The 139,943-nt window shown below is 37.2% G+C and overlaps 13 protein-coding genes, 4 long non-coding RNA genes and 5 pseudogenes across 38 annotated transcripts in view; 11 read left to right on the plus strand and 11 right to left on the minus strand.

The window, feature by feature from the left end:
• Window positions 1-619: 619 nt before the first annotated feature.
• On the minus strand, window positions 620-2,595 carry PTAC15 (plastid transcriptionally active 15). Its single transcript, XM_048101511.2, has 2 exons — window positions 2,308-2,595; window positions 620-2,120 (listed from the first exon to the last, which is right to left on the minus strand). Exons 1-2 carry the CDS (start codon window positions 2,510-2,512, stop codon window positions 811-813), a joined length of 1,515 nt encoding a protein of 504 aa, XP_047957468.1. The 5' UTR covers window positions 2,513-2,595; the 3' UTR covers window positions 620-810.
• An 887-nt stretch (window positions 2,596-3,482) lies between these two features.
• LOC125204071 (fantom protein) lies at window positions 3,483-6,002 on the minus strand. The gene is made up of 3 exons (XM_048102614.2): window positions 5,245-6,002; window positions 4,051-4,133; window positions 3,483-3,959 (listed from the first exon to the last, which is right to left on the minus strand). The coding sequence occupies exons 1-3, from the start codon at window positions 5,941-5,943 to the stop codon at window positions 3,845-3,847; spliced, it is 897 nt and encodes a 298-aa protein (XP_047958571.2). The 5' UTR covers window positions 5,944-6,002; the 3' UTR covers window positions 3,483-3,844.
• Window positions 6,003-18,080: 12,078 nt separating this feature from the next.
• Window positions 18,081-18,809, minus strand: LOC148923351 (uncharacterized). Its single transcript, XM_089061467.1, has one exon. The coding sequence runs from the start codon at window positions 18,807-18,809 to the stop codon at window positions 18,081-18,083; it is 729 nt and encodes a 242-aa protein (XP_088917593.1).
• An 8,492-nt stretch (window positions 18,810-27,301) lies between these two features.
• On the plus strand, window positions 27,302-30,158 carry LOC125205517 (uncharacterized). Its single transcript, XM_048104506.2, has 6 exons — window positions 27,302-27,852; window positions 28,246-28,408; window positions 28,494-28,670; window positions 28,766-28,849; window positions 29,215-29,293; window positions 29,564-30,158. Exons 1-6 carry the CDS (start codon window positions 27,542-27,544, stop codon window positions 30,010-30,012), a joined length of 1,263 nt encoding a protein of 420 aa, XP_047960463.1. The 5' UTR covers window positions 27,302-27,541; the 3' UTR covers window positions 30,013-30,158.
• Window positions 30,159-30,753: 595 nt separating this feature from the next.
• LOC125205520 (large ribosomal subunit protein P1w-like) lies at window positions 30,754-31,901 on the minus strand. The gene is made up of 3 exons (XM_048104520.2): window positions 31,743-31,901; window positions 31,411-31,623; window positions 30,754-30,958 (listed from the first exon to the last, which is right to left on the minus strand). Exons 1-3 carry the CDS (start codon window positions 31,809-31,811, stop codon window positions 30,905-30,907), a joined length of 336 nt encoding a protein of 111 aa, XP_047960477.1. The 5' UTR covers window positions 31,812-31,901; the 3' UTR covers window positions 30,754-30,904.
• A 967-nt stretch (window positions 31,902-32,868) lies between these two features.
• LOC125205518 (serine/arginine-rich splicing factor SR34A-like) lies at window positions 32,869-37,872 on the minus strand. Of its 12 annotated transcripts, none has more exons than XM_089061253.1 (17): window positions 37,734-37,872; window positions 37,552-37,636; window positions 36,868-36,881; window positions 36,709-36,745; window positions 36,384-36,647; window positions 36,111-36,234; window positions 35,282-35,347; window positions 35,055-35,129; window positions 34,805-34,943; window positions 34,539-34,585; window positions 34,397-34,454; window positions 34,188-34,237; window positions 34,040-34,096; window positions 33,628-33,719; window positions 33,445-33,504; window positions 33,283-33,343; window positions 32,869-33,176 (listed from the first exon to the last, which is right to left on the minus strand). In XM_089061253.1, the coding sequence occupies exons 6-17, from the start codon at window positions 36,195-36,197 to the stop codon at window positions 33,156-33,158; spliced, it is 813 nt and encodes a 270-aa protein (XP_088917379.1). In that variant the 5' UTR covers window positions 36,198-36,234; window positions 36,384-36,647; window positions 36,709-36,745; window positions 36,868-36,881; window positions 37,552-37,636; window positions 37,734-37,872; the 3' UTR covers window positions 32,869-33,155. The 12 variants fall into 12 exon arrangements, with proteins under 12 accessions (XP_088917379.1, XP_088917377.1, XP_088917380.1 ...); XM_089061251.1 differs by lacking the exon at window positions 36,384-36,647 and adding an exon at window positions 36,993-37,035 and having other exon boundaries at window positions 36,868-36,886; XM_089061254.1 differs by adding an exon at window positions 35,901-35,981 and having other exon boundaries at window positions 36,868-37,636.
• A 2,110-nt stretch (window positions 37,873-39,982) lies between these two features.
• Window positions 39,983-40,823, plus strand: LOC148923352 (uncharacterized). The gene is made up of 2 exons (XR_016132280.1): window positions 39,983-40,321; window positions 40,451-40,823. It is a non-coding gene; the product is annotated as an uncharacterized LOC148923352 (long non-coding RNA).
• Window positions 40,824-46,732: 5,909 nt separating this feature from the next.
• LOC148923353 (uncharacterized) lies at window positions 46,733-50,677 on the minus strand (annotated as a pseudogene).
• Window positions 50,678-67,251: 16,574 nt separating this feature from the next.
• Window positions 67,252-68,220, plus strand: LOC148923354 (uncharacterized). Its single transcript, XR_016132661.1, has 2 exons — window positions 67,252-67,773; window positions 67,894-68,220. It is a non-coding gene; the product is annotated as an uncharacterized LOC148923354 (long non-coding RNA).
• Window positions 68,221-73,415: 5,195 nt separating this feature from the next.
• LOC125204013 (uncharacterized) lies at window positions 73,416-76,569 on the plus strand. The gene is made up of 5 exons (XR_007173472.2): window positions 73,416-73,575; window positions 73,653-73,728; window positions 74,596-74,658; window positions 75,115-75,205; window positions 76,243-76,569. It is a non-coding gene; the product is annotated as an uncharacterized LOC125204013 (long non-coding RNA).
• A 3,107-nt stretch (window positions 76,570-79,676) lies between these two features.
• Window positions 79,677-84,603, plus strand: LOC125207270 (polyadenylate-binding protein-interacting protein 12-like). Its single transcript, XM_048106539.2, has 11 exons — window positions 79,677-79,794; window positions 80,012-80,508; window positions 80,859-80,969; window positions 81,064-81,108; window positions 81,188-81,260; window positions 81,343-81,455; window positions 81,558-81,617; window positions 81,701-81,748; window positions 81,834-81,902; window positions 84,061-84,122; window positions 84,213-84,603. Exons 2-11 carry the CDS (start codon window positions 80,080-80,082, stop codon window positions 84,268-84,270), a joined length of 1,068 nt encoding a protein of 355 aa, XP_047962496.1. The 5' UTR covers window positions 79,677-79,794; window positions 80,012-80,079; the 3' UTR covers window positions 84,271-84,603.
• A 4,467-nt stretch (window positions 84,604-89,070) lies between these two features.
• Window positions 89,071-91,475, plus strand: LOC125204114 (uncharacterized). Of its 2 annotated transcripts, none has more exons than XM_048102674.2 (4): window positions 89,071-89,363; window positions 89,817-89,893; window positions 90,643-90,727; window positions 90,801-91,475. In XM_048102674.2, exons 1-4 carry the CDS (start codon window positions 89,292-89,294, stop codon window positions 91,188-91,190), a joined length of 624 nt encoding a protein of 207 aa, XP_047958631.1. In that variant the 5' UTR covers window positions 89,071-89,291; the 3' UTR covers window positions 91,191-91,475. The 2 variants fall into 2 exon arrangements, with proteins under 2 accessions (XP_047958631.1, XP_047958630.1); XM_048102673.2 differs by having other exon boundaries at window positions 89,076-89,363; window positions 90,795-91,475.
• A 314-nt stretch (window positions 91,476-91,789) lies between these two features.
• On the minus strand, window positions 91,790-97,579 carry LOC125205959 (uncharacterized). 5 transcript variants are annotated; one of them, XR_007173870.2, is made up of 17 exons: window positions 97,186-97,578; window positions 96,930-96,980; window positions 96,593-96,829; window positions 96,397-96,495; window positions 96,265-96,320; window positions 95,879-95,990; window positions 95,398-95,577; window positions 95,060-95,311; window positions 94,393-94,584; window positions 94,106-94,303; window positions 93,896-94,018; window positions 93,467-93,763; window positions 93,273-93,371; window positions 92,810-93,186; window positions 92,698-92,730; window positions 92,552-92,608; window positions 91,790-92,140 (listed from the first exon to the last, which is right to left on the minus strand). XR_007173870.2 is itself a non-coding variant. In XM_048105189.2 (16 exons), coding segments are annotated over exons 1-16 (2,433 nt in total). In that variant the 5' UTR covers window positions 97,318-97,578; the 3' UTR covers window positions 91,790-92,139. The 5 variants fall into 5 exon arrangements, 4 of the variants coding, with proteins under 4 accessions (XP_047961146.1, XP_047961145.1, XP_047961147.1 ...); XM_048105189.2 differs by lacking the exon at window positions 92,552-92,608 and having other exon boundaries at window positions 96,593-96,823; XM_048105188.2 differs by lacking the exon at window positions 92,552-92,608.
• Window positions 97,580-99,529: 1,950 nt separating this feature from the next.
• LOC125206378 (CRS2-associated factor 2, chloroplastic-like) lies at window positions 99,530-102,895 on the plus strand (annotated as a pseudogene). Its single transcript, XR_016132880.1, has 5 exons — window positions 99,530-99,727; window positions 101,363-101,618; window positions 101,798-101,925; window positions 102,159-102,303; window positions 102,385-102,895. The product of XR_016132880.1 is annotated as a CRS2-associated factor 2, chloroplastic-like (transcript).
• Window positions 102,896-103,191: 296 nt separating this feature from the next.
• LOC125207719 (uncharacterized) lies at window positions 103,192-104,701 on the plus strand. Its single transcript, XR_016132671.1, has 2 exons — window positions 103,192-103,883; window positions 103,987-104,701. It is a non-coding gene; the product is annotated as an uncharacterized LOC125207719 (long non-coding RNA).
• Window positions 104,702-106,312: 1,611 nt separating this feature from the next.
• On the minus strand, window positions 106,313-107,075 carry LOC125204301 (auxin-responsive protein SAUR32-like). Its single transcript, XM_048102906.2, has one exon. The coding sequence runs from the start codon at window positions 106,787-106,789 to the stop codon at window positions 106,466-106,468; it is 324 nt and encodes a 107-aa protein (XP_047958863.1). The 5' UTR covers window positions 106,790-107,075; the 3' UTR covers window positions 106,313-106,465.
• Window positions 107,076-112,367: 5,292 nt separating this feature from the next.
• LOC125207181 (ubiquitin-ribosomal protein eL40z fusion protein-like) lies at window positions 112,368-113,790 on the minus strand (annotated as a pseudogene). The gene is made up of 5 exons (XR_016132233.1): window positions 113,476-113,790; window positions 113,307-113,372; window positions 113,025-113,114; window positions 112,664-112,730; window positions 112,368-112,582 (listed from the first exon to the last, which is right to left on the minus strand). The product of XR_016132233.1 is annotated as a ubiquitin-ribosomal protein eL40z fusion protein-like (transcript).
• A 108-nt stretch (window positions 113,791-113,898) lies between these two features.
• Window positions 113,899-116,129, minus strand: LOC125207180 (cytochrome b5-like). Of its 2 annotated transcripts, none has more exons than XM_048106417.2 (4): window positions 115,980-116,129; window positions 115,751-115,863; window positions 114,479-114,545; window positions 113,899-114,364 (listed from the first exon to the last, which is right to left on the minus strand). In XM_048106417.2, the coding sequence occupies exons 2-4, from the start codon at window positions 115,835-115,837 to the stop codon at window positions 114,114-114,116; spliced, it is 405 nt and encodes a 134-aa protein (XP_047962374.1). In that variant the 5' UTR covers window positions 115,838-115,863; window positions 115,980-116,129; the 3' UTR covers window positions 113,899-114,113. The 2 variants fall into 2 exon arrangements, with proteins under 2 accessions (XP_047962374.1, XP_047962373.1); XM_048106416.2 differs by having other exon boundaries at window positions 115,751-115,866; window positions 115,980-116,126.
• Window positions 116,130-119,215: 3,086 nt separating this feature from the next.
• LOC125207179 (metal-nicotianamine transporter YSL3-like) lies at window positions 119,216-122,232 on the minus strand. Of its 2 annotated transcripts, none has more exons than XM_048106414.2 (8): window positions 121,975-122,232; window positions 121,475-121,822; window positions 121,219-121,394; window positions 121,056-121,153; window positions 120,847-120,981; window positions 120,570-120,759; window positions 120,358-120,472; window positions 119,216-120,280 (listed from the first exon to the last, which is right to left on the minus strand). In XM_048106414.2, exons 2-8 carry the CDS (start codon window positions 121,818-121,820, stop codon window positions 119,352-119,354), a joined length of 1,989 nt encoding a protein of 662 aa, XP_047962371.1. In that variant the 5' UTR covers window positions 121,821-121,822; window positions 121,975-122,232; the 3' UTR covers window positions 119,216-119,351. The 2 variants fall into 2 exon arrangements, with proteins under 2 accessions (XP_047962371.1, XP_047962370.1); XM_048106413.2 differs by having other exon boundaries at window positions 121,475-121,825.
• A 6,054-nt stretch (window positions 122,233-128,286) lies between these two features.
• On the plus strand, window positions 128,287-131,473 carry LOC125204263 (uncharacterized; annotated as a pseudogene). Its single transcript, XR_016132549.1, has 5 exons — window positions 128,287-128,604; window positions 129,167-129,467; window positions 129,763-129,921; window positions 130,044-130,339; window positions 130,866-131,473. The product of XR_016132549.1 is annotated as an uncharacterized LOC125204263 (transcript).
• A 1,746-nt stretch (window positions 131,474-133,219) lies between these two features.
• LOC125206008 (AAA-ATPase At2g46620 pseudogene) lies at window positions 133,220-135,806 on the plus strand (annotated as a pseudogene).
• A 2,169-nt stretch (window positions 135,807-137,975) lies between these two features.
• Window positions 137,976-139,943, plus strand: part of LOC125207665 (vacuolar protein sorting-associated protein 26B-like) — a 4,388-nt gene continuing 2,420 nt past the window's right edge. The window contains exons 1-7 of the mRNA XM_048107099.2: window positions 137,976-138,171; window positions 138,366-138,414; window positions 138,512-138,586; window positions 138,971-139,045; window positions 139,145-139,217; window positions 139,455-139,499; window positions 139,776-139,887. Of these exons, the coding sequence (XP_047963056.1) occupies window positions 138,412-138,414; window positions 138,512-138,586; window positions 138,971-139,045; window positions 139,145-139,217; window positions 139,455-139,499; window positions 139,776-139,887 (383 nt within the window). The 5' untranslated portion in view covers window positions 137,976-138,171; window positions 138,366-138,411. The remainder of the gene's footprint in view (window positions 138,172-138,365; window positions 138,415-138,511; window positions 138,587-138,970; window positions 139,046-139,144; window positions 139,218-139,454; window positions 139,500-139,775; window positions 139,888-139,943) is intronic.

The following is a 139,943-nucleotide window of genomic DNA, read 5'->3' on the forward strand; positions in this document are numbered from 1 at the left end:
ACTTGTTTCAAGTCTTTTAAGCTACCATTTTCCTGATAACTTGTCAAGAAAATGAATGAGTTTTTGAAGTGATGAAAGTTGTCTCCCAATGTGAGGAGCCATGTACAAGAGAATTTGTGTAAAGCAATAGAAAAACAGTTATATAGGATAAAAAATGTACGATCTTTATCAAATTGTGTTGCATTGATGAGTTCTTGAAAATTTTAGGTGACTCTGTTTGTGGAGAAACATGGGGTGGTTCAAGCAGAGGTGGATACGAGCTCACTTTTAGGTAGCATAGATTTTGTATCATCCGTTGTGGAGAGGAAGTTGAGGAAGATCGAGGAGAAAGAGTCGGACCATGGTCACCGTATGAAAGGCACCAACAGGCTGAATATTAGGGAGGCTGTTTGTTCAGAGTTCAATCTATCATATCAAATGCTTTTATCTTTTATATACTTAGATTTGCAAGCTTGTCTTAGTCCAGATGCTTTTGGCTATATACTGTTTACTCTCTTTCTCCAGGTATTCAACAAGTTGAGTTACTTTCTTTCACATTTGTAGCAAGAATGAAGCAAGTTTTCATCAATCCATATACTATCAACAATTAATGTAGGTAAAAGAATCATGAACGGAAACATAAAAAATCTCGTGTTCAAATTAATTTGACCTGGTTATCGATTTACAGTTTCTTCTACAATCACCATGTGAATGTGACGAAATATTTATCAGCTGCGATTATCTATTTCATCTCTCGGAGTATCGACAATCATCTTAGCTTCCAACTTTGATGATTGATGGAGGAATCTTGGAGCCTTTGTTTAATTCAGGTCATGAATCTTGTTTAACCGGTACCTCCTCTTTCTTCTTCTTCTTCTTCTTCTTCTTGGTTGAAAACGTGGCAACAGATACACTTAACAGCTTGTTGATAGACATCCCCTCACCTAAAGTCTTCCTCTTCTCTTCATACCTATGCTTGATGCGACCATCAAGCTTATAACCAAGAAACGCAGGAAACGACAGCAACTCCCCAACTTCGCGACCCATTTCCTCAGTCAAGTAATCCAACTTCTCCTCCAACGACTCGTGGTTATACTGCAACACCTGCGGATGTTTCTTGCTCATATCCAAGATGTCCTCACAAGTCAATCCGTAGTTCAAGAACACCCCGATCACCTCTTGCAAATTCTTGCAGCTGCACCTCGTCACAGCTCCCATTGCCATAGCCAACTCCTTTGTTCTGTTCCTGTACCCGATTTTCACCATGAACACCAATTTATTGGCTAGATTCTCTTCAAAAGACAAGCTCAGAAACAGAGGCGCTTTCATCAAGAACTTGTACAAATCCTGCGAACTCAATCCACACTGCTTGAGAAAATCAATCCTTGGCTGCAACTTCCTCTTCCTGCTCGCGCTGAACAAACCGGGATAAACAAGAACAATCTTGAAAATCTCCTCATAGCTCAGCTCAGCGTAGGAATTCAAGAACTGGACATGGTCTTTTAAATGGTCCACCGTGTAAGCCAACACAAAGGGGAACTTGTGCAAGACCGTGCTGGTGGCAGCCTCATCTCCGCCACTCAACTCGAGGATGAACCCAACTCTTGGGATCAACTGAGCATCCAAATCATAGTTGAGAATAGCAGGTCTACGAAGGACCAACTCGGGACCCCCAAAACGCTGCAGAAAGGCGAGCATTCTCTCAAATTCCTGCAATGATCTAAGGCACAATGCCTTGGTCAAATTGACATTGTTAAGCACGCGAGCAAGCTTTTCTTTTGGAACACCAAACTCAAGCAGCAATTGCACTTTCCTCTCGAATCCCACCATAAATCGAGGGTCCGTTGCATTAAAGAGGCGTTCGACCTGGGCTGGCTCGATTTTCCCTTTCAGTTCTGAATCACCATTAATAGCAATCAAGCTCAAAACTCCATTGATTTCTTCAGCGGTTAATAAATCCGGTCTTTTCGAAATTAATCTAGAAAGAGTAGCACCATATAATCCAGCAGACTGCAAAAAATGAATTCTACTACGAATAGATTCAAAAGGAGTTAATCTCAGAGCTGCATTGGCATCTATAATTGTGTTCGTTTCTTTCTCATTAAATCCCATTTCTTGAAGCAACGAAAACAGCATTATACCTGATAAAACAAGATTAGCATAGAAGAAATAAGAATCTTTAGCGACCCATCATTTAACCTAATTTCAATTTAAGGAAAAAAACGACGGACTTGGAGTACAAAATCAAATAACACAATTATTCTCTTTTCTACTTCGATTCGAAAGCGCCAGGCATAAACAAAATAGTAAATGTGTATATAATATTACCGGAGTCGGAGAACGTGGGAGTAGAGTGATTGCCATTAATGGCGAGAGCGCCGCAGCGGCAGCTGAGAAAAAGGCGATTGTTTGCGAATTTGTGACGGGTAGAAGAATTACAAGGCGGAAAAAGGGAGAAAGCGGAAGCTGGGAAGTAAAGCGAAGGCGTTTGGAGTGGATAATTGGGGGGTAGGGTGAAGGGATTTGCAGCCATGGATGAGAAAGAGGAGTAATCCTTTGAGAGAGTGATGGATAGGCATAGGCTATTGCTATTCTGTGCATTCGTGCCGGTTCATGCTTCATTTCTGCGCACATTAAACCGGCCGAGTTTTCATTTCAACGGCCAGGTTTCATGTCTGAATAACTGTACAAAATTTTATTAACTCCTACTTATCTCTAATCAGTTTCGCAATCTTAAAAATCAATTGAAAAATAAATTTAGTAAAATTCCAGTTTTGCAATTCTATAAATTAATTGAAAAATCCTCTGTATTTATTCACACTCATTCCATAATGACTTTTTTAAAAAAAATTTGTAGTATTTGATATGATAGACTAAATAGTTAAAAAATCATACGTCAATGTAATCTATTCGTACATAGAACAGCATTATTTGTTGAAAACAACAACAATATGTTATAATTGTGCAATCAAATTCTTTTACCTTGCAATAATTATGAACAAATCTAAAGTTAGAAAGTTTTTCGACTAATTTTTAAAGTTACAAGGGAGCAGCATGAATTTGAACCAAAATAAGAGCTATTATGATTTCGTTAGGATAGGATCGTTAAAGATAGACTAATCAGCCCGTCCTAAAATTTGAAATGAAAAACTTTTGGACCGGGCTGGTATTTAGTGTATGGATTGGATCAAGGTGAGCCAATCCACCCAAAATAATTGGCCCACGACGGAGCCCCACTTTGAGTCATGGACTCAGCTAAGGGTGAACCATGCTTGGTCTGCGCCCCAACCAACCACAGTCCTCACCTTAGGCTTTGGTAACTCAACATTCTAAAATGGAGAAATACCACTTAGAATGGTCCAATTCTACCGGCATGGTGGACCTTCCCTGTGTAAAAGGGAAATGGACACATATGCCCACAAGGCCATATAATGTAAGAGTATGAGGCACATAGGGTTAGTATCAAGCCATCAACTAGCAATAAATTAGGAAAACTAAAGCAGTGCAGAAATATACTTCCAAATAAATTATCTTGTCAACTTATGAATATAGATCAATCTGATGAGTTACCATCAAGTCTAGTGAACAACAATATAGCATAGTTACAAGTTTCAATGCAATGCTTATATGCACAAAACAATGAGGCATCACACTTCTAGTATGCCTGAGCCAATCAGAATAGCCCATAATATGAGTATGGCGGCCAATGAACTTTGGATTGTGCAGAAATAGAACTGCTTGATGAATGCTAAGTTTAGCATATTCCAGGAGTCAGGTACCTGAAACACTCAATGATTGCTTATCACAACAGAATATCGCAGTCAAGTATTTTGCAGGTTCAGAACCAGAATAACCAATCACATCCTTAATTTCTCTTTTGTTTGAACTTCGGAAAGCTTTTGGAAATACTTGTTCCGTTTTTCTTCCCAGCATGTATGCTCTTGATAAGAATAACTGATGAGTTCCCATTTTCCAAGGACCTGGAAAGCCATGAGATGCATCTGTTATGTAAGACATGTGAATGCGTGTGTGCAAGACACAGAAATATAAATGAGCATGCATCTCTCTTACAAGGATTGGTGTTTTTTGTTAGTCCCTACAACTTTGTTTGAGTGCTTATCATGAACTTCAGGTGCATTGGTCTGATAATTCACCTGTGGAGCAAATCATGAGCCACATATAAACATCAATACAAGCATGCGACACTATAAACATGTTTTACTCTCTCCTCAGAGATCAAGATGAGATGCAACAAAGAGGAATGGAAGTATCAATATTCTCAAACAATCAACAATAATAAATATAAAAGTATGAGATCTCGAGAGCCAAACAGTAAAAGAATGTACTGTTAACTCAAACAGATGCAGCGCTAAAGTGATGGTTTCCTTGAAGACAATTATGACAACAAATGACTGAGTAGGGTCTGATCACCAGACTAATTACATAATCAATCAGATAGGAATTACAGCCTAAGCATGGCAATGATGGCATACCACTATATGTACTGCAACATAATATGCATATTCATCAGTTAGCCTAGTTTATAGCATTCAACCTTGCCAAATATACAAATATCTCATTTTCAACTATAGGAGTATCAACCCCAAGAAAATCTGATTGTATTCCCAAATTTCCTGCACTGTATAACTAATGATCACGACGAAAATTTTCTGGCATTGAATGGACAAAACAAAGTATCCTGATGAACAAACAGAATTAAAAGATTCAGACCAATCACAATCAGAACTCCAGAAGCAAATAAATTAAGATTATATGTATATATATATATATATATATATATATATATATATATATATAGTGTTTAGCACTTAGTAGTAAGCACACTAGCCAAATTAACAAGCAAACAGAAGACTGCATGTACCAAAATATTGATTGCATACAGGATAAATAGCTCCAGTCACCATATAAGCTAGCATCATATTAAGGCACATAAATATCATCAAACTAGTATACAAATCAATGAGTATTCCTCTATGATCATATCCCTTATCTGTTACAAACTATAAAAGGCCACGCAACAGAAATTACTGATTATAACACCAAGCAATGGATAGTTAATGCCATTTCAATCAATAAACAACCTATAGCCAACAACAGCTACTTAGCCACTCTTCAAGCTGTTAATCAAACACTCACAAACTCCTAGAAAGCTTGGAACAACAACAAATTATCATGGCAAAAGCAATCAATTAGAAACATAATAAGTAACAAACTGTAAATCAACAAAAAAATTCAGGAACATACTTCACTCAATGGTGGCATTGACAAAGCGCACTGCTCACCAACCCCATCCTTCTTATCAACCTTCCACTTCTTAACTCCATGTCGATGATCCTCCTCCACGGTCTCACACATCTTCCTCTTCTTTTTACCCCCCACATTCTCACTCTTCCCCTTCTTATCCCTCACTTTCCACACATTTTTCTTCCGGTACAACAGCTTCTCAAACTTCCATGACTCGTAGCTTGTATCAATAACTGTCACTTCCGTCCGAGAAAAGCCCGCCAAACTAGCATCCCTCTTAACCCCCTCCTCTTCCGTTTCCCATCGATCCAACATTTTCACTCCCTCCACTCCACTGTTGGTGTCGTTTCCCCTCAACAATGTCACCTTCCCTGGAGCTGCATCGTCGTTGCCGGAAAATGCACAAATTTTAGGGTTTGGCTGTTTGCGGGCGGATTTTTTGAAATTAGTTGAATTACTGCATTTATCCCCAAAATTGAATAGCTCATTGAGAACACCGCTCATTATACATAGCAATTCCTTATCCTCATTTTGAGTCGGATCGCGAATGGAGACGGAATTCGGTTGGGGAGGCGGTGGTTCGAGTGGCGGAGGATTAGGGTTGTGGAGGAAGCTTTCGAGACCGGTGGCGTCGGCAGGGAAGCCCTTGGCGGCTCGCAACCGGTCCAGCCAGGTGGAGCCGGATTTTCTGCATAGCATGGCCGGAGGAAACAGAGAGAGGAAATTTGAGTTGGTAATCACAGAAATTAGTTGAAAGCAAGGCGATAGCGACACTTTTGTAGTGCAGTTTAATCGATAAATAAATATTGTAGTAGTTTATACTTTTAATAAAAATATTATTAGAACGAATTTTCACAAAATTTCGTGATGATAAATAAGTGTGAGTCAAAGAGTCGTGTAAATTGCAATACCGACCTATGTCCAAATTTACATCATGTGCATATATTTATATTCAAATAATTTTATAATTTAGTTATATTAAATTTTCATAATGTATATTAAAATATTTTTGCTATATACCGATGTTGAAATTGCGTGGAGTCGTCATAATTCATGGCCCAATAGATAGACTGTTGGTCTACTAAATTTACAGATCTTGAGTTCAATCCGAGTCGATTTATACAGTATATATGTTTGATTGGATTATGGTACTACTAAGCTCTTGCGCAACTTGGTACTCCCTCATTGCAGGTCAAGGGCCACTCATCCAAGAAGTGATAAATAAGTAGACAGTAGTATGTTTAACAATATTACATTTGAATTTTGAAACCATATTTTTCTACTCAAACTGACGTAATATCAACCTGAATTTTTTTAGTATGGCTACTTGTTTGTTATGCAATAATAATGACGATAATATAATTTTATTTAGAACAATAATGACGATAATAATAATTGTAATATTAGCATATATTAATATGGAGTAGTATAAAAGATAAAACTAAAGTAGGTTATCTAGTGTGACGTGGAATACTCCCTCCATCCGCCATTAGGAGTCCCATTTCTTGGCGGCCCGAGTTTTAAAAAATGTTAAGAAAAGTGGATGAAAAAAAAGGTAGTGGAATAGAAGTCCCACTTATATATATGAAAAAGGTAGTTTTAAATGAAACGTGAGTAAAATGAGTTAGTGGAAAGTGAGACCCTATTACCTATTTATGGTAAAAGTGAACTGGGAATCCTATTCGCGGACGGACTAAAATGGAAAAACGGGCCTCATATTCGCGGACGTAGGGAGTAGTTTATAATTAGTAAATGTTTTGAATTAATTATATCAATATTAATCTGGAGTTCTTTTAGGTCAGTGAATATTAGAGCATCTCCAATGGACGGACTTCCCGGACGTCCTTCCCGTGTCGTCACTGCTCAACCTGCACACTTTTAAAACATATGTAAAGCTGAATACTTGATGCACTCAGTGGACATATGCCAAAATATACTTTTCATAAAAATATTTATCATACCCATTGATTGATGTCGCCCCGCGTCTCTGCCCAGCTTCCCGCACCCAACAGCCAAGAGCGGGGCACCGAGGAATCCAAAAATTATAAAATGAAAAATCTTTATAACTATATTGACTCACGACAAACAGGATTGATGCCAAAATTTGAGCTAACAAATTTGGGTGGAACTAATTTACAATAGAGTCAGTTGATACCAATAATTGGAGCATATACATTCCGTTATAATGACGTGTGATTGTAGTAGATCTTTCAAAAAAAAAAAACAATTATTTGGTATGATAATATTTTTTGGGGGAAATAATATGATTGTCCTTATAACAATTTTGAAATAATGTCATAACTTTGTTTTGATTTTTAATACATAAAGTGAAAAAAAATTCGTTTTTTTTCTCATCTTAATTATGAATTGAGTGTACTTATAAAATTCTATCAATATGTATAAATTATGAATTGCAATTTTTTCATTAAATATCAATGTTAAATTTAATTCATTAGTTATATTAGTTATAATGCTGAATGAAGTTATATGTTGAAATAAACTAAAATCTCATCGTAATTATGAGTTAAATGCACATATAAGATTCTATGAATAAAATATGTAATCTAATTTGAATTGTAGTACTAATATTTATTAAAAATATGGATATGTATATTGAATTTTTTTTCAAACTTACTACGTTTATATAATTTTGTTTTATATTTATGCATATTTATGAAGGAGATTGATAATTGCTAACTAATTAGCAATTTCAAATTAAAACTAAATCTTAGCTATTAGATTAAAAGATATAATGGTTGAAATAATGCCACATACATTATAATTTTAATTAAGAAAATTAATAAATAAAATTAGAGGGTATTAATGTCAATTCTCTTTCATTAAAATCATCTTAAAACTTTAAATTTACGTAACTCTCTCGATTTAAATTATTTTTTCGCAAAAAATATATCAAATTAAAGATAATTTTATAAGGATTCCAACGAGATCTCAATTGCATATGTTACGACGACGTTCGGATGATGAAATTTGATATTTTTTATTTTAGTTTTCGTAAATGTTGATAACCAGATTTTTATCAACAAATCCATCAAAAAATCTCAATAAAACCATGTAAAAATCTCAATTAAACCATGTAAAAAATCTCAATAAATATGTGTTATTTTCTTGTACTGGTGTTGATATTCTTATGTCATATTGTTGGTATTTGCAATACACTATGTTGATATAAAAAAACATTCACGAAAATTATCATATGATAACATAATGACGATATTACCCTTTTGTTGATATTTTGTCTACTATTTATTGAGATTCGTAAGATTTAATCTCATCCACTCATTTTAAAATGTAAGGGTGGAGATTTGGTCTTGATTTTGAATTAGGGTGCTATAAGTATTAGAATATGACCCCATTTATCAATACACTATCATTATATAATAAAATTATTCTTTTTTTGAAATGTTTTACACAAATTATACTAAATTCATAAGTATTTATATCACAACTTTGTTTTAATAAAATTAACTTCTTTTATCGAATGTATCGGTGTATGCATTTATTTTTGCATAATTTTATAGTTTTAGACCTATATTATGATATTATTTTATTAATATGTAAAATATAATAATCAATTTTATTATGAAAGGAGCGTTTTAGAAAAATATTATACTAATAGTTTGAACTTAAATTGGGTAATTGACTTCAATATTTTTCGTATATTATCCTAAATCAAATCTACAGCAGTAAAATAAAAAACTAATGTAACATTATTTACTCAAGAAAAAATATTTAATGTGTAAAATATAATAATCAATTTTGTTAAAAAAGAAGAGTTTTGGTAAAATATTATACTAATGGTTTGAACTTAAAATGCACAATTTCAGGTTGGGTTAGTGGTTGGTTTCTTTTTCGGGTTAGGGTAAGAACCTGCTGCTTTCGGTTGGTTTAGATTTTTTAATGGGTTAGGGTTTAGGTTTTGTTTTTTTTTTTCCCCCTCGGGTTAGGGGTTGGATTTCGGCTTTTTTTCGGGTTATGGTTTATGTTTAGGGTTTGGATTTTTTCTTTGGGTTTGGGTTTTGTTTTTTTTTTTTGTCGGATCAGTGTAGGGTTTAGGGTTTGGGTTTTGGATATATATTATTGGTACGTGTTTGTAGTTTTTGTATTAGATAGATATTTGAATGATTTAAATTAATAATTATAATAAATAATTTTTCATTTAATATTTATACTGCATAATAATTTGATATAATACTACATTTTAAAAGTAAATACAATGTGTCGTGCATCGCACGGGTATGACACTAGGAGGGTTTTTAGGAATTAATTTAGGCTCATTAAAAGAATGCCATTATGAGTACGATCGCAAACAACATGAGTATGATTTTAAAAAATGATAAATAAAAATTCAGTTGAAAATAATAAAATGAGTCGTGCATCGCATAGTTGTGACACAGGAGAAATGGGTTGAAAGGAGATCGACAGTGTGTTATAACTGATACGCTAATTCCTATATATGCATATCTGACGTTACCAAATGAAGTATACCTATTTCAACAGATGATAGAACTAAAACTACAAACAATAGAAAAGGAACCAGCCTTAAGGAATCCAATAACGATTTCACGAACTACAGCATCCCCCATGCAAAATGTAGAAATCGGTATTAACATTCATTCTTATTTACTTCTCAAAATACAGAGATTATACATCTTATATAGGCTACACTAGCACAATATATGGTAAACCTTAATTACTTTAATTGGCATTCTATCTGTGGTAAAGATCCTTGCATATCAATCATGTATCATATTCTTGATTTCTTTCCTACACTCCCACTCAAACGGGATTCCCGATACTCAACTTGCCTAATACTTCTCGGAATGACTTTGAAGTCACCGCCTTTGTCAGAATATCGGCCAATTGGTCTTCAGACTTGATATATGGCATCTCTACCACCTTAGCTTCAATGTTCTCCTTGATAAAAAGTCTATCTACTTCCATATGTTTGGTTCGATCATGCTGAACCAGATTCTTGGATATACTGATTGTTGCCTTGTTATCACAGAACAGCCTGCATGGTTGTATAGAGCGAAGATCCAACTCTGTCATAAGCCTCCTAAACCATAATATATCTGTCAACCCACTTTTGATTCCTCTGAATTCTGCCTCTGCACTAGATAGTGCCACCACTTTCTGCTTCTTACTTCTCACTTCTCCACGTCACAAGGTTACTGTCGCACCCCAACTCTTATGACATATGTTCTCATAATAAATAGATCTAAAATTTTAAAATAAAATAATCCATACAGAAAGTATCTGAAACACACATATTATATAAGTTCAAAAACCAACATTTATCAAGTACATATTTCTAAAAACATTCTGAGTTGTAGTGGAACCCTCTTGCCACTCTATATTATACACTGATTTACATGCAAAAATGACGAGGGGAAGAAGGTTGCTATAATGCATCAGCTGCCGACCCTGATAACATGTGGAGTTCCTATGACCCATGTCAATCAAAAACTTCACTAATATCTTATTCTTGAAAAATATTAGTGGTTTATATGAGCCACAACTCAGTGTATATAAATCTTACCTTTAATTCCACATCCCAAAATCAAACATATTCTTTAACCAATATATATAACAATAATCAACAAATATTAAAATTAATTCCATATACATATGCATATGCCACTCTGTTCAGTTTATTATTCTGTGACAAATCAAGTCTGGTATCTGCCCGGGATTCCATTGTATATGACCCGAAGGTCCCATTGCCTTTGTACATATATATATGATCCGAAGGTCCATTGCCATTGTATATATGATCCGTAGGTCCCATTGCCATTGTATACATATATATGACCCGAAGGTCCGTTGCCATTGCGTATATGACCCGTAGGTCCATTGCCATTGTATATGACCTGTAGGTCCATTGCCATTGATATCAGACTCAGGGCATGACTGTCACAGATCCTCTTTAATCCAATGATTCAAATAATTCCAAAATCATGTGCAAACATATCAATTGCATCAATTACATATTTCTATCGTATAATTCATTTACAATATATAAAATATATCCATTGCACCAATCACATATCCATACCATATTCCACCATCTATATCAAATAACACATAATTATATCAGAGTCACATCATATAATCAAATTATTCACTTTATTTAACACCTAGCACAGAAGCACATAAAACATGTAAAATTAAAAGTGTGATTTATACACACCTGATTAAAACAGATAATGTCTCATGTTCCATAGCCCTCAATCCTGAAACTGAGAATATGCGTGCACTTCCTCTTCTAAATTCCACCCCTCTCGTTTATTTGTCTTTTCCTAAAGTTCCTTTCGTTTTAAAGTTCTGACTCACATGTTCCCATAGTAATTCTTTTCTCTTCTTTTTCAATTAGTAATATAATCAAATAAACCTACTCAAATATATTAATTAAATGCCTCTCCACTTTTTTGTTGTGTTAATACGTGTACTTCAAATAACTACATAATTGCAATCCTACATTTATAAGCCTACACGTGGGACTCTAAAATGAGTCCTTATCACAAATCTCGTCTTCATGGCTCATGCATAGTACTAGTATATATTTGTGTTTACATAATATATATCCATGCACATATAAACTTCCATGTACACAAAAACACATACGCACACACTTATAATATTAGTATATGATAATTAAAGCATAATATATATTATAGGCATATAACTCAATTAAGTTAATCATCTAACTTTATAATTATGTTTACAAAAAAATTCTATTCATTAGTCAAAAAATTATTCTTATGATACCAATAAAATACATATAATAGGCATTCAAATTAAAGTAAAATATAAAATGGTACATGTTTTGGGTTAGGGATGTCACAGTTACCTCCCACAAAGGTAAAATAACTAGCAGTTGATTTTCTATCATTCGGATTGTCGGCCCAATCCGCATCAGTGAAACCGTGAATCTCCATGTGACCATGCTTCTCAAACATAAGTCCATGTTCAGCTGTCCCCTTCAAGTATCGAACTATCCGCAGAGCTGTCTCCCAATGTTCTTTTTCAATTGACAAACTTCACCATCTTGGAATTCTTTTGTGAACCCAGGAGGGTAAAGACAGGTTTTGGCAACTCTCCGTGGAGGAAGGCATTAGTCACATTAAACTGATGAAGTGGCCAATCCTTGTTGGCGGCAATGGAAAATAGCACTCTTACAGTGTTAACCTTGGCTACCGGGGAAAACGTTTCAGCATAATCCACGCCATACGTCTGAGTATATCCCTTTGCCACAAGTCGAGCCTTATATCTTTCTATCGTGCCATCTGGCATTCTCTTGATTGTGAACACCCATCTGCACCTGATAGTTCCAGGTTCTTTCCCTAGTTTTACGTATGTAATTTGGAGTGTATCCAACTGATCAGGAAGAGATTCCCGACCCAGTTGAGTCGTTGGTACGACAACCGGGACCTGGCTTCAAACAAGTTTCCTCAACCCACTTTTACTGATTAGTATAATGGAGGTAAGGGTCGAATCCCACGAGGATGGACATGTTTTGATAACTGCGGTGACTTTCCTGGGTGTTTTGGTTAGCTACCACGCTTGGGTTGAGATTTTACCTAGGCAAGAAATAAAGGTGGTACTCTACTGACTAGTAGGCGTGAAAATAACAGGCATATGGTGGTGTTCGTGAAAATGGGGGACAAGGTGTCTCAGACTCTCAGAGGCATATGGAAAGTAGACAGTTACTAAAAGAGGAAAATTAGACAACAAGGTATATCTAGTGGCTGGGGCTCTCTGACAGGTCTGGATAGTACAACTGAAAAGTAGGGAACAAAAGCAAAAGTAACTTAAAAGTAAAAGTGGTCCAAACTAAAGTTGATTTTGACGTTTTCTTCTTCACCAAGTATTGACAAAAATCATATGAACACAAACACCATAACTAAACTTCAGATTTATAAAATCAAGCTCAAGATCCATCGATTAAAATGCTCAACTTAAATTAAACGGTGAAACTGCAATTTTACTTCTACTGACTGACATGCAAAGTGGTAATCACGGCTCAGAAAAGAAACTCATGCACGAAAATTTGACTAAACATAACTACAACTACAGGTCGACAACTCCAGATAAGAAAGCACTCAGAAATTAAAAGCAATAACTAGATCTAACTTTCCTAGGCAGAATGAAGCAAATTCGAACCAAAGTGACATGCGAAATAGAAACTTCATAACGTAAACGATGGAAAATAACAAAGTACTTCAAAAGGCAACAACGATGAGTGTTTGCAACAAAACCAACGATGAAAACAAGTAAAGATTAAACTAGAAAGCAAAGTAACGATTGTTTGGCCACTTCGGGCGATGATACTGCTATACTACTACGATAACTGGCTGGAACGGCGGACTGATGACTTCTCCGGCAGACTCTTGGACGTCAAGTGACCATGGCTGTGGCGAGGAACGAGATATTGGATAATGCTGGAGGAACTGATCTTCTAGAGGGAATTCTAACTAAGTGTGGTGGCTGGACTCCAAAGGCGAACTCCTTGTCTCTCTCCAAGTGGCTTCTTTTATTGGGAGGCTTACCCTTGCTTTTAGGGTAGACTTCCTTCATGTTTTGACTTTTCTTCCCTTGGTAATGATCATCCCAGCTATCCTTCTTCTCCATCTCGAGCCTTTTCTCTGGCATGCATCCTGGTCAGTATTGCACCCTTCCAGCGCTCTTTTCACTTGCGTCACCTGAATCGTCTCCTACTGACTTGGATCCTTTAATCCTGCACACTTGAGCAACTGTTTTGCAGATAATACATGCATTTCACGACATACTGACCAGTAACCAAGGCTTAGAATACGACTTATCAGCACCCTATAGTTCTTACTCCCTCAGGTAGCTTTCCTTTCACCCACGTGTTATTCTTCATCAAAGCCTTCATTTCAGTAAACATAGCTTCTCTCCAGTGTTTATGTTTTATTGCTTCCTCAGCCGACTGTGGAATTTCTTCCTCCTCATATAATGCAGCCGCAAAAACTCTTGCCATTTTAGTCAAATTTCCTTGCAAGAAGTTTGCCACCCCATATCGGCTTTTCTTCCCTATCTTCTCAGGGGAGTATCTCTTTGGTGGTATCCCCCTTATACTCTGATATGGAAGTATATACCGTCCAGTATCTCCATCGATGCCATTTACCTCCTCTTGAGGTTCTGTTTCAGCTGGATTAATGGAAATAGGTACAGAAGAAGGTTCTGAGTCGGGAATTACCTCGGATATCGTCGGAGGGGGATTTTGAGTTAGTGGTTGAGATGACTCTTGTGGTAAGACTTGCTCGGCGGTAATGACAACTGGTTCTGTTGGATCCTCAGTCGAAGAGCTTGACAATGGCACAACCCAACTGAGATAGTCAACAGTACTACCTGGATCACTCTCCCCCTGACTACTAAGGTGGGTTTGATAAAAGAATTCGGTTCCCAAAAAATTACAGTTCATAGTGGTGATGACCTTTTTGGTAGTAGGATCAAAACATCGATAGTTGAAAGGTGTCTTATCTGCGTACAGTGTGTTCAAAAGGGAATAACAGGTTTCCTAGATCCAGCAAATCCACTAGATCACACGGTCTAGGAACTCGTTGGTCGCAGGAAATCCCGGTCGTCGGACACACAGAGCACTTCTTTCAAAAACCCTCAACTACTTTACTAAACCTAGTATAGGGAAGTAGGGATCGATCCCACAGAGAAGGATGCGTAATACTCATGTTCAAGGATTTGGGTGTGTTTTTGGTGTTGGCTGCTGCCACGCATTTTCTTGGGTTGAGGAAAACAAATTAAACTGACTTGGGAAACTTTAAAACTCTTAAGCTAACAGCTAGACCTAGGCGAAATTATGAAAGAGCGTCGCAAAGGAAATTAATTGTTCTAACACTTGATCTAAGAAAACTGCTTCACTACTAGACCTAGGAAATAAACTTACTGTGGGGACCATGAAAAAGTAAAGTACGAACGAAAAGCTGGCAGAATAACTAACTCTCGTAACTAACTAACAGCGACATCGTCTTCTACAACCAAATCGCGTAAAACTCATAAGAAATTCAACATGAACGAAATAAAACAGAGCAAACTAATTTAAAATAAAATTAATGCATAAACCACGAAGAACTAAACAGATCTGCAGACACTAGAAGAAGCAAAACAGAAAACAAGAAGAAAACAGAATCCATCTAACAACTATCTTTCCTCACATCGAATCCAACCTCAGACGCTAAATCCACTCCGGATCCAAGCGTCCAACACGAACTCCAACCAACAGAAACTCTTCATCACTTCAGATTCGAACAAAAAAAACTCCAAACAGTCAATCAACCACAGATCTATCACCAAATTCCATTATCAAACACCACAACAACAAAATAAAACAGAGATCGACATAATACTTGTAGAAATAAACTATCAGCGGAGAGAGCTATGCAAATCGACTTGAAATTCAACTACTAAACGCAGATCAACAAACGGTAAGACAATAAGTATCATCAACAGCCAGGTCGACTCCAAAAAGTGAAGTTCGACAGTAAAAACGAGCAAAACAACTGAAATTAAAAGGAATTGTATCTTCGTCCACACTCGGACGGTGTTGCCAACCGTGAAACTTCTAAAGAAAGTAACCTTTCGTACCCGACTACCCCAAATCTCCCATTCCCAAGTGTGTGTAATGTGTGTGAGCTAAAAAGAGTGAAAAATTCGTGATATTCTTTGCGTTGCATGCTCTTCTATATATAGGCGTTGGAGTGGGGCCCAGCGAGGTATAGATAAGACTTTGTTGCCCTCAGCTATTGACTCCTCTGTCACGCCAAATTTCCTTGTAAATCCTGCTCATTTCGTTCCTTTCCTTCGCTAGACCATCTCCTTCAGTACTTCCTCGATCTAGCGATTTTCTTCACACACCTGGCTTAGGAAACGTGTTAGACCCAGCAAATTATAACATTTTTCACATATAACCGATGCATGAAATTAGCCTTATCAATAGCTCTTCTAGTTTAGCCCATACCCTACGAAGACACATTTAGTTGCACACGGGGATAGTTTGATTCTTTTATGTTTTGGGATATGAACGTAAATGGTACAACCGAAGACTTTCGGTGAGAGGTTTAGGTGATCAGGAATTTTGGCTATTTTGCACAAGGTATCAAGGGGGGTTTTCATACGAAGGATTTTAGTAGGGAGGCGGTTCATGAGGTAGATAGAAGTGGCGACTGTTTCAGGCCAGAAGGATTTTGGGACTTTGGATTCAATCATCAAGGCTCGGGTCATTTCTAGAATCGTTCTGTTTTTCCTTTCGGCTACCCCATTTTGTTCGGGTGTATAAGGGCAAGAAGTCTGGTGGATTATACCTTTTTCTTTACAGTATTGAGTCATGGCATTATTCACAAATTCCCTCCTATTATCAGATTTGAGGATTTCAATAGTAGTGTGGAACTGTGTTTGGATGAGTTTAAGAAAGGAGACAAATCTATCAAAAACTTCAAACTTATGTTTCAAGAAATAAACCCATGTCATTCTAGTGCAATCATCAATATCACAAAATATATAAAACCATTCCCACCCTCAATTAGGACATGACCCCACACATCAGAATGCACTAAAGAAAACATGGAATTCTTACGAGTATTCGTAGGTTTAAAAGATTGTCTGTGGCTCTTGGCCAAAACACAAGTTTCACAAGAAAAATCAGTAGGAATAGAAAGGTTCGGACAAAGAAGTTTAACCAGGGGAGGAGTGTCCTAGTCTTCGGTGCCAAAGCCAAGTTACTTGTTTCGTGGACCCGTGAGCCAGCATCGCACTACCATGTTGAGCTATCTAGTCCACGTAGTAGAGTCCTCGCTTCTCAGTGCCACGCCCAAGACTCTTCCTCTCCTGCAAGATACGAAAATCAGGGTGCATTAGGAGTGTGCAGTTCAATTCCTTGGTGACATGACTAATAGACATCATCCTTTGAGACAAAGTAGGAACATATAAGCAGTTCGTGGGACGAAGGGTAGAAGATATCTCAATAGTTCCAAATCCTACAACTGTAATCAATTCCACATTGGCAGTTCGAATATAGGATTTATCAACTTCACAACTTAGATCAATAAAATCATTTTTCTCCGAAGTCATAGTATCGGTTGTCCCACAATAAAAAATTCATCCCCTAGTATGTGTATCAGCCATATTTTCAACATGAAATGCAGCGAAAATATTTTGTAAGGGTGCAAAGGGGTTTTCTGACACATAATCACATGTATTGGGGTTCATTTGTAATTTCTGGAAGCACTTGGGGTTATTTTCATATTTCAGCAAGGGGGGCGAAATTTAATATGGCAGGGTCTATTTCTAATAACTTAAAATCTAGGGGGTTAAAGTAAAAAGCTCTAGATTTATTACGGTTTGGTGCTAGACCAAACCCTTTACCTCCGTGTTCTGCCGCCGCCATACCCACGCCGCTCCCAGTCCGTTCGGCGAGGTTGTCGGCGCCTCATACGTCGCCGCCACCGGATTGACCTTCTTGACGGTTTCCTAAGCCGCCGCCGGTTGATTCCTTCTGATTTCCGACATCCCCCTGTCAGAGTTGCCCTTCACCGCTTCCTCCAGCGGCAAATTTTGCCTGCGCCGGCGCTGCCCTTGCCTTCTGCCGCTCCTCCCACCACTCTGGATACTCCAATCGTTTGAAACAGGTTTCCCATGTGTGTTTTTCTCTTCCACAGTGGGGGCACCATAATTTGGAGGTGTCGGGGCGGTGATTCCCTGGTTGTGGTGGCTGCGGGGCATTGTGGCGGCCCATTCCGATGCGGTGGGCGATTGCTTTGGGTGGCCAAACCATGCCCAATTTACCCATATGATGAATCGGCCTTTTCGCCGTCGGCATCTGCGGTGGGTGCGGCGGACGTCGGTGGCATGATTCGGCGTTGAGCCGCCTCCGTCTTCACCCACCCGTAGGCTGCCTCCACTGATGGGTATGGTTCCTCCTTCAGAATCTCTCGCCTGATTGAATCGTATTCCTGATTCAATCCCGTCAGGAACTTGACCAAGCGCTTCTCGTTCGAATGTACCCTGTACCGGTCGATTCCCTTGTCGCAGCAGGTTACGGGCTGCTTCTGGCAGCGGTCGATGTTGACCCACAACCCGTGGATCCTCCGGTAATAGGTCTCTAAATCCAGGTTTCCTTGTGTTATTGCAATTACTTTTTCTTCCAAATCGTAAATTAGATACTTATCTGCCTTGTTTTCGTATGTCACGACAAGGCTATCCCACAACGCCTTTGATGTTTGGTGGTGCGCAAAGTCGGCAATAATGTCATTTTCGATGTTATCCACGATCCAAGAGAACACTATGAGATCGTTCTCCTCCCATTCCTCAAACCCCTTGCTCCCGGGGCTGGGAGGTTCGTTTCTGATGTAAGAATAGGCCCCTCGGCCTCTTATCTTTACTTTGATCAACCTTGAACACAAAGGGTAGTTTCTCCCGTTCAGTTTGAACGCTATTGTGATGTTTTTACTGTTTCTCAAGCTTTTTGTCTGATCTGGATTGGGTTTCGTCTCCTCCTCTGTATCTGACATGTTTTTGGCTGTAGGGTTCGGTTTCAGGATTTGATTTTGGTTGAAAAAGGTCGAGAATTGGTGATTTGGCTATGATGAAAATTTTCTGAGCCTAGGATCGGTTTTTCTGCTCTGAGGCCAGGTAGAAATCGGTATTAACATTCATTCTTATTCACTTCTCAAAATACAGAGATTATACATCTTATATAGGCTACACTAACACAATATATGGTAAACTTAAATTACTTTAATTGACATTCTATCTATGGTAAAGATCCTTGCATATCAATCATGTATTATATTTTTTATTTCTTTCCTATACAAAACAAGCTTACAGAATTGAACGAAGGTATCTCCTTTTTCTACAGGAAAATATCAGCATTTTCCTCACTCTGCCTCATCAGATTGATAACGATTCTATTAAAAGAGAGAATAATTTTGGTGTATGGCTAAAAAAAGAAGAGAAAAATATGACTCCTGGACGGAGATAGTAATATATTGGTCTATATTACATGTGTGGATAGTCGTATATGAAGAGCTTGATTTTGCTCTAGTATATTTAGTGTTGATATTCTCATTGATTTCGAGTAATTAAACACAAATTTTATTTCAACCGTGGGATATCCAATATTTGCAAGGAATCTCATCCAACTTTAATAAATAGTCTATATTATTATTCATTGTATTCGTAATACATTCTTAGATAAAATTTCAAAAATAAAACTCTATATATTATAATAAAAACATGTTGAAATAAATGAAGTAAACTTATTTTTTAGTATAAATATCTAGATATTATAAATATTTAGATATTATGTAATAGAATTCTCAAGAATTAAGTATTAAGTATTAGGATATCTAGATAATTTAGTAGAATCATATACTAGAAAATGGATATTATATAGATATTTTAGTAGAAATATATTGATATTATGTAGTAAAATATCTAGAATTTTATATGAAAAAATCTAGATATTTAGAATATTAAAAAATAGGAAAGAGAATTCTAGAATGAGAAATGGTTGCTTATAAATAGAGGTGGGTTGTATCATTTCCTACATGTTGAAGTTTGAGAAATAAAGTGTTTCTTAGTTTCCCCACGTTACCACTACTTCGTAAACTATTTCTTACATATTCCACCAACTGTATTCTCAAAATATTTCCTCTAAACTAAATAATCCTCCAACATATTTCTTATATTCCAACAAAAATATTTCCTCCAAACTAAATTATCCTTCAACATATTTCTAATATTCTAACAAAACCATTATAGAAAGATTTGGCAAATATTGAATCCTCAAAAGAATGATTTGGCAAATAGTGAATTCTTAAAAAAGAATTTGAGAAAGATTTGTGGGAAACCGTACCATTATAATGTTTAGGAACGCGAAAAGTGGAGCCATTGAAGTTTATTTTCGAGGATCTGGAACATTTTGAGCAGCAAAAGCTAGCTGAAGCTAGAATTTTGCAGGTACTTTGTGTTGGGTATTCTTGTTATCATTTAATGATACGCAACGGAAATTACATACAAGAATAATAGATCTAGATTCATAATCATTTTGTAAGTTGAGCATGTATAACACAACGAAATTAATAAAAACTAAAGAGAGATAAAATTAAATATTTTAATAAAAAAGAAAAAATAAATAGATTGAAATGTCCTTCATGTTATTAAAGGTAATTTTGTCAAAAAAATATGGGAAACAAGAACAATTAGTTGAATTAATAATACACAGGAGTTCATAGACCTCAAATGATTACGAACCAAAAATAATAATTTAAAAAATTCACGGACTTAATAGAATGTTCCCTTATTATATTTTTAATTGATATTTTTAATTGAGAGGTGGGTACAAATGCTTAAGGTCCAATGATTATTCTCAAGCTCGTCTACGAGATATAATAGGCCCTATAAATATAAAAAAAGAAAGTAATGAGTTTGATATTAAAGTAAATTTTTAATAAGTAAGTTTCTCTCTCCATAATAAAGTCCAAAATTTTAGGAATATTATAGGAATAATAAATTCCAAAATTTTATTTCTTATATTTACTCTGTAAAATATTTTGGTCATGTGTTAACTTTTGGTCTAAAATTGACCTTTGTATTAACTTAAATGGTCAAACATATTTTGACCAAATGGTTACTTAATTATGAATCTAATTGACCAGGCTAACTTAATTAATTTATTAAATTATATAAATATTTCTTATCTCCAAAAAATAATAATTAAATTATAAATAAAAATAGATAAAATAATTACCTATATTTCTTACCCATAAGAGCATTCATTCTGAGGAGGCGATTTTTGGGCCGATTTATAGGCCAAAATCGGCCTCCCACAGTGGAGAAGAAGCCTGACTAAGGCGAGAGAGAGAGAGGAGGCCGGTCTTAAGGCCTGGCCGATACACCCCATTTTTTTTTCTTTTTTTAAAATTTTATTTCTATAAATAAATACCTCATTTTTATTCCATTTCTACACTATAAATGCCCCATTTTTATTCCATTCATACCCTATAAATATTCATATTTTTATTCAATTTCTACATTATAAATATTTCATTTGTACTCCATTTCTACACTATAAATATCTTCATTTTTATTCTATTTCTACATTGTAAATGTCCTCGTTTTTTATTCCACTTATGTATTATATTGTTTTGATATTTAATTTTAATTTATTTGAGTCCGCCTTGGAGATCCTCTTAGGGCATCCGCAATGGTGCGGACGATGGGACGGATGATGGGTCGGACGATGCTCACGCGTTTTTTTTATTTAATTTTTTCGATTTTTTTTATTTAAACACTATAATTCTCTACCATTTCACACACTCCAATTTCAGATCTCTCCAATTTTTCTTCAATTATTCTCTCTCATCGTCTAAAAAATGAATCCCGACGACTACGATTTGAGTACATCGGATGGCTGCAGACGGGCCTTGACTCGAGCCTTGTTCGATGCCGTTAATGAAGCCAAGGCGGAATGCTTGGCACAAATGCAGGGGGAGGAGGCGGCGGCGGTGGCGCGGGTCCCTCGCCCGATACGACGTCGGACGTATGTCCCCCGCGAGCACGACGTAGCGCACGAACGTCTGTTCACAGATTATTTTTCCGAGAATCCAAGGTGAGGCCCGAATGTTTTTCACCAACGTTTTAGAATGAGCCGAGATCTTTTTCTCCGCATTGTGCACACGTTGGAGGGACGTGATGAGTACTTCCAGTATCGGGAAGACGGGATCGGCAGCCCCGGACTTACGCCGTTGCAGAAGTGCACGGTTGCGATCCGCCAGTTGGCCTACGACACAACAACGGATATGTTCGACGAGTACCTTCACGTCAGGGATACAACTGGCCGCGAATGTCTCAAGAAATTTTGTAAGTTAGTTGTGGAGGCTTTTGGCGACACATATTTGCGACGCCCGACTGCTGATGATTGCCAGAGCCTGATGCGGATGCACGAGACGGTGCACGACTTCCCTGGGATGGTAGGGAGCATCGACTGTATGCACTGGCAGTGGAAGAACTGCCCGACGGCGTGGAGAGGCCAATTTACTAGCGGCTACAAGGGCAGCCACCCGACGATGATCCTAGAAGTCGTTGCTGACCACCGCCTCTGGATCTGGCATGCCCACTTTGGTGTAGCCGGGTCGAACAATGACATCAACGTCCTCAACTCGTCCACCCTATTCGCCGATCAGTGCAGGGGTCGCGGTCCGGCCATCCAGTTCACTGCCAACGGCCGCTCACATCATATGGGGTACTACTTGGCCGATGGCATATACCCAAGGTGGCCTGTTTTTTTTAAGACGATAAGCTGCCCAATTGGTGAGAGGAGAGTCTTGTTTGCGGCAAAGCAGGAGTCCGCAAGGAAGGATGTGGATCGGGCTTTTGGGGTCCTCCAATCGCGGTGGCAATCGTGAAAGGTCCGGCGCGTTTCTGGTACAAGGAAGTCATCGTCGACGTCATGTATGCGTGCATCATCATGCATAACATGATAGTCGAACAAGAACGTGGACATGCCACCGATTGGGTGGATGATGGAACCGGATCTAGCTCCAGCGCGACGACCTCGCCTGTCACTCGAGGATTACCGATGGGCTTCGGTGCGGTTCTACAGCGACAGGCCTCAATGCGCAACCAACAAGACCATACTCAGCTCATGACTGACATGATTGAAGAAGTTTGGAACCGCAACCGCCGCCGTTGAGAAATTGTAGTTTTTTTTATTTCGTATTGTAATATTTGAATTTTAATGAAATGAAGTTGTTTTTCCAAATTTTGAAGTATTTAAATATTCAAATAATAGATAAAATGCTTAGAGCGTCGCTTAGGGCGGGCTGTAGTCCGCCCCACTGTATGTGGAATGAGAGAAGGATAAAATGCTGACGTGGTGGTACATAGGGCATTGCTTAGGGCGTCCCACTGTGGATGCCAAGTGGTGGATGCCCTTAGCAATAGTTTATTTTTCCTTTCTTTCTATATTTGATTATTAATTTTGCGTTTAATGGCATAAATGAATGGGGGAAAAACAAAGAAGAAAAACAAAGTAATGGGCGATCAATTGAAATTCCAGTCAACTATAATTGTGTGTCACACGACGTTACGATTTATTTATTTGAAAAACTTCTCAATAAAACATTGTACCTCTGCCGAAAACTATTATTCGGGTACAAATACTAAATCCTTGGAATATTCTCCAAATTGATAAAACGGCTTAATACAATGAACACTTGCACTAAGTTAGGTATACATTTCTGTATACAAAAACAATTATATTCTTTAGATTATTTTTTTAAAATAGAGACAATAATAATATTCTTCAAAAAGAGGAGAGACCCTAGGTTAATTATATTTAACCATTTAGGCATATACAACAACAGTACATTTAGTTAATGAGTTATATATATTAGATTAGAGGGCATAACTTATTTTGAACTTTAAATAGGTAATAAAAGCATAATTATCTTATTGGTAAATGAGTAATAGATTATGCAATAAAAAAATGATCTCTCGCCAATTATTTTCTATCATCTTCATCCTTTCACAGTTTGAATCATTTTTTTTATTTCAATAAGTTCTTTTACAATTTCATTTTATCATAGTACTACTATATTGGTAAATGGGTAATATTATGGAATAAAAAAATAAATTTTCGCCGACTATTTTTTGTTCTCTTTAATCTTTCATAATTGAATTATTTTTCTAGTTTAAAAAGTTTTTTTTAAGTTTCATTTTATTATAACAATTAACTCACTTTTTTTCCTTAATTTATTCTTTAAGTAGTAATGTAAAACTATAAATTTATTCCCTTTTATACTCCATTCTTTTTGTTTATTTTCTCATTTACTTTATTACCTACTCATTAAATACCTTAAACGTCAATTTCACAAACTATTATGCTAAAAACAAGTGTTTCAATTATGAAGGAAGGAAGTACTAAGAGCATCTCTAACGACGGACGTCGCGGCCGACCGGACGTCCGCCGTAGTGAAGAAAAAGGTAGGACACGGACGTCCCGTGAGGACGTCGGATGGGCTCGGATATCCGACCGACGGGCGGGCGGACGTCCGTCATTGTGGCTCTATAAATACGGCTCGTTGAACTTCATTTCATTCACACCACTTGTGTTGACAAGTTTCTCTCTCTAATCTGCAAGTTTCATTTCTCTCTCTAAATGGAGTACAATAGGAACTCCCCCACCACGAGCGGATCAAACACACCCACGTTTCCCGCCAGAACGGAGGGAAACTTTACGAGGATGAATCCCCAAATGGGGGGGATGAATCCTCAAATGGCAGGGATGGCGGGGATTACTCCCCAAATGTTCTACAATATATACAATTGGATGAGTCAGGTGGGTGGGATGATGCCCGGGACGGTATGGCGCCAAATATGACGGGGGTGGGTGGGATGATGCCCGGGGCCTCGGGGATGGGGAGTATGACGCCAAATATGGCGGGGATGGTTGGGACGATGCAGCACAGGAGCCCTCAGACACCTAGGGAATCTGTCTATCGCTCATATATAGATTTGTTGTCCGATGATTCCCCTAGTACTGTTCCGGAGACTCAGTACGCTGGCATCGAGACTTTCTCTTTTGAGGAGTTGGGGCTATCGCCGATCTGTGAGACTCCCGATGAGGCGGAGCCTGCTGCAATGGGCAGGGGCAGCGGCAAGGGCAAGGCCAGGGGCGGGGGTAGGGGCAAGGGCAAGGGGAAAGCCCCGAGCTCTTCCTCGCAAATGGGGGCGGAGGAGGAGGAGCGGGGGAAGAGGTCGATTTGGACCGTGTGGGAAAACGCCGCACTTGTGAAGTCCTGGGTCGGTGTAGTCGAGGATCCCTATGTCGGGGCGAACCAGTATATTGACCGATTGTGGCATTGCATTAGTGAGGCCTACCTCACACACAAACCGGATGGGGCGAAGCCTTGCAGTCCCGAGCAATGCCGGAAATAGTGGGATCGGTTGAGGCCTAAGCTCAGTCGTTTTGCCGCCCTCTACCAAAACAACCTGCGCACGGCAACCAGCGGCATGTCTGAGGAGGATGTGAAGAACCGGGCCTTGTCCCAATACCCCGACAAAAAATTGAAGTTCAAAGATTTTGACCAATGGGAGGCCTTTCTCGTGGTCAGGGACTCGCTAAAGTTTTATGCGGGTGTCGACTCGGGCTGGAAGCGGACGAAGATCAACTCTTCCGGTGAGTACAGCAGCAGTGTTGGTTCGCACGAGCTCCCCGAAGCCGAGGAAGTGTCCCCTACCACGATCAGACTCTCGCCGTCGTCGTCGCCCAATGGGGCAAAAGGTTGCGCAGCGGATGGCGAGGGGAAGCGGCAGCCGCAGCGGGTCCTTCGAGGTCGAATCGGAGGCCCCAGATGAGTACGACCGTCTTGCCCGCGCGCAGCTAACGAAGACCCCGAGTCAGAACATGCATAGGTGGTATAGCACGAACGATCCTGTGTACAAAAGGATGTGCAAGGATGTGATCGATGCATGTCGGCGCGATTTAAGAATGCCACCCATTGATGATTATGGCGTCGAGATTGGGGGCGGGGGCGTTGGAGGCGGCAGCGGCACGGGCGACAGGGACGAGGACGAGGACGAGGACGAGGACGAGTGAGAGCCGAGTGTTGTATTTCTCGACTTTTTATGATTATGTAATTTTTAACTTAATTATGTTTTTTTTAAGTATTATGTAATTTTATTTTAATGAAGTATTCGAATTTTCCCATATTCCATGTTGATATTTTAATTCCGTAAATTGAATAATTGTGAATTTAATTTATTGCGGGAAGTCCTAGTGGGAAGTCCTAGTGCAGGGGAAGTCCTAGTGATGTGGCAGTGGAATAAAAAGTCCTAGTGATAACGTGGCAGGAAGTTTTCATGGAAAATCCTAGTGGAAGTCCTAGTGGGAAGGGCGCCACCGAATTTATTCTAAGCAAAACTAATATAATCTCGTGTACTTTCTATGAAAATAGTTTACTAAAGTAGATTTCTATTTATAAAAAATTACTACATTCCTTTCTCTTATACTTCCTCCTTCTAAAAAAAAAGTTTATTTTTATCATTTTAATTTGTACACTAAAATTAATCTCATAAAGCATTTAATTACATTCTCTCTTATTTTATCTATAAAATAATTTTATTTTACCATTTTAATAAGTACATCTAAATTAATCGTATTAAAAATAAAACATTTTTTTTGAACTATCTCACTAAAATAACATGTTTAATTTCGTTTATCAAATAAAGTTTGTCCATTTTGTTTTTTATTTTTATTTTTAGTAAATACTCTCTCTTTGTCCAAAAAAAATAGAGCACAATTATTACTTTTGGTTGTCCACAAAAAATAGAGCACATTTATTTATGTAAAGTTTTTAACAAATAATAACCTTACACATCATTCCACTAACACTACTTCTCACTTACTTTTTTTCCTTCTCTACATTAAAATTCATGCTATACATAAATTATTCTATTTCTTCTAAACGAAGAAAATATATTTTATTTTACCTTAATTCATTACATTCACATTCTATTATTAAAATATTAAATTTACGCTTCACTAACTTATATTAAATTTACGCTTCACTAACTTTGAAATTATGTTTTCTTCACATTTTTAATATCTCCACCGAATCAAACACGGACAATATTTGGTTGATAGAGATTGTAACCTTCTGTCCTATTTAGTCATAATATTTTCTTTGATATTAAAATTTGATAGATAAAATGAATTATAGTGGTGTAGAAAATTAGAGGGCAGTGTTTATCCATAAATTTAATAATTTTATCATATTATAGGTGCAGCAGCACCACGGAAACCAGGCGCAGCGTATTTTAGCAGGCAGAAAAAATAGGTGGCGTCTCCACAATCAATGCTAAAAATCCAAAACAGGAGAGCAGTCAACACACAGCTGACAGCTGGCATCTTCTCGCCGTCATCAATCCAACACCACTGGTTGTTTTGTTGGCGGTGCAATCCGATAATCCCTTTTCTTTTCTCTTTCTTCTTTACCTTTTAGTTTTACCAACAAACATATTTATAAAAATTAAAAACAAAAACTTCAATATTTTACTCAACGACTTCATCAACAAACAATCTCCCCTTCCCACCTTTAATTCTTTCTTTATTCTTATCCATTTGCGTTACTCCTTGCAAACCCTTTTTGATTCCTCAAATAAAAAAAAAAAAAAATCTAATCTTGAGGTTTCCAGCCGTCTTCTATTTGTTAATTATAGGTTTTAATAATAAATAGTTATGGCGGTGGTGGAGTTTTTGGGGATGCCGGTGAGCTGGGCGATGGTAATTGGAATAATTCAGTATTTGGGGCCGGTTTGGTTTGCATTTTTTCTGGGTATAATTGTGGGGTGGGTTTGGAAACCTAGGTGGGCGACTTTGGCTTTGGGGAATTGTAAATTTGATTTTTCGTCGCCGCCGTCGCCTTCTGCTCTTTTTAGAGGGTTGGTTTCAGCTCAGAGTTTGGATTCTTGTAAGGATGGGACTGCAAGTTGTAGCTTGGATAAGGAGCAAATGGCGATAACACCAATGATTGACACTGCTGTTTGCAGGTTGATTTTGTGCTTCATATAATTTCTTTCTAGGTTTAATTCTTTGAATATTTGTATTGTTGTTTCATCTTAGTCTGATTTTATTTGAATCATGAATACACTTCAATCTTAGATTCATTCATTTTAATAGGAAATCTCAGTATCATTTTGAGTGATTGCAAGAACAATTCTAGATAGCTATGCTGTTAGTCTGTTATGGTGGAGGTTTTTCATTGATATAAAAAGAATGAGAGTACTGTTTTTGTCTTGCTGCTAGTAATGTATTTGCTCATATGTTTTCAAACTGTGTGTGTGTTAGAAGTTGGAAATTCTATGGCGGTAATAAACTTACTTAGTACTATGATGAAAGTCTATTGGCCATGTTTCTTATGAAATGTAATATTGCATCTTTAGTCAATCCGATATGGGCAAAGAAGACCACCCACTTATTACAAACGAGGATTTGGAACATTTATGCCATCTTGTTGAGAGGAAAGATGGAGGACCCCCTTGGAAGCATATGATGGAGTGTTCAGCACATGATATGAGCTACCAAGCATGGCAGAGAGATCCTCAGGTACTGCGGTGATCCTTCGCTTGTTATCTTCGTAAGTACAATATGAGATTTGGTATGTATTACTAACCGGTATTTTTTGTTGAAGAGTGGCCCTCCTCAATATTGTAGCAGAACTGTTTATGAAAATGCAACTCCAGAATTAGTGAGAGACTTTTTCTGGGATGATGATTTCCGATTAAAATGGGATAATATGCTCACACATGCCTCTATTCTAGAAGAATGCCCGACCACAGGGATTATGGTGGTTCACTGGATTCGCAAGGTTGGGAATAACCTTTTCCTTTTTTCCTCATTGAGATGTTGTGGGTTTTTTATTCACTTCTTCTGCACCATTGAAGTCTGACCATTCTCTTGCAGTTCCCTTTCTTCTGCAGTGACAGAGAATACATAATAGGACGGAGAATATGGGAATCGGGAAGATCATATTACTGCGTGACTAAGGTAGAGCTAGTGACGTATTTTATTTGTTCTGCTAGATTATTGTTGCCTAATATACTTTGAGGCTCAGCAGAGTGAATTTAATTAAGATTACGATTTTAGTAGTTGTTTACTTTCCATGTAGATTCTATTTATGCTCTGTAGAAGTTGTTTATATACCAAAATGAGATTTTGTGCCTCATTGAACATAATATAAACGATCTTCCAGAAAATTTAGTTGGATTATAAAACGTTGTGTCTGACAATGCCACAGTATCTCCCAATCGTAGTTGTCGTAAATTTATGCAGATCTGTTGGTGAAGTTTCTACGATATGTTAGCTTAGTTGATATATATTTGAGTGACCCTTGTTTTTTATTTCTGATCCAGGGAGTTCCCTCATCCCTTCCAAGGAAAGACAAACCAAGGCGCGTTGATGTTCTATACTCAAGTTGGTTCATTCAAGCAGGTACAGAATTTATGACTCCTTAGCTATTGCAAGTACCCGATATTCTAATATTCAGCGACCTTTGGAGCTTGGTTGGCAGCATGTATAGTTTTTGTCTGGTGGAAATCATATAAAGTTGATGTTCTTTTGAATGTTGAGAAACAAAATATGTTGCAATTGATTGTGATGCAGAGGTCGGGCTAATTACACGTCTCTCAGTGTTGCTGAATCTTGTGACCATAAGTTAGGTTTTGTGCCCCTTCTAAATTTCCTTCTCTATCGTTGCAACAGTGGAATCAAGGAAAGGAGATGGACAGCTGTCCGCGTGCGAGGTGATACTCTTCCATCATGAAGACATGGGCATCCCGTGGGAGATAGCGAAATTTGGCGTGCGGCAAGGGATGTGGGGGCTGGTGAAGAACATTCACCGTGGTTTCAGAGCTTACCAGAAACACAGAGCATCAGGAGCGCCCCTCTCTCGCCACGCTTTCATGGCTCAGATTAACACAAAGCTCGACCCCGACTACCTGAAAACGCTGGAAGACGAGGAAGTGCCGGCACAGACACAATTAGTGGACTCAGCTGATGGCAAGGCGAAGGGCATGAAGATACCGAAGCTTCTGATAATCGGAGGTGCAATCACAGTTGCCTGCAGCCTCGACAGGGGACTCCTGACGAAGACGCTCATATTTGGTGTCGCGAGAAAGCTGGGAAATATGGGAGGACGACCATGCCGCTGATGAGGAATTTAGGTCAGGATGTTGGTTGTGTTTGATAAGCACTGTTGTTGGTACATTGAGGCAGCAGATGATGCTTTCAGAAAAGATCAATATTACGTTTATAGATACTTTAATATAGTGAAAAGATCATTTTCCTCTGGAGTTAATTTATGCTCTTTATGCTCTTTGTTTAGCAATTAACGGCAAACAATTGACTCGAAAGGGTGCAGACCATCAAACACTGCTTAGAGCCATTTTTTCCTGCGGATTTGGAACTATTGAGAGCGTTTTCTATGAGGAGTAAGGCATAACACCTAATCAATTACTCCTAGTGTTATTAACTTTGTTTGTTCCTAATTTATGCATTTTTACATAAAGAAACGTACTGTAATTTTTATCCTAATCAAATCTTATCTACTATGCCAACCCAGCCAAAAAACCATTCGCCCCACTTCAACTTTGTACGGCCACCATATGCTTGAAATTTACTTTTGGTATAATTTTTTTAAGGTAAAGGACATACATACAGATTCTATACACAACTGGAGCTTAGACCTCGGAATCAGGTTGAAAATTGTTCAAATAGAGGATGGATAGGAAGTAATCATACCAGTTGAATGTAATACACAAGCCAAATTCATGTAACAAAACATTAGGTAGAGTAAAATATGACGCAAGTATAAAAATCAATTTTGGTAGAATTCAGAAAGATGATTTTCATAATAATTGTAACAATAATTATACGATGAAATGCAATAGAACTTGAACGAAAACTGAACTCACATAAGATGAATGAATCTCTTGGTTACCTCAAAATTCAAAGTACCATATGCAGTAACACTGCATCAAAATACCATATAAACTAATCTAAAACAAGTTCAACACAAAATCATCATTCAAACTATAACTGAACTTAATCAAACAAGCCAAAGCCCATGTCGTCGTCACTCTCCTCCTTTTCCTCCTCCTGAAAAAATCAAATGACAATGAATCAGTATTTGTATTTGGCTTCATAAAAATATCTACCAAAAAAAGACATTTAGGTTTAAAATAAAGGAGAATACAAAGTAGAATAAACTTCTAAACTTCACAACTTAATTAAGAACTAGATCATGAATCGATTCAAATCCATATTAAAAAACAGGATTTAATACTAGTATAACTCTAACACGTCTTCACAAGTTCTTCAATCCACAAACAATTTCACAAAATCCAGATCCTCTTCAGTGTTCGACATTGGAATTTCATAGTAGTAACAATTCTAGAGTTTAATCTGATTCTGGATATCCCAATTTTTATCCAATACCTACTTATTAGAGTTCGTTCACACTACATGGTTCTATTTACACTTCCACGATCCCAATCAAGCATCAATTAAGCTATATAGAAAACAAATTTGAACAACAGATCAATTCATACCTTCTTTTTCTCCTCAGCGGCAGGGGCAGCTGCGGCAGCGGCGCCACCAGCAGTTGGAGCAGCGACTGCGACGGCGCCACCGCCACCACCAGCGCCAACGTTCATGATGAGATCTTCAACATTCCTCTTCTCGCAAAGCTTAGCGAAGAGACTGGGCCAGTACGACTCAACAGACAAATTCGCAGCCTTCAGCAGGGTCGAAATTTTCTCCGCCTTGAAAAGGAATACGTATAAATCAAATACAAAAACAACTCGAAAAATAAAAACATATGAAATTGCGGTGAAAAATGGAAAATACGTCAATATAAATCAATTAAATAAAAAATTGTTACCGTGATGGGGATTCCATCGTCGTGGAGGACCAAAGCAGCATAGGTGCAAGCGAGCTCTCCCACCGACATCTTTTCCTAGACGATGTGATTATCGAAGATTAGGGTTTTGCAGATGGAGATGCTGCTGCTGCGGCTTCTTTAGGGTTGAGAAACATTCTTTGTGAATCACGTATGTATATATAAAGAACATATTTGCACCGCACTCCAAATATTCGTATCATATGCCGTTGAACCCCTATAATTTAGGTTTCTTGACAAAACGCCCTCTTGTCAAAATCTTTGCAAGGGAAATTATATTCTCAATAAGTTCCAAACTAATAAATTGGAAATTAATTTTATAGTAATAAACTTTGATTTATGGGAACCAAATAATAGTAGTATTAACTATTAAACTTTCAAAGCCAACATTGTGCTATCATATGGCCTTCCACATAGTAAATAAAGAAGTTCTACTATAATACACCAAGCATAATAGTACAAAGAAGGGGACAACAAAAGTGCTACCCGAATTTTCCCTTATGTCGGCCCATGAGTCACTCGCCCCATGTACTTGTTCAACGAAGAAAGCACCTATTATTCCTAACCAATACACATTTATATACCCGTATCTTAGTCTATGTATATTCACAAATTGATCCATAATATTTCACATAGGCTCATAGTTATATCATCAAGCTCGAATTTGGGGTCACTTTGCTATCGTGGCAACCGAATATTCATGCGTTGCTTAGAGCACCCATCATGTAAAGCATTTATGATAAGTTATTGATGGAAAAGAGGCTGTACCATGATGAGTTTTGTCGTTTGGAGAAGCTACAAAGACGGGGAAGTAAAACTACTTTTACGGTCCAACCATGTTGTAGGTAACAGTAAGCCCACAGACGAACTAAGAAGAGCCACTCCGACCAATGGGTGTATGGCGCTGCCCCTTAGCAATCACAGCTAAGGGGGCAGCCCATAGACCCATTGCAAGACCTAGCAGCAGAACGTTGCGACTGATTTTTTTTTTCAACTTCTTTTCTGTTTTTGCATATTTCCTTTTGCCATTTATTCAGAAGACGGACCAGGATACTATTTTCTTAGTACTAATGTTCAAGGTGTAGAAACCACTTAAACACTGCAGGCATGTAAAATGTTTCAGCTCGACAGACATGTTAGATACAAATCCTGAATGCGGATAATGTCTAACTAATTGTCCATCTAGCAGCACAAACCATAACCAAACAAATCTTTTCTAGCGAAAACCAATTTGTGAATCAACCAGATCTCTAAAACGATAACAACAAACATCCCCAACTTCAAGTTATAATAATATTCAATGAAGAAAGAAGTTCCAGTATAAAGCCACATAGTCCGGGCACAAATCATATGCCACGAAAGTTCTGCGTTTGTGTTTACATTGCACCGATAAAATCAGGAACTGCCGGACCTCAACTGCAATAAAAACAAAATCAATATTAGTACTTTTTTCCATTTCAAAAGGTGCAAGAGAAGAAACTGCAATATGGACATTTCCCTTTCATATGGAGCAGAGTATTACAGGGAGTGGAGATGCAGACCTCGATTTGGACCTTGATCTTGATCGAGAGCTCGATATGGAACTGCAAAATTATGCCGGAAAAGCCCAACAAAATGAATCAAGACATTCAGAGAGTTAAGCAGCAGAACAATGTACATCTTTCAGACACATCTATCAACATACCGGGATGGTTTAACAGGCGACACTGGGGGTGATCTTGAAGTCGATCGCTCCGGTAACCTGCTGCATAAAGGACTATTTTTCAGTCTCTGGAATCAGATATGAATGTGGGGAGCGTGTGCGCTGCACTGATTTCAGCCAGAGGAATGTGCTGGGTCTGCTTCTAACTAAGAGATTTGTGCTTACCTTCTTCTCCTCATCGGGCTTCTGCTTCGGCTTCTACTTCTGCTGCGACTCCCACTTCGGCTTCTGGATGGGCTGCCCTTATATTCCTTTACCTTTATTAAGTTCACAGCAGACAAACCAAAAAAATGTAAGGATACATTCATATACACATGTGCTTTCAATATTCTTGAATTTAGAAAATGATCAACAAAACATCCTTGACCAAATAGCACCTCTTATATTTTGCTCATCAAGGACCAACTTTGAGCTAACAAAAAGATACTAGAACGAATGAACAGCATGTGCTGATACACAATTTTCATGATTCATTGATTATAGACAAACCCAACCAAAATATGTAGGAGATAGATACAGCAAAGAGTAGAAGAAATGTAAGAGATAAAGCAACGAGTAGAAGAAATGTAGGAGATACCCGGATATAAGTTCTGGTCCAAGGATTTCTGAACTCACTATCATCAAGCTTACGCATCTGATCAAACAGAAAGATTTTGAAGCCGTTTGAAGGAATTGAAAGGTTGGGGTCATTACTAGTATAATCTGACTAGTCAAGATAAACTTACAGCATATTTCATGTCATCATAATTTGTATAATCAACTAGGCCATATGTTCCTGCAGGCAGAAAATAAAGCTTAGCATCCATTTCAGGTGACTCATTCAAAACCATAAGTAATCGTTAATGGGGATGGAAAAATTTAATTGTTAAGATTATAACAAAGTGGCAGACAAACATGAACGTGATATCTCTGCTGTCAGTAAATGTAGTAGTACCTTCACTATCACGAGAAACTTCAGCAAAACACACATCACCAGCTTTCCGCATATGATCCTGAACCATTTCGTGCAAGGATCAGCAAACAAGTCTAGCCAAACACACACCATTTTCTAATAGAAAACATTCTTCTTATCTAACCTTTAAATCTTGCCAAGAAGCGGAAGAAGGAAGCCCACGGACAATCACTAGTGCAAGAGGAACCAGATAAAGAGAAATCATACTCCCTCCGTTCCATAGTAATAGAGGCACTTCATTTTGCGCACTCATTTTAAAAAAATATTTATAATGAGTGCAGAAAATGAAATGCCTCTATTACTGTGGAACGGAGGGAGTACTAGGCAAGAGGCCCCTGAAAAAGCATTCAACCATAGAGGCATATGATGATACAAAAAGAATCAGCATACCTCGATAATCAGAATGGCGGGACATACCAAACCTGCCACCACTGCTGCCACTTCCGCCTCCCCCACCACCACCCCTTTCACTATAACCACCACGATCACTGGAGGATGATGGTCCTCTACCACCATGAGCAAGTTCAACCTGAACTCAGATTTCAGAAGTAAATTAATGAGAATGAAATGGAGAAGACACAATAAACTTTACAAATTAAAGGAAAAGGGAAGATATTCAAGTATTATAAAATTCTCTCACCCTCAAACGACAGCCGTCAAAGTTATAGCCATCTCTGCCCCTCATTGCATCTTCCGCATCCCGAGCATTCTCAAACTACATGAACAAAATCAGAAATCAGTTATATAATAGCGAAGTTTCCAGGGATAATCAGAAAGTGACATACAAATTTGCATTGAAATAACCCAGATATTTTCAAAACAATGTATCTTGCACACAGCAAAACCCAGTGTATGGAAGAACAATACCTCCACAAAACAATAGCAAGGAGGACGAGGTGGAATCTTCAGTTCAATATCCAAGATACGGCCATACTACAAGGAAAGAAGAGTGAACAAATGAGGTTGATTTCTAATGCACTCGGACAAGTTTGAAACAAACACAGAAAATACCAAGAGAGACAGTAAATAAAGGTTTTTCAGTGTTAACTATTTATGCTTCAAATTTCAAATGCAACATGAACTTTCAATCTTGAGAATTTCAGTCATGACTCATGAACATGTACAAGTTTCTAATTGCAACATTTTACTGTCCATTTTTATTGATAAAAATGCTAGATATTGTCCATTACTATCACCTATATTTTCAGCATTTTAGAAGGGGTGGAGGGATATCATACTTTCAAGGTCGAAGGCTAAAAAAGAAAAATGATTAATGTCACAAAAGAATGTATGATATAAATTCATAGTAAGAATTCCAAAAATATCAAATAATGGCTTTTACTCACAAAAATTTATAAATGTCAATTTTGAATGTTGCAGCTAAAAACTTACTACGAAAGTTGAATGATATTGAAAAAACAGATGTTCACTAAGCAATTAAAATCCGGATTCATGTTCGTAACTGTTGTGCAAGTATGCAACTAACCCTCTGTTTAACATTAGAATTGACATGCATCTCTAACAAAAAGAATACAACATCAGGAACAAACTAGATGCTGACTTCCTCCTGCAACAACGATTAAGTAAACCAACTCAAGGTCATAAGGTATTACAAGGTGAGTTAGCTACCAGAATAATGCATAGTCAAATTTAGTCAAAAGAAAAATTAGAAAAGAATCACAATAAAATGACAGACCTTGTAAAATAAATCTTCTACTTCTGATTCCCTGATATCAGCAGGAAGGTTTCCAACATAGATAGTTCGGGAGAAACGGCCACTCATTCTTGATCTTTGCAGGTGAAGTCAAAGAAAAATTCTTCTGCAGATAGAAAACACTAATGAATGGGGCAATTTTTTTAGGGCAGTGAACAATGCCAGCTTAGGTAACCCTATATGCCTTCCATCACCATTTGAATGATTTGACAAGGAGGGAATATATCAAAGAAGAACAAAACTAATGAAGCAAACCAAGAGAGCAATCCTTGAGGTGAGCGGTGCTCCACAAGCTCCGCTGCTCATATGCTCCAAGATACTCCAAAGCAATTATATATTTGAATTAAAATATGATCTCCTCATCCTCTAATTTTTTTGCCAGATCAAAAGCTCTTCAGATAGTGAGCAAGTACTTCCAATTATATAAATATAGCAAAAACTCCACTCTGACTTCTCCCACTCCCATTCTACATCCCTATGTATGATTGCAAGGCTCATATTTGTCCATGCGCTTGACATCTATCATAAACAAAGCATGTGTCATGAAATGAGACGATATTGTCATGAACTGATCATTCACCTTATTCAGACTTCTTTAGACCGTGGAATAAATAGTCCTGGAAAACATGTATGGAAAACATGTATAATATCAGGGGTTTTCTTGGACATGATATCTATTATAATTAAAATGGCCTGAAATAGCTTTTTAAGAACCGTCTAGCTAACAAACAAGACTCACTTGAGATTTTGGCACTATGCTTGGTTATCCACCAGGAAGCAATCCGTGGAAAAATGAGATGCAACAAGACACATTAAAAAAACCAGTGAATAAGCACAAGAGCCTTCTAAGAAAAATGTACTTACAAAAAAACTAACAGAGGCCTCTTTCCGTACGCTTGCTCATGGACTAGAAATTTACCCTCAAATATAAGTTTCAAGGGAATATTAAAAGACAGTGCAGCATATAAAAATTGTATCAACAGAACTTGGACACCGCTACAGTTCATTATATGAGTAGCATTTTAAACTTGTATGTTTAATTATATCCAATCATAAAGGGCACTACTTTTATCAGAGTCAGATCAATAAACAGTTTTAGCTGCTTGTTTATACATAAACTTGTTTCTCATGTTTGCTTAATGTTGAAAAGCTTTTAAAATAAGAAGGGAAAAGGTGATAGTTGCAAATGCCAATCCATTTCATTTTCGTCCACTAATTCCTAGATCTAAAGCGATATTGACGAATTTAACACTAACAACTTTTACTGATACAATTACATTGCATTTGACAGCTTGGATCTAAAAATTGAAGATGCGCATGATCAGGATGATAAAACCCCAAATTTCTTTCCAGTATTATGCAAATTCGCTCATAAACCCGAACCAGGGAATGAAGTACGTCCACGCATGCGGTAAACACATACCCGAGCAACAATGGCAACTCCTTGCGCAAATAAACGTTCCGAAGCAGTGACTCCACGGCGCACAGTTAGGATTTTTCAACTTGATCTTGAAGTAGTGATGAAAAATCGTTAGTGTGACTGAAATATGAATGTCGTGGAATTAGGGTAAAGAACATATAAAAACTGCGCGATTTCTCACATACCTCGTTGTAATTTTTGGGCGCAAATTTTTTGCGTTCGCATCATTGCTATTTAGGGCTCGGCTTCTGGCATCTATCTTTGGGGTGTTACTATTTCAGGTTTTTCTATGAGGTGCTGTGGTTTTCTAAAATTTCATATAAGTCCACTGTCTTTTTTTAGTCTAAAAAATAGTATAAGAACTATATAATCTATCATAAAACAACCAAGGCCTGAGTTCCGGCTCCTCTAAGCAGAGGCGGGTGGAGGTGGGGTCACGTGGGGTCGGCCGATCCCACTGCCGACTCCATCGACATTGGTAAAAAGTTACCCTTCATCAACTTTCGACCCCACGGCGTTCAAATCCTTGCCCCGTCGTCATTCTTCACTTCTGATTTCTGATGCAGGGGAGCTTATTATCTTACAAAAACTCCCACCGCCCATTTTCTAAAAAAAACTCACCGTCTGCTTATTCTCTAATCTTAATTATAAGTAGGTTGTCTTACAAGTGGGCCTTTTATTAGAATTATACTCCCTCCGTCCTAAGGAATATGACCCCTTCCTTGGGCGGTACGAGATTTTATGCAGTTATATTTTGTGTGTTAAGAAGAGATAGTAAAATAAGAGAAAAAGAATAAAGTAGAGATAAATGTGTTTCCATTTTAAGTAATGAGTCATTTTGGCTTGGACAAATAAAAAAGGAGAGTCATCTTTGAGATTAAAACTTTTGCTTTTACAGCCCAATATACCCTTTTTTTTCTTAAAATTACTCCAATTCATAACAAATTCAAGCAGAATTAAAAATTTGACTTCTGACAGGCGTTGGCAGTAATCTTACGGGCCTATAAAAATATAAAGCCCAGTACTGTTTAGATGTCTCACGTTATTATACAATTAATTAATTGTAAATCCAATTCTTACCATAATTTTACATTAAAATAGTACTCATATTTGGATCCAAAGTTAAAGGGGAAAAAAAATCTTGAACTAACTCTTTTATGAAATTTGTTTATAGTCAGTCACTTATTTTTTACTGCATTGAAAAATACGAAGGCCATCCACAACGCTATCTCTTATTCATCCTTTAATCATCTCATCGCTTAACTATTTATGGGTTCTACTGTACTTTTCAGCTCATCTCTTAACTAAGAGACAACACCTGTATCCCTCTATCTCTTAATCATCTCATCCATTATCTATTCATTCAATTTCATTTTTTTTTATTTCCAACAAATTCAATTAATAAAAACACATATCATTAAATAAAATAAAATTACAATTTAAAAATCTAAAAAAATAGATGTGTGTTTGTCTATAAAATGGAGAATGAAGAGCATTTATAGAATAAAAAAAAATTTAAAAATTTAAAAAATAAAAAATTCGACCGTTGAACGATCATATTACAGTTTTTAATTTTTTTTTTGAAAAATCATTTTTTTAAAAAAAAAAATCAAATTATGACGTCATAATTACGGCGCCCACTCTCGGGTCGGCGAGTGGGCGTCACGCCTAGCGCCAGCGCGCGCCACGTGGTGCTGGCGCGTGGCGAGCTGTCTCGTCGTGATGCCCTTCCGCGCGAGACACGGGACGAGATGGAGGTTGCAATGCCATCTCGTCGTCGTCTCGTCTCTACGGGACGAGATAGGGATGGCAACGAGACGCGTTGCTGATGCTCTAATATGTTGTCTTTTACCAATGCTTATACTTATTTATAGGATTAGGGTATGTTTGTTAGCCCTTACAAACTCATAATACCTCATAAAAGCCCACCAACCTGGTCAACATCTCACCTTCTCCCCCATTTGGTAGCGGACGATTTTATTTCAGAACCCGACACTAAGAGCATCCCCAACCCCATCCCAAATCCAGGCCCCAAGTCCCCTCCACGTCATCATTCCCCTAAATTTGAGTCTCAGACCACAACTCCTCTAATCCTGCAGGCCCCAACTCGGGCCACAACTATTAAATTACACTATTCACGATTATAACCTGTTTTACTTGTAAAAATTAAAAATGTTGAGCAATTATAATACCAAAATATCATTTTTAATTCAAAAATTATAAATTATAATCTAGAAATTAAAAAAAATTGATCCGATAAAATTATAAACTATAAATTATAAATTTTAATTTTAATTTTACTACTCCCCAATTCCTAATATAAAATTATAATTATACTCCACTTCCCACTTCCCACTTCCCAATATAAAATTATAATCATAATTTATACTCCCAATTCCCAACATTAAAAGGTAACGCTTCTCTCCATCTCCCTCTTCTCCCTCTCCATTTCTTCTTCTATTTCTTCAAGGATTTAAATTCCAACAGAAAAAAAAAATAGGAGACTTGTGGCCCGGCCCGAAGACATCCAACGTCGGGCCGAGACTCGCGATCTGCATCACGGGCACGACTAACCCTGTACCGGGCCGGACCCGGGAGCGGCCCAGAGACCGTTCCAGGCCGTGACTCGCCGCAGTCTAATGCATGGCCCGGGCCGGGACTCGCGATTTGCGGCCCATCCCGTAGCGTTGGGCATGCTCTAAATTCTTGGATCTCACCGAATTTGTTAAAAATTTCAGCGGTTCCAGCAATTCCTTATACCAGAAAGTTTGAGGTATTATGTTTTCTCCGATACTCCGACTTCATGTTGTGGTTTTTTATTCCCAAGTTAATCCTTCTAATTTCCGATCTCTACAAACACAACGGCATCCCATTCGACACTCGTTGGCGGCAATAATTCGAGGTATCCGGAGTGGTCAAGGATTGGCTCATAATCGCCTTCTTGTGGTCGGTGATTAATGACACCGTCGCCGGTGAATCTGATCGGATATGGATTGGCGTTTTTAGGCGTCGCGTACGACAATCACTCCAAATTGCAGGCGTTGAAGGCGAAGGAGGCGCAGAAGACGGCGGCGGCGGCGGATGAGGAGGCGGCGAAGCTGATAACAGAGAGAGAAGGGGATGGGAAGAAGGGAGATTCGCAGGCTTGATTCAGGGATTTTTCATTCCAAATTTCCCCTTTTTTCATGTTAATTTTCTTCAATTTGTTCTAATTTTATTTATAGTTTTGCAAATTCGCATATTGAATTTAATGAATTTGTATCCATTTTGTGGCATTCATTTGATTTGATGAGGCAATTTTTTTATTTTTATTATTTATATGGAATATTAAATTGAGACAAAAGTACTTCATTCCTCCCAATTTATTTTCTGATGAAAAAGCAAGGCTAAATTTATCAACTCAATGTGTAATAGCATTTTCAAGTATAATAAGATTTCTACCAAACAACATATAAAATAATCGAAAAAGTCAAATATGTGAAAATTTAATAAAAGCAAGTCAAATATATGGAAACTTAATAAAAGTCATGGAAAGCTACAAATCGCACCCTTAAGTGTAGACTTGAAAAGGGTCGATCACTATAACCTCTCACTAACACACCAACGATTAGTATAGTTGAATTAACAAAGGCCAATACAATTGAAAAGTCAAAATCAACAAGTTTCCTACATTGCCGTTCAAGAACATCTAGCAGCTTCCAACGATATATACTCCATCTAGCAGCTTCCAACGATGTATTGCATGATTCAATATATTTAGATCGCTTTCACAAATTTTATTTAGCTTTGTGGCAAGTGCAATTAATTGATTATTGCTGTTGTTGCGTCAAGAAAAAGACATTTTGCCGATTTTATGTTAGTAACTTTTCTTCATGATCAATAAAACAGATGGACCATTCCAATGTCTAATTTAGAAGTTGTAAGATCATGCTGGACAAGTGGTATTCACATTCCAATTTTCTTCATGCTCAATAAACATGGTATACCACGAATTTGAATAACGTAGTATTCACATTTGTGTAATTTAATAGTACTCTTATGTATTATTGGTAAGAGTAGCCTTGGATCTAACTAACTTGGATAAATAAGATTCGGATAAATTGATTAGCTAGAACTTAATAACTCTATAAATATGATTAAAATAAATACTTTTTATTGAAAAAGACAAGCACGATTAAGACTTTAAGCTTGCATATGAAAAGTAAAATATATACTACATATTTAATAGCATGTCCCATGTAGTTTTGAGCAAGTAAATGAATTTTGTATGATTTCAAATGTCATACTGAGAGACCTCTCGTTGCCCTAGGACATGTCGAACGGCCCAACCACTCCATCGAGCCCAATCCATCAGGACTCCTACGAAGAGCCACAACCCACGAATCAATCTCGACCTAAACGTCACATCAGTAGGCCTATATGTTTAAAGATTATGTTCCTGAAGAATATATCTTTTTAATTATCTTGGGGATTACATTTTTTCAGTAAATTTCTTATTTTATTTAGAAGATATTGTAAATATACTATTTAAAGGAGATTGCTTAGTTTTCAAAATTATTGGGAAATAAAGTAAGTATTGAACTTATTCTCATTACCGGTTCTGACGAAAATCGCCCTCTAGAGCTCCAACTAGGGTTTATCTCATTCTTCTCATTACAAACGTCTGTGCTCTACAACGATAGATCAAGGGTCTACCACATGCTATGTGCCTATACAAGTAAACATGATTGTCCTCTAATTTTGGTGAACTGTCCAAAATGGTAAAACTAGTGTATTTTTTTAGGACGAAGAGAGCATATTATCTGCGATTACCGACTTTAACCGACAGATAACTAATCGAAAATATAGTCAAATTCCAAGTACGCTTACTCATTTTCATTTGTCCTTACTATTTATTTACTGCCGATTATAAAATTTTAAGTTTTGTTATTTTTCAAATCTTCTCGGGATAGCCAATGAATATGACAAGTTGTTGCTTATAGAATGCTGCCAAGTTTTTTGTTTGCATATATTGTAACGTGGATGAGTTTCTATGCATGAAAAGATAAATTTGTTGTTGTTTTAAATGTCTATACCAAAAGGTCCGGAAATTAGTTCCGATTTTACATAATATCGAAAATTTGAAATTATGGGTTCTGGTTCTATTCATGGAATGGTTGATGGTCTATTCATGGAATGGTTGATAGTTTGAATAAAGATCTAAGTTACTAACTCTTACCAAGGTAATTTTTTATATCTTAATTTATTAAACAAATCGTTGGACTTTCTATGCTACCATTATTCTCTAGTTTCCTTTACTTTTTCAACTGCCATTATTTAGAAAAAATATGCTTCCGTAGTAAACGCAACAAGTAGTACAGTAAATTACAGAGTAATTGTAAAAAGATGAAAGGAAGATTGAAAATAAACCTATAATTTTATAAAATAAACACAAGAAGAAAAAGAAGGGAACCCCGTGAAATAAAGATAAACATAAGTAGATTTCCACCAAGAGCAATACAAATATACAAACGACATACTTATTTTTTATTTCCAAAGAATAATGAAGAAGATATACTCTGGCAATAAAATCCAATAAGTTGATTCTATCTTTTTTTCACGCATATCCAAGAGCATTCCAAACACAATTATAATAAGTACAAAGTTGAGGGGGCTGACAAAGTAATTAAATCGAGAATCGTGTGCCTATTGTCATTTGCTAGAAGTCGTAACACCACTATTTTGGTTTGACATCAATTTCACATTTTTTGGGTCACTTAAGCACGTACCACATGGTGCATTTTAGTGCGATGAACTGCGAAGGCACGGAGAGAATAGAGACATGTCTTCTAATTTAGGCACTTACATATATGTCTCTACGTGGCTATTTATGTTTTTAGAATACCAAACTACCCAACTGTTGTGTCCGAAAAATCACAAATTTAAATTGAAACAATGTTACTATAATTGAACGGGTAAATTTCCCCCCCAACTTTATCGGTAAAACTACTACTATAGTAAATTTAATACAACACATTGTTCGCGGCCACCCCTCCTCTCATCGGGCCAACGCCCACCACCTAATACCTAGCCATCGACACCCTACCACATGCTGCGTTTGCGGTTGTGTATGGAATGCTCTAATCTTGAAAATATCTAGCATGTTTGATTGGTAACTGGTACAGTCTATCGATTATACTCCCTCCGTCCCATAAAAATAGGTGGAATGGTTATGAAACGAGAATTAAGAGAAAATTGGTAAAGTAAGAGAGAAGGAGAAGAATGGTATGATAAAGTAAGAGAGAGGAGGAGAATGATAGTTAAAGTAGTGTTAGTGAATAGTGAGACATACATTATTAAATTGATATAAAATTCCAAAAATGGAATGCACATATTTTTGTGGGACGGACGGAAATGGAAAGTGCACATATTTTTGTGGGACGGACGAAAATGGAAAGTGCACATATTTTTATGAGACAGAGAGAGTATTAAAAAAATGGTAAAGTCTAATACCCCAAATCTTATAAGTTTAGAATTAGAGATTAGATGGTTAATTAGTGGCTTAAAATATGTATATATATGCTTTTATTAGCTTTATGTTAGAAAAAAAAATTAGAAAATAAGAAATAAGAATGAGAAAAGGATAAATAATAGGTGTTGGTGACTCCTAGTGGAAAAAGAACGTGTCTTGTTTAGGAAAATAGGGAGAAAAGAAAAAAAACAGAATTAAGAATTAGAAAATAGATCAAAAATTCATCCTTCTTCTCTCTCTCTCTCTCGACGCATAATCCCTCCTTCACTGTAAAATTTCACAGCTTCTCTACTCCCTCCGATCAGCCATCGCAAATATTCCAGCCACACCACCGTAAATCATGTAACTGTTGGGGTTTGGTGCTCCTTGCACAGCGAAAGACTTATACAAAACAAATAAATCAGATAAGGATCTATTTGACCGATTATGCGATTAATCAATTCACATGTTAAACAGATAATTGCATGCTATAACGCAAATAATTCATGCTCAAAGAAAATAAATCCTAAAACATGAATTCTATGGTTTAGGGTTACCGATTTTGATTCTCCAAAGAATCGTCGATTGCTCGCGCCTTCTCCACGATGATCTTCAATATTAGACCACGGATCTACTCTCTGGTTCCCGAACTGTATCTCGATATCAGTGTGGACTGATCTTATCAAAATACTAGGACTTAAATAAAAGAGACAGAAAAATCGATTGCACGGAGGAGAGGTGGAGAGAAAAAATTGTCCCCTTCTCTGCAATGGAGTGGACGAAAATTTTAAGAAAATAATAATGTGTCTATTCTATCTCCTTTATTCTCCTATTTATATTAAGTTTTTTTTGGGCCCAGACATGGATCTATGGAAGGTTTTGGATATGGGCTCCCCCAATTAGTTTTTTACTAATTAAATTGAACCCACAATTTAATACAAGCTTATATTGGAATATTACGAGCATCCACTATAGAAGTAATATTGAACTCTCCTCATCCAAATCTGAAATTACAAGTAATCCGGGTTTCCACTTTGTTTATTATTTATTTCCCACGCTTAAGATATAAATGTCCATTAATTAATTAATGTCTGCTATGGACTTAATTAATTAACATCTTATTAATTCTAAGAGTAGACTTAGCAAGAAACACTTATTTATTATTCATAGAGTAATAAAACTCCAACTGACCAGTTTTCTGAATAATAAAATCTTGTTTGAGCTCCTCTTGAGGACATTATCAAACGAGACTCACCTCGCGCACGTTTCAACATAATAGCAATCCTAACACCGCTAGATGTTAATCACCACTACCCAATATATCAGGATTATTGGGTTGCGAAAAACCCGCACCATTTGATAAGTCAAAGTAGTGTGAAGACCTGATCTCTTTAGACTGTTTGCACAGAAAAGAATAACAAGTTTCCTAGGTCCAGCAAATCCACTAGATCACAGGGTCTAGGAGCTCACTGGTCGTTTGAAAATCTCGGTCGTCGGACACACAAAATACTTCTTCAAAAACCCTCAACCACTTATACTAAAAATTAGCACAGGGAAGTAGGGATCGATCCCACAAAGATGGATGCATAATGAACATGCTAAAGGATTTGGAAATTATTTTTGGGTTGGCTGCTGCCACGCATTTTTGGGTTGAGGAAATTAGACTAAACTTGGAATTGAAATCTGATACGCTAACAGCTAGATCTAGGCAAAACAGAAATCATGCATGTAAATTGAAATCGAAACAATCACTAGATCTAAGAAACTATTCTAAATTACCTAGACTTGAGAAATAAACTGACGGTGGGGACCATGGCTGAAAAAGCAGAGTACGGACGAAAAGCTGGTAAAACAACTAACTAAAGTACCAACTAACAGCGACATCGTCTTCTCCAATTCAAATTGCACAAAACTCAGAAGAAACAGGTACGAAGCGTAATCGGAAAATAGAGCAGACTGGATTTTAGCAATTTAACGAAGAACAATTAAGAACTAAACAGATCTACGGCTACTAGACGAAGTAAAACAGAAAGGAAGTTGAAAACTCAAAATTCCATGCACAACTTGAATCCCCTGTTCAGATCTAACCTCGAATGCTAAATCTACTCCGGATCCAAGCATCCGACACAAACTCCGGCCAAAAACATACCATAACTACAAAATCACCAAACAACCTCCGATCAACAACAACACCACAGATCCACAACTAAATTCCCCAGATCAAGCACAAAATTGACCAAAACAGAGATTATCATGCAACTGCCGAAATAAAAACTTCAACAAAACAGAATCAACGTAGATCAACACGAGAATAACACCATCATGACAGAAACTAAATGAATGCATAGATAATACGTAACAGCAACAACCAAATCGACTTCTAAAACGCGAAGTTCGAACGAAATAAAGTGCAAAAACAGAATGAAAGTAAATTGTTTCTTCGCCCTCACGCGGACGGTGTTACGACGGACTTTTTCTGAAGATGAGACCCTTAAAAACCTAAACTACCCCAGAACTCCCATTTCCCAAGTGTGTGTGTTGTGTGTGAGCTAAGAGCGAAATTGATGATGTTTGGCGTGTGCTGCATGCTCCGTATTTATAGGCGTTGAAGTGGGGCCCAGCGAGGTATAGATAGTCTTTGTTGCCCTCAGCTATTGACTCCCTTCTTCTAGCCATTCCTTTCCCTTCACCTGCTCACTTTCCTTCATTTCCTTCGTCTAGTCCATTTTCTCCGGCTTCTCCTGGATCTAGCGATTCTGTCACACACCTGGCTTAAAAATTATGTTAGACCCAGCAAAATATAGCGTTTTTCACCACTTAACCGATGCATGAAATTAGCCTTATCAAACTGCTCACACTTAAACCATACTTGTCCTCAAGTATAAAGACAAGAAAAAAAAAGGCGAATTTCAAGCAAGGTTATCCCCTGACCGACTCTTTAGACTCTAGACAGACTCCTAGACCTAGATACAACTTGAAACAAAGACACCTAAAGAAAAACACATAAACACATAAACACATATGCATGAGCTAGCTTCAACTTTTGGGCAACCGTCCCCACAAGATTAAGGTCAATCCAACAGGCTGCACTCCTTCAAATAGGCCATTTTCCTTCCTCTACCTAGCCAATCTATCAGTTCGTCAAGATAGCCTCTTACTTACCCAATTGTTGGATTCACTCGATCACTCATTCCTCACCAGGGATGTTAGGACCGATTCTCTCTTAAGTTATTGCCATACCACTGAAGCGTCGGGTTATGAGAGTTTCCTCCTCTTTTCCTGGGTCAGGTTATTATTGTTCTTGCCCTTAGACACCTTCCCCCTGGACTTCGTCCAGCTTATACCTCCTTCTTCTTTTTTTTTTTTCATTTTTTTTTCTCTGGACTTTGTCCAGCTTATTCCTCCATTTTCCTCTTCTCTCCTCTGGACTTCGTCCAACTTATAACTCCTTACCCTGGACTTCGTCCAGCTTATACCTTCATAACCCAATTCCCCTATTTTTCTCCTTCATGACTCTTCTCCCTAAGCATTCAGTGGCGGCCCCTTTATATGTGTTAGCTCAAAGTTATTTAAGGCTTATAACTCACTCTTATAGTGGGGCTTCACAACTAAGTAAGCTAAGGCACCTTCTATCGTTCTTACTTCATTCAGATTGACTTGGCTTATTAAAGGAAAAAGGCTTCTAAGTTGAAATACCTCATATTTTCAATTACTTTCACTAAGGAGATCATGCTGTATTATATTCACTGGCTCATGCGACACAAACAAAAACTAGACCTAAAGACTCTTATCATGCTGACAATTACATTCATTGACTCCTCTCCCCCTCCCACTTCACTCAAGCTTGTCCCCAAGCCATCGTCGTGAAGGGGGGAAACAGGGAGATCAATGCAACACACAACAACAAGTTATGAAAATAAAAACTTCTCACATTTAGACCGAGCATCGGGCTAAGTGGGAGAAGACATAACAAAACAGAAAACATAAACTTCTCACACTTAGACCAAGCATTGGGCTAAGTAGGAGAAGACTAACACAGATTGCAAATAACAAACAAACAACAAAAACAAAGAAAAAAATTAACTGAGAACAGAATATAAAAGTTACTTGGTCCTAGGAGTGATTCACTTCTGGGGCTGGCTCCCTCGAGAGCCAGACTGGGTGGGATTCCGGGTCGGGTCATCTTCACTTTTTTTTTCGCCGGCTGCTCCGGCTCTTCTTCTTCCTGTTCTGGCTGGTCGGATACTGGCTTCTTCGTCAGAGACTTTGATTTTGTTGGGATTGACACTTGCTTGGAAACGGGTGGGGAGACCATCTGCTTGAGCGGTTGCGGCGGTCGCTGGACGGAGGGACTGTTCTGGACGGGATGCTTGACCTCGCTACTGGACCCAAGAGTTACCTTCGACTGGGTCAAGGGGAGTGTCTGCTGCAACCACTTCAACATCTTCATTGAGAGCTCCACAGCCTCCGTCATCCGCTCGTTTTGTTTGGCGGACTTCACCGCCAAATCTGCAATATTGCCCCGCAGGGTCTTCACCTCTTCCCGGCTTCCGTTCAATTCTTTCCTAATCCCCCCAAGTTCCTTCACCATTTCCTTTCTCATCATCTGCATCTCTTTTCTCACATCCTGAACATCCTTGCGCAGCTCTTCAACTTCTTCACTCGGCATGGCCTCCGCAACCTCCTCTGTCTCCGCCTTCACCTTTTCTCCTACCGTGTAGAAGAAGGTTTGTTTTCCGTGCGCTTGAAGCAACCCCTTGTTGAAAAAGTATTCAACACTGAAAACCTCAGGGGGCTCGCACATTACGACTAAGGGTGCGGCTTTGGCTATCTTCATTTCTACGTTCCGCTGGAGGTAGGCGCCTAGAAGGTGGCAGGTATACATATGTCGAGCAGGGTTGCTGGTCATTTGATGACATGCTTGAGCCAGCCAATAACCCAGATGTACCTTAACGCCCTTTGCCATGCACCAAGTGAAATAAAGGTCGGTAGTTGTAAGAGCTGAATTAGCAGTTCCCATTAAGTTGTAGCTGATAAACGTCTAAGCAAAACGGAGGATTCTGTCCTCGATGTGAGAAGCCTTGGAATAGCTTGACTTGAATGCCCCTGCCTTCGAGTGAGTGACTAGTTCCCATGCTGCTTGTACTCTGAACCCCGACGTATTCTTTGGCACACCGATCATCCTCTCGTTCCATATTCCTTCATCATCCTTAGCCTTGGTGAACAGCCCCATCCTCAAGGACCATTCCCGGATGCTTATCTCGTGTTCCTCATTAAAGAGCCTGAAAGTTATGGAGTCCGCATCAAGGTCAGAGGTATTCTTCAGTCGGAATGTGGAGAAAAACTCCCGTGCTAGGTCCACCGGTACTTTCTCCTGGTTGTGCTTTAGCAACCACTCGAACCCTATTGAATAGATACATGCGCATAAATCTTCATCGCATGCGATCATCCAAAGTTCTTTGGAGCTGTACTGCTTCCCAGACTTAGCCATTTTCCCTGCACTGCATCGTTCCTTGTACATTGTGGCCCGTTTCTGATCGTTGAACTGCCTCATCGACTCTAGCAGTTCCTTAGTCAGCCAAATCTCTGGTCGTCCCGGGACAAATTCCTCTTCAGATTCCCCAAGTTCAGAGTCGGATTCATTGGTAGGCTTGTCTTGTTCCTCGGCAGAGGGATCTTCGGTCACTGGGGAAAGGGTCTCCTCAACCTCCTGGACGGAGGGAGCTTTCCTTGACCGTGTAGACGTGGTCGCCGCTGCCTTTCCTTTTCTCGCTCTCTCCTTGACCAGGTGACGTTCCTCTGCCTCCTCAGCATCTGGAACTAAGTCATCAACTTCGTCGAGCAGACTCCTCCTGGCTCGTCTCCTCTCTGTCCTCTTGTCCACTTGGGGTTCATCCTCTTCCTGGTCATCTACCAGGTCCACGATCAAATTCAGCCCTTCCTCAACGGGCTCCGGTACTCCAGTAACATGTAGATCTGTTTCTTCCACAAATTTTTCCGGGGTTTCCCCCACATCATCCACCATCGGGGTTGCCCCCTCAATATAAACGGAGGTTTCCCCCCTGACATCACTTGGGGTTGTCCCCTCTTCTATGGGTTCAGGGGTTGCACCCCTAAAATCCGTAGGGGTTTCATCCCCAGTCTCCATAGGGGTTTCCCCCTCAGCCATCGATTCTTGAACAGGGGTTTCCCCCTCAGCAACTTCTACCACAACAGGGGTTTCCCCCTCAACAGTACTTTCCACAACAGGGGTTTCCCCCTCAGCATCTTTCTTACCCTCAGAGTTAGGGTTATCGTCACCTTGTCGTTCGGTTTCCACCTCTGTTCCGCCGTTCGTCTGCCCACCATCCTTCGGCCGTTCGTGCACCGCCTCTTCTTTATCCGCCTCCCGTGAAGCGGTTTCTGCATGTTGAGATCCAGAGTCTCGAGGCCCTTCTTCTTGGAAACTAGTTGCGCCGCCGAATCCGCTGGAATTGTCAGTGATGGTATGGCCGCCGCGGATGTCATTAGGCTAGCGGAGAACAGTGCGTACACTTCCTTTGCTTTCTCGACGCTCCCCAATTCCTGTGTCAACTCTGCTAGCAGGGCTGCGCCATACACCGTTGGCTGCGAACTTCCGGTGGCCTGGGCTGAATCCATTTCTGTAGATCTGAAATTAAAAAGAAACTTTGTAGAATTTGGTTAGGGTTTGTGTTCTAGAGAGAGAACGAAAGTAGAGAGAAGGGAGAGGAAATGCAGTTTTTTTCGTCGATTTGGATTATTGGAGAGAGAAGCGACGGTTGCCTTTTCTGATGAAAAGATGGTGCGGTTGCAGGCGTGATGTAAGCAACCGTACAACTCCCATAAATACCGGCCAAATTTTGAAATTCAAATTATCTCCATCCCTCCTTGACCTCTTCCTCCAGGCTCTCCTTGACTTCTTCCTCCAGGCTCTCCTTCCCTAGCAGACTTCCCTGACCATGACCATATATAAAAATAAAAATTGAAGGCGCCAGACTCCTAAGTCAAGGTTAGAATATAAGGCATCGGTTCCCTTCGGAGTCTGGTGCTTCGAAAATATTTTTGGGAGATTCAAATTGTATATACATTTTTTTGGATTTTCCTTTGTTTGAAAAGCAGTTAAACTATTTACACATTCCTTTTGAGTATCCCCAAGATTCCCTGGTTCAGTACATATTTTCAAAAATGTCAACCCATTTACCTGACCCAGGAATTCATCGAGAATACCTCCTAGTCTGTCTAGGCGATAGTAGAGAGTGCGTGTAGTGGAACTTCGTCCACCACACACAACTCGGAATTATTCCTATAGACTTTCACTCTATGACCATTAACAAGAAAATGGACCGAGTTAGAGGCACTTCCCTGGATTTCCACTGCTCCGTTTGCGCGGAGGCCGACGATGGTATATGGACCGATCCACTTTGACTTCAACTTCCCTGGCATCAGCTTGAGCCGGGATTGGAATAGGAGCACCCTCTGTCCCGCATGGAGTTCCTTGACCCGGAGATTTTTGTCATGCCATAACTTCGTCCTTTCCTTGTACCACATGGCAGACTCATACGACTCCAGCCTCAGCTCTTCCAGTTTTTGTAACTGTAATTTCGTTTCTTCTTCACAAGCCGAAGGCTTCATGTTCAACTCTTTTACTGCCCAGTACGCCTTGTGCTCGATACCCACGGGTAAGTGGCACATCTTGCCAAACACAAGCCTGTAAGGCGACATCCCAATAGGCGTCTTAAAAGCAGTTCTGTAGGCCCATAATGCATCACCGAGTCTCTTGCTCCAATCCTTCCTTGACGGATTAACTGTCTTTTCCAATATCGCCTTGATCTCGCGATTAGAAATCTCCGCTTGGCCATTAGACTGAGGGTGGTACGGGGTCGACCCTCTATGGTGAACACCATATTTCTTCATCAGAGCCTCGATGGTGCGATTACAGAAATGTGTTCCTTGATCTGACACGATGGCTCTAGGAACTCCATATCTGTTGAAAATATTAGCTTTCAGAAATTTTGCCACCTCCTTCGATTCACATGTTGTGGTGGCCTTATCTTCTATCCACTTAGACACATAGTCTACTGTAACCAATATATAAGTGTTCCCACAGGATGATGGGAATGGTCCCATGAAGTCCATCCCCCATACGTCGAAAATTTCGCACACAATCACCGGGACCTGAGGCATCTCGTCCCTCCTTGAAATTCCCCCTGTCTGTTGGCATCTCTCGCAACACTGACAAAATTCAAAGGCATCTTTATTGAGTGTCGGCCAGTAAAAACCGTTGTCCAGAACCTTCCTTGCTGTCTTCCTTGGTCCAAAGTGACCTCCACATGTCAAAGTGTGGCAATGAATTAGCACATCTCTTTGTTCCCATTCAGGAATGCAGCGCCTAATCACTTGATCTGAACACATCTTCTACAGGTAAGGGTCTTCCCAAAAGTAATATTTGGCTTCGCTTTTAATTTTCATCTTCTGGGCCCGGGAAACTTCGTCTGAACTTGGCACCTCTCCCGTGACTAAGTAGTTGGTTAAGTGTGCGCTTTCCTTTATCGGATTCTCCTAGACCGGTTAAAGCCAAAACTGCTTCCCAACTAATTGGTCTAGGGAATTTTCCCAGAAAATACAAATATTCTTCAGGGAAAGCATCGGGTATGGCCTCTTCTATTTCCCCTTGATATATTCGGCTCAAGTGATCGGCTACTCTATTCTCCGTTCCTCTTTTGTCTCTCACTTCCCAATCAAACTCCTGCAAGAGCAACACCCAACGGATTAACCTCGGCTTAGACTCTTTCTTAGCCAGTAAGTACTTTATTGCTGTGTGATCTGTGAAGACTATAACCCTCGACCCAAGAAGGTAGGGTCAGAATTTTTCAAACGAGTATACGACAGCCAACATTTCCTTCTCCGTGGTGTCATAATTCTTCTGAGCCTGATTCAGAGTCTTAGAAGCATAGAAGATCACATAACTTTTTCCGTCAATCTTCTATCCCAGAACAGCTCCCACAGTGAAATCACTCGCGTCGCACATTATCTCAAAAGGGTGATTCCAGTCCGGCGCCCTGATAATTGGTGCTGACACGAGTCTGTCTTTGAGCAACTGAAATGCCTTCTTGCACCCTTCGTCAAAGACGAATTCCACCTCGTTGTGCAACAAATGAGTGAGCGGTTGCGCAATTTTTGCGAAATCCTTGATAAACCTCCTATAAAAACCTGCGTGACCTAGGAAGCCTCTAACCTCTTTTTGGTTCGTGGGGTATGGTAGCTTTGATATCACATCTACCTTTGCTTTGTCTACTTGTATTCCTCTCTCAGAAACCACGTGACCCAGGACAATGCCTTCTGTCACCATGAAGTGGCATTTTTCGAAATTCAACACTAAATGCTTCTCTTGGCATCTCTTCAGCACTAGATCAAGGCTGGCCAAACAATTATCGAATGAGTTTCCGTATACGGTAAAATCGTCCATGAATATCTCAATGCATACTTCCTTGAGATCCGAAAAAATACTCATCATACACCGCTGGAACGTCCCTGGTGCATTACACAACCCAAACGGCATTCTTCGGTATGCATACGTACCAAAGGGGCACGTGATCGTGGTTTTCCCTTGGTCCTCTGGGTTAACGTAGATCTGGAAGTAGTCACTGTATCCATCAAGGAAACAAAAATACTGTTTGCCAGCCAATCTTTCTCACATCTGATCAATGAAAGGTAGGGGGAAATGATCCTTTTTTGTGGCCTCATTCAACTTCCTGTAGTCGATGCACATCCTCCACCCCGTCACCAGCCTAGTGGGCACCAACTCGTTCTTTTCATTCGTGACCACCTGTATTCCAGCTTTTTAGGCACCATATGGACAGGACTGACCCACTCGCTGTCCGGAATGGAGTAGATGATCTCTAGAGCAAGCAATTTTAACACCTCCTTCAGAACTTCCTCTCGCATGTTCGGATTCAGTTTCCGTTGTTCATCTCGATGAGCCTTTGCACCTTCTTCTAGACGGATGTGGTGCATACAAAGATCAGGGCTGATTCCTACTAAATCTGAGAGAGTCCACCCTATTGCTTTCTTGTTTCGTCTGATGACTTCCAACAATTCCTTCTCCTGCTCCTTGGTCAGGCCGCTGTTGACTATTACTGGGAATGTCTCATTTTCTTCCAAGTAAGCATACTTGAGGCCTGGTGGAAGTGTATTCAGTTCCTTCTTTGTTTCATTCGTCTCCGGGGGCAAGGGATTTTTTTCTGCAATATCTGGTAATTCCTCCCTCCCAGGCCCAGGAGAATTCTCCAGACTCACGTGAGCCGATCCCCTAGATCTAGCTGACACGGGATTTCTGCAAAACTCCATGATGGCCTCTGTGAGTTCCTCATCTGTCAACTCCGTTGTGTTCATTGCTGCACACCACCCTACAACTTCTCTGTCAATTAAATGACTCAACTCCGAGTTGTCAATTTGTTCCTGTATTAATTCCGTTTCAAGATATTCTTGGACCAAGGGGTTAATAACATCAATAGCATACGGATTCTCAACATCTAGTGGCCTTTTCATTCCCTCATCTATGCTAAATGTATATTTTTCTCCATTATAATCTAAACAAATTGTTCCATCGAAGACATCGATAATGGTCTTAGCAGTACGCAAAAATGGTCTCCCTAAAAGTACGCCACTAGACTCAGCAGACTCATTATCATTCATCTTGATCACATAGAAATCAGCAGGATATAGAAAATCATGTACTTTAACTATGACATTTTCCAATGTTACTATAATTGAACGGGTAAATTTCCCCCCCAACTTTATCGGTAAAACTACTACTATAGTAAATTTAATACAACACATTGTTCGCGGCCACCCCTCCTCTCATCGGGCCAACGCCCACCACCTAATACCTAGCCATCGACACCCTACCACATGCTGCGTTTGAGGTTGTGTATGGAATGCTCTAATCTTGAAAATATCTAGCATGTTTGATTGGTAACTGGTACAGTCTATCGATTATACTCCCTCCGTCCCATAAAAATAGGTGGAATGGTTATGAAACGAGAATTAAGAGAAAATTGGTAAAGTAAGAGAGAGGGAGAAGAATGGTATGATAAAGTAAGAGAGAGGAGGAGAATGGTAGTTAAAGTAGTGTTAGTGAATAGTGAGACATACATTATTAAATTGATATAAAATTCCAAAAATGGAATGCACATATTTTTGTGGGACGGACGGAAATGGAAAGTGCACATATTTTTGTGGGACGGACGAAAATGGAAAGTGCACATATTTTTATGAGACAGAGAGAGTATTAAAAAAATGGTAAAGTCTAATACCCCAAACCTTATAAGTTTAGAATTAGAGATTAGATGGTTAATTAGTGGCTTAAAATATGTATATATATATATATATATGTATATATATGCTTTTATTAGCTTTATGTTAGAAAAAAAAATTAGAAAATAAGAAATAAGAATGAGAAAAGGATAAATAATAGGTGTTGGTGACTCCTAGTGGAAAAAGAACGTGTCTTGTTTAGGAAAATAGGGAGAAAAGAAAAAAAGCAGAATTAAGAATTAGAAAATAGATCAAAAATTCATCCTTCTTCTCTCTCTCTCTCTCGACGCATACTCCCTCCTTCACTGTAAAATTTCACAGCTTCTCTACTCCCTCCGATCAGCCATCGCAAATATTCCAGCCACACCACCGTAAATCATGTAACTGTTGGGGTTTGGTGCTCCTTGCACAGCGAAAGACTTGTACAAAACAAATAAATCAGATAAGGATCTATTTGACCGATTATGCGATTAATCAATTCACATGTTAAACAGATAATTGAATGCTATAACGCAAATAATTCATGCTCAAAGAAAATAAATCCTAAAACATGAATTCTATGGTTTAGGGTTACCGATTTTGATTCTCCAAAGAATCGTCGATTGCTCGCGCCTTCTCCACGATGATCTTCAATATTAGACCACGGATCTACTCTCTGGTTCCCGAACTGTATCTCGATATCAGGGTGGGCTGATCTTATCAAAATACTAGGACTTAAATAAAAGAGACAGAAAAATCGATTTCATGGAGGAGAGGTGGAGAGAAAAAATCGTCCCCTTCTCTGCAATGGAGTGGACGAAAATTTTAAGAAAATAATAATGTGTCTATTCTATCTCCTTTATTCTCCTATTTATATTTACTTCACATTTGAATACCATTTATGGAGACCATATACATCATGACTGTTCGTAATTATCGCTTAGTCAATTTTAGATAAAATGGTTTTCATTTGATTATCATGCAAGCAAATAACTATTTAACTCACATAAGATGTAAATCACATAGGTAAATAATTTTGCACACTTTGTCACATCACACGTAATCAAATAGATCATTTGATTTTAAACCACTAAGTGTCTAAAACCAAATAATTAAAATAAATCACAATTTATCCTTTTCATGAACCATGGTACTCCGGATAAAAAGGATTAAATAAAATATATACCCCATTTGAATAAATCAAATATCTAGGGTATAAAAATTAGGTCAAGACCACACATTGGGCCTTACCTATTAATCGGGCCACCTAAAACCCTAATTAGGGTTTCGCCCTAAAATAAAAACAACTAGCCGCCGCCGCCTTGTAGGGTTCCGCGCCCCCGCCGTCTTCATCAGGTTGCCCACCCGCCGCCGAGCACCGGCAGCCACCACCGCCAGCTATGCCACCGACAGCTGCTCTGCCGCCTTGATCTGCGTGCGGCTTAGCCCGCTAGGGTTTCAGCCGCAGCCAAGGCTGCCTCGCCGCTGACCTGCCGCCGCCGCCAGCCTGGAGCCGCCACTGCAGCGCCGCAGCTGCTGCTGCTTCACAAAGCAGCCGCCGCCGCCGCCACAATCAGAGCCTAAAAGCATGGCTCTGATACCAATTGTTGGGGATAAACATTTGAAAAAACCAGATTAAATCCATACAATCAGAGCCTAAAAGCATGGCTCTGATACCAATTGTTGGGGATAATCGCAGCGGAAATTGCAAATTAAATAAATCCACAAAAGAATCTATTTAGGAGATTATGTGGACCGATTCAATTTCATGCTTGAACATGTAGAGACATATTATTGCGCAATTAGTCAAATAATTTAGAATTAAATTATGACGTTGAATACTTACAATTATGATTCTCCAAAGAATCGAAGTGGCTCGCTACTTCTCCACGTGTAGATCTTGAAGCTTGATGTTGATTGCAAGACCAAAGATCTTCTAACCTATGACCCTTGACTCTATACATCTAAATTCCTTGTGGGAGGAATCTATTAGAAATTATAAGGATCTTGAAGGAGAAGACAAGAAAAACCAAGAACACACAAAGAGGAATTTCGAGTTCCTCTATTAGAGAGAGAGGGCCGAAAATTCCAAGTGTGGAGGCTAGGGTTTTGTGTTGTGTGTTTTGTCTCCTCTCCTTACATTCTTATTTATAGAGTTTATGATGGGCTAGGTTAGGGATCTATGGGGCTTGGATTGGGCCTCCCCAATTGGACCTTCTTTACTAATTAAATTATAACCCATAATTCAATATAAGGCCAATGGAATATTTCTTGTGCCACTATCGAAGAAATACTGACCGCCCATCCAATCCGTGATTACAAGCAATCCGGGTTAACCTCTTTAATATATTATTTCCCGTGTCTAAGACTTTCTATATCCATTAATTAATTTGTAGTCTGCTATAGACTTTAAATTAATTAATATCTTTTTATTTCCAAGAGTTTGTCTAGTACGAGATGTATATCAAAATATACTTTTCCTTTTCTATTTATTCTTGGATTAAATCCAAACCGGCCGGGTTTCCGAATAATAGAACTTCTCTCGAACACCTCTTGGGGATATAGTCAAACCACGCAGGCACACGATTCAATGTAATAATAAAACTGACACCATTGGGTTACGAAAAACCCGCACCTATTGATAAGTCAAAGCAGCGTATGATTAAATAACGTGTGTCCTATATTATTACAAAGATTAGGAAATATTAAATCTCCAAGACATCGTCTTACAGTAGATAGCAACAAAGACGTGTCTATACTTTAGATCCATTCAATGCTATACCACACCAGTGTCACTAGTCATTGTCAAGGTAAAGACGACTTTCGGATGGACACTGCAACCTTTCACGATAGGTAGCCAAAGCCTATCTAGGTTGTGAAAAAGTTTTACTTCTACAAGGTACCGGTTGGGCCACCTACTGTGATGACCTGTTCCACGACCCAACCTTCAATGTAGAAGACTTAGACTGATTTTACTTTCCGGCGCTTTAATTATATAATTTAATATATAATTAAATACGGTCAATGCCCATTAAAGTAAAATACTCAGTATGAAGAAAATAATTATTATCCTCATTAAATGAAGAATGTTTACAATATACAAGCAATTTATCAAATTCAAAATAAACTCGATAAATGCTTTTTAGTATATATGTTCCAACAATCTCCCACTTATACTCAAAACATGCTTTCGAGTATACTACTGTCAATTTTCTTCAATTTCTCCCACTTATAGAGAAAGCAGGTCTGAGTCTTTAATGCACTTAACACCTATGCCTTTCATATGACGATTCAACGTCCCGTCCGATAGGGCTTTTGTGAAAGGATCACCAAGGTTGTTTTCTATTGCAATTTTGACTACGTATATGTCTCATCTCTGTACAATCTCCCGAATGATATGATACTTCCTCTCTATGTGTTTGTTTAGCTTTATCAGGTCGTGTTTCCCTTGAGTTAGACGCAAGGCTAGAGTAATCATAATAAAATATAATACTCATTTGCATACTCGGAATCACGGTCAGAGCTACTAGGAAATTACCGAGTTGAATAACTACCTTAGCAGTTTCTGATGAAACCACACTTGTAATTTTCATGCTAGAGTCTATGATGTAATCACACTCCTTCATAACTCAGTTTTCAACTCCTTACGGAACACATAATCAGAGGATGACTTGCTCGAACATCGATCAATTATTTAAATCTAATCGATGTAACCTAAAGGACATAACATGGATGACTGGTAAACTAGAGCATACCGTTTAGTCTTCTTCAAGTACTATAGTATGATCTTTACCGAATCCAATGTCCTTGGCCATGGTTAACATGATATCAAACTTCTATGCCAACGGCAAAGCTAATATCTTACTTAATACACATCATAGCATACATGAGACTTCCACTTGTGGAACTTGTCTCATTCTTCTTGATCTCATTCAGTGTCGAAAAACACTTGACTAGAGACAAGATAATTTCATCTAGAGAAAAACTTTTCTTTGGAATTTTCAATGCAAAAGTGTCTAAGTATTGTATAGATGTAAGATTTTGTTAAGAAAACTTAACATTTTTTTCTAGCAATCTAAGGACTTAGATGCTTAGAATGTAACTAGTTTATCTCAAATCCTTCATCGTTAAACTGGGTAGATGACTAGTTTCCTACGCTAGATAACCCTCTTAGTTGTTTGTCAACTTTTATAGATGTCATCATCGTAGAGTACCAAAAAAAAAAAATACCAAATATAGTGCACTTTCAACTTTCTTGTACTTTTGGCTATGTTAAGGACACTTGTCAAAATCAAAAGATTTGACAACGATGATGAAACACATGTTCTATGATTTAGATCCTTTCCTAAGACCATGAATGATCTACATAAGCTTCCAAATCACGTGTTTCTTGCCCTTCATTACATAACCATTAAGATGTTCTATGCAGATGATTTCCTCAAGACTTCTACCAAAGAGAACTGTCTTGACAATCATAACACATACATCCTAATTTATGTAGGTTACCATAGACAATATAATACAGATCGATTTAGGCAAAATGGCAGGCAAGAAGAAGATTCTCTCTAGGCATAACCCATTAACCATTATTCTAGCTTTTAAGATCCATGTTTACACTTGTCGATTCACTAGCTCCCACTGGCTTAAACAGTTTATGGTAGTGTCGCAAGTCTTGTAGACATTCTTTGTGTATCTATGATTACTATTCTGAATCTATCGTCTTTTAAAAAACGATTATCGGAATAAGCCAATGCGTTCTTGTAGTTACAGGGATTAGGTTCAAGTTGATCTAAGAGTGAGTCTAAAAACTCTCTTAGGTCCATGAACTTATCATGTTCGCAAAGAACGCTCCCACTACGACATGACTCTTACAATCATAGGTACAACGTCTATCTGAATGAGTCAATGTATCCTTGTAGTTACAGGGATTAGGTTCAAGTCGATCTAAGACCGAGTCTGACGACTCCCTTAGGCCCATGAACTTATTATGTTCGCAAAGAACACTCCCACTACGGCATGACTCTTACAATCATAGGTACAACGTTGTTTTCCTTAGTGCACAGGTTTCCAATGGTATGACTTCTTGGTTAAGATGGAAAATAGATATTCTCATTATCTTGAGAATCATCAAGTCTGTTAGGCTTGTAGTTCTTCTCATAATCTTCAACCAAATCTAGTATTCGTATAAACAAATACCTTTTAGTTCTGAAGAATTTAGAACTTATACCATTTCTATCATTTGGGATAACCTTAAAATACACCTCAGTACATAACTCTAATTACTAGGATACCTTTTCCAAGACATGTGTTGGAATGACTCCACACCTTGAGATGTGTTGGACTAGACTTACCTCTAGTCCACAACTCGTGTGTCGTAGAAGGTACTGATGCCATGGTAGTTTCTTTAAGGTATAACTCATTGTTTCCAACGTATATCCCGTCAATGATAAGGTGTTATTGAGTAAAACTGTTCATATATCGAACTTATCATAGAGAGACTTCGATATCTTCTTATATGACAATCCCATTCTTTAGAAGAATGCTCGGAGTAGTCAACTAGGATTTAACTCCCACTACTGATCTTAACTCATTACTCGTCTCTTATGGTATAAACCAATTAGACTTGCTAGTCTTTCTATGTTGCATCTCTATAAGTATTCTGAATCAAATGATTCTAACTTATAGTGCATCAACTAGACTTTCTTGACTTTCAAGCTTTTAACAAACAAGCTACTAAAATCACTTGAGTTAGATAAAATCAGTTTGAACAATCTCTAAGTACTTTCTTGGCCTTATGTCTAAGTGCCACTAATACTTTATCGTTCATAGTTTAAGAAGTTGAACGGTTGTGTAAAGCTCAATTTTGTTGCATTTATATTGTTTAGATTAGATACTATAATGTTTTTCTATGGTACTATGATAAATGTTCGAATCACATTTTTCAATAATGCACGCATTATAAAATGACATCGAACATTGCTCAATCATATACAAGTTTAGAAACTGAAACTGAATTCTTTCTAAATAGAATTGTACCAACAAAATATTACTTATCAAATCAAAACAATAAAGTGAGCATAAATAAATAGTTCCCACTGCAACAACTGCCCAACTGGATTTGGAACTCTCTTTTAGAAGTTGCATTGCTACCTAAGTCATTGTCCTTCTAATGAAGAGGTCAATCCGACTTATAATGCATCTCCTCTTTGCTTCTTCACCAAAATTTTTCTTGTCTATCTTGCTTTCTAGCAGACATTGATGACAATTCAACTATTCTCTCTTTTCATTGTTAGTCTTCTGTTAGATAAAAACTAAGACATAGAAAAGATGTAGTTTTAATGAATTCTTCAACCATCATGTTATCTACCTCCAACAGTAATAAAGTGAATATAATGCTGAAGGTTTCCAACTTTTCAGTAACAACCTTCTTATAGTCACATCTTATTACGATTGTCGATGAACTGAGTATAGAACTATTTGAGTAACCGAATCATAAGATTCTTCAAAACATTCTTTCTCTGTTGGATTTCCAATAAAATCTGGACAACGTCCTCATTGGATATCCCTTTAACATCGGTATGTACCAAGACTTGTCCTACTACTTCCAAGAAAGTAGCTTGACATTCTTCCTTAAAGAACTTGTTGAGTACATGCATAAAATGCATTCTCAAACTTTATTTGTAAAGCGTTGTCGAGGAAATGGAGATCATAAATTTGGTGAATACAAATTTCAAACTTTTAGCAATGAGAATCGTATCCATTTATATTTCCAGTCTACTAAATTTTGGCCTTCGAGTTTTCTTTCAAGATCACGGATAATGGATAAAGCGACATAATTGATATTGACTGAGAAAAAATAAAAGGTATCCCTCACACAACCATACATGATAAAAGAATGTAAAAACCATAAAACATTCGAGAATCACATATGCTATTAAAACGCTAAATAAACAAGCACCAAAAGATGTCATGGATTATTTAGATTTTAAAAAGTTTTTCTTGGTCACAATACCGACAGATAGTCCAGAGACCATAAGAATGGCATGGCTGCCTAATATTGCCTAAGCTAGTACCATAATTCTAGTCCTCAAGAATCTTATCTCGCTTTGAATACTCCTCTAAAGAAAGGTCGCACGCCACTCAACAAGATTCTTAGACCATGGTTAACATCTTTTAAACAATGCTCACTTCATGATAATATTGCTCCCACTGGTCACAATATTCCTTCAGAAATATGCCTTTCATTTAAAAGAACCATTTTAGTTATTCAAATCTTATGAAAGCTGCAAATATTACTAATAACATAACTCCTCTAAAGAAAGGTCGAAATGTTATCTAATTTACTTCACATTTGAATACCATTTATGGAGACCATATACAACATGACTGTTCGTAATTATCGCTTAGTCAATTTTAGATAAAATGGTTTTCATTTGATTATCATGCAAGCAAATAACTATTTAACTCACATAAGATGTAAATCACATAGGCAAATAATTTTGCACACTTTGTCACATCACACATAATCAAATAGATCATTTGATTTTAAACCACTAAGTGTCTAAAACCAAATAATTAAAATAAATCACAATTTATCCTTTCCATGAACCATGGTACTCCGGATAAAAAGGATTAAATAAAATATATACCCCATTTGAATAAATCAAATATTTAGGGTATAAAAATTAGGTCAAGACCACACATTGGGCCTTGCCTATTAATCGGGCCACCTAAAACCCTAATTAGGGTTTCGCCCTAAAAAAAAAACAACTAGCCGTCGCCGCCTTGTAGGGTTCCGCGCCCCCGCCGTCTTCATCGGGCTGCCCACCCGCCGCCGAGCACCGGCAGCCACCACCGCCAACCATGCCGCCGACAGCTGCTCTGCCGCCGGCCTGCCCAGCCGCCACCGACGCCGCCAGCCTGGAGCCGCCACTGCAGCGCCGCAGCTGCTGCTTCACAAAGCAGCCGCCACCGCCGCCGCTTGCCGCCGACCAGATCTGCGTGCGGCCGAGCCCGCTAGGGTTTCGGCCGCCGCCTAGGTCTCTCTCGCCGGTCTCGTTCTTCGTCTTGTTTGATCCATCGTATTACATTTCTTTGTATTCTAACTATTACATTTGTTTACAAAAGAAATATACAAGGGAAAAACAAAACCTAATCTACCACGGTCAAACCCCGTGGGTTTACAAGAAAACGAAGAACAACAAGATTCAACAATCACGCAATATTGCAAGCATGAAAACAATCATCCATCACATTTTTCAAACATAGATCTACATAATTAAAACACATATGTAGAACATAACAATATAGATCTAGAATATACTATCATAGATCTACAATATTCTTGATCTAGAATATTCTCTCTTGGATCTAGAATAAAATTTCAAAAATCTAGAATATTCTCTCAGATTTAGAATATTCTTATAGATCTAGAATATTCTTTCTTGCAACTATATTAAAAAAATAGATCTAGAATATATTCTATAGATCTTGAAATATTCTTTTCGTAGATCAAGATATTCTTTACTGATCTAGAATTAAATTCAGAGATCTAGAATATTCTAATGCAGATCTAGAATATTCACTTACGGATCTAAAATATTCTTCACGGATCCATAAACATTTGAAAAAACCAGATTAAATCCACACAATCAGAGCCTAAAAGCATGGCTCTGATACCAATTGTTGGGGATAATCGCAGCGGAAATTGCAAATTAAATAAATCCACAAAAGAATCTATTTAGGAGATTATGTGGACCGATTCAATTTCATGCTTGAACATGTAGAGACATATTATTGCGTTAGTCACATAATTTAGAATTAAATTATGACGTTGAATACTTACAATTATGATTCTCCAAAGAATCGAAGTGGCTCGCTACTTCTCCACATGTAGATCTTGAAGCTTGATGTTGATTGCAAGACCAAAGATCTTCTAACCTATGACCCTTGACTCTATAGATCTAAATTCCTTGTGGGAGGAATCTCTTAGAAATTATAAGGATCTTGAAGGATAAGACAAGAAAAACCAAGAACACACAAAGAGGAATTTCGAGTTCCTCTATTAGAGAGAGAGGGCCGAAATTCCAAGTGTGGAGGCTAGGGTTTTGTGTTGTGTGTTTTGTCTCCTCTCCTTACATCCTTATTTATAGAGTTTATGATGGGCTAGGTTAGGGATCTATGGGGCTTGGATTGGGCCTCCCCAATTGGACCTTCTTTACTAATTAAATTATAACCCATAACTCAATATAAGGCCAATGGAATATTTCTTGTGCCACTATCGAAGAAATACTGACCGCCCATCCAATCCGTGATTACAAGCAATCCGGGTTAACCTCTTTAATATATTATTTCCCGTGTCTAAGACTTTCTATATCCATTAATTAATTTGTAGTCTGCTATAGACTTTAAATTAATTAATATCTTTTTATTTCCAAGAGTTTGTCTAGTACAAGATGTATATCAAAATATACTTTTCCTTTTCTATTTATTCTTGGATTAAATCCAAACCGGCCGGGTTTCCGAATAATAGAACTTCTCTCGAACACCTCTTGGGGATATAGTCAAACCACGCAGGCACACGATTCAATGTAATAATAAAACTGACACCATACTAGTTATTAATTACTACTACCCAAGATATCAGGAATATTGGGTTACGAAAAACCCGCACCTATTGATAAGTCAAAGCAGCGTATGATTAAATAACGTGTGTCCTATATTATTACAAAGATTAGGAAATATTAAATCTCCAAGACATCGTCTTACAGTAGATAGCAACAAAGACGTGTCTATACTTTAGATCCATTCAATGTTATACCACACCAGTGTCACTAGTCATTCTCAAGGTAAAGACGACTTTCGGATGGACACTGCAACCTTTCACGATAGGTAGCCAAAGCCTATCTAGGTTGTGAAAAAGTTTTACTTCTACAAGGTACCGGTTGGGCCACCTACTGTGATGAACTGTTCCACGACCCAACCTTCAATGTAGAAGACTTAGACTGATTTTACTTTCCGGCGCTTTAATTATATAATTTAATATATAATTAAATACGGTCAATGCCCATTAAAATAAAATACTCAGTATGAAGAAAATATTTATTATTCTCATTAAATGAAGAATGTTTACAATATACAAGCAATTTATCAAATTCAAAATAAACTCGAAAAATGCTTTTTATTATATATGTTCCAACACTGCATGCTCCGTATTTATAGGCGTTGAAGTGGGCCCAGCGAGGTATAGATAGTCTTTGTTTCCCTCAGCTATTGACTCCCTTCTTCTAGCCATTACTTTCCCTTCATCTGCTCACTTTCCTTCATTTCCTTCGTCTAGTCCATTTCCTCCGGCTTCTCCTGAATCTAGCGATTATGTCACACACCTGGCTTAAAAACTGTGTTAGACCCAGCAAAATATAGCGTTTTTCACCACTTAACCGATGCATGAAATTAGCCTTATCATAGTGCATAATCAATATCGTATGCTCAATACTAACATATATAGATTAAGAAATAGTATTTTATCAAGACCTAGTCTTTCAGTAGATAGCATAAAGACACGTCTTGCTGTTAGATCCGTTCAGTGCTATAACACACCAATGTCATCTTATTTCATTAAGGCTTAGAAATATGCGGACTGACATTGCAACCTTTCACGATAGGTAGCCAAATCCTATCTAGGTCGTGAAATTCTTCTTTTTCTTTTGCAAAGCATTGCATAGATCTGACCGTGTTACCTTAAAGTGGACGTCGAACACAACCGGTATACCAAACCTAACAGTAACACACACCACCAATCCAAGCTCTCAATTCCTCCTATTTCCTCTTAATTTTGGAGCTCAAGTTGAAAATCCACCTCCACTTAGCTTTGCAAATTAGTTGAAATTAGAGGTTAGACTCCTCCATAAACTCCTTAATCTTGTTTCTAAGCATAGTAGTGATGTTAATTGATTTGATTCTTGTTGTGGGAGTCGAAATTAGGGTTCTCGAGTTTGGGGATTTTGGTGCTTTGATGTTTTTGTGTAAATTGGCTATGGAATTATGCAATTGGAAGTATGCTATGATATTTAAGCATGAAAGTGATAAAAAAAAATAGCTAATTTGAGGATGATTTGTGACCATATGCCATTTCCAAGGGTTTTAAAGTTACCTTCTTGATGGTTTGATATTATATAATGTTGGGGTTGATCTTGTTGTGAAGTTTGATGTTGGTTATTAATGCTTAAGCAAGCTGGAAATTATCAAAAAGGATTGGGTGAAAGGGGTTTAGATATTGGTTGTGATTAAAAGGTTTAGAATTGATGTTTTAGCTTCAAGATGTTAAAGTTTTGAGTTTAATCTTAAATTAAATTTGATGTCCCATATTTTTAAAAATTAATTAAGTTTGTTTTATGGAGAAAAAAATGGAATTGTGAGGCTTATATTTTTGGGACAACCGGGTATAGCTTTCATTTTCTGAAACTATTGAATAGTATTATTAAATTACTTTGCTTCTTTTTGCTATAAATGAAGTTAGAAATCTTTTAACTTGCATGCATATTATATTTGGCTTATTTTGTGATAAAGGGAAGAGTATGGAAAGTGAAATAGATAGATATGATGATTAGACTTTATTTGGGTTTATTTATAAACTGTGTATGTGATTGTTTGAAAAATTAGGTGAACCGAGTGCAAGCACAAGCGATAAGGGAAAGGGGCACATCCATGGTTGATTAAACAAGTAATAGAGTTTTTGTCGACGTGTACAAGTAGTGTACGTGTGTTCTAGAATTTAATTTCTTTAACTTTGATAAATATTACTACTTGTTTGTGTGGATTGTATACTTCAAGGTAAAGTGACAGAAACGGTGATATTGAAAGAGGAGATACTAAAATTGTGGTTTGGTATTTCTTATGAGATGCACGGTGATTATATAGTTATATGTGTTGAATAATGTGAAAGTTGATATGAAATAGTTGTGTTAAGCCCCATTGCTTGAATGAATCACAGGGTATAGTTGGCATGCCATAGGACAGCAGTACTGCACACATGTTGATCATTCGTCTTCTGGATAACCGAAGCGATGGTCTATATGATATGTTGATAGTTGACATGTACCCTATATAGGTAATATATGACAGTTGCCTTACGATAGGCCATATGGGAGATTACAGTGTCCGCTACGGACGTACATGATAGACGCCCTCATCGGGGTACTTATAGTGTCCGTGTACCCGTGTCCATCACAAAACAAAACTTGGGGGCTGAATGTGATATCCGTTTTAGAAATAATATTTGGTGCTTTAAATTCTTTAAATAGTTATGCTTCTTACTGTATAATTATTTTGATTAAAGAAAGTGTCTGTTGTAAAGGTGTTGTTTAATTGCAAACGCTATGTGATTCGAACTTGTATATTGATGCCGGTATAGATCGATTATGTGTTGTACGACATTCCAGGTAATAAAGTGTTTACCTTGTGATAGTAATATAGATTGAAGTTTTGGAGGTTTTATTCTGGAATGCGATTACACTACGAGCTTGTCGAAGCTCACCCCCCCTTTCTTCTCCCTCTTGCAGAGTATTGAAGCGAGTGATCTCGCTTGTGGGCAGCTGCACGTGTCAAGCCACTACCCTCCTTTTTGCTGGTACAGTTGGAATTCTCACGTGGCATGCTTAGGGTAGCTTTTGTTTGTAGATAGTTGGTTTGGAGATGTAAGGTTATGTAACCTTCTTTTGCTAGTGGGGTTGTAAGTAATTGTCAAAGCATGTCATCGTTATTTTGTTATGTATAGTAGTAAATGACTGTGCTAACAGTTTAGTTACTTATACAATAGTGTTGTATGCTAAATGTTTGCAAAAAGGAAAAAAAAAGTTATACAGGTTAAATAAACAGGTTTTAGTTTATCGATCGCACCGAGATGTGACACCACTTGTTTGGTTAAAACTAACCGAGTAAGGGGTGTTACATAAAGTCTATCGAGAGTTTGGATGAAAATAGTTTGGATGAAAATAGTGTTGTATGCTAAATGTTTGCAAAAAGAAAAAAAAAGTTATACAAGTTAAATAAACAAGTTTTAGTTTATCGATCGTACCGAGATGTGACACCACTTATTTGGTTAAAACTAACCGAGTAAGGGGTGTTACATGTTTGGTATCAGAGCCCAGATTTAGTTGATTCTCAGGCTTTAGTTTAGTCTTTAATACGTATAGAAGCATGCCACATAGGTTTGAAATGTCTGTGACTTGACACTACTGCCATTTTAATAGGATCGAGATGTCAGGTGAAGAAGCCTCTAGTCCTTTACAGGTTTCTTCTGAGTCTTGAGTCTGAGTCTGAGGGGGTCCCTTTAGCCGACGTTGCTGCTCCTATGGCGGTTGCAATGCATCAGATTGCTAGGAATGTGTCACCAAGTCAATCTTCAATCGTTAAACAGATGCATGAATATCACGCGGAGGAATTCAGAGGTAGACTAGATGATAACCCAACCAAGGCTGAGTACTGGTTGGAACAGTTAGAGCGAATATTTGGCTGCATGACTTGTACACCAGATGAAAAGTTACAGGGTGCAACAAGACTTTTGAAAGAAGAGGCTCACAGGTGGTGGGCCAGTGTGACTCGTGCTACTCTCCCAGAAAGGTTAACGTGGGATTCTTTTTGAATAAATTTAGGGAGTGCTATGTTGGGGAGCAGTACTTAGAAGACCGACGACAAGAATTTCTACAGTTAGTTCAAGGTAGAAGGTCTGTTCAACAGTACGAGATTGAGTTCTGACGTCTTTCGCGATATGCACCGGAGATAAATTATTCAGATGCTGATATGTGTCGGAAGTTTAGAAGGGGTCTGAGGAGTATTATCCAGGCTGGACTAGTAGGATTGGAGACATCTGTGACATCTCTAATCCAAATTATGCCTTATTCTGCATATTCATATATTTTAATGTTATTTAGGTATTTATATTGTTATAAGAGTAAGTATTGAATAAGATGGTAGTTAATAAATTATGGGGGGCGTGCCTAGTCCGAACTATATATGTTGCCTTTATACCTATACATATGTGCATACACATAAGTTTTCACATAAGATGAAAACTGTTAAGTATGTAATATATGTAGTCAAGCTTCAAAATTAAAATAATATAATGTATTACATGGCTTTGTATATATATGTACGTATAAAATTGGTGATAGCCTCCCAATTCAAAAAGCTATATCTATATAAATAAAAAAATAGACAAATGAACTAAAAGGATTAAAATACATAGCTATGTGACTACCCATATTTGACAAGTATTGGTAGAAACACGTGTCTATCCAAATTATGAGTTGTCTACACATTTCCAATATAGAATACATTTCTATTTATTTTATAAAACTTAAAAAAAATTATAGTTACATTTGCCTGACAAAATCGCATAAATATATGTTACAACTAGTTCAATGAGTATAACATAAGAATGAAGAAATTGTCAAAAGAAGCGTACCAATGCTATTTATGTAATAGTACTAATTTATCAATAAAGAAGTTTTACACCGCCTTCATTTATATACAAATATACTACACAAGTTTAGTGGTAGGAAGGAGAAATAGAGAGGAAGTCAGAAGAAATACATAGACATATTATGGCCAAAATTATAGCGGAAGAAAATAAAAGGATCAAGGATGCAGCTAGTGGAATCAAGGGTTCAGTTAAACTACTTACTATGATCAGGTGTGTATAAATCATACTTTTAATTTTATATATTTTATGTGATTGATTGTTATGTGTTAAATTAGAGTGAATGTTTGAATTATATGATGTGAGCCTGAAATAGTTATGTGTTATTTGATATTGATGGTTTAATATGACGTGGATATGTTATTTGTGCAATGGATATGTTTATATGTAGTATTGGAGCTAATTGATGGAATATATGGATATGTTTGATGTACGGTGTTGGAATTATTAGAATCATTGGATTAAAAAGGATCTGTGACAGTCATGCCCTGAGTCTGATATCAATGGCAATGGACCTACGGGTCATATACAATGGCAATGGACCTACGGGTCATATATACAATGGCAATGGACCTTCGGGTCATATATATGTATACAATGACAATGGGACCTCCGGGTCATATTATACAATGGCAATGGACCTTCGGGTCATATATATATATATATATATATATATATATATATATATGTACAACGGCAATGGGACCTTCGGGTCATATACAATGGAATCCCGGGCAGATACCAGACTTGATTTGTCACAGAATAATAAACTGAATAGTGTGGCATATGCATATGTGCATGAAATTATTTCTAATAATTGTTGGTTATTGTTATATATATTGGTTAAAGAATATATTGATATCTGGGATGTGGGATTAAAGGTAAGATTTATATACACTGAGTTGTGGCTCATATAAACCACTAATATTTTTCAGGAATAAGATAGCAGTGAACTTTTTGGGTTGACGTGAGTCATAGGAACTCCACATGTTATCAGGGTCGGCGGCTGGCGCATTTTTGGCAACCTTCTCCTCCTCATCATTTTTGCATGTAGATAAATGTGTAGTATATAGAGTGGTGAAAGAGTCCCACTACGGTTTAGAATAAAATATGTACTTGATAAATGTTGGTTTTTGGATTGATATAATATGTGTGCTCTATTTACTTGACAAATGGATTATTTAGTTTAAATTTTGAATTTATTTTTGGTAAGTGCATAAGTCATAAGAGTTGGGGTGTGACAACATCAGATTTCAAAAAATTATCACATGCTGCTCGGACTCTTGAACAACTTAAAGTTACTGAGAAAGTTGAAGAGGGTTCTATGAATCAAGAGAAACGACCTGCAGAATCATCTCACTCGGCTTCTCAATTCTCGGGGAAAAGATTTAGAGACTTTAGAGGCATTAATTAATTAATGTCTGCTATGGACTTAATTAATTAACATCTTATTAATTCTAAGAGTAGACTTAGCAAGAAACACTTATTTATTATTCATAGAGTAATAAAACTCCAACTGACCAGTTTTCTGAATAATAAAACCTTGTTCGAGCTCCTCTTGAGGACATTATCAAACGAGACTCACCTCGCGCACGTTTCAATATAATAGCAATCCTAACACCGCTGATGTTAATCACCACTACCCAATATATCAGGATTATTGGGTTGCGAAAAACCCGCACCATTTGATAAGTCAAAGTAGTCCATAATCAATATCGTATGCTCAATACTAACATATGTAGATTAAGAAATAGTATTTTATCAAGACCTAGTCTTTCAGTAGATAGCATAAAGACACGTCTTGCTGTTAGATCCGTTCAGTGTTATACCACACCAATGTCATCTTATTTCAGTAAGGCTTAGTAAGGCTTAGAAATATGCGGACTGACATTGCAACCTTTCACGATAGGTAGCCAAATCCTATCTAGGTCGTGAAATTCTTCTTTTTCTTTTGCAAAGCATTGCATAGATCTGACCGTGTTACCTTAAAGTGGACGTCGCCCACAACCGGTCTACTAAGCAAAGACTTAGACTTTGTTTGCTTCTTATACATTTAAATGTTTATAAAACATCTTATAAATGCACACGCAAACACAATGTAATAATATACTGATTCTAATCGTGCGAAACTGTTCGAATAATACTGAATCGGGTTAAAAGTGGATTGTAGAGTTTTTCGTATACAAGCAAGATTCTATTCGCGCGAAACTGCTCGAAACATGCTTTTCAGTATACCAAACCTAACAGTAACACACACCACCAATCCAAGCTCTCAATTCCTCCTATTTCCTCTTAATTTTGGAGCTCAAGTTGAAAATCCACCTCCACTTAGCTTTGCAAATTAGTTGAAATTAGAGGTTAGACTCCTCCATAAACTCCTTAATCTTGTTTCTAAGCATAGTAGTGATGTTAATTGATTTGATTCTTGTTGTGGGAGTCGAAATTAGGGTTCTCGAGTTTGGGGGTTTTGGTGCTTTGATGTTTTTGTGTAAATTGGCTATGGAATTATGCAATTGGAAGTATGCTATGATATTTAAGCATGAAAGTGATAAAAAAAAATAGCTAAGTTTGAGGATGATTTGTGACCATATGCCATTTCCAAGGGTTTTAAAGTTACCTTCTTGATGGTTTGATATTATATAATGTTGGGGTTGATCTTGTTGTGAAGTTTGATGTTGGTTATTGATGCTTAAGCAAGCTGGAAATTATCAAAAAGGATTGGGTGAAAGGGGTTTAGATATTGGTTGTTATTAAAAGGTTTAGAATTGAAGTTTTATCTTCAAGATGTCAAAGTTTTGAGTTTAATCTTAAATTAAAGTTGATGTCCCATATTTTTAAAAATTAATTAAGTTTGTTTTATGGAGAAAAAATGGAATTGTGAGGCTTATATTTTTGTGACAACCGGGTATAGCTTTCATTTTCTGAAACTATTGAATAGTATTATTAAATTACTTTGCTTCTTTTTGCTATAAATGAAGTTAGAAATCTTTTAACTTGCATGCATATTATATTTGGCTTATTTTGTGATAAATGGAAGAGTATGGAAAGTGAAATAGATAGATATGATGATTAGACTTTATTTGTGTTTATTTATAAACTGTGTATGTGATTGTTTGAAAAATTAGGTGAACCGAGTACAAGCACAAGCGATAAGGGAAAGGGGCACATCCATGGTTGATTAAACAAGTAATAGAGTTTTTGTCGACGTGTACAGGTAGTGTACGTGTAACGCCCGCCTTTTTCCTTTCTTTTGAGAAACTTTTTTTTTTATTTTATTTTATCGTCCTCGTTGTGTTTCGACAATCTATGGGGTATGTTTTATTGAAGGATCGACGAATATTTTTAAATCGTGTTGTGGAATCTCGATGAATGCTATGGATTAGGTCGTAGAGAAATTAGAAGTTACTTTCATGAGTACTTGGAACAACACCAATGTACTAAAAACAAAATACTACGAATTAAATAATTTTCGTCTTCGACAAGATGAAAGAGAAAGAAACTCAATGTTTGGGCCTATCACTTTTTGTCCATATTGTTATAGCCATTTTATTTCTTTTAGTTGGGATCAATTTTAGAAGCCCAAAAATCAATTATTTATTTCAAATTAGCGGTTAACGACTTGGTCAAATATTCTTCTCCCAACCCCATCACCAAACGGTTTCTCCATATCTCCACTCCCTAGAATATATATCTCTTCCCACAATCTCAGTCAATCATCCGCCGTTCCACAATTCCAGTGGAGCTTTCTTCCCTTCCAACAAAGGTAAAATCTTCCACTTCGATTAAGTGTATACAAATCTTTGGATATTAAATCCATGGCACCATATTTTCTTGTCTCAGTTGAGAGGAAACACCGAGCAGCCTGTGAATCCAATTTCTCCCTTCAATCTCAGTCTATTTTTTTCGTGCTATACAGGTATACTCTTTTACTTAAATTTTGTTGCATAATTGCATATTCACGATAGCCCACCGAATTGAAAATTTTGGAACTATTGAATAATTTGTGCTTGATAAAGTCTCCATCTTTAATGCCATTAGAAGCTATTTTGTTTCTTCTTAGTCTCAACTCTTGGAAATCCTTATGTCTGCCACTAATAATTGAAATCGGACAATTAGAATCTAATAAAAAGTTAAGAATGGGAAAAGGGGAGGGACTTACCAACTTGAGAAGAGAGAGGGCAGCGGCTGCTGCTGCTGGAGCTTCTGCAGCGACGACGGCAGACTGCGGCAGCGGTGCGAAGGAGAGGCAGCGGCGGAGCCGGACAGAACGAGGCAGTGCGGTGGGAACGAGGGAGAAGTGAGCGGAAGAGTGCAGTTTAATGGTTGGACTTAAGCTTTGGTATTGAAAAAAAAGTCAGTAGAGAAAGAGTGGGTGTTTCCAGAGAGGGAGGGCGTGAGGTTGAGAGCTAGACAGAAAGGGGTGCTACTGTTTTAATTTAAAAAGTGACGTGTGGTGGCTGTGAGGAGTATGGAGTATTAAATTACTTACTCTATTTCTTCCTTAATTTTTATTTAATAGGGTTGACCAATTATTTGAGTTGGGTTGTCAAAATTATCAAGTAATTGGATTTTATGTGTTTTGGAATTTATTTACTTGCCTACTCTTAGTGAGAACCGAGAGTTTTAGTATGTTGGGGATTTTTGGGTTTTGTGTTTAATCGATAAATCTGTTTTATTATATGAGAATGAACGATAAATTGAGCACACACTTAGGATGCATGCATTATTTTAAATTAATTTATTTTGCAAAATTGATTTTTGCATATCATGTGATTTCAAAAAGGGTGAGCTTGTGCGCGTTGTTGCGTTGGAAACAAGAAAGTGTTTGAGGAGTTAAGTTTGTGAGGTGGGCTTTCTTTTTAAATAAGGGCAATGCCCTAAGTATATTTTTATGTGAAAATGAATATTTGTCATGCCGTGTTTTGTTTTATCTATGGAACCTATCTGCTGTGGCTTTTGCCATCTATGGATAATCAAATTCGGGTCTGACTAGGGAGTGAGTCCCTACTCAGGCTAGTGTACACCCATGGGGGTCGTGAGCCGTCTTTTGGGTCGGCCGGTCTAGTGACTTGGAATGTGGCCACATTCCTTGTCATCAATTGATCAGATATGGTAGACATCTATGGGAAAATGACTGCAGTCGAGTTTTACAATGGAAATGATTTTAGTGTCTTGGGCATTTTCAAAACCCCAAGGTCACTCAATGGTGGCATGATAATTATTCTTTTTATAAAATGTTTTCGGCATGAGTCCACTGAGTGCATCAAGTACTCAGCCCTGCATTTCTTTTTAAAATGTGCAGGTTGAGCTGTGACGAGCGCGGTGGGTGTTGAACATAAAAGTGAAGAAGATAACAAATAAAAGATCTTGAATATATTATGTCTTCATACATAGTATTATTCTTCTCTCGAATGCTTCCGCTGAATATTGTTTATTTGAGTTGCCAATTGTTGAGATAATATTCTTTTGAGTTGTTGATTGTTGAGATACTTGATTTTATTCGAGCTATTCCCAATTATTTAAGCTTTGGTCGAGTTTCGTTGTTTTTCCCTTTCTTTCCCGCTTCTTTTATCCTCCCCTAGTCACGATTCACCGTGTTTTCTATCCTTAGAAAATGCGGTCGTGACAGTACGCGTGTTCTAGAATTTTCTTTAACTTTGATAAATATTACTACTTGTTTGTGTGGATTGTATACTTCAAGTTAAAGTGACAGAAACGGTGATATTGAAAGAGGAGATACTAAAATTGTGGTTTGGTATTTCTTATGAGATGCAAGGTGATTTATATAGTTATATGTGTTGAATAATGTGAAAGTTGATATGAAATAGTTGTGTTAAGCCCCATTGCTTGAATGAATCACAGGGTATAGTTGGCATGCCATAGGACAGCAGTACTGCACACATGTTGATCATTCGTCTTCTGGATAACCGAAGCGATGGTCTATATGATATGTTGATAGTTGACATGTACCCTATATAGGTAATATATGACAGTTGCCTTACGATAGGCCATATGGGAGATTACAGTGTCCGCTACGGACGTACATGATAGACGCCCTCATCGGGGTACTTATAGTGTCCGTGTACCCGTGTCCATCACAAAACAAAACTTGGGGGCTGAATGTGATATCCGTTTTAGAAATAATATTTGGTGCTTTAAATTCTTTAAATAGTTATGCTTCTTACTGTATAATTATTTTGATTAAAGAAAGTGTCTGTTGTAAAGGTGTTGTTTAATTGCAAACGCTATGTGATTCGAACTTGTATATTGATGTCGGTATAGATCGATTATGTGTTGTACGACATTCCAGGTAATAAAGTGTTTACCTTGTGATAGTAATATAGATTGAAGTTTTGGAGGTTTTATTCTGGAATGCGATTACACTACGAGCTTGTCGAAGCTCACCCCCCCTTTCTTCTCCCTCTTGCAGAGTATTGAAGCGAGTGATCTCGCTTGTGGGCAGCTGCACGTGTCAAGCCACTACCCTCCTTTTTGCTGGTACAGTTGGAATTCTCACGTGGCATGCTTAGGGTAGCTTTTGTTTGTAGATAGTTGGTTTGGAGATGTAAGGTTATGTAACCTTCTTTTGCTAGTGGGGTTGTAAGTAATTGTCAAAGCATGTCATCGTTATTTTGTTATGTATAGTAGTAAATGACTGTGCTAACAGTTTAGTTACTTATACAATAGTGTTGTATGCTAAATGTTTGCAAAAAGGAAAAAAAAAGTTATACAGGTTAAATAAACAGGTTTTAGTTTATCGATCGCACCGAGATGTGACACCACTTGTTTGGTTAAAACTAACCGAGTAAGAGGTGTTACATAAAGTCTATCGAGAGTTTGGATGAAAATAGTTTATATGTTCGATCAAAATCCTAGTACTCCCTCCGTTTCGTTATAGTTGAGGCGAAACTTTTGGGCACGGAGTTTTAGAAATGAATGTTGTGTGTATTAAATAAATAGATAAAAAAGTAAGAGAGATGAAAATGTAGACAGAATAAAGTATAATGTGAATAAAGTAGAGAGAATAAAGTAAGAGAGAGTAAAGTAAGAAAGAGAAAAAAGTTACCAAATATGGAAATGACTCAACTATGAAGAAACTTCCTGAAATGGTAAAATGACTCAACTATGGCGAAACGGAGGAAGTATTTAAATTCCTCAAACACAAATTTCATAATTTCTTGTATCTTTTTTTCATTATAAGGAGGGAAAATATTATTATACCATTAATAGATAAAATTGTACTCCATCCGTCCTTTTTTGGACGGCACAAGATTTTATGCAGTTTTATTTTATGTATTAGGTGGAGAGAGAAAAGTAAGAGAAATGGAATAAAATAGAGATAAAGGAGTTTCTATTTTTAGTACTGGGTCATCTTCAGTGGGACAAACTAAAAAGGAAAATGAGCATCTTCAGTGGGAAGGAGGTAGCAGTAGTTTTTATGTTCCATTTTCCACCGATGAAAAATATCAAGATCTTCACAAATTTTCTATGAATCTAAACATAAATAATGTTTTAAGTCCATTTGTACTTATACTATCATTTTTTCTTCTTCTTTATTATAACTAGAAGTGCATAATTAGAGGAAGAATCATTATTGTTATATTTGTTAGTAGATGATGGCATAGATATTGAGTTTTGAATACCAAGATATGAGTAATATTCTTCAAGACAAACTTTAAAATAATCTTTTGTACAAAACATAAGAAAAATTGAATGCAGTAAAAAGTGAAATGTTATAGTTAATTGCATAATTCCACTATATTTTTTCTAATTATACAAGGTGGGTCTCTCATGGGTCGTTCTCGAGTCAGGTCTGGGCATGTATTGGGCTTCGAGTGGCTTCTGACCTAGGTTTACAAAATGGCACAATTCGAGCTCAATTCAACCTTCAAGCCTAGCATATATGTTTCATTTCACATATGGGCTAGACCACACTAGGCCTAGGCTGAGTTGGGTCAGACCACATCGAGTCTGGGCCAAGTTGGGCCGACCTAACCCAGTTGACAAGTCTTGTTTCGCCAGACCTAATTATACCACACAAGTATCATTAATTTTCCAAGCTAAGAAAATTTTTGGATCTACGCTACAAACTTTGATGATGGGTTGTCAAAACTCATTTAGGTTGTAATATACAGTTTTACTTATGCAAGAAACTAGTTGGGACTATATTACAATGGCTTTGTTCCACTGCTCCATTCTACAATATAGAAGAGGTAGACTCATTTGCTTTTGGACACAAATGAATGACAAATCACAACGTTACAAAAAAATATTTCTTTTCATAAATGAATAAAAATGGATCTAAGTTTTATTTATACAAGCAGCTTGAAACATGTTTTACGATGTACAAACACTAATAATAGATATATGCATTAGAAATATTAACTAATTTAATAGTCATATATTGCTCTTAGTATTCGAGTAAGAAATATTTAATGTGCAACTCTCCCCAAATAAAGGGTTGCCAAGTATTAGACGGAGTATCTGTTTTTGCCGGATTAGACCGTCATTCTAATTTTGTAATCGTAACAACACATTCTTTTTAATACGCAACGGCATTTCAGTTCTACCTACCTAGTTTCAATTTCATCATTTCTGGACCCTAAATAGGTGGTTAATCAAATTTTGATCAAAATTTGACAATTTTGGCTCGGAGCTAGAAAACATAATTATAAATAGTGAATAATTGGAAAAAAAATGCCGATTTTGAACCAAAAGCATAATCACAAATTTGGCTGTCAATTTGGTTATGATTCCTTGTAATTGGAACCTTCCACCTGTTTCAAAATGTGACCAGCGGAGCGGTTCTGGAAACAACCATAACATAATGAATCGACTAAAATATTACAAGGTCAATCTATAGATAGAATATCTGAAAGTCGAAATGAACAAGAGTCGAAACTTAAAATTAGGAGCATGTTATTTTGAAAATAAAAAATTTAAGCTTCCAACACATTCTTACAAACTAGGGGTTATCATTTTCTGTTAAATAAAGTACAGATAGAGTAAAGTTGAAAGAACTCTATTTTATTCTCCCTTCATTTTAACTTTTTGATACTAGCATTATTTTTTTCTAAAATATGTAAAAAATAAATGACTCAACTCACTCGAAAAAAATATAATATAATAATAATTTATTTATCTCTGAAAATAATTTCTCCCATAAGGGTGATGTTTTAGCCATGATTTTATAATGAAATCCTCATCTATTTTTATTTTTGACTACATTATAACTCACGAGTCACGACCATAATTAAAAACTGTATAATTGTAGAAAACTTATTATCAGCGATTGTAGAGCTGTTCCAATTCACCAAAACCGTAATCAGCTAAGTACCAACTAAGTCGACAGTAATTTACCTGCCCAATTAGAACCTGCAATGAATCATACAACCGAGTTTTTTAGCAATTGCATTATTTATTCTTCGACGAATTATTGTGGGAAATGTACTTTTTCCTCGAGTTGGTTAACTAAATCTCTCAAAAATTAAAACCACTATTACTAATCATGTATCAATAAATAAACGAACATCAAATTCATGCAATAAATAGTACTATCAATCAATGATTTCAGTATATTTAATCCAAATTAAGTGTGACTATATACATGATAAAATAAAGGTAAAAAAGGGTTACAAATTCTGGTAGTACAAAGTAAGCAGTGGGCCCCACACTGTCCCTCACCAGTTCCTCATCATATATTTTGGGGCGTTGTGAACAAAGTCCAGTGCTATAATTAATGGTGATAAATGACGAAAACAGATGCAAGAAGATTAATAAAATAAATGCGTACGTAACATAATATTCGTATTTAATATTGTTTCCCATTTCTCCACATATAAAAACAACGCTATTATTTTTATTATTATTGATATTATTATGAACTGCTTTTTTTTTTTTTTTCCTATCACTATATATAACTTCTCTTTGCAGACTCAGTAAAATATTCTTGCAACATAGAATAAAATAATCTGGGAAAAAGGTAAAGCTGCGTTCTGATTTTGCGTTTCTCTCTTTTTTATTTTCATCTGTTTTTTGTTTGGCTGTAGAAGATTTTCTGATTTTCGTGCTCAAAAGGAGCTATCAGATACCAACAACTCAGTTTATTTTGGGCATAATTTATAGTTAGATTTTGAAGTTTTGATCTGTTGAAGCAAGGAAATAAATTATAGGTTTCCGCTTTTAATATTTTGTGACAGTGAATTTTGGAAAATAGAAGAATACAAAGTCGGAAAACCAAAAATTTTGCGGAGGTTTTTGGTCGATCATGGCGGTGGTGGAAAATGCCAGGGCTAGCGCGATGACGTCATCGAATCGCGAGAGCGACGCTGCGGTGGATCATCGCCACCACCAGCAAAAGTCAACGACGCCGACCGATCAGAATTTCCACCTGAAGATGTCCAACGGCCATCACCAGCTCGCCGTTAACGGGAATGGAGTGTCGCGAGAGGAGAAATTGGGCGGCGAGGACGATGGAGGGGAGGGGTTTAAGAGGGAGATGAGGGATTTAGAGGAAATGCTATCGAAATTGAACCCCATGGCTGAGGAATTCGTGCCGCCGTCGCTCGTTGGCAGCCAGCAGATGCTTGGGTCCCCTCAAGCGGCGGGTGCTGGCCATTTTGGGTTTGATGCTAATGGTTTTATGATGCAGCAGCTCTTTAATTCTGGTCTTCCAACTGAAAATTCTTTTAGAAGGGTTAGTATTTTTATCTGATATTTTCCTTTCCTTTTTCAAGCTCATTACATATTATAGTGTATTCCTTTTTTGTGCTGGTTTGCTTTTATGAAATATTGTCGTTGGTTTGGTTGATAGGGTGGAAGGAAAAATGGAAATTTCATGACATATATAGGTGGTTTTATTTTCAATGATTGGGTAGCACGTTCTCTTTAGTTTGTATGTTTCTGGAGTTGAAAATGTTGTCTCGTTTTGGATTGAGATACATATTTGTTATTGTCCTGATGACATGTTTGTTTTCCAGTTAATTGTTTCTTTTATGTTTTCTCTTTACCATTTGGTTTTGGTTATGTGGATGGTTTAATTTGCAGAGGAAAAATGGCTATACTAATGGAAAGCGGAGGATGAATAGTCGAACAAGCATGGCTCAAAGAGATGACGTGATTAAGAGGACGGTGTATGTTTCTGATATTGATCATCAGGTAAAAAGAGAGTCCAGGGATTTGGTTATTATATTGGAGTACTTTATTTCGACAAGTAAACATTCAAATTTGGCCGTTATTATGACGACTGTAGGTTACGGAAGAGCAACTTGCAGGACTCTTTATTGGCTGTGGTCAGGTGTGTATTTGTCAAATTCTGTGTTCACCACCACTTTATGACTCTTAACGGTTTCTTCCGCAATCTACTCATAATGAAGGTTGTGGATTGTCGTGTTTGTGGTGACCCTAATTCCGTACTTCGTTTTGCCTTTGTTGAGTTCACTGACGAAGGTATGTGGACAATCTTCATTTGGTTGTGTAGTTGATAATCCAGGGATTATATCACATTTCACTGTCTCTCATGTGAATGTAGAAGGGGCAAGGAACGCCTTGAGTTTGGCAGGAACAATGCTTGGCTATTATCCAGTGAGAGTTCTGCCTTCCAAAACTGCAATTGCCCCTGTTAATCCGACATTCTTGCCTAGGGTGAGAAACCTTGCAAACATTTAGCTCCTCGTGACACGTGTCCTGTCTCCATTTGTTCGAAGAATGTAGACTTAAATTCTTTTTTTTGTTACTGAGATGTAGTCTGAGGATGAAAGGGAGATGTGCGCTAGGACTATTTATTGTACAAATATTGACAAAAAGGTAGTTTTGCGCTCACAATCCTTTACAAGTCGTCAGATGTCTGTTTGCTATTCAGGCATCATTTATTTCTTTCTACGTTACAGGTCACTCAAGCTGATGTCAAACTCTTCTTTGAGTCCATTTGTGGCGAGGTATATAACCTGACAGTTTGACCATCTTTATTCTTTCATGAAGAAATTAAACGCTTGCAAATGGCATTTGCACCTTTTGAATCAGGTCTATAGGTTGAGGTTGCTTGGTGACTATCATCATTCCACTCGTATAGCTTTTGTGGAGTTTGTAATGGTGAGTGATATAGTTTCTTGCTCATCTTGTTTCACTTCTTTTTAAGTAATGGTGTCAGCTAATAGTTCTACCTCTCTTTGTTTATGCAAATCTTTTATGTCTTCAGTATAGAAATTGTCTGTGATATTCGTACCTGGGCTATAGCTTGCTAGTTAGACGGTCTTTCTGGTACAGATAAGGTCCATATTCTTGAATGAAATCCATAGACAAGTATCTGTTCTCAGTTCTCACATAAAGGACAAAGATGTACTTATCCAGGGAGTAATTTTGTATGTATTCCAACTTTTTTTTTTCTTGTCATTAGTTATGTTGTACTATATGTTCAGATGACCAATAGAGGTTATGTTCATCTTGAATGTTCTTTGAGTTAGTCCAGAGTGAAACTAATGGAGATGTAACAAGCTACCCATTTTCTCTGACATGTTAGCTTACTATTGACTCCCTACGTAGACTGTATTTGGATGAGCTATTACTCAAGGGAAGGCCTCCTGAATGTAGGCCACATCTTTTATATATTGATATTTATGGTAGTGAATACTTATTTGGAATTTGCCAATTGTATATTTGGTTGCTGATGCGAGGTTCTTCATATTATATTCTAAAAAATTTGAGTCCTGCTGTGGTGGCTTCTCCTTTCCTTCTCCCTCCTTCCACTGTAAAATACATTGCTGTTATACTAAAGAATTCTATTGTGTTTAAAATTCCTTAGAGAAAGCCTTGAGTGATTTAGGATAATCCTGGTTTCGATATAGGAATGTGTTCTCCCAAGTTTTGTTACTTAATCATTCTATAGTAGAGTGGTAGATAAAATATGATCCATAAGCATTGGATCTAGAGAAATATAGCTTCTGAATAGTAGAGCATAAATTTTGAGAATTTTTTATCACAATGTGCATTTTTTTGGTTTTTCCAGTGTGCAGAAAACATACCATTATGTGATAAGCAGTGTTTACCTCATTTCTGTTTATATAGTGTAGATACATCAACGTGATGTTAGTTTCTATACTGAAAATGGTTGAGAGTCTAACTATGATAATCCCTCCGTCCCATAAAAATAGAGACTCTTTCCATTTTAGTCCATCCCATAAAAATAGCCTACTTCTATTTTTGGTAACTATTTTCTCTCTGTGGGCCCCATTCTCCACTAACATACTTCAACAACTTTTTCTTGCTATCTCTCTCATACTTATCCAATTATGTATTAAAACCCGCGTCTTCTCTATTGTTTTGGGATGGAGTGAGTATTACTGCAACTGTTGGAAGAAACATACCATCAATGAGTTCTTGTTCAGCCCGTATCATATACTGTGCTATAACTAGTGTCCAAATTAAGTAATTTAGTGAGAGCAAATTGCCACTGTAAGAATGTGTTGTTGCTGATGAAGAAGAATACAGTTCTGCTCACTGTGTTGTAGAATATACTATGTTATGTTATTTTCTTAAATGAGGCATCTTAATATTTGATCTCATAAACTTCCCTCTAATTACCTTGGCTACATATAGTTTCACGTCCCAGCTGTTTTCTCATCATCATACATCCTCTCAAAACTAAACCAGCACATGCCATTTCTCTCCCTATCTTTTCACACTAAACATATCTTTAGTAAACATTCTGGCTAGGTATTTCCTTAGAACCACCCACTATCAAATGATTATAATATAGATATTTACTCTATTAATTTCTTAAGTGTGCTGTGTATTTGTAGCCTGCCTTTGCATTATTCGTGATTGATATCTAAATCTCCCTTCATATTATTAATGATTCACTAAAAGGCGCTACCATAACCTTTCCCCCATAGTGACTTGATTCCTCTCCTCTTATATTTCACTACATGGAAATTTCAGGAGGTTTGAGTATTATGTCTTTTGTAATGTGTCTCTGTGCTCTTTAATTTTGTGTTTGAGAATCCTCCACGGAAAGTTCCAAGCTTCTCTAGCTTGAGGTCTTTTGTGGCCATGATATCTTTCTTAACTTGAAGATTGCTATGTGAAAACATTCACATCTATATTATCTGTTACACTCTTGGACTTCTGAAATCAACTTGGGAATTGATTCTCCACTTATTTTGATTATGTTTGTGTGTGTGTCCTTTTTCGGATGGGTGAGGTGCATTACCTTAGAATCTGAGTTTCAATTGGACTATTTTTCCCTTGGCAGGCTGAAAGTGCAATTGCAGCATTGAACTGCAGTGGTGCTGTGCTGGGGTCGTTGCCTATAAGGTTCGACGTTCTCTAATATCCCTGCACACATTACTATAGCCTTATCTTCTCCCAAGTAAATAACTAACTATGTACTTATGACTCTTCCAGGGTGAGCCCATCAAAGACCCCTGTTAGGCCCCGTGCACCCCGTCAATCCATGCACTGATCAGACAGAGGTCATCCATTCTCCATTATGTATACAATAGTTACATGGTGGATGCTGATACTCTGTGGTATCTATGTGTTAAATCTTTTTTTCCGGGTCTGTGCCTACGCTGGTCGTCTCACTCTCAACTGTATCGGATAATTATGGTAGACTGTTAAGCTAGTAGAGTATGGCCATTTTCGAGGCTTAAGCTGTCAATGATATGCTCCACTTAATGTGTACTACACTAGTACAGCAGGCAGTGTCTGATGCTTGTGACCTTGAAGGAAAACTCCTTTTTTCACATTGCAGTAACCAATCATATCATGAGATGCATTGATCTCGTTGAACTTACTTTGTTATATGTTGAAGCAAATCTTGGCCTCTAGAATGTTCTCCCGTTCATGTTCATTTGCCTTGGACTTCTCATCTCCGTTTTCGTCTTTGGTTTCCCATAGCCCTAGTCCCTAGATAAATTTTACTCCTAGTTATTTCAGTTATCATGAATGAACACAAAGTGTGCGAATATAGGTGATCAAAAGAGAGAGGTGCCTGGGAGATATAAAGAAGAAAATTTGTCTGTCTAGGCAAAAGGAAATGACTAATAGTGAAGCAATTCCTTGGAAAGACGTATGTCAATGTTAAAGAGTTTTATGGGGCCAAGATAATACTGTAATACCTAGAAAAATAAATGCTTAAAACTATAAATAAACAAAAAACTGACAAGATGATAGGAGTAATACCTAGAAAAAACATTTTAATGGAAACATTTTTAAATAAAATAATGTTGGACCAGAACCTTAATCTGGCGCCTTAGCTCGGCCATCTCAACTTTAATAGAAGTTGTGTTGGTCTCACGTAACTCATTTTTGACATTATTGTATACATACATACATATACAAGCGTAGGGTTGAAAATTAGTACTAGTAAATAGAAACAAGGCGATAGAAAATAAAGTAGGTGGTGGAGTGGAGCCGCCTTTTGTGAGTTTGTATTGTTTGCTCAATCCAAGCTACATATTTTGTGGAGAAGAAAGAAAGCAGAGGGAGACCAGACCACACACTAACTACTTACTAGTCAGTCAATACTAGGTTAATTGCTTGTTAGCTTTTGTTAATTCAATACAAGAAGAACGAGAGAAATTAAAATTGAGGAGATAATTAGTGGAGTACATTGTAATATAACTAAGTCAACCACATTTAATTTAGGTGCTTTCAAATTGCATATGATATAGTAGTAAAGTTTTATATGAAGTTGGGTTTGGAATAGAAAATTTATGAGGTTTTCATTTAAATGCTCAGTATGTGTAAGGGTTTTTTAAAATATTAGTAGTATTATTTATTCTCTTTTCAAGTTTAGAGTAGAAAAAACTGTTTCACTCTTTATAAAGACATGATTGCTTTGTAATCACACTTGAAAAGTAACAAATAGACTTATAGAATAGTACTCCATCTGTCCGTGAAAAGTACGAATATTTAGTTCGGTAAAGATTTTAATGTGTAATTAGTAAAGTAAGAGAGATAAAGAGTGGTGTAAGTAGTGTTAATACAGACTGAACTCTACATCATTAGTATATTGTAATGATAGTTCTAGAATTAGAAAGTTCATACTTTTCAGGGACGGACTTATAATGAAATAATTCATACTTTTTAGGGACGAAGAGAATATATAGAAAGGTAGTTGATTAGATCAATTAATGAAATTCATTAATGTGAGGTTATTTTACAGCAAGATAATGAGATTTATCTGAGTTAAACTGTGTATTTGGTAGCCATGTTACAGTTCTATGTGATTCGTGTCTTGTATCCGGCCGTCATGAAGTCCACATAAAAGTCCATACTAGAAAACTAACTTCCAATTGATCAAGTTAGAGCATTCCCAATGGTCCGGCGATAACACTCGGTGATTTTTCGCCGAAAATCGCCGAGTTATCGCCGGCCGTTGGGAGTGTTTCGGCGTTAATTCTACCGAATTAACGCCAACTCCCGTTTCACACTGTAGGCGCGATTAGGCGATTTTTCGGCATTTTTTTTTTTTTTTTTTTTTCAACGGCTATAATTCCAAAACTATATATAATTCCTCCTCCTCCATTCATCACACACAATCTTCATTCTCTCAATTTTTCAATATCATTCTCTCAATCTTCAATCTTCAAAATTATGAGTTCAAGTAGGAAACATTCTCGAAAAGGTAAGGGCAAAGAGACGAGTCCGCAAATTCCCAACCCCACTGATGAAACAAATCAGCAGTGGATGAACTCGTTGTTGTCGATGGGTTCTCCTCCCGGCCAATATCCATATGCGGATCCGTCCCTATTGCAGACTCCTCCGGTGCGCAGACTTTCTCCGTACTTCCAGTCTGCCCTCAGCATGCCCTCTCCAGCCGACGATGTGTATCGCCCCCAGATAGTTACATCGTTGTTCGACACCCCTGGATCAACCCCAGACGACGAAGGATCTCAGGACGCGACGTACACAACGGATCCGACACTCGGCACGGACGACTACGAGGTGGAAGAAACGTCCGCCAAGCCGCCTTCCAGGAGCAGGAAAGGGAAGGCGCCGGCGTTGACGGCTACGACTGATACAGCTTCCAATGAGAAGCCGAAGCGGGTAAGGACTACTTACACTCTGGAAGAGTCCGAGCTGATAGCCAACTGCTGGGCGGACACGACGCAGAACGCGGAGCGCAGCAACTACCAGACTGAGCTCATGTTCTGGGAGCGGGTTGCGGAGAAGTACACGAGCAACAAGACTGCCTCGATGAAGGACCATGGCAGCGAGACGATCCGCCGGCATTGGGAGCGCCTCATGAGGGACTGCGGCCACTTCAACGGTATATACTCTAACTTGATGACGAACATGACGAGTGGCCAGAACGAGCACATGGTCCGGGATGAGGCCATGCAGAGGTATAATGGCCAGTTCTTGTCGAAGGGCTTCAAGAGGCTGAAGGATCTCCCCAAATTCCGGACGGGGATGCACAGCGCGCTGCACGGGAAATCGGTGCGCTCGCGACTTAGCGGTGCGGAGAGTGAAGGAAGCGCGACCCCCATCGACTTGACTGGGGATGGTCCGCACGAGCGCCCTGTGGGAGCGAAGAAGGCGAAGGGGAGGCGGAAGGGGAAGGGCGCATCGTCGGATGCCCAGTCGGAACCCCAGTTCATACAACAAGCCACGCTCTCTGCCAATGTCGCCAATCTGACGCAGCTGTACACGCTGTACTTCACCGGCGGCGGAACCCCAGAAGAGAAGCAGTCCCTCTGGTCGACCATCCAAAATATGAAGATCCTGATGGGCCTCCCGCCGGACGCCCCTCCTTCTTAGTTTTTTAAATCTTTGTTTTTTATGGTTTTTTATTTGTAGTTTTTTTTTCTCGTTGTATTATATTTTCCAATGATTAATACAACGATGAATTGTTCATTATAAATCTATTTATTAAACACATTTGTAGGAAAAATTAAACAATATTAGTGATGATGTAAAAATGAAATGTTGAGTTAGGGAAAAATAAGGGAGAAATAAGGGAGAAACCATTGGAGCAGTTGGCTAAAAGTTGGCTAAAAACTGGGGATAAATTTTGGTGCTGATGTGGCGCTGATGTGGCAGGAGTTAGGGAGAAATAAGAGAGTTTTTAGGGAGAGCATTGGAAATGCTCTTATAGATCTTGTCTTGAAAATTGTACCAGGATAGTATTAATAAAAGTACACTATTACCCTCCAAAATTTGGCTACCATGGTTACCTTTTCTTATTTATGTCATAATTGGGTAATCTAGGCAATCATAATTATTTTCATTATTTATGATTTATTGTACCAAATATTTGTTATGTTAACTCGCAATTTTATTTAGCTACCAAACAAAAAATTAAGGGTGTCTCCAATGGCGGACGTCCTGGTAGGACGTCGCCGACGTCCTACCCGACGTCCGCCGTAGTGAAGGGGAAGGGCGCCCATGCCCGTCCCATGTGCCCGTCCCATGTCCTCGCCCCTCAGCCCGACGTCCTACCTGACGTCCGCCACTGTGGCGTGGGTAGGACGTCCCACTCGGACGTCCGACCGAAAATTAATTTAAAAAAAAAAAAACTCTATAAATACGGTCCGTGTCGAAATTTTAATTCCGTAAATTTTAATTTTAATTGTGAATTTATTAATTTTATTGCGGGAAGTCCTAGTGCAATGAGAAGTCCTAGTGAAATGAGAAGTCCTAGTGATGATGTGGCATGAATTTTGTGTGGGAAGGGCGTCACCGGAGACATTCTAAGATAAATTAATTAGTAGAAACTATGATAGCTATCATGGTTGTACCATGTCTAGTTAATATGATCATCAAAGATTTAAATGAACAGTAAAACGCTGCCTAGTGAGTAAGATGATTCTCCTCTAACTAATAGGTCAGGAGTTGAAGTCACCACGGTGATAAATAAGGAACCAATATTGATCATCTTTAATAAAAAAGTTTTATTAAATGTAACAAAATTGAATGGGATATATAATTCACTCTAAAATGTATTCCTACATCAGCATGTACAATAAAATGCATAAACATTACACTTCCAACTTTCTTTTTGTGCGAATATACTTTGATTTTATCAAGATAATTAAGAGTTTTAGAAAAATATTCATTTATAATGCGCTTTTTAATGTTATAGTAATTATTTTGTGTAACAATACATCCAAGCGATAAATTCGAAGACATCTAAAGACTTTCACGTAAATAGTGGTCTAGTATTTAAATCTCATTACTTCCCTTTTCCAAATTGATTTTACTGAAATATGAATTATTTTGTTTTATGTGCAGTCCAAATAATTGACTAAATGAAAATGTTGAATTTAAGTAGTTACAAACATAGTCCTAAACTCCTAATAAATTCGATTCTCATAATTCTTCTTTCTATACTTGATTATGATTATATAGAGTAGTAGTAGTATTTCAGTAGTTAAAGTAGAATTTGATTTTGGAAATCATAGCTGAATTCGGAGCTTTAGGGTTTAAAGTTTTGGGGGGTTTTAGAAATTTTGAGCAAACGAAGCCAAAAACAAGATGAGCAAAATGCCGCCTAACACGCCGCCGTCGATGCCCCTCAATCTCGTCTCCACCGAGCAGATTCAGAAGGTAACTTGTTTTTGCCATATTTACCATATTTTGTGTACTATTATGTGTTTGTTTTTGCTCCCTCTATGTATTTTGAGTGCTATGAAAAGAAAAAAGGGGAAAGTGATTTTCAAGTTGGCTTTCACATTTATCAGAAATTTTAGTTGTTATTTAGGAGAGTTTTGCTTTGTATTTTGTTGGATTTACTTGCAGGTTTCTTTTTCCCTTTTCTTTTCTTCTTTTTTTGTGCAGGAAACGGCATTCAAAATCATAAATCACAAAAGGAAAAATCATTTTGTTAATGTCACTTCACAGGGTCTTAAGTTCATTCTTGACTCAATATCTCTATTGTCTGAAATGTTGTTGTTATTTTAGTTTGATTATGTAACTCTTTCCATTTGAATTGTAATTTTGAACTATATTAAATGAAATGCTAATTGTTCTTGGATTTTGGTTACATACTGATAAAAACAGTATTTGGACGAGAACAAAAACTTGATAATGGCGATACTGGAATTCCAGAAAGTGGGGAAAGTTGCTGAATGTGCTCAGTAAGTTTTTCTTCTGTTTTTTTGTAGATGATTTTCACTGTGATAATAGTTTAATCTTCTAATTAATAGTGCTTTGACTGCAACATCTACTGTGTTGGTGTTGGTCTATCTTATCATTTGTCTGTAAATTAAATCACAGACCACAATGTGCATGAGCGATCCCGTAGATATGCTCTTGAGTTAAAGAGCTTTGATGAACTGAATACAATTAACATGAGAACTGTCTTCATTTACTAAACATTCTGTTTCAATATTTAATTTCTTCTGGTGAACGACTTTCTCTGAGCCAAATCCATGGGTTATCAGAGTGTTGTCATTTTGTCTTGATGATAAGTAGACTGTGGGAATGATTCAAATCTTATCTAGACGGTACTTCATTTATGACACAGAAGAGATTAGTAAAGGAAGGGGGAATTTGGGAAGAGATAAATTCCATAGTGCAAGTATATAACTAATGACCTTATTTTGCCTGAAACTGGAGTGGATTATGCATCATACTATGTTTGTCATTTCATCTTCTCTTAATCTCTTATTAGTTTGTCATGACAATGGTATATTTCATTATACTACTGTTTTCTTGATCACGGGTGGAGTACTTCCATTAAAGTAAATGGGAAGTGGCATTGCATTTTTATACAATGAGATTTTGATAGTCCTGGCACTTTCTAACATTTTTGGGGCGTTTACTTTGAGGGATAAGACTGATTGATAAACATCTTATCATTCAAATAATTAAATTTCTTCTTCAGGTATCAGGCCGTACTTCAGAAAAACTTGATGTATTTAGCAGCAATTGCTGATGCCCAACCTCCAGGATCTTCGACACCCTCACAAGTATGTATAAACTCTCGAGTATATGTAAGTAGGGCAATGTCACCTCCTTCCTAATATGCAAGAGCAGTTGCAGATGGCAACTAGCTCGATGGCACCACGAGGAGATTCACATATGCAGCAGAGTCAGGCATCAACAGTGCACCACCAGCAACAGCAGCAGCAGCAACAACAGCAACATCAACAGCAACAGCAACAGCAACCCAAATTGCCTTTCCAGCTGAATGCACTCCGCCCTCAAGATCAGCATAATCAAATGCTACAGTTTCAACAACAGCAACTACAGATGCAACAAGGCCATTTCAATCTTGCAGGGGGTGCTAATAATGGTTTGCATATGCTTATGCACCCCAGCCATGGTAATGCCAATATGATGGACTTGAGAGGAAACCACTCTGGCACCTTGGAGGCAAGTTCTGGCAACGCCCAAGGTAACTCTGGTTTGGGACGTGATGGCAGAGAATGATGGTTGTGTCATGTGAGTTTGAACCTGAGCTAGAACACTGAAGAGAAATCCGTTCGTTACCAATCAAAACGTTTCTAGTAGTGTTCTGTGGGAGTCCTGCAGCATTGCGTTTTGTCATGCAGATAACGAGCATGTTTTTGATGTGGAAAATTTTCCCATTTCTAGATGGATGGCTTGCTTTTATGCATGTTACACAAGCTCAAATATGTCTGTGTACTAAGAAACTTGTTTTTAATTTGCAGAAACTTTTCTACATGCAATATATAACTCAATGTCGACACTCAAGACTCTCTTTCCTGTTATTTTGAGTGGGAGGTATACATCTGTTACTTAGTCGTATTGCATTCTCAAGATTTGAACTAATGAATACCAAGGTGAATTTTAGATTTTTTAAAGGATATTAGTCTTAAAATCATTAACAAAGGATGAATTATGGTATTTCCCACTTACTTTGAAAGTGGTAGTATTTTGTCCTCAAGAGTACTAAACCTATACCTTTGTTGCTCGTTCTATTTTAAGTTTATATCGTGTGCAAGCAAAGCCAAAACCTGACCTTTTTTTTCAATCTTTTTTACCAACAATAGATATTCACAAAAATGTGACCTTGAAACTAGCTATATTAATCAAACATCTCTTCTTTAATAAATTCAAAAACATGGCACTGCCTTTTCATTAACAAAATATCAAAATGCTGGAAGGCTGCATCTTCATCAATGCACACTCAACACAAGAAGAAACAAAAAATTTGAGCTCTCCAAATATAAATGTATAGATACTTTTAATATCAAGCATCCTGAACCGATTTGAACAGGACAAAAAAGATAGTTGGACAGTTTAACTTGATAGATTAAAGCCTTTTGCCAGTCGTCCATTCCATTTCTTTTCACAGCACTTGATGCCAACAATCTAGCAATACTGCCATTTCCTGCAAAAGAGACTCATAGCATACCCTGCAAAGCATGGAAACTCGTAAACACAACATTTCAAAGCTAAGAGTTTAGTCAAACATTAGATAATTTTCTCAACTAATGTCGCAAGGAAGAATTTGACAGCTTCATTAACTGAATACAAAAGGAATAAACTAGTAGGAGTATGTTTTATGTTTCAAATCAATTTCTAGCTCTTTAATACTTGTATCCTATATAATAGAGTAAAATGTCAAAGGATGTGTGGAAAAAAAACATAAATCACTAATCCACCAAGAACACACATACACAACCCAACTATAGTACTCCATAGAAGTAGATTCATAAACTTGACAAGGGAGACTCAAATTAACTCAAATTAAAACAATGAGTTGGTGATAGTGAAGTAGTGATGAAATATTAGTTGATGTCAAAAAGCTGGGCAGTGGATGGGACCTTGAAGGAAAGAACTGGTGAAGACATACTCTGACAATTGATGAGACTTTACACTTTCTTCGCATAGAGAAAACATCAAAGACAATACATTAACAGTCTTAAAAATAATCAAAAAGTTATATTTTCCAAAGAAGATTATGACTTACTATCTTCTCACATTTGGCACAGCCCCAACTGCCCTGAAAAATTTCCACAAGTTATATTCAGAACCATGGATATGAATAAAAGGTGTACAATTTCAGGGAAGAACTTGAATACCTTTGTTGTTTCCCAGCTGAACTCATTCCAGGCCTCCCATGAGATCCTCCAGGAACACGAAGTGAACCGCCATTTATGTTGCGACTCTGCGGAGCTGAGAACTGAGAAGGATGCTCATTCGCATTCAAGGGTCTAGGAGCACCAAGCTCATTAAAGCTGCTCTTATCAACATTTACATACGATGAGTCATGAGGTGAGGCCTTCTTTAGTCGGTGGGACTGAGCCATGGGAGTTACTGCTACAGAGGGCAACAATGACGAGTTTGACAATGGAGCTGCAGCGGCTGCCGCAGCAACTCTGGCAACAGCTGCTGAGGCTGCTATGGTTTCCTGTGCGCCTTCACGAAGCTGAATGTAGTCGCCCTCAATCAGAAATAGCTGAGATACCCCCAAAGAGAGAATATTAGCAAATACCATCACATGTAGTCAGAACACAAAAACCAACGAGAGGTTAAGAGGTATACTTCTGGATGACCAGCTATAAAATCATCAAGCTTTCCATACTTCCTTTTGTAGTCATGCCAGTGAAGTGGGGCAAGCATTTTCCCAAGTCTATTTGGAAGCTGTTCCAGGCAGGCAATAACAATCATGCATCATTCTTGACTTTCATTATGAGATTATAAAGTCACACATGAAATGCAATTATTAATTAACTAACCGTTGAACTAATCCTAATTCTGCCACCAGAGCCTATTGTGCGAACTATAGAAGCCAATAATACTCTTTCATCTAGTAGAAAACTTTCTGCAGTGTTTCCTGTGATACTTTTCTGCCTCGCAGATACAGATGCACCAGCCTTATCAGTACTCGAGCCGTTATTTGTGATCTCCTCACTGAGATTCTTAACACTAGCATCTCTTTCGGACAACACCAGGCCAGCAAGATTGAGATTTTCCATTGCACTCTTGTTTTCGGTTCCGTGATCATGGACAGGGTTGACTTGTTTCTCCTGTGGCTGTTTAGAAATTAGACAAACTCTCAATTCCACTATGATCATTAAATCACCAGTTTAGAAGCAGACAAATATCAGTGAAGAAAACAAAAGGTGGGTGACTGCTAAATCAATCACTCTGGCTTTATCCCGAACCTTAGTGTCATTTTCATGTTCTAGATGATCTAAACTAAGTGCGTTTCGAAAATGCGATGAAACTTTCAGCAAGCTCTCTGGAGATTGTGTCTTGTCATAACTCTTTCCAGTGGGGTCGAGAACCTGTAAAAGGTTTATTTAAAGTGATGAACCAAAGGTCTTGACAATCAGTGTAAAAGACAAGCTGAGGTATCATTATGAGCTATAAACCTTGCTATCTTCATTTGTTGATGGGATTGAATCAGCATCTAATCCTTGGCTGATATTTGTTTCCAAATTAGTCACATGAAAAATTTGACCATTCCCAGAAGCTTTGTAGCCAATATTAGAGTGAGTTTTCACCAAATTTTGTTCGGTTTCCTGATCATATTGATTAGGGATAGGAACATGTTGGCCTTCCGGTTGACCCTTGAACATTTTGAAACAAAGAATACTTCAATTCTATCTGGTGCAGTTCTTGAAACCAATGAACAGAAACGAGTTGGTATTATACTAACCTGCTGCCAATTTTGATCGGAGGGCATTGTGGATACCGAGTGAAAATGAGATTGCATAACATGTGATGGGTGAGGAACACCTTGTTGATGCATTACAAATGGATGCAAAGCAGTCACCTGTCCTGGTTGAGCATAGGGTGGCATGCCAAGAAGGGATGAAGGAGCAAAAGCAACAACTTGAACATTGTCAGCCTGGTGAAGAAAAAAGGGTAATGAGGACCAAAACAAACATTAGACCATGGTAAGAAGTTCACACGAGGGATCCTCCAAATAGTGGAACTACAATCCAATTATCCAACATGGCAATATGTCCTTCAGGACATGGCCACAAATCGTAAAAAAATAAATTAACCCAAAATGAGTTCCCAATACCAAAAGGCTACAGAAACAGCAAAAAACATTTTACAATAATGATGCCAAATATGCATGGGTAAATGTAAGCAAAAATTAAGGAGAAAAAGGATGATTAGAAGCTCTAATTCTTAATTAGATTACAAGCATGAGAAATCAACAGATTCATAAAAAAGAAAAAGAGCATGGGGATGAAAGACTCTGAGGGAGGGAAGTATAATACTAGTAGCACTAAGTGCTAGCATAAGATAATCTCTAAAAATGAATGAACACAGGTGAACCACAAAGAACAAAACAGATTACTAGGAAATAAGACCTGTGTTGATGTGTTTCCATCAGAAACACATTCAATATTTCCATTTTGTATGCTGCCAATGTTTGTACCCTGTGAACCTCTAATATTCACATCCTGCTGGCCGTCATTGCTCTGTTCTAGTTTAGAGGCTTCAATCAGACTTTTATGGGAGATATTTGAACCATCCATGTTACTTCCAGTCTTCTCTCTAGCGTCGACCAACTCAAGCTGGAGCTGTTGTATGTGCAAATGAAGCCTTTCCATCTCACCACACTGAGATAAAGATAAAATGTTAGTTTCTAATGACAGCAAGACGTGTCTGGATTTCACGTTGATCGTAAGTGTTGTGGCTAAATCACCTGTCTTTGACAAGCAAGCCAGAGTTGATTATAATGATCTGTACGATCTCGCAGCTCAGCTTGTAAATTGTGGTTAGTACTTGAATTCAAAGCATCCAATTCATGTGCACGAGTCATCCAGGCTTGAGCATCTCGTAACTGCTCCTCTTTAAAATTAAGGGTTTCTTGAGCGATCCTATGCTGAATAGAGCCACAAACCATTAGTATGCAGCCAGCCAGTTTTATACTATTGTGACTTGTGACTTGTGAGTGATCTATACTTTTTGTACATAAATATATTTTGCCGGGCAACATAACCCATTTACATACATGAAAATATTTCTCAATAACAGTGCATTGCCTAAACCAAATGATGTAACTATAATACTATATCTTCATTTTAATGATCAAAATGTATATAAACAAGTATCATGAAATATAATGACTGTCAGATATTTGATTAACCAACATTATTAGTATAAGAACAAAAAAAAGAATGAACCTGTTCCTGCAACTCCATGAACTGGCGATCTTTCTCTTGAATATGTTCCTGAAGTTCATGGATTTGACTAATATGCTGCACCCTTTCAGCTTCTGAGCTGTCCCTTTCCCTCCTACAAATGTAGCAAGTGTATCATGAATTCCATAATCCTAGAATAAATGTGAAATCTATTACAACAAAAGTTCTTATTTAGTTCAGAAACAGAGAGCTGGAAGCAGGAAACAACAAAAATAATCTTCACGCAATAGCAAAACAAGACGTACATACTTAACCAAACTTCAGATCGGTGGATAGAAATATACATTGAATCAAAACCAATTTCTCATCACAATGACAATATTCCAGATTTAGCACCTAAAAAAAGAAACTATGATGCAAGGAAGTACCTGTAGCTCTGAAGCTCTTTGCTTTGTTCCCTCAAAAGATCCTGTTTAGCCCAAGCCTGCCAAACAATAAATATGAATACTGACAATCCATTTCAAGAGAAGGAAGAAAACATAAATGATTGTCAAACTAACCGCTTCATTGTCCAATCTAATAGCATGCAACTCTCTATCCTTCTCTTCAATCTTTCTCTCCAGCTCACGTATGTTCTCTTCCTTTTCGTGCAATTGCTCCTAAAAGATAGATACACTTGTAAATTACTAGCAAAAAGATCAAAAGATCAATGTAAATGGTTACATATATGCATACACCACAAAGAAAGTGCAAAACCTGCAGTTTAACATTAGCATTTCCATGCTCTGTGATTTGAGCATCAAAGTTACTGTGAATTCTGGCAATTTCTGATCTCGCAATGTTCTGTGCACGAAGCTCAATCTCCATAAGCTGCAATTCCTCCCTTTGTTTTGCCAGTTCATGAATTCTCTGCTGCAAAATATTGTTGTTCAAATCCCCATCAATAGTTATCGAGCAAAAATCCACTTCCACTGGCTCCCTCCCATGCTGTAACTTAGCACAACGCAAATACCAAATCACATTACTTTTATTTTCATTCTAAAACAGCAAAAGGATGAGAGCATAAATTCCTCGTTTAAAACATAATCACTACCTCGTATGTCAATCTCTCGTCAGAATGAACTTGTTTTGAACGCTCCAACTCCTGCATTGTACCACATCAAAACCGTGGGTAAACTAGAAGAACTCAAATTCCCAAAACAAATTACTTCTGAACAAAGGTTTCAACAATTGGTAACATCTTAAATCGATAATTGCGGACGCAAGCAGGTACTACTATTTTACAATAACCTTGTATAAATCGCAAAAACATTGCATAAATAAAAACACTAATGTGAGATGATTTCCACCTCGTTAGCGGAGTTTCGAAGCGATTGCTCGGACACAGCGCGCCACTCCTTGCGAGAAGGTTGGGACGAAGACGACGGCATCGCAAATCCGCCATTTCGCGCGGCAGTCGGAGCGAGGGGCGGCACCTCCATTAACGCAAGGTAAAATCACTTTTTTCCCCAAATAAATTACACTAATTACTCATTAAAACCCTAAGGAAAACGGAGAGCAATAGAAACAACGAAATGGATTGGGGAAAGAAAAATTGAGAGAAGGACGAGTTGAAATCGAGTAATGGAATCGACAGTGGAGTTTGGGAGATTGGTTTTGGGGTGAATTAAAGGACTTGAAGTGAAAACAGCAGAACTCGTTGACGAGAGAGAGAGAGATTTTGGGTTAATGGGTTTGGCAAATGAGTTTTGGAATAATAATGCTCCCGCCATTTATAGTGGAAACTATTAGTATTCCATAAACAGAAATCTGAAGTAATAATCTCTGCCGTTGAATCTTGAGAATAAAATTCGGCGGCTCCGATTGTCTTAATGGAGAGTGATAATTTCATTAGTTGATTTGGCCCATTTAATGTCCAAAAGTTCACTATTGGAATTTCAGTAACAAAATATATTGAGATGATACGCTACACATTCTATGTCTAAAATGTAAATTGTAAGCACCATTTTTGTTCTATGCATTTTTGTATTTTATTTATATATTTAATTTAATTTTAATATATTTAAAAATGTTATTGGCATTTTTATTTTTATAAAATTCATAAAAATTAAAGTTGGATTTATTCATTTTCTCTATAACTTCAAATAAACGAATAAAACATTCTTGATTTTTATAAATTTTATAAAATTAAATATATCAATATTAATTTTTTGATTATAATGCAATAATTGAAATTACGAAGATTTAAATAATTTATTTTTAAATAACACTACAAATATAATTTGTTTTGAAATTTAATATTAATATAAAGATTTTTAGTTTTTAAAAAACCTAAAAAAAGTATATAAACATTCAAAACTTACAAATTTGATCCTCAAATCAAATTTAATAGATAAATATATCGTCAAGAGCTAAAAAATTGAAGCTAAAATTTCTAAAAGATTTTAATTAAAAATATATATTGAGTACTAAAAAATTGTGCAAAACTCCGACGCTGCGCATGTGTATCTCTCTTCTATATTATACTAATCTTCTCGAGCAGCATTAGAGATTGGCGGTATGGATCAATTGGTGTCCCTCTTTTCTTGCTCACTCCCATCTCTTTTATCTCATCACTCTCTTTCTCTCTTCTCTTCTCTTCTCTTCTCTTCTCACGCCCCAAGACAGAGATTTAGATTCCAGAAAGATTAAAATTTATCAATTGCCTTGCCTTCTTCTCACCTCTCACGACAGGTAAGTCCCCCCTCTCTACTTCTTCTTTTATTCAAGTCCTTTACATGATTTCAATTTACTATTCAGAGTATTGAATTCTTTTGCAATTGGGACAGAGGCAGAAAATAAAGATTGAGACTTTGTAAACTGATGTAAAGATTTCAATACATATACCTCCTGCTGGGGAAGAACGAAGGAAATCTTGTGAATTCACGACTTACTCTCAACTGAAATTGGCCATACGTGAAGTTGTTTTGCATTCCTGGATTTGAAAAGAAAAATACCAACAATTTCAATAGTTGGAATACATGCAACTTATCTTCTTCACATGGCGATTCTCTCATCACTCCCAAATCCAAACCTCTTCTCCTCTCTCCCCCAATTCCAAAAGCCCCCAATCCCTGATACGGCATATTCCCAAAGATTATCCCCGTATCTTTACTATTTAGTTAGCTATTGATTTCCCATATCTTATACTCCCTCCGTCCCAAGAAAGGGGTGGCACAGGATTTTATGCAGTTATATTTTGTGGGTTTAGAGGAGAGAGTAAAATAAGGAGAAGGAATAAAGTAGAAATAAAGGTGTTTTCATTTAAAGTAATGGATCATCTTAGTTGGGACAAATCAAAAAGGAAAGTGGGTCATCTTCAATGGGATGGAGGGAGTATTTATTAGGATTATTTTCTTGTTTCTTAAGTTAGGTAGGGTATTTGTTATTCCTTTCCATTATTCAAGAAATATGAAATTATCTTTTTAGCTTTTATCGTGTTTTATGGTTTGATCGACCGGGAAAGCTCCGGCGACTGCCTTTTATTCTCAAGGGAACTTCACCCTTAACAATTCCACCCCCCAAATACCCCCCTTTAAAATCCAAACGCCCCTCAAACTCAGACCCTTCCACCCCAACCACAACGATTACCGCGCCGTCGTCGTCGGAAACTCCGGAATTTCCTACCAATTGCCCGGCGCCCCTTTCGAATTCATGTACAGCTATTCCGAGACGCCTAGGGCTCAGCCTCTGGCGATTCGGGAGCCCGCGTTTCTGCCCTTCGCCCCTCCCACGATGCCGCGCAAGCTGTTTGAACCGTTGGGTGGCGGCAGGGGTGATGAAAATCCTAATGAGAATTTGTGGTCGAAGAAGTATGAGATGCTGAGGGGCTATGAGATGGGGAAGTTCAATGTGAGCCGCGGAAGGAGGTGTTGGGGGCGCCGCTGACGAGGGCGGAGATGAGGGAGATGGTGAAATCCTTGTTGCCTAGTAACAAACAGGTGAATTTAGATGAGTTTGTTTTGTAGAGAGATTGTTTGTTGCTGCTGTTTTTTACTTGTTGGTATTTCATTTTGTTTGGAGCTGTGTTGCCAGATTTTTTTTCATAGTGGGATTGTGTTTTTTTTTTCCTAAATTGTTTGGATTTTGTGTTGGGATGATGGGGATTTAGTGAGTATGCTTCAAGATTGTTCTTGCTGTCTGGTTTGGTTTTTTTGAGTTTCTTGAGGCTGCACTTTTTATTTGGTTAAGTGGAATTTTTGTGTTTGTGCGCTTTTCTTGTTTGGGTTTCTGATAGGGACCTGATATTTTATTTTATTCCGGAAGGGAGCTGATATTCTCTCCGTATATTTATTTAGTTTATCTATGTTTTAGTATTATTTAGTTGCTATGATTTTATCTACTTTCCCTAGTGGTTAGGATTTGATTTGCTTTTGATTTACTTCCCTAGTTTATAGGAGATATTTTTTGTACCACATATATTATAAATATGTGTGGAGTCTTTTATTATTATCAAGCAGAATGAAGAATTAAATTATTAATCTCGTTCTCTCCTCCGGTTCTCCCTCTTGGAGAAACCGTCCGTTCTCTCAAATCTCTCAAAGTCACGCTAGTTTCCACCCTCTCTAATCTCTTTTCATATAATTTCTTTAGATAGGAATTAATCCCATATTAATTCCTATCAGTTTCGTTTTTGGGATGTTTGGATATAGTGAGTTATTGTACTATGTTGCTTAAATATTGTTTCTTGCTGTTTTATATGCTTTTGTTTATGTTTTGTGATTGTAGCATTTTTGGATTAGTTAAGTGGGATTGCGAGTGTAAAATAAAAATTAAAAAAAGTGGGATTGCAAGTGTGTGTGTATTTTCTTCTTGTTTGGATTTCGTGTTGGGATGGGGGAATTTAGGTGACTTAGTGTATTATGTTGTGTCAAAATTGTTTCTTGCTGATTTATTTTTTGTTGTTTTAGTTTCTTGAAAGTTGCAAGGAAATTGGGTTTATGATTTCTTCTTGATTGGATTTTGTACTGGGATTATGGGAATTCAGTGATTTAATGTTATGGTGCTTCAAAAATTGTTTCTTGCTGTTGTAATTGTTGTTTTTCAGTCTATTTAGTGCTGGATGCATTATGATTTGTTCTTGTTTGGATATATTAGGGTGATTGGGATTTAGGTTGAGTTAATGCATTATTTCATTGTGATTATGTCTTTTTGTTTCGATTTTGTGCCGGGATGAGGATTTCAGTTAGTGTCGGCTTGTAATAAAGATTGTTGGTTGATTGAAATGTTGGTTGATTGAAATGTTGGATTCTGCAGGTAGAAATGGATTAACACACGATATGCTGGAGCTGATACACACACATTGGAGGAGACAGCCTGTTTGTAATGTCCGTTGTTTGGGTGTCCCAACTATTGACATGAATAACATATGCCGGTGCATTGAGGTTCTCACTTTCTCAGCAGTTGTCTGGTGATCATGAATTCTTGGCTTAGTCTTGCTGATGCTTTTGCTACTAGAAACGCCATGGACATCTTGTTCATTTATGACTACCTAATGAATGGGTATTGATCCTGCAAGAAAAATCTGGTGGCAAGATTATTTATAGGATGGGCGGAGTGTTGTATGTGTTCCATGGCAGAAACTATGATCACCAAAAACAGCCTCGCTTACCTAAAATGCTTTGGAAACCGGCTACACCAGTTTATCCGAAGCTTATACAAGATGCCCCCGAGAGGCTGACGAAGGAAGAAGCAGATGAGTTTAGAACGAAAGGGAAAAGGCTTCTCCCAATCCCTAAATTAGGTACAAACTCAAAATCATGTATTGCTTCATGCTTTTGTCTAATCTAAAAAATTAGGGCTTATATTGTCCTAATCTCTATAAGGTAAAAACTAGGTAGTGTATTCAAAGACATTTGCTTATTCTGTTTTTCATCTTCTTGCTATGAACTTGCTTTTGTGACAAATCGTGTCCTTTTGTAGCGAAAAATGGGGTTTACATCACCCTGGTGAGGGATGTGAGGACCGCGTTTGAAGGGTCCGAATTGGCGAGGATAGATTGCAGAGGGTTTCAGCCTAGTGATTACAAGAAGATAGGAGCTAAGTTGAAGGTTGGTGTTCGTTTCTTCGCTGCAGTTCATTATCGTTCTGATATGGAGTGAAAAGGCGGAAGTAAAACAAGATCTGAAATTTTATATTAAAAAAATAATCCTCCAAAGAGGCTTTATTTTCTGATATATCTAGCTCTTCTAAAGAGGTATAAGGGAGATCACTAGCATGATCTCTATCACGTTCTTCCCCTAACGATCTCTCTCTAATCTCATCTTACCTTCTTTGACCGCAGGAATTGGTGCCCTGTGTGCTGCTATCGTTTGATGATGAGCAAATACTGATGTGGAGAGGAAGGGAGTGGAAATCTATGTATCAGGATGAAGTTCCTCAGATATACCTACATTCTGCTAACGGCTCGTCCCCTACTTATCTTTCGGGTTTGAACATAACTATTTTCTTCCTCACAAATAGTGATCCGCATATTTGTCTAATTTGCATTGGTTTTTCGTGCAAATCAGATCCGGAGTCCAGGCAGATAAGCCCCAAGATGATGGCGCTGTGGCAACGGCCATTGAGTCGGGGCGAGCATCGATTCTGCACGAGGTCAATGTGAGCCCGGACGAGCTTCTTTCGAAGGTGGAGGAGTTTGAGAGTGCGTCTCAGGCAATCACACACTCTTATCCCGCCACGGTCTATTCAGATGACGGGAGCTCATCCCCGGATTCTAGAGCCCTGGTTGGAGAGGATGATGATGACTTGACGATTTCAGTGAAGATGATGAGTCTTTTGATGCAGTGAAATCTCAAGTTCTATTAGGATCACTTCCCATTGATCTGTTAGCAATGCAATTCAGCGATAGGTGATGAATCTGATTATGAGAATTAGGGCCACATACATATGCATCATGCATGTATGCGGGTGGGTGCGTTATAATGATAACCCATATTTAGGATGATAACCTAATAACATATCATTTTATGGACAAAATATATTTTTACTTAAATACATGAAGGAGTGAAAAGATACAAATAGCCTTCTTTATAAAAGTATATATTTTGCTGCATGTGATTAAATATGTATTATTATTAAGTTATCTTACTTAATTCTTCTCAAACATGAGCAAAAGCTAATTGAACAAGAACTGATCAATTACGAATAATAAATGCTACTACTAGTAGATTGTGTTGGAGCTAATATTTGGAGAAGAAGCTTAGAGCATCCACTATAGGGGAGCCACGGCCGGGCCACGCCAGAGCCGCGAACCGCGGCTCCTTATAGTGACGGGGACGGGCGGCCGTGGCGGGGGGGGGGGGGGGGGTGGTTTGCCCACGAGAGCGCCACGACCGTGGCCAGGCGCTCCTATTGCAACGGCCACGGGCCGCGGCTCCCCCTAATTTCTGATTTATTTTTAAAAAAAAAAATTTGAAAATATTTCTATATATACCTAAAATTCAAATCTTATTTTTACTCTACTCTCACACACAATTTACCCTATTCCCTTCAAATATAACCCTATATATAATACAACGAAGATTTGGTTTTCGATTTAGTTTTCATTAAATTGTGCATTATATTAATTATTATAGTCTAACAATTTTTATTGTAGTAAAATTAAAATATAAACAAAATGGTAAAAATAAATGATAGAGTGGCTTGGGTATGTCCACCATAGTGCAAAACATGGGCGTTGATGGCCCGGCCACGATTTTGTGGCTTGGCCACGTTTTATGGCTTGGCCCTGCCAACTATATTGGACACTCTTAGGTCATCACTGTCCTAAAACAAAATTGTTGTATCAATTTGGTGAAAATATTAAGAACAATAAAAATACCCACACCATTTGTGAAATCATCAATGCCTCTATTTAGTGGAATGATTTTCTGCCCAAAATATTGCAGGAATAGTGAGACTAAGAGTAACCACGATAGAGCTGCTACGGCGGCCTATTGTAAGCCGCCTATGCGCCGCGGCGGTGATGCCACAGCCGAGTACCCTATAATGTCTATGTACTTATGGAGTATGTTGTCCTATTCAAAATTTTCTTTCTTCTTGTTGAATCATGAATTTCAATTAGTAGTATCATATTGATAAGCAGCTTGAATATAATTGTCCCTCTACAGTCTACATTTACAGAGGTGGAAGATATACAGAAGAGGATGCAAAGAAAATTGTTGTTGTACACCGAGATACTGAAAATCTTGCATTTCATGTATTATATTTATCTATTTATTTGGAGTTAAATATAGTGAGTACCATGGCAGAAGGCAGAGATTTTGTGAAAAGGGTGCTTCATAGAGATCATCGAAAAAGGACAGCTGCCCGGCCACTTTGTACGTCATTATGCATTGTTTAACCGTTGCAGTTTTGGTATTCAAAACACCATTCCATCAATGCGTGTCTCTGCAGGTCATCCGTGGCTAAGGGAGCTTAACATCACAGATTCACAATACCTTTAGGCTTTAGATATAGTGATCTACAGATGAGTGAAGACGAGCCTCTCCTTTGAAAGTTTGTATGATTTGTAGGGGTGTGTATTTTATATTATTTTAGCTCATTTACCTTGGAACTCAATTCCAACTTCTGGAACCAAAAGATGAGTGTGTCTCTCTGAAGGAATCAAGAGCTACAGAGTACAGACATGTTGAATATGGTGAGAATTTTTAAGAGTGTAATCTTGTTATGAATGGTATTTGAAGCTATCTGCGCATCGCGAGCGCAGCATTTGAGGAGGGAAATCGTGCTACTTCAGTAGAGGAATAACTGTAACAGGCTAAACTCGTACATATATTTTGTGTTTCAGGACCAACTTTGGATCAGGTTTACAAAGTTGTTGCATATCCGCACCTCAAATACTAGACACCCACAATATATGACTACATCTCTCTCTCTTCAATACCTATAAAAGTGTGTCCCATTTATTTGGCCTGAGGCAACAGAAATACAAGTTAAACAACAGGTTAGAAAATGTCGAATCATTCTTTGTTTTTTTGTTCTTTTTAGATGCAACTTCTATAATGTTTTGCCGAGGTTTCTTCTCTTTTAAATCTAATGATTTAGATTTTTTCTTTTCTTTTCAGAATTTGATCCTCCTGCTTATTTTACACAATATTTTCGTGTTAGCTGCTAAGCAGCATCATATGCTTGTGCAAAATGTCCAACTTTGGATTGTTTCTTTGGTCAACTTTTTTTTTTGGAATAAAGGTTTTAAAATAAATTAGGTGGCATCTAGCTGTCAGGTTTGCCATTTTTTGTGGTTGAGATTATTAAAGTTGAACGTGGATTAGGAATGAGAAAAAAAATGAGCAAGTGGGGTTTAAATGTACAAGAAAGCAGGGAGAATTGGTGCAGGATATGGTGAGAAACAGTAAGATATGATGATAAATAAATTTGTTAATTAATAAATTAATAAAAATTTAAAGGTCGTGTTATAGTGTTTTTAAATAGTCGAATCCAAAACGTTTATTTTCGTACATTAGTAATAACTTTACCACAAGACCATGTTATAGTGTATTCAAATAGTCGAATACTTTTATTTTATATACTAGTATTAACTTTACATTGGACCAACACATTCACACAATATTATTATTATTATTATTATTATTATTATTATTATTATTATTATTATTATTTCATAAAATAGGCGGTTTAAATAGTGTACTTCATTAATTAAGGGGCAAAGGTCAAATGCCCAACCCTTTTTCTATGGAAACCATGCTTAATTTGGTAGATGGCACATGCATTCATTTCAATTTCCCAACGCCAATTTCCATTCCCCATTCCCATGTATCCCATATTGAAATAATGAAATGTTCTTATCCAGATCTTTAATAGAAAAAACTTTAGGAGCTTCTTGCAAAATTCCAGATCTTTTATTAGTACTCTCTGTACATTCTGTTAGAACAATAAATAAAATGTTGATACAAATGGATCACATACATACTAATAATTTATAGGAGTATTATTCTATGAAACGTTTTAGCATTTCTAAATTACAATAAAACCTTGCAATACTAAATTCTCTTCATCACGTACATGTGTAGTTGGAATCTAATTCCAAAATCACACATAAAAGTCTACATTCACCAAAGGGTTCTACACGTAGTAGAATTCTTAAATCCTAATCAATTTCATATATTCAATTCTATCACTACGCAAGCATTCCTATCTTTAGGAGAACACGATTAACTCGGTTATCATTACGTATGCATTCCTATCTTTAGAAAACAAAACTAATTTAGTTAGCACATATAGTTGTTTGTACATTCCTATTACCAATAACAATTAAAAAATTTGCAACCACAACTGACATCCTCCTTTCCTCGTATGTTTTTTTTGTATATTTAATTTGGGGAAGGAGGTAGAATGATATTTACAAAGAAGATTCAACGTATAGAAAATTAAAAGGTAGTAGTAAGTTTTTCAGTAGTATTTGCAAACATGAAATTAACATGAAAGTGATGATATTAAGACGAATCCTGCTTTGATTTAAAATCAGTAATAAGCATACTCCTTCAATCCCAATCTAAGGATGAAATGAAACCCTAATTAAGTCAATAAAAGGAAGAATCACAATTAATTCATAAGTAGTATAACCGATCAAGCTCTGAAACACAGGAACTGGTGGTGATGATGGATTTGGTGGTGCGACGTCGCATCCTGATCAATCAAGCCTTGAATCTGACGAAACTCTTCGACGTGGCAGGGGATATTGATCGGACCTTTCTGATCGAAGCCGTACTCCTCCTCCGCCTCCTTGAGCAGCTCCGTGAAGAGCGGGTGGTTGATGTAGATGACCGGAATCACGAAGCGCTGCAGCTCGGCGCCCTGGCCCACCGTAATCGCGACGCATCCCTTGGGGATTCCCCGCCGCCCGCCGTGGTGGAGATGGAAATTGATCAGGTGGTGGCCGCCGCTTCCCATCTTCTTAATTACTATGTACAATTTGAAGTAGAAATTAAAAATTGGAGGAGATTCAGAAAGAGAAGGGCCAAGGATCGGAGGCGGAGATGGCGAGTATGAAGCGCGTTTGAGCGGAATCGGTTAGGGAATTGGGGATATTGCAGGTCATGATAAAGGAGTGAAGCGCATAGAGGTTGTGAAAATGATGGAGGAATATTGAAGAATATGAATATGGGAGGGAGGTGTATTTATACACGATTTCTTACTGAGTGGGGTTTGGTTTGGATGAAGGAATGGCGGTAGGATGATTCATGACTCTGCTTCCAAACCTTTAACGCGGATTTGGCGTGAAACTACCCATAATTATTTATGCTTCTTTTTTCAACATACTAAATATTTGAGTTATAGGACTATAATTTTATATTCAATTTTTGTTGCTACGTCTATTGCTATCATATACCAAGAATATCATATAGAGGTGACTTTATCCAAATTACATCATTTGGTAGCGTCACTTTCACTATCCACAAACACTCAAATTAACATAGGCGAAATTAACGATTACAAAAGATTTTATTACTGTGCTTCAAGAAATTATACACATAACTTCTTCCCAGATTAACTGTCCACATTACCTTATTGACATGTCTCAAACACAATGATGCAACTCAAGTATCGCAAATGCTGGTTCCCGTTGGACCGGTCACTAGAAGTTGGGCCAAGAAATTTAAGGATAAATTGATCTAACTCAAGAATTATCTAGCAGGCTCATTGAAAATGAATAATTAAGCAGTTCAAGATGTATTAATATAATTGCACGTAAGTCGACCAAAGATTGAAGCCTAGTGAACTGACATGTAAAGAAACGAGCCCAAGAGAATCAAGAGTCTCATTATTTTCAAAAATTACAAGACTTGGAGGCTGAGCAAGTTGTTTTTGGTATTTATTTATTCCCTAATTAATAGAATAAGTAGATGAAAAGATATTAATTGTTTTTCCTTTTACCAATTGCGGTTTCCTTTAGGCCATGTTTGGTTGCCGGGAAAGTAAAGTTGGCAAGGAAAATGATTCCTGGGAAAATGAATCCCGGAATATAACTTTACTTTCATGTGTTTGGAAAATATCAAGATTTTAAATTTATATTTAATTTAAACACCAAACTAAAAATATACTTATTATTATTTTATTTATAAAAAGAATAATATTGTAAAATTTTTATTAAATTATTAATTACAAATAATAATAATTATATTATTATATTTATTATTATGATGGATAGTTTAAATATGGATTATCCATCATAATATATAATAATATAATTATAGTTATAGTTACATGGAGTATTACAATACTCATTTATTATAACAATAAATATAATAATTATTATATTATAATTATAATATTTACAAATATTATAATTATATAAATTTTATAAATTAAAATTGCACTATGACTTTATTGATTAATTGTTAATTTATAAAATAAAATATTTATTATTTATTATAAGATTTATATTATTTAATTATATTTTAGTTATTTAATAAATTATTATTATTATGAATTATTATAAAATAAGTTATAATTATGATAATTTTAATAATAGTTTTTTTTATTATAGTGAAATTAAGTATGATTTATAATTTTAAATTATTTTAAAAACATTGTAATTTTTATTTTTATTATTATTATTATTATTATTATTATTATTATTATTATTATTATTATTATTATTATTATTACTATTACTATTACTATTACTATTACTATTACTATTATTATGTTAATATTATTATTATCATTATTATTAATAAAACTATACTATATTGCTTAAATATGTAAGAATCCTAAAACTGGGAAAAAGAATACCTAAGAAAAGTTATGATTCAGAATCCTGGAAAGTTGTATTAACTTTCTTTGTTCTCGGATTCTGATTACTTTCCCAGTTTGATTAAAAATCGAAACAAGCACAGGAATTTAAAACTTAAGGAATCAAATTATTTTCCCAGACAGAATCCCGGCAACCAAACATGGCCTTAAAGTTTATTTCTTTTCAAGTTTATTTTCCTTTTAATCTTAAAACTAGTGCCTATAAAATGCCCTCTACGTGTTGGACAAAAATTACACTTAATTAGAATAATATTTTACGAGTTTTATCACTCTCAAATTTTTAATTTATTAAGTTCTTTTATTTGACTTATCAAATACGGAGTAACTTTTTAGCATCGTTTGTGATGTTATTCACTTGATATCACGACTTATCAACAGTTTTCTACATACCCGTCGTCATTCATCCATAATTGCAAGAACTCCATTGCATGCCAAATCGATCCATCATCAAACATCAAATCAAGAATGAAGATTATATCACACAAACTTCAATTTCTAAACAAATGCTAAAAGTAGTCCATTAATTGGGTTCACCATGTAATCTCTTCCCGATTTTTTCATTCACTCGCTGCCTCATGAATTATGGTTCTCTCGCTGCCTCCTCATTTCCCTCTTCTCTCGCCACCTCTTCACCTTAATTGTATAACTAATGAATTGATAGTATTTTCAACATATATAGACATAGACAATCTACCATGAACGATTGTTTGTGATAATCCAAAATCACTTCCTATATTAGATTACTATAACACTGAATAGATCACACAGTGAGAAAAATATTTCTTGCTTGACTAAACCAAGTATGAGGTATCAGAGATTATTTATTTCTTAATCTATACAAATAACATTGAACATATGATTTTTGTCAATGGACATACACTACTTTGCTTTGTCAATATGTAGTTTTTCGTAACCCAAAACTAGGCTATTTTAGGTCACGGTGATTGACATATAAGAAATGCTAGTATTGTTGCTTTATACAATTGTGTCCCAGCTTTGCCCAAATTGACATTGTACCTTGGAGATGTTATTATCAATTTTATGTTGCTCAGAAACATAGTCAGTTGATTATATGCACGAGTAATTCAAATATCAATCATATACTGATTCTGATAGTTAAATATCATCCAAAAGTTTTTTTATTGCATGCTTAATTTTTAAAACAGTTAATTATGGGAAATTTTGGTCCAAAGTCCAAAGTCATGTTTTTGGGTGAATTTCCCTCGAGAGATAACGATCATATATTCCGTAGAAGGTAAAATAAAACTATTCACATTTAGAGAATGTGCGACTAAGATATGAATTTCAAACCTTCATCTCCAAGTTAAATATAAAAAAATATCTCATTTCAATAAAAACGCTTAATTATTTATAAATTTTGGAATAATACAATTGTTAATTTCCTGTTTCTTTTTTTTCAATTTATGTTAGATGAACACATACACAAATTAGTTTGTTTTGGAAAACAAGTCAAAATTAATCCTTAAAACCATGAAATTGAAAGCCTCCTTTATGGATAAATACTGCATATATTTTCATATTCGAAGTTGGATAGGATTAGGGATGCAAAATATAAATTTCAATCTTAATAGTAAATATGAAAACAATTTGAACGTGGAAGAAAAGAGTGGGCTCATTTATTTAAGGTTTATAGCAGCCAGCGGGCATTCATATTGTGAGAAGGAAAGGGCTAGAAAAAAAATACTCCTATTTGATGACTAATTTATACCAGTGTTTTTTTTTTCAAATTTTAAATCTAAAATACTTCAGCCACTTTCATTTTTTATTGCAATTTTTTCGCAAAGAGTAAAATCGAGTAAAATCCTTAATTCAAGATTGAGAAGATAACAATCTCGACTCTCCAGCAAGGAAGCTGGGAACGCAATTAATCTAACACGTGACAAATTGACTTGTTTCGTTGGTGGGAAATTGGAATATGGAGTATTTCAATTATGACCTTTTCCATTTCATTTACTTATTCAATTCAATCTATCTAACCACTTGCCATATGCCCTAAACATATAACCAACTCAAATAAACCCCCACCAAATAATTCGGTTATCTAAACACGAATTTTAGATTATACTGAAGCCGAGCCTGTCCATATTCGTTAGTCATTACTATATATATTGACATTTTCAAAATGTCATCTGAATTTTTAATATTAATTAAGTTTAGGTAATTTGATGCTAATCGTAAGAGTTATATATCCGTAGTAATATTGGATGAGAGACGATGATATAATTCATTTCTATTTTGTTTTTGTACTCTTATTGTTTTAGTACTATTTTCTTCCGTCATTAAACACAATAAACAGAAATATAGATGAATGGAAGTCCTTTAATGGATAAAATAGACCCTTTAAAGGATTTGTGGCCGACACTATCATATTATCTCCCTAAAAAAACTCTAAAACGCAACATTCATTTTGATATTTGACCCTTTTGCTTTGGTTGCATCATTTTATTTTGACCCTCAACAACATTTCTTTTTATATTTTCACTACCCTAACCAAAAATAAAGAATAACATTTATATATTGGTTAGTGTCTATGGGTAGATATTATCATGTAGAAAAAAGAACAATAATATTTGTAGTGTAGTTGATCAATTGAACATTTTGAGAGGGTAAATTGAAGTTACAGCTTTGAAAAGCGAAAGAGTCTGGACCTTTACGTCTTAAGTTAGCAAATGAGGCTCACTTCATGAAGAAATAAATTGAATGGTCGGTTACTCAAAAACATACAATTACTATACAAAAGGAACATTACTTATCCTGAAGAAAAGAAAAAACGCTATAAAGGAAACATCGATCATTAATCATTATCATTTTTAAGTCTTTCTAAGAGCTAAAATAGATTATTTGGTTAAGTATCCTTTTTGCATGAGGTCCCCATTTATCTCAAAATATATGTGACATTATATGTTGTTTTCAAATTGGCGATGAGTTTCATCATAATCTAAGCCAATTCAACTATATGTTTGACTAATTGTAGGGAGACAGTGTTCGATTGGAAAAAAATCCACATGATCTAGCTTATCCAAGCTGACGTGGAGAGGAGATGAGTGACGTAACTCGCGCAATAAATAAGACTCGTTTGGTTTCAAGGACAGGATAAATCAAGATCCGTGATTGGAGATAGAAAACATGAGCCCAACTCAAGATTGTAATAAGATAACGTTTTTTTGTTATTGTTTGATTTCATAAATAGGGAGTGAAACGATACAAATATCCCTTCTTTAAAAAAGTATATATATTTTGCTGCATGAGATTAAATATGTAATAATTGATCAAGTTAATCTTAACTAATTCTACTCGAGCATGAGTGGATTAATTAGTTATTAGGTCCATGAGCACAAGCTAATTGAACAAGAACTGATCAATTACGAATAATAAACTGTAGATTGTGTTAGAGCAAATGTTTGGAGAAGAAGCTTAGATGCCATCACTATCCTAAAAAAAATCGGTGTATCAGTTTGGTGAAATCATTACAAAAAAAACAATAAAAAATACCCACACCATTTGTGAATGCCTCAATTTTCTATGCCCAAAATATTGCAGGAATTGTGAGGCCATTGAGAATGCATGGTTTATTTCTCAAAAAAGAAACTGCTATTATTCGTTGTTTCTTCTAGGTTTGCTGGAAGGAATATTAGCACTAATGTCATGTCAACGGTAGGGAGGGGATGAAGTGTAACTGTAACATAACATAGCTATGCAGAGAAGTCAAACAAAACCTTGTTCTCTGCAGTTAAATTTTTTGTCAGTGCAACTATGGCAATACACACATTATTCGATAACAAGATGATAACTGAACTTTGAGTTAAAACATCATCAACATTATGTAGTTCAAAGTCATTCATCCACAAAAAACCAAAAAACACAGATACACCTGGTAATCTACTTGATCTTCTTCTTTGGCCTCAACTGCAGAAAACAAATAACCATTAGACAAACTTAAGAATGTCTGCCTGGTGCCTGAAGCAATACATGTTTGAGGCCTCATACCTGGTTGCTGTGTCCACACTTCTTCTTCCTGCAGTTGACGGCACGAGGGTGCAAGCGGGCATAACATCTGCAGGTCAAGTGTAAAAGATCATGATCTAAACAACAAACATCAAATTCTAAGTAGAAAGTTCAAAAGTATGAATATGTTAGCATTTGAAATATTTAACAGTGGTAAATTTGTATCCTGGCATCAAACACTTATTAGAAGTTGTTATAGAGAGCTTATAAAACCAAGCATGTTTCTTCACCAAGCACTGTTGCTACTAAGTTAAAGTCCATATCAGCTTACAACCTTATAGAGACTATACACAATTCAAGAAAACCCTCAGCATACAAGTAATCCCTACATCTCAAAACTTACTTGCGGCATGTCATCTTGTCCTGGTTATAGCCATAAGAGATGGCTCGATAATTCCACCCCTAAGCCTCAGAACCAAATGCAGGGTTGATTCTGCAATACACATCCAATAACAAATAAATTATTCACTGAACACCAATCAAATGCTAGCTTTTTGCTTCATCTTTAGGTCTATAAAATGAGTTTGACTCATGTTTGCCAGGTTAAGAAATTAGGTCAAATTATAATCATTTAGTAAACCCATAGACAAGCAGGAATAAAACTGAACAAGTGGAAAATAAAAACCTTTCTGAATGTTATAATCAGCGAGTGTTCGCCCATCTTCAAGCTGCTTCCCATCCGGAGGAATTCCTGCACCAATTAAATACTAACAAATATAAATGATGGTTCAGCATAAAATTGATTAGATTACAATAAGTGAGAAAGGGGGGAAAGAGTTTGCAAAAACACTAGCCTTCCTTGTCTTGAATCTTGGCCTTCACATTGTCGATAGTATTCAACCTCGAGCGTTATGGTTTTGCCGGTCAAGGTTTTCACCAAGATTTGCATTTTGGCTCGTCTCTAGCTTCGCCTCGCGCAACGCCGTTATTTATACGTGGAGGGGAAAATGCAATTAGGGCTTACCATTGCCGAACCAACAAGCCCTATTAACGCCGTAGCCCGTATTCCAAATTGTAATTGTAGCTCAAATTCATGATTTTTTTGTAAATTTCTAGTATATAGTTCATAAAAATCATTAACTTTAATATAAGTACGTTTAGGCTAACGTATTTTAATTTCCACATCATATATAATTTACCAAAATAAAAATCAATAGAAAATAGTTGAAATTAAAGTATTTTTCAAAGTTATGAAATTTACTCGTATTTGACCAGACTTTATCGTTTTTCAAAACTGAAATTTACTGAGCACAAAACATTTCCACAACCGTGTTCCGCAAAGAACACAAAACAACAAAGCCTACAACATAGAGCAGGCAAACTAGATAATCTAGTCGAGAGTCCAGTAACAACATGTTTACGAGCCTAGAAGGGAGACGATCAATAAGGAAAATAACTAACAGTAACAATGTACTACGTAAATTCTAGGCTCTCATTTCTCTTTGGTGTAGAGTCGGACAGCAAATGCCAATCCCAATATCAGGAGAGGCACAAGAAACTGCAAGATCTTAATCACAAACTCTGGAGTCTTGTCTGGATTGTATGATGGTTGTTGTGGAGCAACGTAGCTTCGTTTTAGGGGCACTGTTGCCATATCTATCTCCCCAATGTAGTACTTATCCATCATCTCCCGAGCAGAATCGCTGTGCCCAACATCTTCAAAGTCATTGGTTGCATCTTTTCCTGTAGAGATTAAAGACCAACAATTTCACATGCCACTCTTGATTTAGTCTTTGTTTGCAGTTTTACATAATCATCTTCATCAAAGAAAAATAGCATTGATCATAGTTAAGTTACCAGTGGCTGATAGCAGAACCTCATCACCTCCAGGATGATCTTCCATGAAAGGGGTAACATCATAAACCTGCAAACATTATAAACTATCAATGTAGTATCTCGTTTGAATGAAACTTCTATGTAGACTTAACGTCAAACCCAAACAAGTGTCCACAAATACAGCCATAATATTCATGATGCGGCGCGGTACCAACAAATTCCACTCCAGGCTTCATCTCCAATAATTTGCACCAAAATATTGCTTATAGTATAAAATTTTAGTAAGATACTTAAAATTAAACGACCACCATGATTTCAACTTTCTACTCCAAGGGACACGCTCCCCATATTCCTAGATTCATAGTGATCATTTGAGACAGTTCAAACTGATGGTTAAAGCTCCTAAAATAACCAGAGCATAAGTGGCCCTTCTAGTCTCGTTATAGCCCCAGACCCAGAAGTGTTGGCAACAGAATCAACCTGTTGACCTAGGGACAGCTATGGCACCAAAACCAGCGCACAACCATCTTTACTAAGCATCATCCCCAAGTTATTATTTATTAATCATGTTTACAAATGATTTATAATTAATAATTCATTGCAATTATAATCTTTTAATACATTCTTTAAATATTTCTAATTATTGAGAAAATTATCACATAAATAGTCTTTTCATGGTGTACATCAAGCATTTCATAAATAGTGTAAATAAAACAGTACAGATTATTAATCAAGAGTAAATGATACTCACTGAAGATGAATCATAGTAGTATGGAGTGAGTGCAGATTATTGGAACTCAGAATGGCATCGGCCATCAGTATTAGAATTCACCTCAAATATCCACTTCAAACTAACTCATAAGAGAAGAGAACTTTTAACAAGTCCAAGCAATATGTAGAACGATGCAGGGGTACCTACTAGTTAAGAATCAGAACTAACCTAAGGATGAGTATACCAGTGCTATATAATTGCCCTCATCATTGATGTGTAATCTAGCAACTCTAGTTCAAAATAGGCCAGGAAGTAACAGCTGAAACAGTTCTAAGCTAAGCTAGAAAGTGAGTTAAAAGGAACTCGAAACTATACATGTACAACAAGTGCTCGATAAATTAACTAAAATTTGCAGTAGAACACAGTCACTGTGTGTTCGTATCCAACTCTACACACAGGTCCAACTAAATTGACTCCAGCGTCACAATGAAATACAGATTGAATCTAGCACATCAAAATTCTCATAATCGAGTTCTCTTCAATACAAACACAGATTCAACTGAAAAAGGGGATGATCTTACCTTGCCGCTGATAATCAGCCAACAGTCCTTAGTCTTATTATGCTTGGCGACCTCCTCAAATATGTGAGATTTCGGATCTGACGCCATCGTTGATTGTTCCTCAATCCTCACCGCTACTAAACACACAGAAAATAGTTTAGAAATCGGAACTATAAGAGAAAAGATAGCCTGATTGACAACTAAAGAGGAAGGAGGAATCAAGAGAAATTAATTCAATCAGAAAGCTTACCAGAGAATCGGAATCTGATCAATTTCAACAGTCGTCGCCGGGTTTCACAGTGAGAAAGTAGTAAGTTGCTCAAATCGACGTCATATATATTACTACTCCGGGTTGCCGGCTTGGGTTTTGTGTAAAGACTATTTGCTTCTTTTTTTTCTTTTTAGAAAAGTAAATTTATGTTCTTTAAAGTCAAACCACATTTTCTTAGAACTTACCTAGTAGTACTAGATTAGAACTCAATTTTTGTCATTTCCTAACAAAATACTCCCAAATTCATTTATACTTCAAAAGAGAAAAAATTAGGTAAAGTATCATACAAAAAAAATATTAAGAGAGTTTCCTTCCGCCACAAAAATTTTAATATTTAATGGAAAATGGGCCCATAGTATTGAGCAATTAAATATTGGATTTATTATATGAAGTGCGAATAAGGTTTAGAATGCATATAATCAAAATGGAAGTATTATACTTAATCCGGTCGAGCAGGATTAGTCGGATTCCGCCAAAAAGACGGGTTCGGTACACCTGTGGTTAAAAAAAAAAATGAAAGTATTATAATTTATAATCTTAGCAAACGAACCCAGATGCAACAATGTCATATTTTTCGTGAATGAAAAATGTATTACTGTGTGTTAAATTGAGTTGAGAGTACTGATTTTTATAAACACCGTTTTTGACTTGGAATGATACTTTTGCGTTTTGTGTGTTGATAATTTTGATATTTTGTCACGTCGTGATTCCTTTTGTGTTTTGATATTTTTTCAATTCAAAAGCAGAGTAAATGGTATAGTAGTAAATAAACACCGTTTTTGACTTGGAACATAGAATAGCCATTGCCCATTAGGCATTACCCACGGTCCCACCCTCGCGCACCGGAAATTAGACCAATTTTCGTTTATGCCAGATTCTAATATGTAAAAGTATTCTGCATTTCTAAATAGGCTGCTAATTCTTAATATGGCAAATGTCATTAATACCTCATTTAATCTTTTTCATTAGTTAACCAAGTTTCGTCGCAATGATGATTAAAACGAAAAGTATTTGCGCCGCCATTTGCGTCGCAATCGTTGTTGGGTGGAGACACACACCACATCGTGCGCCGCCATTTTGACCCCGAAAATAAGTCATGCATCTATTAGCATTTAGCAGTCATATATGAATTGGATATTTACTACTATTTGATTATTCAACATTATTATAACTAATTATTAATTTATTTGACATTCAATTCGTAGCTATACTTTGTAGATTTAAGTTTTTTTAGCCTTTGGACAAGGCTTTTTCAAAACATATCCATGTCTCCAATTTTTACCGTAATCTAACATACTGTTTTGGTCCGAAGTGGAAGTATTAGTTTGAATCATATTGTATTATTGTATATATTTAATTCATGTAGCTTCTTAAAAAATACAGCAGTTAATTTTTAAGCTCGCAGGCTATGAATCTACTTATGATTTAATCATAGCCTTGGTTCAGAATGGGCGTAAAATGTAGTGGGTTAACTGACTTGGGCCGGCCCAAATAACTTAAGCCTGGTTCGTATAGAATAATCCAACCCAATCAAGAGATTAGGAGGATTACTACGTTTGATATGATTTTCTTCGTTTTCTTACTTTGTTGCTGCTGATTTTTTTTGCTCGGGCGCTACTATTTTATGGTATTTTGGCGACTTTATCAATGCATTGCCTATCAATTTCAGAATTTCTGTATAATTGTATTTGTTGATATCAGATTGGATCTTGTCCATTGCCTATCAATTTGAGAAATTGTATACGCATGTTGAATTGTAAATTATTTTCTGTAAACTATTATTCAACACTCGTATCCATTGTATTCGATCGATCATTGATAACACCATATTGAGCAGCTGTTCAATTATATTTGTTCACCGCTTTTCTGTATTTAGGGGATCTCTGCATTTCTTAAATAATGCAGTGACCTAGAAATTTGACGATTAGTTTCTTTGATCGATTCTAGTTCGAGATGAATTGTGATACTGTAACGTATAGTTGTATAGTTGCTAGGGAGATGAATCCCATTGATGAATGAAACGCTTCGATTCTATCTATGAACCAAAAGGAGGGCATTTTATTTTTATGAGAATCAAAATTATTAATGCATTCACCTTTATCTTGTTGATGGAACTACCATTATATGCAGATTGTGGTCCAAGGTTGGACAAGTCACTGCATCCTTGTAAAGCAGTATGCTTTGCTTTATTCTTTGCACCTTGAGGCATAACGTGAAAGATCGATTGCTTGTTGATAATCTCATCTCGCAACCACTTACCATGGTGCTAATGCAGAACCTCTCTAGTGGATTCTTGGGTCCTATCTATGGCCTTGAACTAAATCAACGTGCACTACACTGTTGCTTTTTCGCCGTATATTCCTATGTGAGGTTAACATGTAGTTCGACTACTAGAGATGATAATTTGGAATATATTCCTACATGACAATATTAGGTTGTGTGTGTTGTGACTTTGTTGCTCCATTGTATGTAGCCATTTCTTGCATAGTTTGGTATTCAAAAATAGCACACTTTACCTTAGATGGTAAGCATATCGGGTGCCATTCATAAATTTGCTGGTGTATAATTGTGTTGGGTCCAGAAGTGGGTATCATTCATATGCCAAGACTCTGTCATGAGATCATTTTATCATTTTCGTTGTAAATTTCTCAAAAGCTTCTTTTCTCTAATGAGAGTATTACTCCAGCTAGTTGAACATTGCTTGTCTGCAAATGCTGTCATTTTTTTTTCTTTATTTGCTAGTTTCCACACACGTTCTTTTTATGCGATGTTTTGTACTCTTTTTAGGCTATATTTTCTACTATTATTGAGTTCTCATTACATCACTAGAGCATATTTGCTTAGTTTCCGTGTGGAATCATCAATCATGGTTTACATCCATGTCGAGAGAGTTATTATTGCTGAAAATGAAATATATAAAGTGATGTAGATGAATCTGCTAGTGGGAACATGGCACTTTAGTATTTTATCCCCATCATTTTCAGAATAATCTTTGTGCATCTTGCTTTTGCTCTTGTTACTACATCAGATAAGGCCAAGCGAAAATCTGTGAGATGTGGCGATGGCCTACGCACTGCAAAGTTCTATTCTGCTCCTCTTCCTTTGCCCGTGGCCGTGTCTTTCCTCCAATTTTCTTTACGTGCTAATTTGTTGCAAAGTTTAGTACAGTATCATGTGTAAAGCATATCACATACACATACACATACACATACACATACACATCAAGTCAGGCTTCTTTACATTAACTGCGAGTTTATTTCAGTGATTTGATGGTAATTTATATATCTGACAAAAATGATTGTAAGGGTTATTATACATCTTGCTACTAGGACTAATGCTAACATTGGTTTGTCAGGAGGTCTTTGTGGCAAAGAAGCTCATGCAGATTGGAGGATTGACCTTGGCTAGGGCAAGAATGGAGGAAGGGAGAATCCACAATCCATCCCCACAAATTAGACCCGATGCGACGGCCGGGATCATGAGGCTGGCCTTTGTGCTATCAAATCTATGCCAAAGATACACGATCAAGCTCCCAACACACATATCAATCGCAAAGTAAGCTCCCACAAGGAAAGGTACCGCCATCGCCATAGGGAGAGGAACCCATTTCCCCAACTTCTCCGGCATGGTGTCTCTCAGCAAGTTGGCCGCCACAGCAAAGGCGAAGAATCCATAACAGAGCTGCAAGCAGTGGTGAGGCAGGGCGGAGAAACCCTCAACTCCGAGAATGGCCATGTTTCTATATATGAGTGCATAAGGGGCTTTGTATTCCCCATCTGGATTCCCCACATCAAAGGCTTTGTAAAAGAGGAAGAATGAGAGAGGCGCCACTATGCAGCCAATGGCAGTCCCGATTCCCTGGCTGATTAGCATTGATCTAGGCGATGTTAGGGTGAGGTGGCCCGTCTTAAGATCATGCATCAAGTCAGAGGATATGGAGACGATGGACTTTATCAGACCGCACCCAATTAGTCCAGCAACAACCCCGTTCTCCTTCCCTGACATTGCAGCAAGCACGAAGAGAGCCACTTTGCCATAGTTATATGCCATGTTCATGTCAGTCAGACCAGCTCCATAAGCGTTACAGAAGCTTAAAGATGGGGCGAGAATGTAGGCCACCACCACATAGTACCACTTGAGCTGAGGAAACATGATTGGGATCACAATTATGGAAATCACAGAGAAAATCGTGTACCCCAAACATGCCACCCAAATGGGAATGCTGTCTCGTATGAATACTTCGTTCCGACGAAGATCATCTAAGCTTTGATTCTTGTCTTCTGAAAAAAAGAAAGATTTCTCTTGTCAGCAAAAGATACCGAGAGATTCGAAGAATCACAAAAAGTTGTCTCTCCACCTGTTTTGATATTCTTGTTGTTGAATGCAGAATGCATGCTTCTGACTGTGAAAAATAGGGTCTTGAGAAAATTGTAAAGACCATCACCAAGAATGAGGGCAATCGATATGAACACCTGTGGATCCAAATGAACAAATCTTATGATTTGTTTTGTTCAAATAAAATGATAACATAGTATGAAGAAGAAAAGTTTGAAACCCGATGAAACAGACCTTGTAACCGTTTAGACTCTTCATACTACTCTCCTTGATGTTGTCGGGAAACCAGTCCCCTTTCTTGTTACTTATCAGCGGCCACATAACGCCCCAAGAAAGCACAGCCCCGACGAGCAAGGACAAGTTCACCAGGTGGGAGCAGATCATTCCTGCTCCTACATAGGTCATGCTGAAATCAAACATAAATCTGCAGGATTCAATACATGGCGTCAGTTCAGCTGCAAACTTGTCAACATCAAGAAAGAAAAAGGAAGGTGCTTGGATGGAACCCGACGTTTGTTTCCACGCTTTCAACCCTAACGTCGGGAAGTTGATGAATCCACAACTCTCCCCGCCCGAATAGAACCACTGGAAGAAACTCCACGCGAAACTCAGCGTGAAGAACTTGGTGAAACCTTGAACCTGTTTCCTGAAATATGCAAGCAAAGCTCTGTATAAGAAGCCACACAATGATCCAAACCAGGAAAGAAAAAGAAAACATACTTGGCCATCTTATCTCCTTTAGAAGTATGGAATCCATTGATAAGAACAGCGGTTGCAGTTCCGCTTGGATAAGGTAATTTGTAATCTATAACCATAATCTGCACAAAATGAAGATGCATCAGAAGCGATCAAAACAGAGTTACATCTCTCTCTCTCAACCAACCTTTCTGAGTGGAACCAAAGCTAACAAACCAACAAAGCTAACAACAAACAGAAATCCAATCATCCAATCAAGCCCAGGCTCTTTGGAACTCCCAGTTGGATTCCCCTCCGTGTCTCCTCCTCCGGCTAGCTCGTACGTCCTCTTATTCAATCCCAGAAGATAAGACCCAAATCCACCTATCACAATTCACCACACCACATCCAATCATTAAAACAAAAGAAAAAAGAAAAAGAAAATAAAACTAAATATTGAGTACCTCCCACAGCTATGCTGTAGCAAGCAACAGCGCAGGTCTGGATAATGGTGTTCTCTTGTCTGGTGAAAGGAGCCGCAACGTAACCGGCCTTGTGGAGAAGCTTAGTCCAAGTGGAGATGAAGACGAATGCGAGAAGCGCGGCTGAGACATTGAGGTTGGGAACGAGGCCTGTGGTGAGGTTGAGCTTCATCACGATGATGCTGTAGATGCTTCCGATCAATAAACTCGCTGCGATTCCGCGAACTGTGATCTGATCTCTCCATGGAGGAATCCTCTTCGCATCCTCCGCTACTTCTCTCGTCTCCTCCAAATCCGCTCTCTCGATTTCCATCTCACTGCTCCCCATTTCTGCTGCACAACACACACAAAAAAAAGGGGAAAAGTTATCCACCTTTTTTCTGCAATCATGAGATTGAATACACTTTTTCTACTAGTATATAGTAATTATATGAACTCGTCATCTTATTTCCTATTTCATCAAATAATAATATCCTCTTTACCTGATGAGAGTATGCGCAGCAGCTATGAGAAACGAAACTCGAAATTTAAAGCAGCAGAGGTTGACGGTTGAAATAAAAAATGGAGAAACGATGCAGTACACTAGTGAGTGGTGAGTAGTACAAAAATGAAAACAGTATTTTTATATTCTAGTACGAAAAAAGAGATCAATCCTAATCCCATATTCACTTTGGTGATTCTTCAAACAGATGGTGGATAGAAAATGATGCGTCTTCTTTCTTCTAGTTGACCTACTTTTAGCTTTCCACTCTCAATTATTCGCTCCAAAAATATAATTACTCACTTTTTTTCATCTCAGCTTAACTTTGCCGCTCTAGTAGATGAAAACTGAATATCATGGCGTGTGGTTGGAACATGGATATTAATTCTGAGATTGGAATTGATTTGGAAATGAGTTGACAAAAGCAAAGATAGTTTTTCTTCTTTAATGGCGTGTGGTTGCTTTCATGTCTGTTCTCGGCCTCTTCTTTGTCTTTATGTTTCATCAATGCAATCGCTTCTTTCATTCGGTTCAATCCTACATAATGCTTTTCTAGTTATTTTTAGATGTTTGTTATTAGTCACTTTTTTGGACAAGGAGGTAGTATTTGTTCAAAGTATAATGGTTTTTGATTTAGAAAGAACTTAGTGGGGTAGTTCATAATTTGCTAATACGCTTGAACTTTCTAAATTCTTGTGTCAAAATAGAAATGCTTTATTTAAACTGGGACGGAAAGAGTATCTTTTAATTTCACAATATAATTTTAGATGGATAATTATATAATAATAAATCATAACAATCGATCGATATCTTTCATGTCTTCTAGTATATCCTAAAATTAGTCATACATTACATTTCTACTTTCACTCTAGTATATCCTAAAATTAGTCATACATTACATGTCTACTTTCACTCTATAATCTATTTGTCTTCTATAACCTAAAACTAGTCATAAATTACATGTCGACTTTCACTCTATTTCTTTGTCTAAAGTCACCAAACCACATTCTCAGCCACAAGATACATATAATGCCATCTTATCAGTATTCTTACCACTATCCTTGATTAAAACTTGTATTTTTGGGCTTGCCCGATATGGGATTTGTTAATAGACTAAAAATAAAATAAGAGATGAAATTGCTCCTATACGCTGGAGGATATTTTAGTCTATTTTTTTTTTAAAATTGTATTCCCTCCGTTTCCTCGTTGTTGAGCCGGAAATTTTTTACACGGAGTTTAAGAAATGAATGTTTATTATGTTAAGTAGATAGATAAAAAAGTAAGAAAGAAAAAAATAAAGAGAATAGTGTCAAAAGTGAATAAAGTAAAGAAAATAAAGTAAGAGAGAGTAAATTAAAAGGAAAAAAACGTGTTAATTATATATGGAAGTGATTCAACAATAAGGAAACTTCCCAAAATATAAAAATGACCAAACTATGAGGGAATGTAGGGAGTAAAAGTTTTCCAGTGATATTAAATTAAAGTTTAGAGATGTGTGATGATATTTTTAAAAATTAGAGGATGCAATAAACTCTCTGCATCCCCTAAAACATAAATTCTTTCCTTTTTGGTCCATCTCCGAAAATAAAAACTTTCTTATTTACAAACTTTCTATATTAGGAAATTTCTTTCTCTCTAAGAGCATCTCCAACACCGGACGTCCCGGCGGGCGTCGGACTGGCGTGCTGGACGTCCGTCAGGGACGTCCGCCATTAGGCGCGAAGGAGACGGACGCGGACGTCCCTTGCGGACACCGCAGATCCGCGGCATTCCCGGGACGTCCGTCGCGACGGCGGGCGGACATCCGCCATTGTGGCAGACCGACGGACGTCCCGATGCGAATTTTTGATTTTTTTAAAAAACTCTATATATACGGCTCGTTGCAAACTCTAAATATACGCTTGTTGCAAACTCTACGATTTTTTTAAAAACTCTAACGCATGTATTATCGTTGAAAATGAAGGCCTAAAACAAAAAACATATCATACCGAGACCCCTGTTCGGCTAGCGACAAACTATATAGATTCAACGCTTATGTATGCTTTTTTTAAAAAAAATAAAATCGTTGCATTTTCCCCGTATTCATGTCTAAATTTTAATTCCGTAAATTGTTTAATTCCGTAAATTGTTTAATTTGGTGAATTTGTGATTGTGGAAGTCCGTCGGAATGTCCTTGGAGATGTCTGTCACTGTGCAGTGGGATGTTCTTATGACGTGGCAGTGTTGTGGGAGGTCCTTATGACGTGGCATGAGATGTTTTTGGGAAGTCCATCGGGAAGGGCGACGGGACATCCTGCGGATGCTCTAATGAGTTGAGACTCGTTTTCTACTAACACATTTTTCTTTCTATTTCTCTTAATTTAGTATATTTGCATTAAAAATCGTGCAATTTCAAAAGTTATTATTTTCAGAAGACGGAAGAATTATTATAGCAAAGTAGAGATTAAAAATATAATTTTCTCTTTGGATACAAGTGTACATTCTCCATCCAATTATGTGCGAATAGTTGTTAATTTATTTATTTTTGTCATACCGTGGGGTTCTGAAATTTCTGGAGAATATGAATAAGCACAATCTGGTGTAATAATGAAAAGGGAAGTATAATCCTTTAGGACATTCTATGCTTAGTGTAATATTTTAATATGGATTATTGCTTAGGAGAGCAAGTTGTTTGATATTATAACTTATAAGCGACATGATGATACTAAATATGGAAGTTTTTGAGAGGGTAAAGGAATTTTATAAGTTTTCAAATCGTCGGATGGCATTTTCCTATGTGAGTATAAAATTCAATTTTGACGGCCATGAACCAATACTTTTCCCATTAAATATTGACCAAACTCAAAGAAGATGATGATGGACAGAAATTTGAAATGGTGGAGTAAATAAAAAGTGTAAATAAAGGTACAAAATTTTATACTCCTAGCATGGTCAACTCTCTAGAATTGCTTCATTATTAGAATGAATGAACTCGTAATAAGATATAATTAAATTCTAATCCATTAGCATGTTTTTAGGTCTAAGCTTGTTATAATATATAGTACTTACTAGAAACTGAGCTTATATATCCAATATTACAATATATTTGTTCCGTGCGTTGTTAAAAATATGTGGTATATGATTTAATTTATTGTTTATAACAAAGGGTCGAGACACATTTTGTATGCCTAATTATTAATATCAGTGTGTTGAATATTGTGGGGAAAATTCGTCTTGACTAAGAGTAATTTGGGACCAAATTCCTATTTGAATAACATTAAATTAGTTACATGTAGTACTACCAAGTAACCAAACTAAACTGTTTGATGACTAAAGATATCAAATTATTAGTTTGGAGGTTTATGTTTGAAAAAACATTAATTTAATGTGTATGATCAGAAAGATAAAAAAATCTTATAATTTCACTAACATTCTATAAGTTGAGTCTATCATGTCTGACTTTTAAAATATATTTTTAATATAATCTATAGGCCTATATGAGCTGGATTTATTAAATGTGTACGTGATAGAAGTAAATTGGTTGCGGAATAGAAAGCAATGAGATAGAAATATGAATCAAAGGCTATGTATGTTGAGAAACAAGTTGCAGTTATTATCTGCTGCTTGCATTTTGCAGCATTTGTTAAACCAATGTATTATAAGCATTAATTATTTTTACCGTATTAGGACCCGTTCACTTTCCCTTTTAGCAAATGCACAGATTTAATTCTTGGCCAGATTTCAAATGGTGTGGCCCACCTATTTTGAATTATATCCATGCGTTCAGTATCCATGAATTAATATCCATAAATAAAAGTGATAGTTCTTTTATAATTCCGAGCCATACCCTTCAACCTCCTAAAGCTGTGGCAAACGAAAAAAATAATAAGTCCGTCATTTTAGGTATTTTACAGGCACCGCCTCCATCACCATAGCCACCACCACCTCCGCTGTAGCTACCGCTACCTCCATATCTACAGCTTCCACCTCTACTTCCTCCTCCGTTGTAGCCGCCTCCGCGGGTGCTTCTCTGCACAGATGGGGGAAACGAATCTTGAACGGAGCCCGCTGCCTCGCTCTGGCCCTAAAGCTAACCTGGATCGAAGATTAGAGCCGTTTTTTTTTTTTCATTCGATTTCTCCTCTGAAGCCCTATGCAGCAGCTGCCCCGCACTTTCAGAGAAATTCGCCGCCACGGTATCAGAAACCAACGGCGGTGTACCGGTATGCATCTCTGGTCATCGGATTTCCCATCCCCGCCACTGCCGCGGTGAGAAACTACCCCGCCACCGCCGCCGTAAGGTGTGCTGAAATTCTCCATTTGGAGGGGAATCTAAAAATTTGGGGGCAAAAATGTCTTTTAGGTGTTCAAGTCCCTCAATTCTAGGCTCCCAAGAATTAAAAACCACCCATTTGCCAAGATTTATTTCAAGAGCATTTCTGATGAACAGTTGCGGGCTGAGCCCCATATCTTGGGCCTGCCAGAAATTTAACACACAAACTGAACAACAGAATTTGATCAGATATGGACCCAAATCTAGCCATATTTGATAAACTGAACATGCCCTTATATTTATAAATATCGATGAGAGTCCCCTCTCATACACAGTAGCTGCAAAATCCAGTCTTTACTTTTCTTAAATTGTGTGTATGATAATTTTCAAATTAATTAGTATCAACCAGGAAGAATTAATCATGATAAAGAAACTTTAAAGTATGTAGCTTTATTTAATTAGATTGTTAATAACCACCATGATATCTGTAGGGATCAGATTAGGATCGGATTCACTAATTACCAAGACCTCTTTGTTCTTCATTAAGGGAGCTCAGTCAAACTCCAACCACGCGACTGATATGTATACAAGTTACAAAAAAGAAGCCCTCACAACTATTACAATTACAGTAACAAGTCCTATCTAGGGTTCTTGAGCAACCTTGACTTCTTGGAGTATCTACACACTCAAGAAACTTGTTAGAATTACAACACAAGATCCTTTTGGATCAAATACAAGTAAATCACACAAAGAGAGGAACCAAACAGAATAGATCACAAGATATGGCTCAGAGCCCGCCACATAGCCCAGATCTATTCTACTAGAAACCAAATCCAAGGGAGCAACGATGAATCAACTGGAGTCTACCCTCACACCGTCGATACCTTCACCACACCTCTCCTTTCCACCGGATTAGATCACTAGAATCGCCTCAGAACAGAAACCCTAGTTCTCACACAACAAGCAACCGAAGCAGTTGCCTTCCTACACCACAACACTTGAATATTCACACAAGAATGGTGAAGATCCTCAAGGAATCAACCGGAGAAGCAATCGGAGATCGAAGAGAGAAGTCAGAGAGTTTCCGAGTGTAGAGAGAGAGTGTAGAGAATGAGAATGTAGAGGATTCGCACGGCTCACTCCTCACATAACAAACACACACAACAAACCCTTAATCCAACGGCCAGCAGACTCAATCCGGGTGGAAGAGACACGTGACAGAAATCCAGCGGCCCTTATTAAGTGATTGGGCTTCTGAGCTAAGTCCAATAAGAATAACAGCCTAGACACAAAAAAAAAACCAAGCCCAAAGAATAATAGGCCACATTAATTCAACAATATCATTACAACATCACTGAGATGGAATGTCACAATGGATGGCTGTACAATGTTTTCAACAATTAATAAACACAACTAAATGCTTCCTTTTCATTCTAATTAGTTTATTACTAACGGAGATCCATCTTTTTAAGTATTTATTCACATCACATGTTAATATTTTATTAGTTTTATTCGAATAAATTTTGGTAGCAGCACCGAGTAAATTTCCTCCCATAAACACTTGCAAGCCATACAGAGAAAAATCAATAGATCACGTTAAAATATCAGATATGATAAACTCGAGTTAGAAGATCAGCTTAGATTCGTTCTTTGATTTGAAACTTTTTTATTGTGGGAATTAATTATTGCATTGGTGACAGATAATATCTACATTCCTACCGAATTAATTGTATTTGTAGGCGCATAAAGCGAGTTAATGGAATTGAAGACTACATATTAAATGTCAATATCATTTAACTACACTAACCTACTAAACCCACTAAATTTTAAGACTTTTATATTCTAAAATAATACTAATACACATTTTGAAAAATATTAAAACCAAAGAGTCATAAGTAATTGGTTTTTGTGTAGTAGAGAAAGCCCATAAATAAGTGGGCCAACCCATAAATTAGGCCTTAAAACAAAAGACCAAAACTAAATGAAGTGAGCCCAGTTCGTAACCGCCGCGGCGCCAATAGAAAAGGGTAGATTCGTAAAAGATCATATCGTCGACTCGTCTCCCCCAAGATTACTTCCTAACGATTTTCATTTCCCCCATTAAACAAAGATTAATTATCCGAAATCCATTGCAGAAAGAAAGGGGAATCAAATAAGCAGAAGTTATTCGGAAAAAACAAGATGAGAAGGAATTCGGGTGAGAATATCGTGCAAGAGTTAATTCTGTACGCGGCCAGCGCCGCCCTCAGTTGTCTAGTGCTGTTCGTCGGCCTGAAGCAATTGGACCCCAACCGCGAAGCCTGCAAAAAAGCCCTAGAACAGAAGAAGGAGATCGCTAAGCGTTTAGGACGGCCTCTTATCCATACCAATTCTTATGAGGTTTCCATTTCATTTCACTTACTGCACGTTTTGGCGCATTCCTGAATTGTTTGAAAATACCGCGCAGAATTATGAATGCCTTTGGATTTTTTAACTGAAGTTGATTAATGCGAGTACTTACTCATGTCTATCAATTAACTGTGGCTGGATTATGTTGTTGAGTTTGTTTGTTTGGGATGTTCAATAATTTTTGGAATTATAGGTCTTTTCTAGGGATCGTAATGATTGAAATATGGTTTTAGGATCCAATATTTGTAAGATTTTGGTGCGTAGATAATGTTAGCTATCCTTAGTTGGATTGGCAAGTTTCCGAAATAATCTAGAGGTAATTTGAAGTGAGTTCTGAAGCTCTTTACTATGTTTTGATTGTTTTCGTTGAATAGCTTACGGTTTATGTTATTGGATTTAGATCATATGCAAAATAACAAATATGTTCTACGTTTTTGGATGTTGAAAATAAAAATTGAACTATCTGCTAATGTTCGACTTCGCTTGCATGTCGTTCTTGATTCTGGGAGTGTGCGATCTAACCTTTACCACTCATGTACTCAAATATATGTAGGATATAGTAGCTTGTGATGTAGTCAACCCGGAACACATAGATGTGAAATTTGACAACATTGGATGATTGGATGGCATTAAACAAACATTATTTGAATTAGTTATTCTACCGCTGCAAAGACCTGAGCTATTTTCTCATGGGAAACTTCTTGGTCCACAAAAAGGAGTTTTGCTCTACGGACCACCCGGCACTGGGAAGACGATGCTTGCAAAAGCAATTGCAAAAGAGTCTGGAGCTGTCTTTATTAATGTCAGAATAGCCAATTTAATGAGCAAATGGTTTGGTGATGCGCAAAAACTAGGTGCGTAAACTGTATTAGCGAACTCAAGTTCTTTCTTGCTGTTGCATATACTAGATGATGACTGACTTTTAGGTATCTCTGTATCTGAAATTGAATGAGAAAGAAGATGTCGCTACATACTCTTCCTTTGTTTTATGGAACGCTCTAGTTTATTGCTTCTTATTATTAGAATAACTCCGTATGCTTAACTTGAACCTCGAGGCAGTACCTCACACAAACAAGATTTGAGTGATAATGTGTCTAACTGTCTACCCTATTTCTTGTAATGATTTCTTCTATACTTATTGATCTTCAGTGACTGCTGTGTTCACCTTGGCGTACAAACTTCAGCCTGCAATCATTTTCATTGATGAAGTGGACAGTTTTCTGGGTCAGCGCAAATCTTCAGACCATGAAGCACTAACGAACATGAAAACTGAATTCATGGCTTTGTGGGATGGCTTCACCACAGAACGTGAGTTTTCTCTCGATCACTCTGGAAAATACTTAATATTTTCTGCCTTATCGATATTAGTTATGGTGGAACCCAATGTGTCAATTCATTCTGTTAGGTGATTGTATGATTTTTTTGTGCAGAAAATGCTAGAGTTATGGTACTAGCTGCGACCAATCGTCCATCAGAACTTGATGAAGCGATTCTTAGACGCCTTCCACAGTCATTTGAAATTGGGTTGCCTGATCGTAAGGATAGGGTTGCAATACTCAAAGTGATATTGAAGGATGAGACTGTCGAAGATGACATTAATTATGAGCGGATAGCTGAACAATGTGAAGGTTATACTGGTTCGGATCTTCTTGAGCTCTGTAAAAAAGCTGCATATTTTCCAATAAGGGAATTGCTTGATGATGAGAAATCCGGAAAACCATCAAAGGTAATTATTTGATTTCTGTTTTTTCCATCATGCTTGCAACTAAATCCCTTCCCTAACTTTAACTTTCATACATGGCACAAAATGTATTGTTGAAATCGGCAATGTCAGGAATTTGCAATTAGTTAGGTAGGTCTTCTTATTCGATGAATCATATCTTGATGTAGAGCTAAGCTGCAAGAACACCTTTAAAGTTGTGGATCCCTTCCAAACCCCCTTATGGAGTATAACATATAAAGTATCTCCCAAATCCCCATAACGAACAAAGACTTGTGCGAGGAGGTCTATTCGATTTCCTTCATTGATTGCTCCTTGTGTCTGTTGTTATGGCTTAGAATTTTGTGATTGCCTAACTCTGAATTTTAGCTTACCTATCCAAGTATATGTTCTTTTTTTGGTGATGTTATGAATGCATTAGGTTTAAGTAGATGTGATACTGGAAAGTGATTCATTATTGGTGTTATAGCATTAGGTTTAAGTAGATGTGATACTGGAAAATGATTCATTATTGGTGTTATTTCTATTTTAGGAGCCTAGACCACTATCACAGTCAGATTTGGAGAGAGTAATTTCTACAACCACCAAGACGAACGTTGCTGCAGTTGAATTTGGCAGATTAAGCTCACAATCATCAGGATTGTATCAGCAAAGAGATTCAGATGATTATCAGGTCCAGGCTGCAATTGGTGAGCTATCCAGGCTTGTCGTTTCACAAATTCTGAACCTTCAGACAAGCGCCCAAGATCTGTGATTTTCATTATCTATCTCACGGCTCTTCGTAGACTGAACCGCTCAACTGTGAGATACATGTGCAAGTGGTTTATCATACTAATATTAATAACTTGGTAGGAGTATTGTTTTAGAGTGATCACTTTTGAGTTATGGCCGATCCCATCCAACATCTTGAGAAATTCTTTCATTGCAATGTTATAACCAATTTTGGTTTGGTGTTGCTTGTTAATATTCCAGAATATTAATGTAATCATTCCATTTCTCTACTGCAGAAGACTGGTAGCTTCTTTGTTAGTAGTATTGTTTTTTTAGGTCACTGATTGCTTTGTTGTTAGACAGCCATCTTATTACACTGTACTTATTCGATTTGAGGGCAATTGAAAGTATGATGACACTTTGATATCAGTTGTCGACCCCCACCAATTGAAAATGGTGAATCTCTCGTCACCATCATTACTGATTTGCGTAGGTTTCAGTGATTTCGAAATCAAGGCAATCAGAAATTGTTAAAAATCCTTACGTGCGAATAGTAATATTTTCCTCAATCATCATAAATGTTTATGATGGGTTGCATTTCATTACCGGCCCCAATATAAATATATATTGAAGAATTATTACCGGATATATTTACATTGACTAATGACTAAATGAATGATGATGTATATGAAGTCCCACATTTGACTTTAGACAGTGGGTTAAATGCTAACCAAAGTTTTCAACCAAAAATCCGTCTTCATAATGAAGGTGGTCTGGACGGCCGTGGGGAAATATACAATAGTCGTAGTAGATGTATACAGTAGCATTTTGTTTTAAATTCAGTCATGTCAGATCATTTTGATTGTTTTCATGTAAACATAAATGTACACATATTTCATTATGAAAGTACTTCCCATCTACGTATTAATTGTAAACTAGCTAGTTGTGCTATATCGTAGATTAGGGCTGCCAGAAAAATGAATTTCGTTTCTCTTCTCGGATTTGAACGTTAAGCAGTCAATTGTGTCATGCAGTCCACGATATTAAATAATGTAGTACTACTCTTAATTTAATCTATTCGCATGCTTATGAATGCTCTAGAGAAAAAAACAATCTTCTACAAACGTAGATTAATGCATGTTTAACTGGAGCTTAGTTCTTAACTATTAAATGGATAAGTAGAGACAAAATGCGTGCTATGTGTGAAATACTATTATAAAATAAGTAATAAAATAGTAGTATCAGATTGCCTCTTGGCGTTTCTACTATACTTTCTTTTATATCAAGTGATTGTTAGCGGTCAAATCGAAATAGATAAAAAAAAAAATAGGGATGAATTATTTGACAATATTCAAAGGCCAGCGTTGGACTGCGTAGGGCACTAAAATGTTGAAGCTTGAATTGCCCATCTTTTTGGGGAATCAAATTTCTTCTCCTCACTTATTGCCGAATGAATAAATGAATCATCATATGTCGTTGTATTTGAATATGTTCACTATCTTTGCCAGCATAAAGGAAAAGCTGCAAAAATTATCACCTTTTTCTTTATGTATTAATTTATAGGTAAGATTTTCATTTTCTATACAAGGTATCCGGCATTCAAAACCAGTAGCAAAAACTAAACTCCGTCGTCCCTTATTAGTGTTTTTTTTATATAAAAAAAATAGTACTAAAAGATAAGCAGAATTATTATTGATATTTGGTGAGGTTGAAGGAGGGAGAAAAATAAGCACTAAAGTATTCGAAATCCCTGTAGCCGCTCCTACAGTTTATTTGTTTATGGCATAAAAGTAATACAATGAGTAGATGTCTTGCATTGAAATCATATTGTTTGAATTAAACAAAACCTTAAAGGCTTCTGAGACCAAAAAGACAAAAGAAAAAAAAAAGAGATAAAGAAATTGGTCCATAAACAAATTGATACAACCCAAGCCGTCAGGCTCGTCGTCCTAGAAAAGAAAAATACAAGTGGATTAATAAATTAAACTATTGTTGCTTATTAAAATCTCAAGGCCTAATTAATCAATTTATTGTAACAGTCTCTATTGACTTAAAATGAAATACACATGAGATTTATTGAAGAAAATATACCTCTTTTATGGGTCATAAATGCACTAATAATTAGGTATACATGCTTGACTAATTAATCTAGCGGGAACCCGCGTAAACCGTAATGCTGACTAATGATGCAAACAAAAAACACAGAATATTTTTTCTGAGTGAGAAATTGCTGGGAACATAATTAAATAGATTCCAAATCTTGTGTCACCGTAAAAACAATATTTGATTTTAATCGTACTTACATTCCTTTATTGTGTTAATTAGTAGTAACATATTACTATGACAAGACCCCGTACACATAAACACATGTTTTTTCCTTTTTTCGTAACAATTGTGTGCGTCGCAAGTCGCGACTAATCTGTGCATAATAAACATGACCGACACCAACTTTTTCTATCTTGGAGTAAACTATGAGGAAATAATATTTTTTTTATGTAATTAGAATATGATATTTTAGCCTAAGAAATGTCCAAACTTTAAAAAAGGACATACCTATTTCGTGGAAAAACATCCTTGTTTATAAATATTAAAGGAAAAAGGCTGGGTTAGTTTGAAAAATCTAATTAAATCAGTATTATGCACGAATTGTATCTATTCAAGCACACAGTCAGACTAACACAGCTATATGTGCGTCAGATAATTCACACACACACGCACAGAGCTATAGTTATTTCACCTAAATTAATTTGACTTATTAAACACAAGGCGTGTATGGACTATAAATATTGAATTCCCAAATATTTTCATACCCAAAATCAACAAACGCACATAAATAGACTTATTCAACATTCTTCTTTCAAACTCTACGACTAATTTAGTTTTTTTCCCCCTAAACCTGCAAAATATATTAATATTCCCACATCTTCATCAAATCATTCATCCACCTTTAATGTTGATTCCTACCTCCTCCGATTCTCCCGAATTTCCAACTCTTATCTCTTAAATCAATTTTTTTTGTTCAGCTGCTCTCATATTCTCATCGTTTACGCCATGTTTAGTTTCGTGAATTTCGGTATACTTATTTTGTCTATCGTTTTTCTGGTAGTGGTTTCGAAGTTCTTGTCTACAACAAGTTTAATCCACTCGTTGAAGAAGGTATGGCGTTGGCTGCAGGAGAAGTGCTATGTCTACCAGTTCTACAAGGTGCCGAAATTCAACGAAAACATGCAGGAGAATCAATTGTACCGAAAGGTTAGCACGTACCTGAATTCTCTGCCGTCCGTCGAAGATTCAGATTTCGCGAACCTTTTCGCCGGCACCAAGCCGACTGAAATCAACCTGGTTCTCGACGAGAATCAGACCGTGACGGATCAATTCCTCGGCGCCAGAGTGTTTTGGAGGAGCGAAAACGGCGAGAGAGAGGGCGAGAAGTCGCTGGTGCTGAAGATCAGGAAGAACGATAAGCGGAGGGTTCTGGTGCAGTATTTGCAGCATATTCATCAGACGTTTGATGAGATTGAGCAGAAGCTGAAGGAGGTGAGGCTGTTCGTCAACGTAGACGACGGGACGGAGAGGAACGGGCGGTGGAGGTCGACCTCGTTCACGCATCCGGCGACGATGGAAACGATGGTGATGGACGCGGATCTGAAATCGAAAATCAAATCGGATTTAGAGAATTTTTTGAAGTCCAGGCAGTATTACCACCGATTAGGCCGCGTCTGGAAGCGGAGCTACCTGCTGTACGGTGCGGCGGGGACGGGGAAATCGACATTCATCGCCGCGATGGCGAAGTTCCTCAGCTACGACGTGTACGAGATCAACCTCCACAAGGTGCGAAACGACGCCGATTTGAAGTACCTCCTCCTCCAAACGACGAAAAAGTCGCTGCTGGTGATCGAGGATCTCGATCGCCATCTGGAGGATAAATCGACGGCGCTGAGCCTCTCCGGAGTCCTCAACTTCATGGACGGAATATTCTCGAGCTGCGGCGAGGAGAGAGTGATGGTGTTCACGATGAACAGCAAGGAAAACGTGTGCGCGTCGATCCTACGCCCCGGGAGAATCGACGTCCACATCAACTTCCCCCTGTGCGATTTCAGCGCGTTTAAGAATTTGGCAAACAGTCATCTCGGACTGAAGGAGCACAAATTATTCCCGCAGGTGGAGGAGATTTTCCAAACCGGAGCGACGCTGAGCCAGGCGGAGATCGGGGAGATCATGATATCGAACCGGGGCTCGCCTAGCCGGGCGCTGAAAACCGTAATCACGGCGCTGCAGGGGAATCTGGCGTCTCGGGTCGGGAAGAGATTGAGCGGGTCCAGATCCGGGTCGGGTCGGACACAGGAGGAAGCGGAGGAAGCGGTGAAGGAGGGGCAAAATGGTATTCTTCACCCAATGAAGGATATTAAGAATTTTTATGGGCTTTTGAGGAACAGGAGCAGTAGAAAGGCGTCCATGGATAAATTTGAGATCGATCTCAATGATCGAGAAAATTCGGCACATGGTGCTTGAGTCCGATTTGTTCGGGCTTCTGAATTTTGAAACCCATTTATCTTTCTTATTTGTATAGGTATATCTGTTCATTGTTCTTTTATTTATGATTTTTGTTAAGTCATTTAGGTTTTTATATTTTAAGATAGAAAATTAGCACCCTCGAACACAGCTTGTAGATGGAAAATCTGTAAGGAGAAGACAACCTATGGGCTTCTTTTGATTGATTTCATCAATATTTTCTTTTATCAAGATGTTCTTTGATGATTTAGCTTATTGCTTTATTGTTGCATTCTTTCTATGAAATACTCATATGTAATTCCATCGTGTGATTCAGCTGCGTGTTTTATATTCATGTGGATGGCACCTTTTGAGCAATAATGATGAAAATAGAGACACAAGAGCATCCACTATAGGTGTACACTTTTTGGTGGACAATTTTTTTTTTTTGTCCATAGCCACTTTTTATTTATCCACGGCAAAAAAAAAAGTGTCCGCAGCAATAGTGGACACTTTTTGGTGGACAAATTTCAGTTTGTACACACTGAAATAATCTCAATTTCAATTTGGATTTGATTAGTGAAATTAATATTAAAAAACGAAAATAAATGTTTTAATAAAAGAAATCTGCATATACAGCAGAGTAGTTAAAAACGAGGAAAAAATAATAAATTGTATAATTTCCGAAAAATGAGTATAAATGTTGCTTCTTCAATAAATAGCAACTCCATTAATCTCATTTACACACTCTCTTCCACCATGGCCGTTTCTGGATATTTCATCAGATTAAACCAAGCTACACTGCCAAATTTTGCACCTCCAAAACTCAATCATGCTCCAAGAAAACAAAAGGTAACTTCATCACAATTTTTTTTTATTTTTCTGCAAATATTTATATAAATACATCGAATTAAAAAAATATATATATATATGCAAAGCCGCGACCGCCGCGGCGGTTTCGCCGCGCAATAGATAGGCGCGGCGGCCGCCGCGCTTCTCTCTCCTCCGGCCCGTCCTCGCCGCAATCGCAGCGAATGGCCGTCCGCCCCAACAAATTCGTCCGCCCCCGGGGCGGACGCCTCCTCCACTATAGCCCGCCGCGGCGTAGCCGGAAACGGGGCGGCCGGCGCGCCGCCCCTATAGTGGATGCTCTAATGATATACATTTTTCGTGTTAGGATATGTCACATTTCTTAAAATGAAATAATCACTCTTTTTAAATTTTTTTTACGTAATTCGAATACAAAATAATCACTCTTTCTAGTTTATATTCTATTCACGTAATAAAATCTAGTCGAATAAGAAATACTCCTAGTATTTTACTTAGAATGGAACATGATATTATAAATATATTGTGCGAGTATTGAATAGTTCAAATTGTAGAATAGAATTTCTAAGTTATGAAGCTTCATATTTTGAATACCAAAAATACCTATACTGAAAAAGAATCATGAACGTGAAACAGATTAGCAGTTGATGATGATAGTTTTTTTTGGCTGACCAGTGAAATTGCATTAGTTTTACTGTACACGAATGTCCTAACAAAGAAAATTGATAGCTTAGGCAAATAAGTATCACAAAGTAATATGATATGTAAACTTACGTGTGCAAAATACTTTCACCCTAATTGATCAATTGGCAATTGGTAGTGTGATCTTTGTGGAGAACTAGTTTTGATAATATTTTACCAAAAAGGGGATGAAAGATATTGAAAAGAAAATAGAAAGGTAGATGAGGGGGGACAAGAGAGCAAGTTGATCAAGATAATGTGTGTCGTTAAGTATATCTTAAGATGGAAAAGGATATTTTAAATTAAATGGGTCATCTGAGAACTCTTTTTAAAGCTTACATTCAATTCCTGTATCCCGGTATTGAAAAGTTGGTTGGTGATGCAGGGGTATGATTAATATTTAATTGAAAAGATTGAAATTATTAAGCACTCCAATTATTAATTAGTACTATCTTTCTATTAGTTGGTTTGCTTGATATTTTATCACAAAGCTACCAACTTTGTAATATGAAAAGATTCTCAACAGTATATTTATCATGACGGTTTCTTCAGGACCCACGGAAATGCTACGATAAATATGTGATCTATCATCTACGTACAAATCGTTTTAGAACTATTTTAAAATAAAATTTCAGAACTTATCAATTGATAACATAAAATGTATTAATTCGCAGCACAGTTCATTCCAATTGATATGTTTTGGAGTAGTAATTTCTCATTTTAAGATAGTTATAAGTTGAATAGCTCCCTAATCTAATACAGTAAGTGTTTAATTAATACTAGTGTTTATGTTAGTAGTACTTATTATGAACTAAAATACAGTAAAATAGTTATACTCTAAGATCAAAAATGGACTTTTAATCCTGAAAGAACAGAAGAGTCCTTCATTATTAACATTATTTAATTAAAATACTGTTGTTAGAATTAGAATTAGAATTGTAATGAAAAATTACTCTGAAAAAAATTGTTCATCTCTCAACTAGGAGAAGTTCGTGAATAATTTTTGGTTTCCTAGGATTGGGATTCCATACCTCCTGCCTCAATAGTCACTCGGCCTAGCACCCTCATCGCATTACTATCTATCATTGTCTCCGATCTTCCATTAACACATCTTATGAATATCCTAGGTATGTATCCGATTCAATTTTTTTCCAATCCTAAACTGTAAAACTAGATCGTTTTGGGGCTGTGTGTGGAAATTTAAGTTCCTATGACATCAATAACAAAAACTATCACATTGTAAACTTTTAGAGATCTGCTAGTGGTTTTTGCATTAGATCTTTTCCCGAATGCGATTATAAATGGTGTTTGGACTGTGCAGATGCTTCAGTTAAGGGTTTGAATTGAAACAGACTCGAATTTCCGCAATGGTGAAGTTCCAACGCTTTTCTGTAACGCTAATAATAATTGTTTGCTTCTTTGTTCTGAGTTTCTAGTAGTGATGTAAATTCCTGCTTCTGCTTTCAGAATTATATAATTGGAGCTTTTAAGCCGGCATGCAGCATTACCATTTCATTAGCTGATGGGAAATCTCGAAAGCAGGTTTGTTTTTTTGATTTCTGTACACTTGTTGTATCTATTTACGCGTGCATTTGCACAAGTCTTCAAGGAACATTAAGACCAGGACATGTTTTGCTCTTGTTTGTTGTACCTATTGTTAGTTTCTCAATAGACTGGGTCATCTGTGATTAGATTACTTAAAACGATATGGATTCGTGTCATATTTTTGCATCAAAGATGATGCTTCTCAAAAGCAGTTATTTGTATGATTTTTATACCTTGTTCAAATTACCTTGTCAATCATAAGTTGTTGGTGGGTTATCGATAGTGTTAGTAAATGCAGACATCGACTTTCTTGTGGTTAAGTCAGATACTGGAGTCCTCAAGTAATTTTTTTGTCTGTATTATACTATAATGTTAATACAGGTAGCACTGAAGAAGGAGAATGGTAAAACAGTGCTAATCCCCGTCTTTCATAATCAAGAAACCATATCTGGGAAGGTATCTGCTTTAGTGTTTGTCACCAATTTTGGTTCATGGTTTGTGGTTGGATTTTGAGTGTTTGATCATAGTGGTGTACATTATGCGCCATGTTTTCAGATCTCCATCGAACCGATTTCAGGGAAGAAGGTGGAACACAATGGTATCAAGGTCGAGCTGCTTGGTCAGATTGGTTAGTATATTTTTTCATGTCATTGATGTTATTCCAATTGTGCATGGTCAGTTTACATACACAGTGTTTATCTGTTAGAAGCCACCGCTTTATCAAAAGTCGAATTGGTTAGTGAACTTCTTGCCACTCAAAAGAGAATTTTGTAATATAGCTGTCGAAAATCCAAAAGAAGTATCGCTCCATAAATCCTCAATTCCTGACAACATTGATCCCTTTTTTTTTTTTTTGTGTTTGCAGAAATGTATTTTGACAGAGGCAACTTTTATGACTTCACTTCCCTAGGTAAGCACATACAATTTGTCTTGAAAGCATTATAATCTAGTATAGTGCATCATCAACAGCTTAATCCATATTCCGGCATGCCTCATATGCTATATTTGCATCTCTTTTGGTAAATTAGGACACACACATATGTATCATGCTTCAAAATTCAGACAGTATTATAGCAGTATTATGCCATGATTTAATAAGCATATAAGTAGGATCATTTAACCTTTTAATTTGTTGTATAATTAACCTTTTAATTTGTTGTATAATTTTCTCTTATTGTACACATAGTTCGCGAGCTGGATATTCCTGGAGAAATATATGAGAGGAAAACATTTCCCTTTGAATTTCCAACTGTGGAGATGCCATACGAAACATATAATGGGGCAAATGTGCGGCTTAGGTAAGTTCACAGTTAACAACAAATTTTTCAATGCAAGTTGTGCACTGTCTCCACTG

Source organism: Salvia hispanica, chromosome 6 (genome assembly GCF_029641045.1).
Source record: "Salvia hispanica isolate PSC_SH4W2 chromosome 6, Shi_PSC_v1, whole genome shotgun sequence".
NCBI lineage: Eukaryota > Viridiplantae > Streptophyta > Magnoliopsida > Lamiales > Lamiaceae > Salvia > Salvia hispanica.

What these genes read in the sequence shown, in the direction of transcription:
- LOC125205520 (XM_048104520.2), bottom strand. Translation starts at nt 31,811, where the DNA reads ATGTCGGTGGGAGAGCTCGCTTGCACCTATGCTGCTTTGGTCCTCCAC. An exon ending in ACGATGGAATCCCCATCACG is followed by an intron (nt 31,624 to 31,742) that starts GTAACAATTTTT and finishes TTCCTTTTCAAG; the next exon opens with GCGGAGAAAATTTCGACCCT. An exon ending in CCGCTGAGGAGAAAAAGAAG is followed by an intron (nt 30,959 to 31,410) that starts GTATGAATTGAT and finishes TGATTTTTTCAG; the next exon opens with GAGGAGGAAAAGGAGGAGAG.
- LOC125204114 (XM_048102673.2), top strand. Translation starts at nt 89,292, where the DNA reads ATGAGCAAAATGCCGCCTAACACGCCGCCGTCGATGCCCCTCAATCTC. An exon ending in AAAGTTGCTGAATGTGCTCA is followed by an intron (nt 89,894 to 90,642) that starts GTAAGTTTTTCT and finishes TTTCTTCTTCAG; the next exon opens with GTATCAGGCCGTACTTCAGA. An exon ending in GATCTTCGACACCCTCACAA is followed by an intron (nt 90,728 to 90,794) that starts GTATGTATAAAC and finishes ATGCAAGAGCAG; the next exon opens with TTGCAGATGGCAACTAGCTC.
- LOC125204071 (XM_048102614.2), bottom strand. Translation starts at nt 5,943, where the DNA reads ATGCTATGCAGAAAATCCGGCTCCACCTGGCTGGACCGGTTGCGAGCC. An exon ending in CAATGCCACCATTGAGTGAA is followed by an intron (nt 4,134 to 5,244) that starts GTATGTTCCTGA and finishes TTTGCTCCACAG; the next exon opens with GTGAATTATCAGACCAATGC. An exon ending in AACAAAAAACACCAATCCTT is followed by an intron (nt 3,960 to 4,050) that starts GTAAGAGAGATG and finishes ATGGCTTTCCAG; the next exon opens with GTCCTTGGAAAATGGGAACT.
- LOC148923351 (XM_089061467.1), bottom strand. Translation starts at nt 18,809, where the DNA reads ATGTCAGATACAGAGGAGGAGACGAAACCCAATCCAGATCAGACAAAA.
- LOC125204301 (XM_048102906.2), bottom strand. Translation starts at nt 106,789, where the DNA reads ATGGGAAGCGGCGGCCACCACCTGATCAATTTCCATCTCCACCACGGC.
- LOC125205518 (XM_048104515.1), bottom strand. Translation starts at nt 36,197, where the DNA reads ATGAGTGGCCGTTTCTCCCGAACTATCTATGTTGGAAACCTTCCTGCT. An exon ending in TAGAAGATTTATTTTACAAG is followed by an intron (nt 35,348 to 36,110) that starts GTCTGTCATTTT and finishes CTTTCCTTGTAG; the next exon opens with TATGGCCGTATCTTGGATAT. An exon ending in CCGCCATTCTGATTATCGAG is followed by an intron (nt 34,586 to 34,804) that starts GTATGCTGATTC and finishes CTCTTGCACTAG; the next exon opens with TGATTGTCCGTGGGCTTCCT.
- LOC125205959 (XM_048105188.2), bottom strand. Translation starts at nt 97,317, where the DNA reads ATGGAGGTGCCGCCCCTCGCTCCGACTGCCGCGCGAAATGGCGGATTT. An exon ending in ATGCTAATGTTAAACTGCAG is followed by an intron (nt 96,496 to 96,592) that starts GTTTTGCACTTT and finishes TCTATCTTTTAG; the next exon opens with GAGCAATTGCACGAAAAGGA. An exon ending in TCATGGAGTTGCAGGAACAG is followed by an intron (nt 95,578 to 95,878) that starts GTTCATTCTTTT and finishes GGCTCTATTCAG; the next exon opens with CATAGGATCGCTCAAGAAAC.
- LOC125207179 (XM_048106414.2), bottom strand. Translation starts at nt 121,820, where the DNA reads ATGGGGAGCAGTGAGATGGAAATCGAGAGAGCGGATTTGGAGGAGACG. An exon ending in CTTTGGTTCCACTCAGAAAG is followed by an intron (nt 121,154 to 121,218) that starts GTTGGTTGAGAG and finishes CATTTTGTGCAG; the next exon opens with ATTATGGTTATAGATTACAA. An exon ending in AGAGTCTAAACGGTTACAAG is followed by an intron (nt 120,473 to 120,569) that starts GTCTGTTTCATC and finishes TTGGATCCACAG; the next exon opens with GTGTTCATATCGATTGCCCT.
- PTAC15 (XM_048101511.2), bottom strand. Translation starts at nt 2,512, where the DNA reads ATGGCTGCAAATCCCTTCACCCTACCCCCCAATTATCCACTCCAAACG. An exon ending in TCCCACGTTCTCCGACTCCG is followed by an intron (nt 2,121 to 2,307) that starts GTAATATTATAT and finishes TTGTTTTATCAG; the next exon opens with GTATAATGCTGTTTTCGTTG.
- LOC125205517 (XM_048104506.2), top strand. Translation starts at nt 27,542, where the DNA reads ATGGCGGTGGTGGAGTTTTTGGGGATGCCGGTGAGCTGGGCGATGGTA. An exon ending in ATTGACACTGCTGTTTGCAG is followed by an intron (nt 27,853 to 28,245) that starts GTTGATTTTGTG and finishes TTGCATCTTTAG; the next exon opens with TCAATCCGATATGGGCAAAG. An exon ending in CATATTACTGCGTGACTAAG is followed by an intron (nt 28,850 to 29,214) that starts GTAGAGCTAGTG and finishes TTTCTGATCCAG; the next exon opens with GGAGTTCCCTCATCCCTTCC.
- LOC125207180 (XM_048106417.2), bottom strand. Translation starts at nt 115,837, where the DNA reads ATGGCGTCAGATCCGAAATCTCACATATTTGAGGAGGTCGCCAAGCAT. An exon ending in GGCTGATTATCAGCGGCAAG is followed by an intron (nt 114,546 to 115,750) that starts GTAAGATCATCC and finishes TAATGTTTGCAG; the next exon opens with GTTTATGATGTTACCCCTTT. An exon ending in GGTTCTGCTATCAGCCACTG is followed by an intron (nt 114,365 to 114,478) that starts GTAACTTAACTA and finishes TAATCTCTACAG; the next exon opens with GAAAAGATGCAACCAATGAC.
- LOC125207270 (XM_048106539.2), top strand. Translation starts at nt 80,080, where the DNA reads ATGGCGGTGGTGGAAAATGCCAGGGCTAGCGCGATGACGTCATCGAAT. An exon ending in ATCCGACATTCTTGCCTAGG is followed by an intron (nt 81,456 to 81,557) that starts GTGAGAAACCTT and finishes ACTGAGATGTAG; the next exon opens with TCTGAGGATGAAAGGGAGAT. An exon ending in TTGAGTCCATTTGTGGCGAG is followed by an intron (nt 81,749 to 81,833) that starts GTATATAACCTG and finishes CTTTTGAATCAG; the next exon opens with GTCTATAGGTTGAGGTTGCT.